Source organism: Empidonax traillii, unplaced genomic scaffold (genome assembly GCF_003031625.1).
Source record: "Empidonax traillii isolate 1590-97213 ecotype Southwest subspecies unplaced genomic scaffold, ASM303162v1 scaffold20:size5563877, whole genome shotgun sequence".
Lineage (NCBI taxonomy): Eukaryota > Metazoa > Chordata > Aves > Passeriformes > Tyrannidae > Empidonax > Empidonax traillii.
In genome coordinates, this window is record NW_020955213.1 from 3,550,016 (window position 1) to 3,693,396 (window position 143,381).

Below are 143,381 nucleotides of genomic sequence, written 5' to 3' on the forward strand. Positions count from 1 at the left end.
GTAGTCCTGTGTACAGCAAAAGGGGCTTCTTGCAGGGCAGTAGATGGCTGGTATTAGCTTTCAGCATCTCTTTTGCAAAAATTTTCCTGAAATCTTTCTCAGGATGGTCTGTTCAGTCTGTTTCCCCACCACCTCAGTGGACTCACTCATTTGACTAACTTCTTACTCGTCCCTGAGTCTGTCCCTTCCCAGGTATGAACTGTTGCTCAGTGCATTAGCACCAGTGGATAGTGCATTGGAGGATGAGCACTCCAGCTTCGCAGCCTCCCTCCTGCTCCCAGCCTCTCCAGCCTAGTGACAGCACCCTTTTCTGCTGGTTTGTGGCTAAACTGTGATCCTAGAGCAGTTGAAGTGCAGGAAAAGGGTCCTCTTCTCCAGCTTCTAATCCCACAACACTAATCCCACAGTTCTTTTTATAAATTCTCACTCAATTACTTTCTGTATTTTCTTAGCCCACCCTAAAACAAGACTACTGGACTTCTATAGGAAAAGACTTCCTGGAGATTGAATCCTTCCAGTTCAACCTCTCAAAGGCTTAGGATCATAGAAGCACTGGTGGCAGTTCCCTTCCTCCCAATGGCTCCCCACCAACTCCAGAAAAAAATGCTAAAAGTGTCCAGATCCAAACTCATTAAAAACAGAAAATCACATTTTATTTGCCAGCTCCAAAATGATTAAAAACAGGAAATCACATTTCATTTGCCATAAAGTGTTGATTTATCACAAAAAGTACCAGTATAAAACATACACCAAGGTACGCAGCTTGGGCAACAAGCCACTATGCACACTCCTTCATGTCCAGAAAAAGTGACAAAGCCCTGAGAGGAAGTGACAGCTACATACCCTGCTGCATTGTTCCCAAGGAACAATTATCACAGTAAGAGAGACATTCCTCAGCACACCAAATGTGTTTATTCTATTCAAAGGGGTTTTTTTCCCTCTTTATCAGGAATTCACTTGTATTACAAGTGAAGTTAGGTTCTCTTAACCTAACACCCTCCTGCCTAGGTAGATGCCCAAGTCTGTTTTCCTAACTGCATTACAAACTTCATAACTTTTTATTAATCTCATCATTTTAGCAAATTTTGGAGTAACCGCACTGCAATACAGTTAAAACTTCCACTTTAAGTGAAGTTCTGCTTCTTTTGTCCCTACCACAACACTGATAACACTGTTTGAATCTTTTAAAAAGCCCTTTGGGTCTCCTTTGAAAGGGAAACCCCAAATCTGAGTGAAAGATGCAGAAAAACTGATAGGTAAAGCTTTGGTGAGAGTAGGAGAGCAGACCCACCAGAACTCAGTGGTTACTCTTTCATTCTGCAGATCCCAATGACAGAATATGGAAGGACAACATTTTTGAATTACAGACAAATGAATGCTAAGCACAGGGTACGACAACAAAAGAGAGCTCTTTGGGGATCCCAAGAGAAATAACGACAGATAGAAAGCAGCCTGCTTTTCACCACGTTGAAGTCTTATTTCCCACGATGGAAATTTTTTACCACTCAATATTTATATTTCTTTAGACAATAAACACACACACACAAACACACGTAGTACTCAACATCAAATCCTGAGCAGCCTCACAGCACACTGAGCAAGGCTTAGAGAAAAGTTGTGTTCCCTGAGCTACAGTGCCAGGCAGCAGCGCAACAGTTCACCTCTGCTGACCACACACCACTGTGGATGGCAGAGCACAGCAGAAGGCAGTAATTGCACGTCAGGGCACACATGCACAGCACCTTTGGGCTCAAATTCCTGTAGCTGAGGAGTGCCTGAATGTGTCTTCACTCTCTTCCACACCTGTATCTGCAGTCCAGCTGGATACAAGTTGGGTGGGGTTAAGCCTGCCCAGTCCAGCAGCCTGGGGGGAGCCTGCAATGTATTATCCTGCCCTCTCAACCTAGGTATCTGGCGAGATTTCAGTGCCTAATTTACCTGTTCTTCCCCAAAGACTAAAGCCCTAAAAATAAATAATGTGGCTCGCTTTTATTTGGGGACTAGATTTTGAAGGGCAGGGGGTTGATTTGCTTTTTTTCTTTTTATTAATTTTTTTTTTTTCATTGTCCCTTTCTAATATTAAAAGAGAAAACCCATATAATACATTAAAAAACTGTCATCCAAACAGCTATCTCATTAGTGCGTGTATATTAAGCCAAACACAGTAGGAATCTCGTGTTCCTTTTCCTTTTTGGGATCTACCATATGGCTGTATCGTTCTCCTCGGTGACGTTCCAGGTAGGGCCCCCAGTTCGCTGCAGGCCGGCAGCAGTTTACAATGCGCTGGAAAGCAAAACCAAAGCACAGCTTTAGTCCAGGCTACTGTTAAAATTCAGTAAAGCTGTAACTCTAGGTGTGCACCGCAACTCAACAAATGGCAAATCAACAAAGGTGTTTAGAATCTTTCCAAACATCTTTGGGGCCAGTGGATTCTGGATACTGAAGTGAAAGAACAGAGAAAGCTGTGACCAACAGGACTGTTTGGCAAAGCTTGGCAAGTGCAACAAACCTCAGATCTGGCACTTGCTTGTTTCTGTGAGGAATGGGATGTAAAACTCACGAAAATTGTATAGGGATATAAAGCAATAAAAATTCTCCAGAGAATTTAAAACAGCTGAAATAACTCAGAACCCATGAAAATCACTCTTGAATGTGTGTCTGCCCTCCCAGAGAATCAGATTGTATCTTCTAATCAGAGCACAGTAAATTTGCCTCTGATGCAACTACCAGAGAAGAGTGTTGGTCTAAAAATCCAATTAACAGACACGTCAAAGTAGTAAATGTGTTGGAGGAAAAAAAAAAAGCACAGGTAGTCCTGATAATGCCAAAGAAATTAAGATTTGAGGTTATGACATGGTTTTTTGCCCCCTTACCTCATAAAGGGTTCCTTCAGCTTTAACTATTTTTACAATAGCAACAATGGGAATCCAGATGACGCAGAAGATGATCATGCACCAGCCAACAGCAGTTCCCCAGGTTGGATATGGCACTGACCCATAAAAAGGACGTGAAAACGTGGCCAAAGACCAGATCAAAATAGCCTACAAAAAGTGGTGAAAAGAATAAGAGATAAAAGCAGATTTCTAGCAACCTTGAACTTGCAATCTGTTTCCAAGTTGGTTCAAAAAAAGTGCTGTTTACAAGTTGTGCACAGTTCAATTTTGCTTTCTGAGCGCTAGAACGGTCGTGCAGGATTTGGTGTTCAGTTACAGCCAAACAGCAAGTACAAAGGGCAGGACTGAAAGACGACACTGATGCACACCCAAACACTAAGTACATCTATGTTTAAACACAACTTTATCTCTGGGTTCTCTTGAATTCTTATGTTGGATAATACATCTGCTGTTGGATGAGCCCAGTACCTTTCTCCATATGTTTTGTGTGTTCCCATGTTCAGTTATTTATGGGAATACAGGAAAGAATCCAAGATTAGAAGTTGGCAAATATTGCTGCAGAAATCAGATATTTTTAAGCAGCATTTTCTAAATTGTTGTCTGGATGTATTAAAGGTAATGTGCTGGCCAGAGTGATGTACCACTCTTCCTGGATTTGGGATATTAATAAATTCTCTCACACCAACATAATCCACTATCACATCACAATTAGGACTACAAGACTAATGAAAAACTGAGACATGTGACACGACGTAAATAGGTCTCAGTTAGACAGGAGAACAAATGGACATCCAAAGATCCAAGTCAGGAATCTGTTTCAAAAATGGGATTTCCCTCTAAGGGGAAAAATCCAAGTCTTCAAAACATTTTCTCAGTCTAAAATTAAGATAATCTATCTGGCAAGACAAATGATCTGGTTGCTTTCTTAGTTCTTGGGAGTGTAGACCCACCTCACTAGCAACTGATCTAAACCTCCAGCCTCTTCTAAGAGAGGATCCAAGGAGAGGGGGAATGTATCAGAAAGCAGAGACAGTATTTCCTTCACTGCCACAGCCCTACCCCGTCTTTATACACAGAGCCTGGGCATTCAGCCCTGAACCTTCACGTGGAAACCTCTTCAATATCAAATTACTAAGTTCTGTCACACTAACACAATCCAGTCATCTGCACTCACCCCTAACAGAACAGGAGTAACGAAAAACCAGCACATTCTCCACCACAGCCAGAACAAACGGCTCTTCTTTCCAATCATCATCTCAATGTCTTCAATGAACCTGTTTCCTCCTGTTGAAAGACAATCATGGGGCACATTGTAAAGCAAGTGCCACCCTTGCGGGTGTAGTTACTCAAAAGAGAAAAGACAATGATCAAGGACAGTTTCTCCAGCTCTTTGGTAATTGTTAAAGCTTTTCTGACAGTTAAGTTATAAATTATTTATTGCAGTAATCAGCAGTCAATATTCCTGGCAGTGTTCAAGGCCAGGTTGGATGAAGCTTTGAGCAAGCTGGTCTAGTTGAAGGTGTCCCTGCATGTGGCAGGGGGATTGGAACAAGATGATCTTTAAGGTCCCTTCCAACCCAAACCATGCTGTGGTTCTATGATATACACTGTGCCTGGAATTGCTTAGTCAAATTATGGATTTTCAGTGTAAATAATTTACCATAAATGTAGACAATGCCTACTATCTCCAGGACAGCCGAAAAAAGGATTCCCCATCCAGCACAAAAATGATCTATTAGGTTAACCCAGTAAATTCCTGCCTGTAAAACAAACATTAAAGATTAAAATTTGAGTAGTAACACATTTGTGCAAATGAAATAAATTGTATTTGTTCAAGGCAGTTTAAGTGATCACCACTCCTAATTTTTTAAATTCCTAGTACTTCAGGTTAAATACACATTTATGAATATTATTTTGTTTGAATACTTCTACATAAAGTGGAAATGTGCCAAAATATCTGACAAAATACCAAAACCAAGACAGATGTATATGCAGAGCTGAAAGCAAAATTTAAACTCGGAGCTTACAGTAATAAAGCTGGTGCTGAAGTTTTAATACTGAGCCACAGCAATAGCTATACCAGTTACAAGTTCTGGGGGGCTTCTGTACTCCCACACGCACAAGTTCTCCATGAGGGTTAAACACAGCTTTAAACACCAGCGTGCAATAACAGGATCACAGCAAAGGAAACAAGCTTTAAGTCATTTCACACTCTTGGGTACTAAGTCCCTTGCAAGCTTCCCTGCCACTGGATTTTATGACGAACATACTTTGCTTGACCATAAAAGTGACTATTTACCACAATTACCGTCTTTGTATTGTCAGTCTAATTACACACATAAAGATGGAATAATTACAGTGAACCCTTGTGGCCTTAAAAGCAATTGCCTCAAAAAATTTTACACACTATACTTAAAATTCCTTTTCTGTATGTGTATTTATATATATACACACACGCAGGAGAAGTAACCATACAATCAAAGATGCTTGTGAGCTAATGGGTTTTTATGACATGAATAGGCCATTTCTCAATTCCTGTCCTGTTTGGTAGTCAGTTCTGAACAAAAAGATCCCGTTGACATTTATCAGCAGTACCCACAGTGCTGTGGACACGCTGTGTGCATGTACTTGTGATTACACAAAGTCCTGAATTGATGAACGATAAATCAGGCTGATGGTTCACAGGCTCTGCACAGGCCTTGTATTTAAAAGCATGTCTCAGTTCAACAATCACAGGAAACCTTAGGTTCTCCAAGCTTCCCTCTGGAAATTTCTTATTTGTGTACCCAGGCACACTGGCAGAATTCAAGTCTCTAGGATTGATCCACGAAGGCAGGAACAATTGGAAAGGGTATTTTGATTTGAGTCCATCGCTTGCAGTATAACTAAAATCACTACCAAAAATAACTTCATGTCTTACCTGAGTAACACAAACAAGCCCAAGAAGAAAGAGTAGTAAGCACACCCCGATGGTTACAGGGATTCTTAATTTTTTCATCACTTTGGGATAAAAATCCTGAATGGTTGTTGTAAGTGTTTCTGCAAAGAAAGAATTGGGGAGTTTGAGCAGCATAATTAAAAAAGGCAATGGTTATTTGAAAAGCCATGAGTCACTTAAAACACCACTCACCTATGGTGGCAAACTGGGAGTCAAGGCCCAAGAGCAGAAGCATGAAGAAAAACAAAAAGGACCACAGAGGAGAAACTGGTAACTTGGAGAGAGCCTCTGGGTACGCTACAAATGCAAGATTAAATCCTGGAAAGTAGTAGAAAGAAGGATGTTATTGCCATGCCTCGGTCAATGTAAGCCCCAATATCACCAGTGTGACAGTCTGCCTACCTGAGTTCACGACCTCGGAGACGGGTCTCTCGGACACGAATGCCATGTGTCCCAAGATGGAGAACACTGCAAACCCAGCAAACACGCTGGTGACACAGTTGATTACACAAACTAAAATAGCATCCAAGTAGCAGTTGTTGTGGAACCTATTGTACGAAGACAATGCAACAAGCCCACCCCATGCCACAGACAGGGAGTAAAATATCTGGGTGGCTGCATCTTTCCAAACCTACCAAAAATAAGAACAGGAGAATTACTCTATAATGAAGAGTACATACAATAAATATTTAAGTCTGCCCTCTGTTGAAGCCCAAGGGTATTTTTTTTTCCACTTAGCCTAAATCTACTTCATATGAATTTTAGGGTAGATGGGATATAGCACACTGGTGACCTTGAAGTCTCAAACACAAACAGTATCTTGTCTCCAAAGGTCACATTCCAAGTATGTTGCCAAATACTTAAATATTACTGGACTGGCTAACCCTAAAGAAGAGATTCAATTTGTTCACATATGAGGGTTGTTGAGATATGAATCCTGTCACAGTGCCAACAAATAAAGAAAACCAGGACTGCTCTGCAGGAGTGAGAACTTCCATGTACTCTCCCACTCGTGTTCCTCACACCATGACCCAAACAAACCACTTCTGCCTCTGCTGCAGCCCCTTAGTTAGTGCCAAGACACAAATAAATACCACAAATAAACATCACACTTAATGCCTGCTTCTGATAAAACTGAAATAAACATTGGCATAAGCCAGAACAAAAGAAGCCCAGGCTTTCTTTGCACAAGGTGCCCTTCCTGGTGCACCTAATTACCCAAGCTAATTTCTTGGGCGAGGCACAGCCTGAATTTCAAACTCGGGGATCCCTTCAACCTTCTGATAAAGTCCCTTAAAATTATCAGCAAGGACTTTCTCAGAAGGCCTTGCTGAGATGAAACTCCAGCATGACCACCCAGAGCTGATCAGAGGCAATATCACAGTTGTTGTCACTGTCTGGTACAGCAGGAAAGGGGGAAGAGGGTGACTATTTTTTAAATTGAGAGTAGCTAGAATAGAGGAGCTAGGACTTCTTAGCCCATACAAAATACAGGGCAGGACATGAAGAAGCATCTGACTGGATAAAAAATAAGTTGCTCTGCAAGTAGCAAGCCCACAGAACCACGGAAGCGTGTCACACTTCTGAGGCTGACACTACCTCTCACCTCTGCCTCCATCAGCTTGGTGAAGTTGGACTGTCTCCCAATGTAGTATTGAATGCCATCCATAGAACCTTCCAGAGTGGCACCTCTCACCAGCAAGATGAGCAGGATGACATATGGGAAGAGTGCAGTAAAGTAGACAACCTGCAGAAAGACAGGCAGGGACAAACCTTAGGAATGAGGGGATGCATAGACCTCTGTGGAGGAGGAATGGACAGGCTTTAAGCTAAGGTCTGCTGGTACAAGAGAAAAAAACAGGCAACCACGGAAGTGAACACATGCCAACCACCAAACCATCTGGCTTAGCCGGTTCTTGAGCTGCATTCCAGCAGAAGCAGAAGGCCCAAGCCACATATCCACTTTTCAGATAGCACTTTACCAGTTTCAGAAATGTGTTTTTCTGACATTATTTACTGCTGTAGCAAGGTCTTGACTCAACTACCCCAGAGGCCTCTTGCTAAGTAATGCTTCTAGAAAGAGAAAACTGAAAGCTAGAGAAAATTAGGTGACTAGTGTGGAATTATCTCCTGATGAGACTGAAACCTACTTCCCTGTCTCCCTCACCCTCTCCTCCCCCCCCATCCCAAAAAAAACAACAAACAAACAAAAAAAAAACACAAAACAAAACAAACAAACAAACAAAAACATTCTGGATGCTTTCTTTACTGAGAACAAGTACTTTGTACTTTCCGGTTCTTTCAGACACGGATCTATTCTGTTGTTTGTCTAAAGTGATGGGACCCAGGCCAGCAGCAGGGCTATTGTCACACAGGCTACATGCAACAATACTCTTGTTTCTTGAGTCTTAGTTTCAGTGTTATGCAGACAGATAATTGACCCGGTACTGCTTGTTACACCAAGCTATAGCATTGCACCATCATGTGGTGAGTCTGCCATTTCTGAGGACTTCCTTCATGTTTTCCTGGAATAGACAATTCTTTCTGCTTTTCATCTTTGCCTTGTTCCTGCTCAGCTAGATTCTTCTGAGTATTACCTTACTCCCCAGAGAGACTTACTTTTGTGCCTAAAGAGAAGTGACAAGAAGAATAGCCAACTAGGCACCCAAAGAACGTGAGATTAAGAGGAGCCATGTGGCCAAACAACTGTGGCTGGTAAAGCACAGATACTCCACCCCAAAGTGCTGAGACAGAGGGCAGGAAGTTCCAAATATAAAGAAAAACAGGAGGAAACATCAGCCTGAGGAGAGAAGGGCAGGCAGCAAGGAACCATGGAAAGGCACAATGAGAGAAGGAAACAAAAAAAATCAGTGCAGAAAAGGTGAAAGAATGAAGGCAATTGAGAATGAAGAAGTAAAAGACGGAAATGCAATGTGGAGGTGAGAAAGGAGTATGGAAAGGAAGGAAGTAAACCAGGAAAAAGGCCTCAGGCAGGGAAGAATGAAATTCATCCTGCCCGAAGTCAACATAGCGCAAGGAAAAGCCCAGGCAGCTGTGCTCCAGCACGTGGGGATGGGAGCTCAGCAGAGCCAGAGTCTGAAAACAAATATCAATGAACCCAGTCCCTAAAAACAGCTTCAGTTCTTGAAAACAAGCAGCATTTCACAATCTGGCAGGAACCTGCACATGCACATCTGTTAGCAGGACCTGACCTGTATCGTCCAAACCTCTCAACTACACTGGACGTGCAAATAATCATCGGGTGTTCCCAGGGCGTGTGCCATCACATGCACACATCCATCACACAGCCCAGGTGACTGCCAAAACACAGCTGGAATCACTGGCATGACAGCAACATCCCTAAATACAGGGCAGCCCTGCTGGAGTTGAGGCCCACGTGTTAAGTAATGCCAGTGTAATCAGCACCTTACTCATATTTTATGGAGCAGGAGGAAAGCTAAGTCCAGCAGAGGGTGAGGGGTTAGGACTGCATCCTGCCTTGTGCTAACCTTCCCTGAGTCCGAAGGGACAAGATCAGGCAAAAAGTCTGCTCCTTCCTCTTCCAACATACCTTTCCAGAAGATTTTATTCCTTTGAACAATGCAGCTGCAACAATCATCCAGGACAGGAGGAGGCAGAGAGCCAGGTACCACACGATGTTGCCAGTCTCATCCAACCCACTCGAGCGCTGAAGAGCCACTTTACTGAAAGCACAGAGTGCTGCCATGAGAAGAGGGTGACAGCAGCACACACACCTCCTTTTCAGCTACTTCATGGAAGAAAGTGAGCTGGTGCTGGTGTCTGCTGGTGTTACTAGACGCTGCATCCTCTTTCAGGAGTGTGCAGGTAGAATTGCATGATTGGCATTGAAAAACTGACTATTTAACTGTGGTTTTCCCCCTTACCAGCTCTCAGCTCTCCATGCATCACCCACAAGACCCACCACAGCTCTTCTGTGCTAATTGTGTAATTCTGACAGCAAGAGAAGAGCCCATACGAATCCGCTTCCAGGAACCCAGGGAACAGGAGACAAATTGAAACCATGGGGCTAAAGAAATGGCAATTTCACAGCAGGCCCAGATTCAGAATAAGGTGAATATATTTTGCACAGTAACTCCTGGGAAAAAAAGTATACGCTATGTATAAAGAGGCTAAGTAGTCTCTACCAGGACTCCAGAGAATAATATTCTTTAAACTGCAATATTTTAAAGTTTGCTACAGGTTGACCAACTCACTTCTCTTTCCACATATTTTTTTTTTTTATAAGGGCCAGATTTATCAATTAAATTTAAAGTCTCCTCTCTACCGATTTACATGCCCCCAACCCTTGAGTAGATTTTTTTCTGGGCACCAAAATAAGACAAAAATAAAAGGTACATCCAAACCCACAATGCTTAATAAAGTTTTTTTAACAATTTCTTTAAAATATTTACTTACTTCCAGTATTGCTCACTAGGAAATTGCACTGGTTTGTAGTTTATGGTGCCATTTATACACGTGAGATTGTTGCTTGTGACAAACGTGTAGTTTGCATGAATGATTTCTCCATCTAAGGTTGTATTGCAGTCATTTACTGAAAGCAAGAAAAAGGAATCACTAACACTGTTATAACAAATTTTCTAAAGTTACAGCTTCAGTTTGCCTACTAACCACATTTAGAAACAAATCTGAACTATCACTTGCAGCTGTGACTTTGTTACTTGACTGTAAATCGAAACACCAATAATCTGGTGTGCTCACCACATTTCACTTATCCTCAAGAGTACTTGCAAAAATCAGAACTGAAGATAGTTAAGCTTGTAGCTTTGGTTACTCTATGAAAACCTTTGTCCCAAACCAAGATTGCATATAGGTCATCTTCTAGCAACTTCATTTTATTGACACAGAGGGCTTATTAGAGCTCTTTAAACATTTTCCTTGGACGAGTGTGGGAGGAATGGGCACTGTTTGGCTTTGGGAATTTTTTGCCAGCACATACACTAAAGAACATTTTATCAGCATTTGTATCAGCATTTACTGGAGAAGTCTCTTTGAAGTCTATTTCAGGACAGCTCCTTCAATTCAGTGTTATATTCCTCCAGCACTTACAAATTTTATACTGAAATATTTTTAGTTTTGTCCATAAGCAAGCGTCAACTTTTTGTTACATAAAGCATCTAAATTTCATTTTGTGAAACCTATGAATCTTAGAAGAGATTTTGAGATATATGTCTGGGTTATGTTTACATTAACATTGTAAACATTGTAATCCATCCAGATCCTTTCTTTGTTATTTTAATAATCTCAGAGGTTACCTGGCAAGACATTTCCAGCTGCTAACTATTAATCACCTCAATAATTTCACCTTTTGCCTTAAACTGGTCTGATATGGAAACTGATGAGATAACAAGTGTTTGGCCCTACATCTGTTGCCAAACATCAAGAACAATAGTGTGGAGATACTTTCTAAAGAGTTAATGAAGTGTGAAACCAGTGCCTCAGTGGTGCTCAGGATTACCATAGCCACAGGGGAGGCAAGGGGCAATGAAAAAAACAAAAAACCAACAACAAAAAAACCAATAGAAACTACAGCAGTAACACTTGTCTCATGGAAGGAAGGTATTTGTTTGCCATGAAGCCTGATGAAATGGAAATGCAGTATGTACTAGAAAAAAAACTGAGATTTTAGAGGAGAAAAAAGGATCCATCGAGATGGTTACAGCCCAGTTCTTTGTAGATTTCCCACGCACCCAGACCTGGTGGCAGGGAAGCAGGTAAGCATCACTGCTGTGTGTTCAGAGACAAAACTCCAGGAAGAACTTTTCAAGCCATGGGTAGCCGTCTTGCTCCTGTAATTTCTCCCAGAAAATTGTACCATTTCCCAAAACAGTAATATTAAATTTTATCTGTTGAGTACGGTACCTATTCGTGTCTTGCTGCAGAATTCATCCGCCCAGGAGAAGCATTCTGACCATGGTAACACTTTTTGAAATGAGGCAAATAAGTAGTAGAGTGCATAAGCAATGATAACGTTGTAATAGACTGTCACAAATGCTGAGATGACGACCATAGTGAAGCCCACTCCTAGGAACGAGAAAGACACAATGTCTTAACTAACCCAAACCCAGGTTAAAAAAAACCCACAAAAACAAACAAACCCAACCTATCAAACCCCAAACAAATGGCTTTTACTTGACTTTTAAAAGGCTAGCTGGGAAAAAGCTGAGGTTATTTTCTCTTTGGTTTTTAAAGTATTTTTAAGAGCAAACAGTAAAAGGGTAAAGCCCTGAAATGATGAATATGATCGAAACTGACCATTTCAAGGATGGATTTAATCAGGTCCATAAAAAGAAGTGGACTAGTTGTTAAGTCCAAGTCTAAAGGAGAAATTCAGTATTTTGTTCTCTCTCAGTTCAGAGAGAAGCTTAGTAAAATAAAAGAAACTGTACTGGGACTACCCAAGCCATTTTAAAGATTCCACTGTAATAAAGGCTTTTGACAATAAATGAGCAGCAACACAGAACAGTAAATCTGTGCTAATACTACTGTTCTCCCCCTTTGCTAAAATGAGTTTTGTTCTGCTAGTTTGGGAAAGCCTGACAAACTGTTCCAATCATCTTACACACTATATTTAAGTTTCTGTCTTCACAGACATATAAAAGACTTGCTTTAAAAACTTTTGCCTTTAAGTTTAACATACTGCTCTCCTGAAAGGTTGCTTGTGCTGCAGAACAGAGACTGACCAAAAGAATAAACGTTGTGGCAACCAGTTTCTATGGAAGGTAGCAAGCAAAATTCTTATTGCATCAGAAATAAACTTCCTTGTTCCTACACTAATTCCTCTGGTAGATAAAGAGAACAAACAAGACCAATTGCATAGTACTTTACACTCATGGTACAGGACTGGGATGGATAGGAGTGAGTAAAGCACATGGTTAGTTGTTTCCAAACAAATCTCCCTGTGAAATGCAAACCCTCTCAAAGGCGGGCAAACTACCACTACAGACTACAAGGATTTCCACTATCTCAAGAGGCACCTCACCTTACAAAGCCAGAGTCTAGGCTATTTAATCACACCAGCAGATGACTCCCAAGGCAGTTGCTGGATGACTATGAGCACAGCATTGCATACAGACCAAGCCCCTGCCCCTGTGCCAACACTGGCAGCCAAATACAGAATTAGTCTGTCCAACACAGAACTGCCTTGCAAGCTATGCTGGACATGAAGCATAAAGCAAGAGAACAAATTCAACTTCTAAAAGTTATTTCAGATCTCTTGCACAAAGTACCAGTTGTTTTACTGAGGTTTTCCCTCAGACGGCAAACAGGGTCATCTTCTTCTGGCTGCAGTGAGGGTGACATGCTGTTTAACACCAGGAGAATAACTGATAAAACCTCTCACAAATTACCTTCTCAGGGAAATCTTTAATCAGCATCTGGTTATTAACTGAATAATAAGGAAGTATGTACCTGGGAACATAACACTGACCTTGTAACTCTGGGAATAGTCACCACACAAAAGTCGGCATCTCAGTCTTTGTGAAGAAATCATTAATTCACATCAGTTCGTTACGAGAATAAAAATTATCTAAGGAAGCATAACAAAACCAACCTTGAAACAATGGTAGTACTCTCCAGATGGAAATGGGCCCTAGACTGGCAAACTGCCCAAGGGAACATTCCATGAAAAATAGGGGCAAGCCAGCTAATGCCAGCATCAGGCTGTAGGGGATCAGAAAAGCACCTGAGGGGAGAGAAAGGGGAAAAACCACAATCACACACACAAAGAAAATGATATTTTAGTATTCACCACCGTTTTATCACATTTTATACTCCCCCTTTTTCTCCTCCTCAAATATCCCACTATAGGGTTTTTTTAAGAATAGAAAGATTTGTTTCTAAATCCCATTTTCTATAAGACTAAGTAGTACCTGCAATGAAGAGACACAGTCAGGAGAACTGCTGATTTACAAAGGAAGGTTTCTCTTATAGAAATTAAAGAATTTTACAGAAACTACTGAAGATACAGCACTCTTATACAAACACAAACACTGTTCAGCTGAAGCCACCGTCAGCCTTGTCTATTTCTATTTAGTCTTCCAGCTTTTAAAAGGATCAGAACCATTCCTGTATGTACTTAGCTGTGGTTTGCAACTGCCCTGTTCGAGCAGCTACTGGACATCAAAGCATTAAAGTTATTTTCTATGGCTGGCTGAGTCCTGTGTCAAACAGCATCTCAGTGTAGCTCTTGTTCAAGTCCATTTTAAAGTGTAGGGTAACCCGATATCATTGAGCGTCCTGTTCTGTGAAAGGGACTGGTACTTTTTTGTGTGTCCACAGAAGATGGGAAAAGTGAGAGCACAAGTTTCATAAGCACCACCCGATATCCCTGCAGAAATCTGTCCTCCTCACTCTCAGAGAATTTAAAGCAGCCAAGGACCCAGTTCTGCAAGGAACTGCAAATACCTGATGTAATTTCGGGAAGTAAATTGGCCCTCAGAATTAACTGGATTACTCCTGTGTTTCAAAACAAGGATGTAACAGCTGTCATTATCAATCATGGGCAGGGAGCACAGAGAAGGATGCAAGCAGCAGCACAGATATGCTTTAAATGCAAAGTTTTCTGCTACAGCAGATAAGAAAAAGGTCTAGTACAAGGCTGGTGTCACAACTTATTTTGTTTTCACAATTTTCTTCAACAAAACACAACCTGGCCAAGCTCACTCTAATAAAACTTCTGTACTGAGACTGCTTCCTTATGTTCCACAAGGACAGCTCTGTGGGCTGTGCTGCATTTACAGTACAGAATTCGACTTCAACGACTGTTAGACAGAGTAAATAGGTACACTGAGGTAAGTTCTCTGCAGTTACTTGGCATTTATGCTCTCTTTAATTACCAGTGGCAGCCTGGCAAGTAGATAAAGCTCTGGAATATCAGTCAGGGATGCCAGTGCCTCCATTTGGCTTTGCCACTATTTCATTTTGTAAGTAGATAGAGGCTTTCTCTGCCTCACACATCCCAAGTATCTGATTGGGATAATTATTGAGCCTGGATAATTATTCCAGCTTAGCTTGTTTGCATGGCAAAACAAAGGTGCAGAAAGGATTCAACTGTTCTCTATAACATACCAGGGAGGTAAGCTCTGGGGAGGGACAATAGTTATTTAGGTAAGCAGAGGATATTGGCACATTGACAGATAGGTGCATGTTGGTTGTGAGCAAATCAGGAGAGTTCTGGAACCCTCAGGTGGAATCAAGCAGTTAAAACTAAATATTATTTCCCTCCTCAGCTGGTACTCAAAAAGCACATAGATGTCTCTTGCTCCTTTTCCCTTTCCCATGAGCAGGCACTACCCCAGTTCTCAGGGTGATTCTGACATCCAGCTTTGAGAAACTGTGCCCAGCCTCAGGGCTGACCCTTGGAGCTTGTCCTCCCCTCCCTTGGGGGACAGCAAGGCCTGCCCACCCGACATTGCCATCCAGCACAGGTACCTCCGCCATTCTGGTAGGTGAGGTAGGGAAAGCGCCAGACGTTGCCCAGGCCCACGGCGTAGCCCACCATGGAGAGCAGGTAGTCGGCTTTGCTTGACCAGTTGCCACGCTCCTTGTTCTCATCGCCATCACTGGAGTGGGAATCTTTGTCATGTGACAAACTGAAGTCCTTGGAAGAGAAGAGGGGAGGCTTGTGATCACCCCACGGGCAAGCAGGACAGTCATATCCACATTTCTCTGTCCAGGGCAGCACCCTGGCATCGTTGGGCAGGGCAGCTAGACAGGGTGGGCAGAGCCAGGTGGGCTGCTAGTCCAGCCAGTTCCTGGCAGGTCAGCACAGACCTGTGAGAGAGGGTCCCACCAGAGAACACAAACATGTTCATGGTCAGTTTTGCCCTACTTCTCCTACCTGAATCCTCTGTGCTGTCAGCTCGTGGGGGCAGCACCTCCAGGGAATTCCCGAACTCTGTTCCACCGGCACAAGGCCAGATGCCCACATACCTGTTCAGATGTTCACACCAGCACATACTTGTACATCTACTTAAAAAAACTCCTGTCCTAATGCATTTCACACATGCCCAGGTGCTCATCCTAGCTCATCTCACGTTACCTACCACCGTGCCCTTATATTCCCACATCTGTCTGGATCTCACCTACCCGGACAACTTCGTATCTGCCCAGCGCTCCCATAGCTGCCCACGTACCCGCACCCTGCTCAGGTGTGCCCCCACACCTGCCTGCATTCTCCCATGCCTGCCTGGGTGCCCCCGACCAGCCACCCCTCGCCGTCTCACCTTCTTCTTCCCGCAGGACAGAAAGCCGGGCAAGCTGAGCATCCCCATCTCTGCCGCCGCCGCTCCGCTCCACTCTGCCTGCGCCGGCCGCCGCCCGGCCCTTTATCGGGGCCGGCTCCCGCCCGCCCCTCGCCGCCCTACCGGGAACCGCGGCCCCTGGGCTGCCCCGGGGGCGGGAGGCGGCCCCGCCCGGACCGCGGGGCAGCCCCTCGGCTCCCGCCTCAAGCCCAGCCCCGTGCCCGCTTCCCCGCCGCACCCCGCCCGGTGACCCTCCTCCGGCCCCGCGCCCACTTCCTCGGAACACTCACCTGCCGAACCCTGCCCGGCCGCCTGCCCACTTCCCCTGCTAAACATCCCCTGCTCTCCACACACCCTCCGATCCTCGCCTTACCCACTTCCCCTGCCCAAGAACCCGTCTGGGCTCGCTCCCCCAGTCCGGGCTCTTGAGCCCTCTCCTTGCACTCCTTCCTGCTTGCCTGTCACTCACCTTCCCTTCTAACATGCCCCCACTCCTTGCCCTTCTCCCTCCTCTACTTGCACACCCACCCGCTTGTTTTCTACCTACAGGCAGCCAGCTCCCCCATCACACACTAACCCTCTCCTGAGGATCATGAGCCCACCATGCACCGCTACCTCCCTGCGCCTCCCCACAGAGCCACTGCCTGTCTGCCTCACCTGTGGTCACTCACCCAGAGACCCTGCTCCACCCCGCCTGCTTCTCTCTCATTCTTTCTTAACCTGCTCCATGCTGGAGTCCAGGCTCAGGAGATGCAGGGCACAGAAATTTCAGCCTCTGAACACACCTTTCAGGTACACATGACAGGCACAGAAAGGGCAGGCCATAAAAGCAAAGCCATCTCCAGAGAAAGAATTTGAGCAGAAAGTACTTTTAAGGACCTTTTCCAAACTCCCCTGCTTTACCCACCAAAATGACTGTGACATCTCAGCCTTAAGGGGAAGGGATGTCACAGTGACCCAGCCGTTCCATAAGGTCACACAGGAGGATACGGCTCAAGGCACACTCCATGTACAGGCACAAGAAGACGTGGATTGACTGGTCGCTTTAATTGCACTCCCCCATTTCTAAATGGTCTTTTCCGTGGCTCTTTCAGATCCACACCGTGAGAAACCCACTTTCTGTCCTCAATTATTTGGACTTTTGTTGAGCAAAGAGTTACCCAGCATCTCTCAATCTAGCCACAACTAAGAGGTGTATCAGGAGTGAGAAGTGCGTGGGACAGCATCTGAAGGTGGGATATTTTATTGCCCTGTGTAGCAGGTTCTCTAGAAGACTTCTATTTTAGAAGCTGGCAAGATGCCAGAATACTCTTGTCTTTGGAACAAAAAGCGAGTACAGGTGCAGTGTCCTAACAGGACAAAGGCTTTTTGAGAAAATGATACATAAAAATTAAACACTGCTTTACAGGCTGCCTGCAAATTCAGTATTCAAGTGACCAAGCCACGACACCAAACAGAGACAGTCAGGCTAGTTCTTCGTGGAACAATACAAAACCCACCCAGACCAAGGATACATTGAGAAATCAGTCCATATTCTTCCAAAGCCTGTCTGAAATGTACATAAACCAAAGGAACCTTTTTGACAGTCCTGATCAGAGTTAAGAATTCGAAATAAAATGAGGTAATGTGATTTTATTTTAAGTTCTGTGTAACTCCAGTATCTGTGGGTCACTATCTCCCCCGGGGGAAACAAAAACTTTCCTGTAAACAATACTGGGCCTAACAAGAGGTCCAGGTTCTCCTCTGAACTCATGATTCAGAACTGGTTATCATCTTGTTTAGAAATGAAATGACATTTAAAACAACCTGTTAGCCACAACCTCTCCTTCCATACTAGGATTAAGTGAATATGGTAATGCTGCAGAGTCATTGGCTTTGTCATTCTCTCTATGTAACTGAAAATGACTACAAGTAAAACTATACTAGAGGTACCACTTCTATGATATGTTCAGTTTCTGACCATGTCAAAATTTCATTTGTAATGCATTTTCTCTATTTAAAGGAGAAAAGTAAAAATCACAGCATGGTGATAATTCTGGGGTTGAACAGTGGAGAGATGAGTATCATGGCAGAGATGATTGTGCCTGAAGCAGGGCTGTATTTTGCCTGTGTTACCTATGCAGCTGAACAGTACAGCAGTTACTTTTGCATTCACTAGAGGCTGAGTTCGTCAGGTTGATCCCTGAAGGCTAGTTCCTCACAGCTGGCATAGCCACCCACTGACCAAGCAACCACCAGCCAGTTACACCTGGAATGTCTCAGAAATACAGAAACCTCAACCAGCAAAGCGGAGCCAGCTTAGCTCTGCTGTAGACGAGATATCCCATCTCCTGACCAGCAGCCCAACTGAGGTCATATTTTTTGTTTGGAAAGCAGTCCTGGATTAGTATCAATTCCACTTACTGAAAATACTGTTAATCTAATGTAAGGAAATTTAAAAAAAAAAAAAAAGGAGGAAAATTACCACTAATGATAATCTTAACATTCTGACAACACAGCAAACAATTCTGATATATTTCCTAGGAGCAGCGAGATACCTGTGTTTTCCATTTGGTTGCACTAGTGCTATTATCAGATGTTGGGTATTGCCCTTAGCTAACACAAACAGCTCTGGTGATGCAGTAGATGTGTTTGATGTGCTTATTTAAGAATACGATGAGTAAATTCTCTTCTTAACCTATACCTTCTGCGATAGCAGTGCTTACTAATTTTGGCACCTGGCCCACACATCCAAACCTGATTCAGCAGACAGAGCTGAGGCTCCTTTACCTCTCCCATTCCCAACTGACAGGAGCTAAAGACAAGAAAATGCACTTTGCAAATAGTAGCAATGGCTTTAGAATGCACTAATCCTGGCATCAAAGTGCTAAAACGAACTTGCTGGTGTGTCTGCAAGAGAGGCAGCTTTCTCTGGGATAAAGTGATCCAGAAGAGAAGAATGAATGCAAGAGATGCCTGCAGCCTTGTCATCTCTAATGTGCACAACTCCTGGAAAATAGCAATGAATATCCAAACAAATCAGGTTTTCTTTCAGAGAAGATCAAAGCACAGTGACAGCTGCATGTAGAAGCGTCCACCTACCAGATGAGAACCATATAGTTAAAAAAACACCTGTACTAGCTAAGATCCCAAACTGAGCAAGAGCCCAAGTGCAGGAATAATTATTGGTGTTCTGCAAGGCTAACAGTCAGACCCACCAGCCATACACGAGGATGCTACATGAAAAGCTGATGGAGCTGGGTCTGACTGCCTGCAGGTCACTACATTTAATCTGTGTAGGTCCCTGCCATGGGAATGAAACTGCCCACATCTGCCATTGTGGAAGACCCTGGAGGGCAGCTCCGTGGCACCTGCTCCATGGTACCCAGTGTGGTGTTACCTGCTCCACAGCTCGCAATAATAAGGCACGTGCCAGTGTGCATTAGATGGTCATGGCAAGGGTATTGGTACCTTCCCTCAAAGCCAAAGATGGCAGTGAGGGACTACACTGTATTTGCTGGCTGACAGAAACAACCTCCTCGTATCTTATTCCAGCATCAGCACAGCAGCTTCCCTACAGCTACAGGCAAACATCGGGTAACCAAATGGCAGTAAACACAGCAACTAAGACAAAATAAAACCCTCAAACCCACCAAGCAACAACAAACCAAATGGACCAAAAAAAAAAAAAAAAAAAGTAATCCCACCAAAAAAACAAACCAAAAAAGCCAAAATCACCATACCACGCTGGTCTTAAGGATCTTAGGAAGATGACTTAAACCATCTAACCATCTGTCAACAGCATATAATTGCTCTCATCCACAACTCCAAAGCTACATTGCACTCTTTAGAAGAGAGGTTCAGAAAGCCAGATAGGGCTGTTATAAACTGATAAATGAAGCAAGGTAGAAAAATTAAGCTGTTGGCTCTTTCAGCTGCAGGAATTATCCTCTCCTCTACAGGTGAACAGGATCAAACCCTACGGTTAACATTTAAATTAATACCTTATGCTTAAGAAAGCATCAACCTTGATTTAAAGGCAAAGTCATAGTGAATGAGACTATTTCTTTGGCGGTGAGCTGAACTACAGGCGATTTAGGCCACTTATGTAAAAAAAAAATCCAATAATTGGCCTAGTAAACCCTGAAAGCATCATTCTCCATCTGGTGAGAAATGTCTTATTTCACTGTGAGCCAGCTGTAAGCAAGGTGTAAGTGTACCTAGAAGGAAGTCATAGCAAGAAGTGGCCCTCCTGCTTAGAAGACAGGATAGAGAGGCAATGATGGTACTGCCAAGGACACAGACAAATTACAGAGACAAAGGCAATGGTTTCTGCAGTGGCCATCTGTGGCTTCAGAGAGGCACTTATGGAAGCAGACTGTCTTGGTTTACAGCAAAAGACAAAGAGTGTGGAAATTACTGATGAGGCCTCATGCCAGCACTGGTTTGCCTAGTTCCAATGGTCCCCATCCAACAGTTTGTGCAACTTGGACAACTGAGGTATGAAGCAGATTGTGCTTCCAACCCTCCAGAAGCCTTCAGGGTGAGGGGTGAAGTTTTCCTTAAGGAAAAAGGAGATGAGCTATTATATATCCTTCCTTGATCTGTTTTAGTTCTTTATCAGTTTTGTGCCTTTCTGCATAACCAGGATGTTCATTGTTGCTGTTCAACAGCAACATCAGGACTTTTGGATTCATCTCTGCAGCCATCTCAGAGGTGAGAAGTGCAGCAAAGTCAGTCCTACCTGCCTCTATGGACAGTCTGCTATCATAAGCCAAAAGAGGTAGCTGAAAGCTCTCTCACTCATTTATCTCCTCCAAACAGAGGTTACAAAAGTGCTATAAATGCAAAATGCTTAAGCCTTCAAAGTCATGCTTCTAGGATGGGTGGAGACTTGAAACTCCATGGAAAGCAAATTTGCCTTCAGGCATTTTTAGCAGGTTGCAACCTGAAAATTGTTTATATATTACAGGCTAATAAAGTTAGTGATGGGGAAGTTTTACATATACTTGTAGGAAAAAATTATTAGGCAGAAATAAACTCACTCAAATATACCAGTAAAACTGAAAGTTCTACAGCACTGCTTTTCTACTACACTGAACCTGAAAGAAGATTTTGCTGTCCCAGCCACTCAAGAGGAAGCCACAAGTCTCCATCCACTAAACTAATCAAGGTTTTTTCAAGAGTCTTGGCAAGATTGACAGTTTTCTATCTATGGTACATTGATCTTCACTTTAGTTGATTTTATTATTTTTAAGTTTTAATTAAAGAGAACATAAGAGGAGACTCAAGCCTCTTCAAAAGTTGTTGAATGGAATGTCCTTCTCAAACACTTCACTCTCTCAGACCAGAACTCTTCCCAGGACAACATGGCCTTTCTTGTAACACTGTCTCTCTCCAGTCCCTGAGACCTCATCAATCTGTCAGAGATTACTAAAGTTGCCATACAGGAATATATGATAGTTCTCAAACACGGAGCTCCCTCTAGAATAAGGAACAAAAGAATCAAAAAGGAACTAAGATGTTCAAAGTAGGACTTGATTTAGAGTTACCAAAGTGCAACGAACAACTGCATTTGTGGCCCAGGGTTCCCATTTCCCCCAGTTTTGCTTCTGCTTGTGGTACAGAGCATCTCAGTTTTCCCTGAATCATGTGGCCTTGTGCCAAACACACTTCCAAGTCTCACTCCACCTGTTGCTTCCCTGACTGTCCTAGAGGCATGCTCTAAACACGTTCAGCTTGTCTTTGAGCAACTGTAACACCGTGTAAAGGCAAAACCATCTTGTATTGTATCATGGAAGACGTAACAACAGATACAATAAATACAAGGGAAGAGATAAAGTAAGGGAAAACAAAAAACTGGGAGCATGCAATTATCGAAACTAAATGATCAAGGAGCGCACAGGTGTCAGAATATAATGACTTGCCTATTGGGAAATATTTCAGAGGTGGGGCCAGTAGAAACTAAGGAGTCATTTTTAATTGAGCAAAATAAAACCTAGGAGTGAGTACAGTACTAATTTTCAGATATGCTATACTGAGTTCATCAATCTCATCAACAGTTTAATTTTAAAATTCCTCCCCAGTATCAGATACAAATATTTCTGGAGTTCAGCAAAGCTAGGAGATGGTGGCAGGTGGTTTTGGTTTTCTTCCCCAGCCCCCCCAGTTCTATACCTTCTTGCTAGTTAAACAAAAAAACAGCTTTTCACAGAAGATAACATAAATGCATAGTCCTGAGAAACTTTTGACTAACAGTAAGTCTTTGAAATACAGACATTTACTACCACACAGCAAAAAGAAGACCTTTCAGCTCAGTCCATCTTTCCTTGAGGTAATTTTACATATTATCGTGCAGTTCTGATATGTGATCGTCAAGTGAATTATCTTTGTGATTGTCCTCCTTCACAAAAGGACAAAAGCCAGGTTGTTAGCTGTGCTTGATATCTTTGAAATGGAAATACCTCCATCAACACTTTTCTTTGTTCGATACCTGTTCCTGCAGGTTAGCAATTACTCTCAGAAATGGCTCATCCAAGTAAGTGGGGCTTCTCACGTAAGAAAAAACAACCTCATATCAAGTAGTAACATCATAAAATCATCTGTTTTAGTAACACAATTCTAAGTCTAAAACAAAAAAGCAGGATTTACAGGGACACTAGAACAATTACTTAGCTGAACATCTTCAAAATTTAAAAAAAAAAAAAAAGGCATTCAAAATAATTTTAATGCTAGAGGCATTAATATTATTCCTTCTACTATTTAGTTTTTCTACAATTCTTTCCATCACTAGACTTAGAAATCCTTCCAAGGAGAAATTGTTCTTTTTTACAAGAAGAATAGCAGACATGGGATTGCTCATGTATTTTATACAGCACCTGTTCAGTAGAAAACACATGAACTGCAGTGGACAAGCACATACATAATTTCCTCGCCGCAGGACCTCCTCCCCTCTAAGATCAGAGAATGCATTTGTATTCCCTTTCAACAGGGAAGAAAACTGACCACCACCAGATAATCCATGATTATAATTGACTGGAAAAGAGCTTTAACTAGAAACACCATGAGTTATTTTAATACCCACAGCACTCACCCTGCTTGCCACAAACCTGGTTGCTCCCTTGACATTCCTTTCCAGGCCCCCAGGCTCTCTCCCTCTAGCTCAGCTCTTCTGAGCAGCGCATCCTCACAACCCAGCCCTTCCTCTTCTACTGCAGTATCAGGAACAGCCATATCTGACCCCAAAAGCCCAGTGGAAGGGACAGAGCCTTGGCTGAGTGGAAGGGGTGTGAAGGCAACTCCCTGCTTCCCATGGCCCTGCCATTAGCAAAACAACAGTGACAACACCTGCTCGAAGGTGCATCCTCTTAGCAACCCCAGAGCACCTGGCCCAACAGCCAAAGAGATGCCTTTTTCTAATGAAACACTGATTTTAATTAAGTCATTTAGAATTGCCAATGGAATGGAACCCCAGGATCCTCCTGGTTGTTTGACTTCCTGTGCCTAAACTCAGGGTCCATAGTTTTTGAACATATTAGGGTTAGTCATCATCTTGGCACAAGGCTTCTAGGATTACAGTTTTGGATTGCCACTCTGCAGGGTAATTTTTTTGGGGGAAGGGCAAAAGTCTCTATCAGACTTCAAGGAATCTCAGTACAGAAAGCTAAGTACAGTCCTGATAGGATGTCTCCGTGCAGATGTACCTCTGCAAGGAATTTCTCACAGGCTACTTTGCTATTAGTTATGCAGAGTAAAAATTTTTCTTTCCTGGCAGCTCAACTAATTTACATCTCATTTCAGCATTTTAGTGTCCATGATTTATGTGGGATCGGGGCTCCAGATGGAACAGTTTTATCTCTTCTCCCTCCATGGCAACTGTCATACACAATGAACAGAGAAGGCTGGAGGTTTTTGTCTTTTTTAGTGCAGGTATAAGAAGAGATTGAAAGACAGTTCTGCCACGTTAACAGAAAAAATGTACATCTACTATTCCTAAATTTTAGGAAAAGTTTATAAGAATGCTTTCACTTTCTGCTATGCTTAATTCTTAAAAGTATTAGTGTGCCCAATGGAAACAACCTGCTTCCACCAGGTTGCAGCTGCTCAGCAGTGCAAGGAATGCCCACCTCCAAAAGTGTTTGACTCCATAGGATGACTCACTTTCCTCAAAGCTGAAGAATAACGTGTTGAGTTTTCCATTGTTGTTTTTTCATTCTCAAAGAACCTGCATTTTCTGTAGCTAGTTTTAATATTCAAGTGAAAAAAGTGATATGAAGATATGATTTTTTCCCTTCAGGCTGAGGCAATTACCAACATCACCTGATATACCAACCCCTGGCACTCATCCAGACACCTATGGATGGTAAAGCTTTGCAAACTTTTTTTCACTTAGGAGTTTCTTTGCATAATCTTGGTCTGGCAATCCCGTAATCTCCTGCACTCTTCATTACAAACTTCTTGACTGGCAAATGAGGGAGAAAAGTTTGAACAGGAAGGCAAAGTAAGGAACTGCACTGACGTCCTTTCTGAGAGATGAAGCAAGACACGAGAACCTGTGTTTATGTACCTGGCAGGGAACACCAGGACACGTCACAGCAGCAGTGACTACTAAAAAAACTGGAATGAGCAATCCTTGGAAAGTTACCATCTAAATTGTGATGGACAGTAAATACTGATCCATAGAGGACTAGTTGTGAGAGAAGCTCCAGTTTATAGTGACATTCTGGTTGTGATGTCTCTACAGTGTTCGCCTTCTTATACCCAAAGGCTCATCTTCTTTCTGGTTTTTTTTGTTTGTTTTGTTTGTTTGTTTGTTTTTACAAACAGTTGTAAAAGCTGAAGGAGAGAACCAGATTTTTTACCCAAGATGAGGAAGGCTCCAGGACTGTCCTATGCATCTATACTATGCTGAGTCATGGTGGCCACTAGGCCAGTAGGAAGTTAAAAATAGTAACAAGACCCAGAGTTTACATAGAATGGCTACTTCAAACCCAAGAAATGTGTTCAGAGATTGTTTGCCTATCTGGATACACACTTTGCAGTCATACCTCCCACGTCAGCATACGTAGGAATATTTGTCCTGTTATAGTAGCTTGAGGTATGTGGTTAAAACATGTTATATTTTCAGGCTATTGAATGGAAAGGACCCGCCTTGATTAGAGAATCTAATCAAGTAAAGTGATTAGATGATTTAGTCAGAGCCGATCCTGTCCTACTGACATCATGTAATATGAAAATTTTCCCAATCTCACCGTACCAGGAGATCTGGAAAAAGTCCCAGGAACCTCCCGTCCACCGTTCCATCCGATCCCAAGCATGTTCGAATTGATATCGTAAGACTTAGTGCAAACACTCCAGAGCTGCTGCAGCATAGAGAAATTAGATTCATCCAAAACAATAATTTTTGAGCGTTAATTTTCATTTAAAAATTGATGATTCATGTCCAAGCTGTAAGATTGTATTTTTATTGATTGTTGCTTAGCAGAATTTCATTAACTAAATGCATGTCACTTCCTTCCATAGGTGTTTCAAGGTAGAATTTCATTTAGGACATTCTCGTGGTAGATATTAACCAAAAGGTAATCCTACAGCATTGTTTCCAGTGGTGCTTGTGGTGCCAGCAAGTCCAGTTTTGGGAAGACATGCCAGTCTTGCTTATACAAGATTCTGTGGTTAGGAATCACCCCTATGAAGCAGAGCTTTGTTAGTTACATGAAAAACTGCTTTGGCATAAGGGGTCCTTTTGCTGTTATCTTTTTATTTGCTCCCTAGAAAATGAACTTTCATGTTGGAGTATACTTCCATTTTGAAGGAATTGTTCAGCATGTAATTTGGTCACCTCTATTCTGATACATGTTAATGGAAATTGAACAATATGTTACCTGAATCTTCCTGAGTGTAAGTGATGGTTGCCTTCTTTACTGGGACATTGAGGAAGGGCTCCAGGTTTGTCTGCAGCATTAAGATGACTGATACTAAATGAGGCACTGGCAGTAGAATGAACACATGGACCCCTTTCAGCAAGGGGTTGATACTGTCTGTCTTTCTCTTTCAGATGTTTCAGTGCTTCCCATTTCTTGACTTTTGCCCATTTATAGTATGGCTTTACAGGCTGAGTTACACAGTTTTGTGTCCAAACATCTTTAACTAGTGTCCTTCCTAGCTAAGTCAATGTTTAAGTGGGGGAGGAAACATCGTGGTAGAAAGTAAAGCCAAACAAAGAGGGCTGCGTTTATCCACCTGCTCAACTGGTGCAAAGTCAATCACGTTTTCTCCTTTGTATTCAAATGACATGCACTGGTGGCTTATTCTGGGTGTGTGTGAAGTAACTGGCTGAGACACTAGATAAATAAATGTTGTTAACCTCAACAAGATTACAAGGAGGTTGGTGATGCTATAAAAGAAACATTTTCCCATCAAAGACTAGAAGAGTACTGGTGATACCAATTCAATCAGAAATCCTGGTACGTTTATTTTGACTGTTTCCTAAGGCTTTTTGGGGTTCACTGGCTCACTTGAAATGAATATGCTTTCTCCATGAGCATGCACTGGCTGATGAAATGGGGGTGGATGGTGGAGAGGAAGCAGAACTCTAAAGAAGAGTTCCATTTGCCATGCTGGCAAACAGATTTACTGCTATGCTGCTGATTGTTTATATAAAGATTGAGGTCAGGTCCTTCCTTATTTGCCTAAATCAAGGCCAGATAATATCTCCACTAGTCTGAATATTTCAAACACAGTATTTAATGACATGGACACCTGTTTTAGGCCTTTCACTTAGAAAGATAAAGATTGCAAACACAAGAATACAATCACCACGTGGCACTCAAACAAGGTCAGGGGATTCACAGGCACACTAAGGTCAAAAATGATAAAACAGACTGCGAATAGGTAACTTGCTAGCTCTGCTCTAAAATAGTATGGATATTTGCTAACTTGGCACCTGGCTCTTCTTCTTTACTGAAAGAGGGTATCAAGCATTCCTATTACAGGGTCAGGGAAAAAAAAGTAAATATTTCTATAAATATTTGTTAGAATGGATGATCTACCAGGGTTTATCCCAGTTGGCTTCTTTAGTAGGAAGGGTCACTGTGGTGTCAGGAGGCACAAAGCAGGAGCTGCAGGAAGGGCAGAGCTAGGTTGTGCAATCCAGTGTGTTATGGACAGTAGTGTCATTCCATTCCCCTGTCAAAATGATCAATCCTCAATTTAATCAGTTAAGGTTTTCCATCTGCTACACCAGATAGAGCATTTCCGCAATCTGACACCTCTGAACATCAAATGTATCTTTTTTTTTTAACAACTGTATTTGTGCTTAATTAGCTTTCTTTTCCTCCTTTACAATCACACTCCCTTCCCCCCTTTCCCCCCATCTTTCCTTTTGCCCTTTTCTATTGAAATTTATCATATCTCCTCTCACTCTTTGATATTTCCAAGGTAAATAAACCAAATTCCTTCAGTCACATTTCAGTTCCTCTAGGCATTCTGACATCCCTTCTCTGCACCTCTTCCAGGATTAAGCTTTTTTGAACATGGGTAACCACAGGCAGAGACAAAGAGCGGGGAGGACAAGGATGCAACCTTTGAAGACAATCTGAGCATCATGTTTACATGTAAACCCAAACAGAAGAGGCACATTCTCTAGCCATTTGAAAAGCTGTTGATCCCAGCAGGGTGATAAAGTAGACCCAGTAATTCTAAAGTTTTTATCAGTTTAATACATTTATTTATTAAGGTGTTTCTTTGGGTAATGTTTGAAGGTAGTTTCCCACTGGAGACAAAACAAGCATAACTATATTTGCAGAAGATTAGATAATATTAGCCTGTTTTATAAAGAGAAAAGTATCTAGAAGGAAGTCACTAGAGGTGAGATATATGTCTTTGTTAAATAGCAAGTTGATTAGGACTGATTTCCAAAGGACTAATTCATCTCAAATTCAACAAAAAAGCTCAGACATTAAGGAAATATTAAAAGGGGGAAATACTGTAACATAATTTTTTAACTTCTCTTTTCAAAACATCTTTTTTTTTTTTTCTTTCAACTTAATTTGAGCATTTGTATGACAACAGGCTCAGTAATAGAACAACTCAGGCTGGGAAGTACCTCTAGTCCAGAATCCTGCCTATGAGGAGAACAGGTTTTTTGCTTTTTTCATGTGAAATGAAGAGGATGGAAATCTAGGCTGAAGCAAGGACTCAGACTTCACTCTACATGGCTCTTTTATCAAAGCAGTTTTTACCTTCAGAATACAGCCGAGAGAAACAGCTTATCTCCATCTCAGATAGAATCCCTGCAGTCAGAGGTGGCCTGCAATATTGGCATGACAAACATGTCTGCTGAGAGACCTGAATCTACTTTAATGAGCACCAGTAGAAATACAAATGAGATTCCTGAAAGAGAGAAATTCAGAAAAAAATTTCCATGCTTAGAAAATTAATACCAAAGCAAAAGCCTGCTGGAGATGAGGGAAAGAAACAATGGTGCACTAGAGCAACTCAAAATTTCTAACACCCTAAATAATTTAAAGTTATGTGAAAAAAATAAATAAGGTGTAGACAGCCATAGAGAAGAAATTCAACAGGAAAAGGCAGAAAAAAAAGACGCTGATCTTTCTGAAGCCCAGAGATGCAGTTTGAATATATTATGGCACTTCAGGCTCAGCAGGTAGAAAGCAGTACATAGGTCCACTCCTTATGCCCCATGAAACACAATTCTTGCCAGACTAATACCAGGAAAAGAAAAGAAACTTTTCTTCTGAGAAAAAAACAAAACAAAAACAAAAACAAAAAAAAAAAAACCAAACAAACAAACAAAAAAACCCCCCACCAAAACCAATAAAGCCCCATAAAGACCTGAAGCATTTTGTCTCCTTCATTCTTCTGCTGAGATGGCATTTGAGATGACAAGGGAAACTGAAGACTTGACAAGGGCCATCAAAACAAGTAATCACAGCTGCTATTAGCTCCAGAGTCACTGTTGTGTATCCCATACCTTAACAATATGGTGGATACGCAAATGTTATGATGACAGCATGAAACCTTACAATAATGAAATAATAACTCTGTGATGTCATCCAAACCCTTCAGTTGTATCTCTGCAACTCTCTCTCTCTCTGAGTCAGCTAGCTGTATCTATCCCCATTGGATTCAAATATATTTCAAAATCTTTTTTATGAGATCACAATATCTAATTTCTCACCATTATTGAAATCTGCTGGCCTCTAAGATTTTTTGGCCACACTTATTTTGTGTTGTGAATTAAGAAGAACTTGCAGATGAAGTAGATAAGGTATGCTCTGTGTGTCTGTTGGCTGTTTCATTTTCTCTTCAAGCAATTCCTTTGCATCTGCTCTTGTTTTTTCCAGTCTGGACCAACTGATTACAACCCAGACACACTTTAACCAACATACACAAAAACCTAAGCCACATGCAATCACAACAGAAATTCCAATTTCACAGCAGGATGGTGAGAAAGAGACAAAGTTCAAGCTGGATTGTGGAAGAAGGATAACAAGCACAACTTGTTTGTTTACTAACACTATCTGCATTCCCAACCCCTCTGATGAGATGCCAAGCTTAGCCTGTGTACATGCAAAGCTGAGATGAGCTTTGGAGCCTGTGTTGGTCACAATGGTCAAAGACACTCAGATGACCTCCAAGCTGTTTCTAAAAATACCTACTTCTTCCTCCTCTAGAAGCCCCATGACAACTATTTTCTGTGGAAGGCTCACTTGTGTTCACAGCTGCTGAAGAAACCAAGATGTGTTAAGAGGACTGAAACCCACAGGGCTGGTTTTCCTGATGACGGGACCAGTCTCCTCGGTCGAGTTTTCAAACCTCAGCAATGACCTAGGACCTTGTTGGACAGGCAACTTGAAACACCTTGAGATGGAGCTTGATGAGGTTGCCCTCTGCCAAGGAAGCACCTGCACAAGGGCAGCCTTCAGTGTTGTGAACGATGGCTCTTTGCTCCAGCAAGGGGCTTTTTCAGAGCTGGTTGAGAATAAAGCTCTTTGTTCAATACCAACATTCCCATATGGGAACAAAGTCCCGTGTACACCAGCCTGGTTGGATCTATGAACAAAGTCAGCATCTGGATAAAATGCCAATAGAGCCTGAAAATCATGTGGAGCAATGCACACCAAAACACCTTTTATAATGTATTTTCTTCTTCCTGTCCCCCTTCAGCTCTTTTTATGACAAAACATTTCAACACAATCAGAGGTAGAGTCTCACTCAATGAAGAAAACCTTCTTAAACTTTTCCCCCCTTTTTTTTTTCCCCTAAGCTAATAGACAAAGGGTGCATATAGCTTTTGTAAGAGAATGTAATGCTTTTATTCTTGTATGCATTTATTTAAAATGAGAAATTATAATCAATTTGCTTCTATTAGTGTTTTATTTTATCCTATTCTATTCTTTAGTTTCTGCTTTTAAAAAAACTCAAATAATTTACTATTTCTGTGCCTACTGTGCTTTCTATGGATTAGACTATTTAGACCAGGAAGGAGATATCAGGCTTATTTTAATTATTTGTTAAACTATACCATCATCTGCCAGCTGAATGGACTTGTCTGATGGACAGTTTACCCAGAAGGGTAACATGAATGTGATCCTCCAAAGCTGCAGCTTTTTGGGGGCACATCAGGCCTTAACACTGCTCACAGCTTCATGCTGTCAGCTGGGAGGAGATGGCAGGAGAATGTGGCATCCAGCATCCCAAATGCACTCCCTGCCTTCTCCAGCATTCCTCTCCTCTGAAACTCCACACAGCCTCCTGTGCTCCCGGCTGCCCTCCAGCTCCGGCCATGGCCTCGCACACACTGCGATTCTCACCAGCTACAGTACTTAGAAAATGAAAGGGCTGAGGAGCAGGGATGTCTGGTTAGAAATGTCCATTTCAAGATGCCGCAAGCTCTGTTTTTTCATGCTCACCGACCCGTGTAACAAGAGGGACCCCCCACAGGCAGGTGTTAAACGCAGCACACTGTCTGCTGGATCCCAGAAACGCACACCATGCTGTGAAGCCGTGGCAGGTGTAAATGTAGAAGGCTTTAATACCTGACATGGAACTGTGTAAAGAGGCAACTCCCAGATACTATCAATTGTTTGGCTCTGTTTCTGTTTTCTACCTGCTTTGTTTCAAAGGTGTGAGGTTTATTTTTTAAACTTTCCTTAAAGTTACTTGGTCTGGCATTGAGGAAGATAACTTATTTACATAGAAGGGGCTGGAGTTTAGATACATAGATGACCCAAGATAACCTTTCCTTCTCTGTTTTACCCAAGAGGAATTTACTGAAAGCCTTTATCAAACCCTCTCCTCCCACAGACTTGGGAGCAGGAAGACGCATAAATGGATTAGTGCATTTTCCACCTGCAGCAGTCACAGATTAAAGGCCAACCAGTGAAAAGTTCAAGAAAGTAGGTAACAATGTCACCTTGAAAAGGTCTGGGGGAGAGGTCAGTTGTGAAACACACAAGCACAGCATGGGGTTGGCCTAGCCTTTGAAGCAAAAATCTGAAACAAGATTGAGTCTGACACCCAAGGAGCAGAAGTGCTCAAACTCAGGAAGGAGGAATGTGCTGTGTTGCCAACTGCAGGAGTTTATTGTACATCTTGCTTCCAGTGAAATCACAAGTGGGGCTTTGGAGGGCTGGCTGTGTCCCCATCCCTGGCACAAGAGGCAGCCCTTGGCCCTTCAGTTTTGTCTGCTTAAGTCTTTTCCTGTAGCTCTGGGTGTGTCGTGGTTTAACCCCAGCCATCAGCCAAGCCCCACACAGCCACTCACTCACTCTCTCACCAGCAGGGTCAGGGAGAGAATCAGAAGGGTATAAAGTACAAAACTTCTGAGTTGAGATAAAGACAGGACAGTTTAATAGGGAAAGCAAAAGCTGTGCACGCCACCTCCTTCTTTTTGTGCCCTCATCATGACCTGATCTGTCCCTAGGATTTACCACAATTTAAATCTATTTCTTTTTGTAAGTAACTGGTCTACAATATTAACTACTGATGCTAGAGAAAGGCTGTGTATTGAGAAATAACATGCCTAAAATCATACTAAACACAAAAGAACTCGGAAGTCACAGGGTTTGGAGTGTATACACCACTGGAGCGACCAGTTCTCATTTACAGGTGCCTGGACTTGGACACCTTGGCAGCATGTGCACAGGAGCTGGACTGGACAGCAGGTGCTGCCTGAGAGTGCCGAGGAGTTGGCACCTGGTAGAGGAAATAATTTAATATTAAACACTCTGTTATCTTGCCCATGAAGCATTCATCCTTTTCCCCGTAGATCCCTTTATTTACATAGATAAAAACTTTCCATGAGTGTGTTTCTGCATTGTCCTAAACACTGACCTATAAACCTCAATCATATCATGGTGGTAAACAGAGTGTGAGAGTGTGTAGCAGAATGCTGCTCTCACCAGACAGAGCACAGGGCCATGGCAGGGATACCTGGAGGGAAAAGGGACCACAAGGTCATGACTAACAGAGAAGCAAAAACCTTTGAAGTGTGAATCATCATCTTCCACAGTATCCAAATCAGAACAATGTTAGGTAATAGATACATATACTAAGATGAGAGATCTAAGCCACATTTCCAATGCTTAGCAATGCAAGGTTTACTTATTACTCTTTTAGAAGCAGCAAATTCCTGCAGTTCCTGGGGAAAAGTACACACAGGACCCTTTCCTGCAGTAGCTCCCACCCTGTGACATCCCTCTCCATTCTGGTCTTCACTTACACTATTCCCTGCCCATCTATTTGCCATTAATTCATGCAGGTTATTAGAAGACTTATATTTATTTACCTTATATTTAGACTTATATTTAGATAACTCCAGCTCTTAAGAGGTATGCGTAGGATTTCACCATTTTATTTATTACTAGTTGATTAGAGTGATAATGGTGGTCACAAAGACTCAGCCCATGAACCTCAGTCCCTGAGAGCTTGCTGGGCACACTGATTAAAGACATGCTGAGAAGCAAACCCACACAGGAAAACTGATTTGAGGCAGGGCAGATACTGAGTCAGAGTGGTGTTTCAATTGGGAGAAGGGGAATAAAATATAAAGGGGATACTTAGTATTGTAAAACACTTTAAAAAGGAAGGTACTGTACAACTGCTAAAGCACCTTACTCTGAACTCCTGCTGGGTTCTTAAACCAGCCAATAGAAGATGCTTTGCACTCAAACAAACAAACAAGCAAACAAAAACCAAAAAAAAACCAAACCCTGAACTTGTGGAAAGTAAGCCTGGTCTCACAAGAACTGTAACCCAATTATCATCTAAAGATATTAGGACTTTGAAAGTACAGCAGTGTCTGAGGGGGCTTACTGAGTATTTTTTAGAAAATGCTGATGCCTGTATATTGCACATCAATTCCAGCATTCTCTGACAGCTCTGTGGTGACACTACAGTTAATGAAACAAAAGGCATTCTTGTAAGGAAGAAAAATATCTTTGTGTTTGGGCTTCTAAAGAAATATGGAGAGCAAGAGCAGATTCATGGCAGTAATATAGAGGCTGTAGGACCATCTGACAGTGTTCAGTCAGTTCACGTGGGAGTGGCACCCATTCTTGTACCTTCTTTCATCACCATCACCGTGGCATTCAGGTCAAGGTTGGCACGCACCTCAACCTTGTCTTCCTAAATGTAGCAACATCATTTACAGCGTTTGTTTGATCTTTAAGTTCCATTTCTGCTTCTGACATTGATTTGGCTGATATTGTATGTACACAGAGCAGGAATGGCGTTACATGAACTCCAATGGCAATGTCTATACAAAGGTAGTGTGTTGAAGTACCATGAAAACTCTATGACATCACGGACATGCACACACTGGTAAAAGTAGAATGTGTAAACAAAAAGAATTATGTTGTATAAGGTACAACAGCGTTCTTAATCAGAGTCTTCATTGCCATCAAGCTTAGTCATTAAGTTCATTGTTAATTATAACCCTCCCAAATATTATTCCATATGATTCTCAAGATCTAGGCTTTCTGACTGGGACAACCTTTGAGAGCAACACCATAAGACAGAAACCTCTGAGACAGAATTCCCTGACCATATCATGAGGTACATGGAGTTCAGCCAAATTAGCCGGGTAAAACTCACTGTGCAGCATGATCACCTCCACCTGGTCCTAGTAACTTCAATTTTAATATCTTGTTCTGATGCAAAGGCACTGCTTCATATTATTTGTAAAATTTGTTAAATCTAAGACAGATGACAATTCTTAAGATTTGGCAAAACATTTCAATGACGTTTTACTTTGCAGACACAGGAAGCTAAAGTAGGAAACAGGAGTGGACATTTGCATTACACAATGAAAAATTTGTTCAAGCAACAATTTACCATCTGTGAAAAATTTTATGTGTTGTGCAAAACACTAATGAAAAGCCTTTCATCCTGTGATGCAATGTCCACACTTCTGCCTAGGTCTTACATGCATATTGATCTTTTAGTTGCTCTTTACAGTGACCTCTGCCCAGTTCTCAGACTGAAGTGTACTGTGCTGCTGAGTACTGGCTCTTCACATGAAGACGGTGTGAAGATTTTTATGCTGTGAGGACATTTTGTACTCAAAAAAAAAAATTTATCAGTGTTCCAAGGTTTCTTGTGTACAGAATTTAGGATTGCTTATGTTCAGCGCTCTCTTTCCAACTTGAGAGCCCTCCAACAAATGTCCAGATTCATTAGGATGGCTGTCAGGGCTCCAAAAACTGTTCTCAGGACTGCACACAGAGGAAACATTATAAGTTCCTTTATAATGAGCTGAAATGTCACAAAAGGCCAGTTTATCTGAACAACAGCTAGGAAACAAGGTCAAGTTCAAAACTGGAGCCACTAGACAAATTCAGAGCTCTTGTAAAACTGCAACCCAAAGCTTAGGACTGTGTTTCAATCTGTCTTAGGTAAAATGCCACATGCTTCCATAGAATAGGTCCATTAGATTTGAAATCTGGTAGAGAATCAAATTTGATGAAGGACTTAGTATGAAGCCATGTATGCAGTCAAATGCAGAAAGCAGCTTAAACAAAACTGATAATCACTACTCAGCTATCTGATAATCACTAGTCAGCTATTTACAGTGCTGCATTACTGAAAAAAATTGATACTGGACTGGTGGGGAGAATTTGATTTGACTTTTGGCAAGGAAATACTTCTAAAGGTTATCACTGATTATCACATTATCTGAATGTAAGGTTGGAGAATGATGAAAGTGAGGGATTCTAGGAAAGAAACAAGTAAAATACTAGAAATAACTGTCAGGTCAGAACCATTTATTCTCCTGAGAACTGGAATTCCCCAGTGCAGTAACAACCTATTCTGATTCAGCAGAAATTATTTAAAGGCCAGGGAAAGGCAAACAAAAGCACACATCAGAAAGCTGCAAACAGAACTGGCACTGCAGGATCAGGATTTCATCACCTCCAGGAAAAGACAGTCTGAGCATTCCCACGGGGAATACCAAAACAGTCCCTCTTGCCCTACAGGCACATGACTGGATCCAAGGAAATTGCAGAGCACAGTGTTGTATAGAAACCAATCATCTGCCCTTCCAGTAAGGGGCACAGATAGTTCTCAGTAATGCCATGCCCAGGTGGTTTCAAGGATGAACTCAGAAACTACTCTGAAAATAATTGGCAGTTGTCAAACTAGATCCTCCGAACTGAATGTTCTACTTGTTTCACAATTTTTTGTTTGTTTCTATCACATTGCTATGAAAAGCTGAGGCACTTCTCCTTAACAGAAGACCCTAGTTCTAAGTTCCTATAAAAATATTTGCCATAGAGTCTTAGGAATGATGGGAAAAGCCCACCAGTCTCATTCTTTCAATTGCTGTTAGATCTCGCTGGAAATGCACCCAGAGAAGAATTCTCTATAAGAGCAGTATCTTGGTAGAATTGTGTAATGGGTTTTTGGCAGCACTAGTTTTGTATTTGTTATGTATAGAAATATTTTGTTTTGAATTAAAAGAATTCAATTTTAATGTTTCTTTCACTCCAACAGAATAAAAAATCTTGGTTTTAACACCTGCTGCAGTGATAAAGTCATGAAACGCCTTGATCTAGAAAAAGAATAATTTTAATCAGGTTTCTTTGATCTTTTAGAAGTAAAATCTATCAGAAAAAATTAATTATAGTAAACTAAAAAAGTCAGCTTTTCTTAATAATTCCAAAGAAAAAAATTATCAGAACTTCTAGGCAGGCAAATTTTCCTTTTTATATTACATTGTAAAAGCAAGTGAGATCAATGGAATTACTGGCATCATTTCACTTTCCCATGGCTCATAGTACATTCTTACAAATTTTAAATCAGACATCATGTTGCTTGCCTGACAGAACAGGGAACTGGAAACTACAAACATCCATCCTGAGTCTGACACAGACTCACTGCTGACCAACTTCTATCTTCTTTCTCACCCACAGCTGTCAGGGAGCCTGTGGGAGGCTGGGATATGCCTGGAATGCAGACACATGGCTTAAGAGGGCAATTTCATCTTTCTGTTTCCTCCTATATGGAACTGGGAGAACTACTAATCTACATATCTAACCTAAGATTATCCTTGTGTGGCATTTTGTAGTGCAGAGCAACTCAAGACCTTGCACCTGTTTGATTTATCAATAGGACTGGTGCAGGATTAGAGATTGTGTGTGATTATTCCAAAAAGCTGCGTGTGCAGATGTGTGTGTTCCTCAGTCCTGATGTGCCTCAACACAGGCAGAGCCCAGAGCCCTCGCTACATCCCTTCTAGAAGATGAGTGTCGTGAGAAAAGAGGCAGAGGTTCACCTTCATCTCCTTAACCCCTCCTTGCCTCACCAACTAGCCAATCTGTCCTGGAATTTGGGAGCAGATACCTGATCAGCTGTGGGACACTGCGACATGTTTGCAGAACACTGTCTGAAAGCCATTTTTCCCACACCGGTGGGAAAAATATCAAGGGGAATGACAATGGACTCTAAAGCCCTTGAAGCCAGCTAAGCTGAACTTCTGGCAGCCTCTCAGAAGGTGACAGCAGAGTCAGACAGGCTGGGGAAGAGTACCAGCAAGAGAAGATACTGTTTTATCTTTCATCAAATTATCACGATACCAGCAGGTGCAATTAAGTCTTAGGGCAGTGTAGGCTCTAAGGACTATATTTGGGTGTGGGAGAAGAGTGTTTTTCTCCCTCCCAAAACTCATGTACACACATTCCTCAGCTGCACTGACCTCACTGAGAGGGTGGAGGGAGGTGAGGAGGACTTCAACCAAAAGACAGAGGTGTTTCTGCAGTAGCAGAAAGTAAGGGCAAGACTGAAACTTCCTCCTCCTTCCCAGTCCCCTATCCCAACATATTCACCCCTTCTCAGGATTCCCCTATTGCCCTGCATGTCAGGAAAGTTAAAACCCCACAACCTGCCTTCACTAGACTGGAGCCCACCCACATGGGCTGCATCCGATGTTATGTCTTATGACACTGGTACAGTTTGGCACAGAGTGTTCCGAGAGTGCCAAGGCATAGTCACCCCCCCACTGTAATGTCACAGTGAGAAGAACACAGACAACTTCATTCCTGTGTAGGCAAGTCCTTCCCTTAAAGGCTTCTCAGACTGATCAACTGATAAGCACCCCTAAGAGCTGCTTTGATTTGCACATAGTTATAGCTGGGAAGATGTGTTCCCACTCACCTGGGACTAGTCTAGGAATCACACTCAATCTGACCACAGTGGGCCCTGATTTCCCTGCACCAGGGCTGGTGAACACAGTTCTCAGCTGGTGCTGGAGACCTGCCAGCTGAGCACGATGCAGCAGCAAGGCATGGACTGCAGAGGGTCATCCCCTCCAAACGCTCCAGGCAGATCTCAGCGCTGAACAGCGCGAGGCACATGTTGGATTTGCAGTCTTGTGGTTACTCTGTGCTCCAGTTGGACATTCCCAAGGTAGTCATGCTTCAGAGAAGGAACAAAACTGTTGCTCAATAGGGGAGAGTTTTATGATTGTATGAGACCAGGCTTCCAAGAAATTGGAAGGAAACCAGAAATGTGAGAGCTGCCAGATTAAAAACAAACACTGAGCAGTCCCTCTCCCTCTTGCCATTCAAAGGTAAATACAAAAGCAGCCCTTTTTTTTTCCCACAGGTGCTACCTGCAAGTTTCTGTCCCATTGGAAAAACAAGTAACAGCAAAACCTCTGACCTGCTACATGGTGGGAGAAGGAAGAGGAAGCACTGTCACTGCCTGTATTGGATGGAGTCCCAAGACACATTACTGAGAATTACCCTAACCTGTTTGGAGGATTAAACCCCGCAGCAAAAAGGTTAGGGGATTACACTGACATAATACTTGACCAGTTCTTCAGGAAGTACTTCACAGATTTTTTATGGCATAATTTTTGATGGTAGTTTTTCTGTGGAAAGACCCAGAGGGACGTTCACAGAGTTACACCTGCACAAATAATTGTTTTTTATGACTCACAGAAGAAGTTTAGGAGCCTACGAAAAAAAAAAAAGCTGACCCTTAGAAAGCTATTAGATCAAAAATCTTGGACAAACACAACTAGGTTTCCTACGTAAGGCAATAATTTAAAAAAAAATAACACAGAAAGACAATTAGGAGTAACTCAAGAAAGATATCTGGGGAGATGTCTTCTCCAGTACAGAGCCTGGGACAAATTTAGGATCAGAAATTACTGGATGATTGATTTAGCATTTTCCTTGGATTTTTCTCAGTGCAGCAAAAAAAAATGTATTTGTTAAAAAGTAAGAAAATTCCAATTGCCAATATTTTGGAGTAGATCCTCCTCCTGGAGCAAGCTTTCTTATAAGCCCTTTCTCTATAGGCTGGAAGATGAAGAAGTAGGGTTTGATGCTGGAGGTCAGAGGTGCCTTGACAGCCCACCACACCCTTTCTTCTCAAAGAAGACTGACGGGCTTTACTGGTATTACCAAGCATTCCAACTGCAAGAAACTTCAGTTTCTGGAGCTGAAATGGAGGAAGAGGCTGAAGCAAAGAAAGAAGCCATAGCTTCCCACTCTGTAAATCAAGCAGCAAACTCCAGCAGCTGAAGGAAGCAATGTGCTTGTTTATTTAATGGGGTACAGGCAGGACTCCTGTAGTAACTTATGTAACAATTACATTTACCAGGACCATCTCAGCACTACTCTGATCATTTGTTTGGTGTGGTTTGAGGGAAGGAAGAAAACAAAATTAACAAATTTGGAAGAAATTCAACCAACTCTTGGGTCTGACCATATGCAACTTGCTGCATTAAGAATTAAAATCACTCAGCAAAACATGTTTTCTATCAGAAGGAAAACAAAAATAAAGCTTAACTGGTTTTAATGAAACCAAGGAAGGTCAGGACAAGGAAAGTACAGATGGCACAGGAGACAAAAGACAAGTAAAATCAGACACAAAATCTAACAACAGCTCTGAGGAATGCAATACTAAAGTTCTGTAATTGCTGTGAACCAAATAGGAAGATGCATGAGTAAAGGTGGCCAGAGATTTGCAAAACAGAACAGGTAAGCTTAAAAAAAGATAAGTAGAACCACTTAGATTGTTAATAACAAAGATGATTGACTCCAACCCTACTCAAGGCAAGGACAGTCAGGTTTGGATCTGAAATGCTGACCTGGCAGCTTTTAAAAGAGCTTTGGTAGGCTGCACAAAAACAAAGGAGAGAAAAGGGAATGCAGAGAAGCTTTGGATGCTTCTCTCTTTCCTCAGGAGTTATTGCAGTGCATGAGACTAATGGGCAGCATCAGATTTCTCAATACTAGCTTTACTTTTTGTTGGAAATGGCAAAAAATCTGACAGGATGGTGTTAAACATAATCTTACAGAAGAATGTTCTCTCTTGGCTGAAACATGCCGGTTTTGTCTGTGTGTGTTCCTTCTGTGTGCAATTTTTATCTGTATTCTTTCTTCAGGTTTGGAAAGTTAAAAGACATTAGTACTACCAGGAAATTTTGAGGCTTATCAGAAAAGCTCTAGAGCATTCCTTCAGTTCTTGTATCTTAAGGGTTTATGAATATTTCCTCAATTGCACAAGACAGAAAACACTGGAGGATTCTGCAGGCAGAAGTTAGAGCTGCTGATAAATCTCCCAGGTGGTATTTATTTACTCAAGTAATCACTTTGTTTCAGATAGGAGAGGGAACAGCTTTTGTAAAGGTACCACAGAAAGACATCGCAAATCTGCTGCTTGTGACAGTATGGATGGAAAAGAGGACTCTACTGCTTAGCTGCAGCCCAGAAGGCCCCCAGAGGAGGGACTGCTCATTGCAGCGAACACACTGTCAAATACACCATTTGTAGGCTTTAATTCTAGTGCACTATTCTGGGATTGTGTTTCAGAAGGGGACATGAAGATATGGTTTGCTGCTGCTGCCTCCAAAGCTGTCGAACCACCAAGATTTCCTACCAGCTAAAGATCATCATCAGCAAATAATGGTGTATTTACCTGAAATATTTTCTGAGACATTTTGATGACCTCCATGCATGTTTTTCTTCTCTGTAGTCAACCCAACTCGTTTGTAACACTGATATCAGCGGCTCATGGGTGGAGGTGCTGCTCTGTAGACGTAAGAGGATCAGCGTTAGTGCCTGTGACACCTTTTGACTTAAGAGCATGTGAGTTTGCCTGTGTACACTTTGTCACATGCACATTTGTTTTCAGCATGTTCAAATCATGCTCCACCACATACGTCCTGGTTTTCCACTCTGTTGGAAAACACAGCTCTGTGGTTTGCAGTCTCTTGTCCATGATCCCTGCAGACCAATGGACTACTCTGAATGGTCTACAAAGAACAATTATAAAAAAACCAGCCTGGTAGCACTTCCTTGGACTTGCACTTTCATAAGATTTTTTTAGGATTTGTATATCCAAATAGTTAGAAAAACACAACCTGACTGAAGTAGGGCTGTGCAGGAGATAAGAGCAGGCAATTCTAAACATTATAAATATCCCTCTTGTCTTAAAATCTTGGAATTTCAAATATTAGGCACACACTGTGAAAAACATAAGCTCCCACTAGGCTATGTGAACTATCCTCCTCATGAGCAGAGCACGTATCCAAGAACACATCTGGGATAGACTTGATATAGGACAAATAACTGGGAGGCATTAAAAACAAGCTCTGAGGACTTCTGTTCCTACTAAGTTTTGACTAACTTTGTTTTTTATTTGCTGTGACCTAACTGTTTTGATCTGAAATTTATTTATTACCCGCATAGATGCCAGACTGATTTAGAGCTTCTACTGAAATATGTAAAAGGGCTGGAATTGCCACATGAAACTGCCACAAACATTCTCTAAACATAATAAATAATTCATGTAGGTATAAAGTAATATTCATATCTGTGGAGTTTGTCACATTGAGTCGTCTAAATATAGTTTTTTCTCGGAAGTTATGCAACTTGAAAGAATTATTACTATTTTTTGGTATTATTTTGCTATTTCCATCTAATCTGGTAAACAATAATTTATGCCCTCAGCAAAATGCCTCAAACACAGAACAAAGTTGATCTCATCAATATGTAATCTTACATGGAATCTTACCTTATCTTTGGTTTTACCCTTTACTTCTATGTAGATTGTTTTTAGAAGTCTTGTGCACCAGAGCTTCGTTCTTATTATAGCTACACAACAAATTAAACGGACCTTACTAGAATTCCATGCCACCAGGGCATGCATTAACAGTCCCATGTTAGCACACCCTATGCTTGCAGAAATTACTAAAGCACTGATCTGCATAGTGAATATTTGAAAAAGGACTTTCATGATACTGCTTGAATAAAATGAAATGGGTACAAGTTCACAGAGACATTGATTTTGGGTACCCCCATTTCAGGATGTTGCAAAGAAGATACTTAAGGTCTAATCTGGAAAGTTCTAAACTTTGAGAAGGTTCCAGCTGTCAGTGACTAACAAGAGAAACTAAGCACCAAAATATGAAAAATCCAAAATTTAAGAACTTTGTTTCAGCCATCTTTTTGGACAACACCATGGCTCAGAAGGGGACATGGGAAAGTGCTTTTTCTTCTCCCAAGGAAATTGTTTCATGTTATGTAGACAGACTCCTTCTAGATGAATACAGGCATTTCCCTACAGTTGTATGTATTCAAATTAACCTGCACTCTATAGGGTAGATTCCGTTTGAAAGCAAGGCTGTCACTGGAAGCCTGATTGAATGCTAGAGCATGCAAGACCAGTATTTAACAGAGATGCTTGATACATGCCTTGGGGGATTATTCATGCCATCTACCTTAGTCATCCAAGTGAGATTAAGCACCCAGGAGACCCATTTCCTTCTGCAGAGAATGCATGAAAAGCCAAGTGTCTCCAGAAGACAACGAAGAGACCTTAGGTGAAAAAAACATCAGTTTAGACCCTCCTCTGAACATACCAGTGGCTCCATGATCTCTTAAAAGTCAATGAAGAAGAAGGAGCAATACCAGCAGGCAATTCAGACTTATAAGACATGAAACAACCTGCTGGGGCAACTTTTTCACCACTGAACATAAAGAAAATCAGGCATCCTGAGATGCCAGTGGTATCTCTGCAGCCCACAGGGATTTTCTGAAGTGCCCTGGCAGCTGGTCTGGCACCATGAACATCTGTTCCATTACTCTTCACCCTCACTCAACTGTCCCTTCTGTGGGGCAGTGGGGTTTTCACAAATATGTCAGTATAGTTACCAGAGTGGAACTGTCTTCTGAGTGCTGCACTGAACTTCCAGTAACTTAACAGCTGCCAAATCTCACTCATTTTTTTTATAACAAGCAGTAGATACACCTGTAAAATAGACATGCTGAAGTTTTTAAAGTATGGAGAATTCAGATCTGATTTTCAATGTCTAACTCTCTTTTTTTGTGTATGGTTTCTTTGTGGGGTTTTTTATTATTTTTTTTGTTTCATTTTGGTTTTTGTTTGTTTTGTTTTGTCTGGCTTTTTTTATTATTTTCGGTCTTTGTTTGGTTTTGATGTGGGTTTTTTTTTTTTAATTTAAACTCCCACAAATGCTATTATTATTGCACCGAAGTTTTGTTTTCATAATTTCCAAGCAGTTTTCTACAGCAGCCTGTAATTCGACACTAGGTGGCCTCTTTCTTCTTTCAGAGAAGGTCTGACATGTCATTATATCCCCTAAGGACTTAAGGAAACAAAAAACCAATCGGTAAGCAAATCTACAGAACTTCGTTCAGTACGGTTTTAAGATGAATATTGCAAAACTCCCAGCTCGCTGTTTCCCAGCTGGAATGCATTCAGTGTAGCTCAGAATATAGAACTGAGTTTCTGTAACTTTGCTTGCAGCCTGAGCCTTGAGAATGTTTTGTCCACACAACAACCAATAGAGGAGGTACCCATAATATTTTACTCCTGAAAAAAACCCCAAACCCACAATATCCTGTCATCTTACTCAAAGCTGCAAGAGCAAACAGAAAAGAAGAGGATATGAAGATGGAAGTTACTCCTCTCTACTCGGCTTAGGTTTTCCCAGGTGAAATCTGAAATAGCAATCAGAGCTTCACATCCCCCACTTCGAATGAAGTTCACGCACCCCAGTAGTGTGTCCTCTTTCTGTCAAGTGGCCTGCAAATGCAGAAAACTCTGCTTAATCATGGATGAGGGACTTTCATGGATGGTAAAAAAACTAATGGGATTGAGGTTTCTAATGCAGAGACCAGCACATAATAGTTTAATTGGAACATTTAGGTTCCCAGAAGAGGCTAACAAGGAAATGAGCATTGCCTTCAGCAAGAGAGCACTCTGGCAAAATGGCCTCAGGAAAGGAGTTCTAAATTTGCCTTTCAGAATTTCCCAACAACCCAAAGCACAATTGCTTTATTGCAAAATCACTGGACTTCTGCAGGATAAGCTTTGTGCTAAACAAATGCCTGAGAGCATGTTCAGCCCTTAGAGCAATATGTGTGATTAGGTGAGATCATATGAGGAAATAAGGCATGTTTTGCCATGGTGTGGCTGAACAGCAACTTCCTCCATCAGTAGAAATGGGATGAATTTGTTTACAGAGCAGGTAAATGCTTCATGCCAAGTAGAGAATGAAGGCTGGAGCCAGTAGAGACAGTAAATTAAGAACTAGCACAAGAATGATCTACAAAAAGCTACTTCTTTGGCAAGTTCTATGGAAAAGGAAAGATGTCAGTGACTTGTTTTGGTCACCTTATGAAGGAAAACCCGTGACTGTCTGTCCCTTAGCCCTGTTGTATTGCTGCAACTCTGAGTTAGCTCCAATGCTCCTTTGGATTATTTTTCTTTTGAACCAGTGACAGGGAGGGTTTAAGACCCCAATAAAGCTGAAGACAGACTTCCTTCATTTAGTCTTATTAATTATTGGGTCTATAAGAGCTTGAAGACAGAAAGGGAGCAGGCCAAAGGAAATGCTCTGTAAAACAGCTTTAGGTGTCAACTGCCAGCATTGCTCTACTTTATTATGAGTTCAGCTGGTCTGAACATTACTGCGTACCTGTGGTAATGGTATGACAGAGATTATGGGACAGGCACAGGTGGTATCATGAACACAACAAAGATTTATGACAGGAACCACAGCAGGAGAGAGATCTGGGATCAGCCTCTCCATTCTTTAAGTGTCTCCAACTGCATCCAGCTCGGGTCACTGGGCCTCCTGTTACCAGTGTCGCAACGCAGCAGAACAAGTCCTCGGCACTGTCACCTGCCCAAGGAAAACCTATGAACATTCCTCAGTAATTATTCAGAGGCTTTCAACAGACCCTTATACTGAATCCACCCTGTTTGTTCCACATGAAGCTCTGACCTTTTTTAAATGGTGGATTGTTTTTTTGATGGTATGTCTTGCTTAACTCAAGTGCTGTCCTAGAAGTCAGCAAGTACATAATTTCCCATCCAGCTTGTGTATGGTATGGATAAAATCTGCTCCTACCTTCAGCGTGAAGACTGCTCTGGGTACTCTTGCAGCCCAGTTATCTACAGAGTAGCCCAACATTAACAACTTTCTGTTTTCATTACCTGTTTGTGTTTTCCTTAATCCTAGGGAGACTTACCTGCAAAGTATCAAATCTCATCATAAAAGTAGCTAGCAAAGTGGCTAGTTGTGTCATAGTTTGATTCATGTTGGACTCAGAGCTGAAGGAATAAACATTCCTGACTGATGGGTAATTTCTTTTCCGGGTGTTCTAGTGGATGAAAGAAAAATCCCTTTGCATTCCTGCAGGAAATGAAGGTCAAAATTAAATCAGATGAAAGACTGCCAGATCCCAGGCCGAGAGCCAGTGAAGTCCACAGGGCTCTCCCCAGTTAATACAGCATATTTGGTGTCATACCATGAAGTCTTTTTTTCTTAGACTTGTCCTTGAAAACAACTCCCTTGGGTTGTGTTATTTCCCCAACAAAAGCCCAAATATACTGAACTGCAGCAGTCTGTTAGCACAGATTTGAAAAAAAAAAAAAATCTTTTCACTATTAAACATGTTCATTACATCACAAAGTCTATCTGGGTATAAAAGTACATTCTTGAGTAGACCTTTGTCAAACATTTTTACTGCATATTGAGTTGCACATGAAGGAATCTTCTTGCAAAGAAGCACAGGCACTTTGAAGAACAAATTCTGCACACTGTACTTACCTGAAAGGAGACAATTAACACAGAAAAACAAGGACATTCAGCACTTTATGATAAAAAGGGATTCACAGTGTTCTATAGCTCTGGAGCTCACAACAGCAGAGATCTGTATAGAGAGACTGCACTGTCCTTCCCTTGGAATAAACCTCACTGTGATCAGTGAAAGTGTTGGCAGGGTAAGATGGTAGCACTAGAGTGTCATGAGGATCTATTTCATTACTCGTAAAACTCCTTAAAGGACTCACCAAAGCAAGCCAAAAATCACAAAGTAATGCCACTCAGCATCTATTGAGAAAACTTACCGTGCTCCCCTGCAAGTGAAGGCCTTAAAGAGTTGTATGTCACATAAACATCACCTCTTGGAGTGCTTCATTTTCTCCTGAGGCAGGGGTAGTTGCTACACATTTTCTATCCTGTCATGACACAGCTGCGTGCCTAGCACACGCTGTATTCATAATTTTCACTTTCCTGTCATTGCGAAAGAGGTCATGTTTGGATGCTGTCCTAACTGTTAGTGCAGATGTTTTGCTGTGCTTTTGAGGGAGGCTGTGGGCTGCATGGCACTGCACCCTGGCTGCCAGGGCATTCCAGGGTGCCTGGGGCTGGGATGGTTGTGGCTGACAGCTCCCCACTGCCCAGCCTGGGGGCTCACACACCAGCTGCCCACAGTGCCAGCTGGCAGCAAAGCACAAAGGGGCAGGTTTAGGGCACAGACAAGTTGTTTCAGAGTTCAGCCCCATGCTTCCAGCACAGCCAACACCTCTTTGTGCATGTGCTTCCTCCGTGATGAATGAACTGCAATATGTGTGGGCAGGTAACTTCAGAGCACAATCTCTGAGGCATCCCTAGTGAAACCAGAAGACACAGCTAAACCCAAGTTTAGACAGTAATAACAATATGCTGCTTCTACTTCCTTGTGGATATATCATATGAATGTGACATATTTCCATTTCATTGCATTAAGCTCTCCCACACATTGTTCAAGAGTAACTATATCTTATATATCCAATACATCTCTGTCTAAATGCATTTAATGATTATACCATTTCCCTTCCTGCTAAAAATGCTTATTACATTTGTTACAAGGTGAGTGTGATTTCTAAAGACAGTCTCATTCTGTGTTCCATTTCAGCTGTCTGTTGTGTAGACTTGGAAGCTGTGTTAGATAAGTCATATTTGCACTGTTGTTGATTTTCTTATTTGTTGTAAAAACAATGAAATGTTTAAATTTATAGTTCTAAAAGACAAACATTACACTGGATCCTGGCTTCCCATAACTGCATGTGTTACAGGAATGGAGTGGAGCTTTATGATTTTATATTTGTTTAGATTGAAGAGCTACTGGGTGTCATCAGGGGAGGGAGGTAAGTTCAGATGTACCTCATGGCAAGGATATTAATGTCATGACCCTCATCCACTTACATTTCACTCTGCTCTGTCCCCGTAAAGTGCTTTGGGGATTAACAGAGTTTTATCCGGAGCTTACAGTGTCAAATCCAGGCTCTGTCCCAGCTGAAGAGGAAGTGGAAAGTAAACATTTGAAAGAGGTAATGAAAGAGGCTGGCTTGCTCCCTGTACCCAGACTCTTCAATTCTAAAATCAAGGTCCAGACACATTTTAGCCAGGCCTGTGCAAAGCAGCTGGGTATCCCACAGGGTTAGGCATTACTCCACTTTAGACACAAACTCACACTGTTTTCAATTAAAAAATCTCAAATTTTACCAGTTTGTTTTTTTCTTTTTTTTCTTTCCCATTTTGATTCTGTTGAAACCTGGCAAACAGGATGGAGCACTGCCTCTCAGCCAGGTACCTCCCTGGATGCTCTGCTACAATCATAGTGATGGGCTGACCACTGTACCAAAACCAGAGGATATCTGAGGTTGGAGACAGCAGCCCCGGGCTCCTTCTGAAGACAGGTAGCTGGTAAGACAAAGACATAGGACACTCACCAGCCCTTCGTGGCAGAGCCCATGGGCCAGAGGGACAAGTTGCACACAGCTGGATCCAGCAGCAGGCAGACTTGAAGAAGGCACATCCCAGGACCTTGCTGAACAGAGCAGCCCTTCCCAACACCAACATTTTTCCTCCACGGGAAGGAGATTTGAGACGGGAGCAGCAAGTCTGCCAGCATGGAGGAAAAGCTGCCAGACCTCCTCAACCCCCACACTTCAGGTTTCCTGCATTCCTGCCAGGACCACTCAGTGTATCCAAAAGACTTAATTTTCATAGGGAAACATGAGCAGTTCACTTGTTCCATGGCACCTTCTTGCCCCTCAGCCAGGACAAGGGGACGTGTTGTGAAGGGAAGCCAAGTTGTGGCAGTCAGCTGCAAAGTGGCAAGATGATATTGCTGCTCAGAATCTGGCAGGAGGAGGGACAAGAGTGCTGAGTGGATGCCAACACAAGATTCAGGCTGTGTTGAATTCTCAGGGAGAACATGCTGTACCAAACATTTCTTATTGTATATCTTACATAAACAAAGCATTTAGCTCACCACTCAGCACTAGCTCATGATAATAAATGCCTTTCTCTGCTGCATATATTGAAGTTGTGTAGTCAAGCCGGCTCAGGGACACACACAGGATGCTCGGTTTGGACTGAGATGCTGCTTTCTGCAATCATTTAAGCTGAGATTAATCAACTAGAGCTAAAAAAGGAAGGCACAAACAGGTTTTGCTGTGCAAATACATCAGACACAGAGTGACCCCTGTAGAAAATCATCCCTTCTATCCCTCTTTGGGGAAAGATCACCTGACAGGCAAAGAAGTGCTCCAGGACATTCCCATCTCCAAAGGGGAATTTCCCTCTTAGCCTCAACTCCAAACCCATCAGCATTTCCACGTGGTAGATCAAAACAAACCCCTTCCACAGGGGGATTTCCACTCTGCTGGACCATGGCAGAACAGCCAAAACCCAGTTGTTGCTCATAAATTCATCTCTCTGTACTGCAGAGTGAGCAACACTAAGCAACCACACACACTTGCAAAATCCCTGCCAAAACTGTGTGAATTGGTCTGTGTCCCAAAGTCAGGGTGGGTGCTGGGGGATGGCCAGGCTGGCCTGAGCAGGACTCCCAGGTTTGCTCACCCCACGAGAGGGCTGAAGGGCTCCTGCACTGGACAGGGGGCTACATTTTCTAGAGCTCCCTCAGGGGATAAAAGGCTTGCAAAGGACCAGGGCAGGGCGGGAGGTGGAATTGGGATCTGACAGAGAGAGGCTGCAGCACTGCACAACAACTAGAATCATTTGCAAATACCAGCAAAATATTCTCCTGAAAGGAAATAAAGTAGCTTCTAAATTTACAAGGAAAAGAAATCTACTTAAATTTTTAGTTCACATTCTTTTGCTGAAAATCTTGAAAAGATAAACACACGTGGAAACTGTGAAACCCCTCCCACACATACATTTTCTGTTAAAAGTCCTGAAAAATCTCATGAGAAACTTGAGCATGATAGAAGAAATTCTTAGAGCTTGACATTAATCAGTTTGCTCTAAAAATAAAGCAAAACCCTTGATACAGCACTTCCTCTGCTTCCATATCAGGTTCCTCTCGAGACAGAGTTTTTGGGATGTTTGTTTAACCTCACTACTCAAATTCATGACCTATTGGAGGTACAAGGCAGCTCTGGTAAACAAAAGTGTCACACTGGGGTCACTCGGTTTGTCGCTCTTGCAGAATATGACCTTCAGGGTAGACTTCTTTTGAAACTGCATTTTGAAAGAAGGAATTTTCCTCCCCTTTCAGTTTTGCCACACACTCAATACTGGTTTTTTGTTCCTCTGTTTCTCGGAAGGTAACATTGTGTGCAGCTGCCTCAGCCTCTGCAAGTGGTTATCAATCCCTGCCCTCCAGCACACAAACAGGAGTTCGTCCCACAACAGAGGGAGGTGCTGCATCACTGCTCGCTCCTTGGGAAAGTTTTGTCATTGTTTTCTCTAGCCTCTCACAGGTGTAAATGCAGCTGGATTTCAGACCACTGTAGTATTTCCCTATCAGCATAAGTCTGCACACCAGGCACAATCCCTGTTAAACACTGTTCTTTTTCAGCAGGTCCAACCTGGCCTGTAGAGAACATGTAGTCTGTGCTTACTCTCAGGACAGGTACAGCTGAAGCACGGGTACCAGTGGGCTCAGATGGTGCAGATTAGCTTTTGTTTTGAGACTCCAGAGATGTCAATTAACATCCCACTTATGTTTGTTGCTGACCTGTATTGCAGCAAAGGCAAAAAGTCTCTCCCCAACCTCTTATTACCCCTCTGAGCCTGAGCTTTGAGCACCTGGTAATTTTCTTAGTGCCCTGGTTTGTTTTGCTGTAGCACCACTGCCTTGCTGTCCTTATTGCTAAGCAATTAACAGATTGTCCTTCCAGAAATACCCAACACCCCAGACGCCATTAGCTCCTCGGAACATTTTCAACAAAAACATTCCAGGGGAGCTGCATTAGTAGTTCTTCCACTTTCAGGGACAAGCATCTCTCCAACCGTCACAGAACACCAGACCAGGACAGGGGGAAGGGCTTATTTGTGGTCAGGCCCTGTTTTGCCAAATTCCGCACAAAATTTCCATCTCTCACCACTCTGGGACTGGCACATTTCTTGTATAATCCAGTGAAGAAACTTACCCCCATCCAGCTCCTGCACCAGGTTTCTATGGCTTCCAGGCAGCAGTCAGTGCTGAGACTTCCAGGGAGGCCAGACTCCTGGTTGCCCCAAGCACCAGGCGTAATTTCTGACCTATGGACCCAAAACTGTTAATGGAAGCCTCAAGAGTAAGTCTCAAAAACATTTCCCTCAAGTTAACAATCTTTTGATCACCCAGCCTGGGAACAACCTTCAGGCAATAGAGCAATGTGCTAACAGTTCACTCTTTCAGATTGAGCTCATCAAAGCTGATCCTTTCTGAAGGGTCCAAGAGGACCAGTATCTCTCCAGCAAAACAAAACTTCAAAGAAACATCAAAAGCAACCTCAAAATAGTATCAGTGTTTGCCAAATACCTTTTTTTTGCCTCCCACTCCTTCTTTTGGTTAGAAATTAGTAGATTCCCATATTGAGATGTGGGTAAGGCTTAGGAGTCACACCATGGTTTTACTTCTAGGTGTCAAGGAGGAGTCACTCAGCCAGAGTCATGCAGCACCCCAAAATTACAGTAGTAATTGACAGTTTAAATTCAAAACATCCAGACAATCAGCAAATCCTTTCCCTACAGGCTGTTGGACATTGCCTGGGGCTTGGCATTCCCACATAGCAGTGGGACATTGCATGTTCAGTTCCTGCAGCTTTACTGTCAATATGACCACACTGGACCAAAGCAAAAGACCATCTGGGCTACAGACATGTTACCTGATACGAGAAAGATGTAGAAACATGCATGTGGCTTTATTTTCTTTAAGGAATACTCTCCTCTCTCCAGAAGTTGGCAGAGCCATGTCTCCACATTTCTCAGTATGCCAGGCCGAAGCAAACAGGAGGTATATTTGATGCATTTTACATACGACATCTCTTGCCATATATTTTTAAAAAATTAAAATATACAAAATATGTCAAAATATTTTCTTACTGATAGATACAGAAATATCTGCACTTCTTTATTTACACATTCTCGAGTGAGAATCTCTTTTAGAAAATCAGCTTAGGGTATAATACTCAGCAACTATGCAGTTGTAGCTGTCGTGCAATGGTCCTTTGGTATATTTAGTGTCCTTTAGTGTCCCACTTAACACTTGCCTGTTCCCAGCCATGCAAAAAGCTGATATTTAAAACGCCATCAATATATTTATTTGTCTGAACTTTTCCCCTGTAAAAGTTGACTGCTCGCTGCAGAAGGAGGAATAAATCCTCATGTATGATATAAACAGATTCTCCTTCAAGCAGCTGGTAAGTGATAGGTACGAAACAAAGGGAAGAGGAGAGAGGAATGTGATCACTGCAGGGACAGCCAGCTGCACTGACATAGTCCCACATCGTGCCCCAGTGCCTACAGGAAGGACTCAGGTTCCTTTTCCCTGCCTGTGGGGGTCTCAGCTTCTTTGAAGCAGCTGCCCTTCCTCAAAGAGGAGCTTTCTCGTTGGCTGTTGAACTGATAAACTCGTCTCTTAAACAAGTGATGGATCTTCTGCTGGAACTGGTTCCCAATGAAGCAGTACAGCAAAGGGTTGATGCAGCTGTTGGCAAATGCCATGCAGATGCCAAATGGCAGAGCCGTGTCAATAATCCTTATCACATCACAGCTGTTAATGATGTTCATATGAGCCAACGCATTCAAAAAGGTCAAAATGTGGAACGGGAGCCAGGAAATCAAGAAGGCCACAACAACAGCAGCCACCAGCTTTAGTACTTTGTCCCTCTTCTGCTTGCTTTTCCCAATCTCCTGTGCTTTAAGCAAGTGCCTCCTGATCCAGATGTAGCAGGTGGTGATCACTGTCAAGGGGATGAAGAAGCCAAGGGCATTTTTCAGGAAGGCTGTTGCCACAGACCATTTTGCATAATTCTCATAAGGAAAGGCCATAACGCAAGCCTTGACCCCCAAGCTTTCGATGTAGTAAGTGTCTCGGAAATAAAAGGTTGGGAGGGAGGACAAACAGGCAAGGCCCCACACAACCGATGCTACAAAATAAGCTTGTTGTAGAGTCCTTCTCTGGGAGTGGATAGGATGGACAATGGCATGGTACCGATCCACACTCATGCACGTGATGAAAAAAATACTTGCAAACATGTTCAAGCACAGGACAGAACTGGAGATCTTGCACATGAGAGACCCGAAGAGCCAGTTGTACCCCTGGGCATAGTAGGTGGCCCAGAAGGGAAGGGTGGCAAGGCACAGCAGATCCGCCACAGCCAGGTTGAAAATGTAAATATTAGCAACTGTTCTGGTGCCAGTGGGGCGACAAAGCACCCCAACCACCACACTGTTGCCAACCAATCCCAGAATAAAAACCACAGAGAAGAGTGCTGGAATTAGTGAAAACTGATAATCCGAAGAGGTAAGGGGGCAGGGAGGGGGCAAGAGTAACACAGCCGACGAGTTTGTCAGTGCTGTAGGGACGACTTGAAGAGCTTCTCTGGTAGTGATGGCCAGGGAGTAGTTGCTCTGCATGCTGGTGCTGGTGGAAAGGGAAGTTCTGCAGGAAATTCATGCGCTAGCAGGACTTTTCTATCACATCTCTCACCTGTGGATCAGAAACCATGTGTTAGACATGCACTCTGCAGCTGTCTTAGCTCTGAAATCACACAGTCACAATAAAATAAAAACCATTTCAAGTTATGTCAGGAAGCTGAGCGCTGAAATAGCAAGCAGCCCTGCTGAACTCCTTACCTCCATCCCACTGACAGGACACAATTAGCCCTAGGGAGGTCACAGCAATTCTTAATTAGCCTGGCAGAGAAGCAAGCAGCTGGGTTTTATCTGTGATTACAGATGGTGCTTTCTGGGGCCAGCAGAGCAGAAAGATTATGGACTCAGGAGCTGGAGACACTTTGGGAGCTTCTGTGACCCAAAGGGCTCACTGAAGCTCCTGGTGATTCTTTTCTCAGCTTTCTCATGCTATTTCCAGCACTCTGAGCAGTTAAAATAATGTAGAAAGGCAGCAGTCACCAGTGGAGATCAGGCAGTTCACACCTGAGGGTCTCCTGGGACTTCACAGGCATGAAAGCAGCCTTTTAAGAAGGCTATTAGGAGAGCAAGCTATGACTTTTTTTTTTTTTTAGTTCACAGGGCTGGATACAAAGACACTGAAAAGTCTTTGCAAAATACCATTCACTGTCAAAGTCTTCTCACAGCAAATCTGCATCTCCTGCCCTCATGACAGCTTTAATCAGAACAGTAAAAAAAAATATAGACACAAGCAATAAACTCAGTTCTTGCAGGCATTGGATTTAACAGTAGTATGTGCCATTCACTTAGAAAGATCAGGACTGGGTTTCAGTAGGGAAAAATAACTACAAAACAGCTAAAATAGGAGAGTTAATTGACAAGTCTGCCTTTGTTCCAGTTCAACAGCTTGTGTCTGCATCCTGGGCAGAGCACTTCTCAAAGTTCAAGACTTTATAAGCAAATAACTTCATATGCAAATAAAGAAGGTATCATACCCAAATATTTTATTTTGCATAATAGGGACGATTCATTTTTAATTAAGTCCTTGTGAAATCAGTTAGGTGTTTAATAATTTGCAAGGAGCCCTAAAAACAACAGAAATTTTGATCAAGACAACAGAATTGGGTAATGATCTCTCATTTAACAGAAGGCAGATCAGTTGAAACATATTTTTCTGTATTAACAGTTTAGTGTACAGTAGCTTATCATTCGCACAATGCAAGACATGCAATATGCTACTTTGGATATACCGACAAAAATTTATTTTTCAATATATTGTCTCAACAATGAAAATTCAGTAGGGGAATTTCTGCAGAGTGCCAGTATTAAAAGTCACAAACAGTGATTCACAAGTCCATGTTCTGTAATCAAACAGATCTTAAACCCGATGAAAGCTTTTTTTTGGGAACACAAATATTCAGGGGAGGGTCTGGAGTCCCATTTCACCCTTTTGCCCTGAGCCCCTCACTTTAACCTACAGAAGCTGAAATCTCAGAACTCATCACAGAGCATTACATATCTCACTTACTCCTAGCAGAGGGACCACACCATAATCAGTAGCAGCTACATTACTGAGAACAAGGTTTCATTGACAAACACGCTCCCCCCTCTGCACATGAACAACTGGTGCCTTAGAATTTGCTCCTAAGCTGTGCCTTCTTACTATTACTTCACCCACAATGAGACATTCTATCACAAACTGAATCAAATCAATAGAAATTACGTTCTAACAGCAGACAGAACACATACCTCTCAGACCTCACACTCGTCCGGACGTGGCTCTAGAATTCTGTGCTCCTTTTTTCCGCTTTCCTCCCAGCAAGTATCGCCACCAGCAATCTGCTCTCTCATATCTTCCGTTTCCCCACTGGGAGACTTTAACCTACATAACTCAAGAAGTGAAATATGAATGCCTGCCAGCTTCTTTTCCTTTTGGAAGCAAAACGGTTTGAGAACCCCCCTCTCCAAGGCCACGTGAGCGCTTGCAGTAAATCAGGAGAGAGGAAAAACACAGCCAAAAAAAAAAAAAAAGAAAGAAAGAAATCAAACAAGAAAAAAAAAGGAAATTAGGAAATTCATGTAAATATCGCTGAGGTTTTCTACTGCAGTTCTTGGGCCAGGGGATACACCCACAAGCAACCCCTTTCTGCCCTCCATGTACACATGCAACACATGGGAGCCTCCATGCAAGGATCCACGCATCTCTGAGGGCAGGGGGATTCCCGTGCAGTCCATGGACTCCCAGCACTTGCTAACACATTTGAGAGTGAAACAGGCTGTTAGTCCTGGCAGAGCTGACCATAATATGAACACACAGAGACAGAAAGTGGACACCCTCCGCCAGGAATCCTTGCTGTTAGCTGCTTTGCACACAAACAACTGCTGAAAGATCTTGCGCTGGCCCTCACCAAGCACCCAGCGTGCTTTGCAAGTGGGGGGGGAGAATGTCAAATGCACTAAAATGTTTATTTTGCAAAAATAACAAACACAAATTGTTTAGATTTAAATATAAAGTTTTCCTTTCCAGATGCACTTTTGATCCTCACAGATACTTTCTGTGTCTACCCTATTCTACCTACAAAACTGCTTGAGATTTTTTGTTGGGTTCATTCCTTTTAATACACAAGAAATGGCCCTGAGGCACGCTATGCAATGGGGGCCATACCTCGGGCTGCCCTTTAACAAATCCTGCTCCCAAATAAATAAATCCCTTGCCAGTGCATCTAACTCCTTATCTGTTCCCAAGTTCTCACTCCAAAGCTCCATTTCACCAGTGTACAAATCCCTCTCTTTTCTATTTCCCCCATCGTTTCTTTCTCCCTCTCACTATTTCTGAGCATCACCAGAACACAAATGGTTGTGGAACAGATGGGACACCTGATATGGATGCCCAAGCTGTTCATGCACAAGCCAACCTCGTGCCAAGGAGTGCTGCAGCTGAGCTAACATCCCCTGAGCTTGTGGGATATGTTTGTCCATACACTTGTTTCCACAGCCAGGCTGGTAAATCTAGCACATGGATCTGCTGCAGCAGAGCCCAGGACACAGCTCATGACAGGCCAGAGCCTGTTTACTGCTCATCTGGCTGCAAAGTTAAAATAGCTGGGATTTCCCCCCCAAGACCTGTTTAAATGGGGAGAAGGTGGGTCTTTCTGGGGAGTGGATTTGGGGAAAGATTTTAAGATCTTTCACCAAGAAAAAAAAAATCATAGTTCAAGAGGAACAAGAAACTTGCTGCATATTCACATGCAGCACTCAGGTTTGTCTTTGTATCCTCAAGTCTGTGCAGCTAAAGAGGTCAAGAAGTGTTTAAAAAACCCCAAACCATACCAAAAAAACCCAAACTAAAACCACCATCTTCACAAGCTACTGCCACACAAAAAGTAACTTCTGAACAACTGTGCAAATAAATAAATAAAAAAATAAAAAATCCATGCACTCCAAGTCCTAGGTCTTGGATTTTGCAGGGAAGTGCTGCTGACAGGGATGGAATATTCTGAACAGGCAGCATATCTGACTGTGCCAGCAGTCTGTCAGAGCCACCTCTTAAGGTTAAACCTTGCCAGCCTGCCAACACAATGTCTCCAACACAATGTGGTGTCCAGATGCATACCTGGCATCCTGCTGCCCAGGATGCATAACCCAACGTAGGTCACTGTGGCTCTGTCCCCTTCAGTGCTAATTTACAGCAGGATGTTCTGATTCCCTGGTCCCAGGGCTGATGGCAGAAGCCAGGGATCCAGCACCCACACACTGCTGGGGCAGAGATGATTTCCATCCCTCCAGATGGTGTGTTTGCATCATGTTGAATGACAGGCCTCTTGGACACACTCACCAAAACCATCCCAGCTGGGTTTCCCCAGCACCCCATAAACTTTTTATGTGCATTCTTCCTTCCCACATTTGTTTGTTTAAGGGTTTCCTTAGAGATTAATTGCTCCATCCTGCAAGTAAGATCGGAATATCTACCTGGTCCTTCCTTAGCCCCTGAGCACTCCTGCAGAGAAGGCTCCTGTCTCGCATCCTATTTGGGGACACAGGGAAAAGAGAAGTTATGAGCAGCAACCAGCTGAAGATTGAAGGCCGAGGCAGTGAGTCCTGTTCCCATCCAGCACCCATGGTTCTTGCCTTGGTATGCTGGGTCTTAACACTGTCTCATGTACCTCTGAAGCATAATCAGTTCTGGCAGTGGGTGTCTGCAAACCCAGTGCTTTGACCAAGAGGGAGAACTACAAGCATTTTCAAAGGGAAAACCTTGATCAGTGTTCCATTTTCCCTCCATGATTTCATGTGGAATCACTGATCAGGCCTGGGGAAAGTCTTGCTTTTTCACTTCACAGCACCACAGCAGTAAAGACAAGGGTCACCCTGACAGGACCCATCAGAGTACAGGGTCAGAGAGCTCTGGTCCCATAGAATGAACCTTCTATGCTGGAAGAAGCCAGTTTTGAAGCAGTTAAACATCTGTAGTGTGACAGAGGCAGTTTGGAGGAAAGAGGGATACCCTTTCTACCTCCAGCATGCAGAAAACTTTTCCAAAGTATTTATTTTATGGGATGTTTGTGTCCAGCCAATAGCCCTGCCAAGACTGAGATTATCCTCCATGACATTGTTTGTTCAAATAATTGGCCGTAAGTATTTTACAAGTTACTAAAAGTAGTAAAGAAAACAAGCACATAAGTGATTTTGAAAACAAGCTGCACCCGTTGCTATTAAAGGCAGCGAGTGCACATGTACCCTGGCACCACTGCCCACTCTCAGGGGAGCACTGCAGCATGCCTGGATCTGCTGAAGGCAGCAGGACTGGGTCAAAACTCTATTCCTAAGTGCTGCACAGCTCCCAGTCATGGGCCCAGACACAGGTAAATCACCAGACACCAGCACTCGTCCACAACAGGCACAGAGCCAAAATGCCACTGATGCTGCTATGTCCCAAACACTGCATTCTAGCAACTGAGATCTGCTCAACTAGATTGCAACAGGAACCCCCAGTCAGCTTTCATAAAGAACAATTTTTCATCACAAGTCACTTTTCCCTGCTCACTTCTCCCAGACCAGCTTCTCTGATGAGCAGCAGAAGTCAAGACACTGATGCCCACAGCTTGTGGGAACGAGCTCCATCCTGTCTGACTTCTGCTTTATTAATATATCTGTATATAGCCTGGCATTTAAAGGATGTGGGAGCCTGCTCCACATTCCTTTTTAGTGTCTCAAAGTGATATTTAAGAAGAGTTAAGACTCCATGGCCAGTTTTATAGAGCTACAGAGTACCCAGGGGTCTCTTTCCAGAGACATTTTACAAATAAAAATCTTCCTTCCTTTGCTATTTTGAACTATACACACTGCAAACAGCTTTCCCACTTTTTAAGTGTTTTTATTGGAAATTTCTCCTATGTTCCAAGAATGGTGAGGTACGTGTGAGAGTTCACCAGATAGATAAAGCTTCGGCAGAGTCAGAATATTCCTGACACTTGGGTATTCCATCTTTTTTAATCCATCTTTTAACCAGAAAAGCTGTTAAGTGATTCTGCTCACTCAGTCTTTGCCCAACAGAAAGTTTAAAGAAAGCAAACCTTGCTCCTTTATCTCATTAGATTAGCAAGACCATCCCAAAGTAGATGTTTTGAACACTTGTATCAAACCTCGGTCTTCTAAGGAGAATACAGCTCCTAAAAGCTACAGTATTAGGCAAGGCTCTTGACATCAGCTATAAACAATTTCTGAAGTGGGTGTGCTGGGCTATAAATCCCAGATGTCAGATAAATCAGTAACTGAAAGAAAGACAAAAACACAACTGTGGTCATGCAGTGGGTGGAATACATTTTAAACAGAAACCTGCAGTGGTTCAGCTTTTCTGTTAGAGCCAGAATAATGAGCCACCTCAGCCAAAACACATGATGTACTCCAGAAAACCCTCCAAGCAGATGGATTGAGACAACCAAAATCCCTGCACGTGGAGCACAGAGAGCTGAGCCTGGACAAGATAACCCAAAAGCAGGATGCTCATAACTGAATGGACCATAGTGGAAAGTGTTTGTTAAAAAGGCAGCTAGAGAAAAAAAATCACATGCCTGTTCTTCTCAAGGACCACGTCCTTACCTCGTCTCTGCAGCAACTCGTGGCAATGACTGCAGTGGAGATGCTCAGGAGCTGCAGCTGGACAGGCAATGCCGAGGCTTTTGCAGAAGAGCACTGGGCACTACAGCACCCACAGGACATTCCTGTGGCCACTATCTTGGATCAGCTCAGCCCCCAGCAAAGGTTTAGGTCTCCACAGTGTTGAGCGATGGCACACCACTGCCTGACTTCCACCTCGAGGGCAGCTGCAACCAGAGCTGCCATCAGTAAATGTGGCCCAGATGGCAGCCACAGCCAAAACCCTGGCAAGGCAGCTGCCACCATCCTGTGCACTGTAGAATCTTTATAGGGAGCAACTGGAAGTGCCAAACCTGTGACAAGCTGTAAAAATCTGGTCACTGTAATACTTAGGGGCTTCCTTGGCCTACAGGCTCCGAAGCAAGGAAACACTCTGGAGCTGTGTGGTCCTGTTCCACCACATTGTTTTAGTCCAGTTAAGCAACATCTGGCAACAATGAGCTCCAAGAGCTGCATGCTTTTAGTCTCTGAAAATTTCCATTATGAAATCAAAGAGAGAGAGCTCTAGGCTTAAAAAAGGGCTAGAACACGGCAACACTGCTGGAATTACAACCAAAAATAAAGTCTTTGTAGAATAAAAAGGACACAAGAGCAAGAGATCCATCTTCTTCAGCCTGAGCTACCAAACTTCAGCTAGCCTAGTACACAGACAGCAGCTCACTTGTCCTGCACAGAGACCAGCAGAAACCTGTCTCCTTCACAGGGCTGCACTGGCAAAGTCATGGAGCAATGGATATTCACAGCTGTGCTGCAGCAGGAGGTAAGAGAAGCCGTGGAGATCCCAGCAGTGGGACACCCCTCCAAAGTGATGTTCACGAAGGAGCAGTCCCAGCTGAGCCAGGAACACAGAAAACAAAGATTCACCCACCAAAACCTTTGGGATGTCCCCAGATGTGAGCAGCTGGATGGGGTGAACAGCACATGTGAGCCCCACCTTCCTCTGGGGCTCCCAGGACAAGCCCCTTGGCATGGTGCCATCACTGCTGCTCTCAGTGAAAACCAGCTTTTGGCCCCCACTAACACTGCATCAAAGCCTGTGTAACTAAATAAATGATGTTGTTTACAGCTGGAAGATGATCTCCATTACACAACATGACCATCCTAGCCAACCTTCCAGGGAGAAGATGATCTTCAGGGGACTGTTGCTTGAAAAAAATGAAGAAAACAGAACTAGCTGAAGCCAACACTGATTTAACAGCACAGGAAACCTAATCTTCTTCTGCTGAGAAAACAACAGAGCTGCAAATTTGTCAAGTTCACACTTACTGTCGGGCATACAATATATTTGGGTTTCTAGCCACTGTCTGGACAGAGCTGGCAGAGCAGGATAGTGAAAAGAAACTCAAGTTTATAAAACATGAAAAAATAAAAGAGACAGGCCAAGATATTAGGAGCAGGGAAATGGACTAGAAGGCAGGGGGCTGACAGAAGGTGCTTGAAACACATCAAAAACAAGAGAACTCTAGCAGAGGGAAGTGAGGTGGAAAACAAAAATTAAAAGAGTGACAAAAAACATGAGCAGCAACTGCCTGCCCTGCTGACACATCAGCTGCAAGCCCTGGGTCTAGTCCTCTTGGCATGGTAAGCAAAATGATCAGCCTGCAGATTGCTGATTCCTGGCTTCTGGGTGCATCAATCAGCCCCTTGACTATACTTTTCCTTTGCACTGTAGATATTGGATAAAAAATATCCAATAAAAATATCTTTGACCCAGCGGGGTCAAGGACACAGGTTTTAAGGGATTTAAGCCCAGCTCCAGCTGCTCAGTGGCATCTTCAGACCTGCTGGAGACAGGGAAGGTCAGGGAAGGTCAGAGTGCCCTTGGGGTGCTCTGTGTTTAGATCACAGGCATCATTTTTTACCACTTGTAGAGGGCTCAGGGCTTATCTCAAGAAAAGGCTCTGCCAGGGCACAGCACTCCCCTGCACAATCCCAGCTGGCAGGGAGGCTTGCACAGCTCCTGACAGTCTCCCATTTTACTGCAGAGGAATCATAGCCATCACCAGGACTGTGCTCAGGGCTCAGTGACAACTCCACTTCCCTAGGTCTGAGCCCAAGGCATCTGCCAGTGAGTGCAGCCACACTAGCACAGAGTTTTTTTGCACAAACTGCCAAGAACAGTGATAACCCATGAGCAGGAGCCTCTCCCAGAGAGATCCCAAGGGAAGTCTGCTACCTGAAGCTGTTTGCAAGAGGTGGGGAAAAACCACTGTCAGAGCATGATGGTGGCCTGAAAAATCTTCCTGCTTCTCAGAAATGCTCCTCACAGCAGGGCGGTACTTAATCGGCTTTTATGTGCCTAAACACTTAATCCACTTCCCACACACACCACTTCCCCCCCACACACACACACTTGCCACCCCCAGTCTGCAGCAGGAAGAACCAGCTAATTGATTTTCACTGTGCACAACCGACCCTGCAATGCCCGCGGTTCACCTGCCCAAAAGGTACACGCTCTTTTTCTTGCCTCCTTCTCTGTTATCCATCAGGTACTAGATGCAGTGGCTGGTGTGTGGCTGGTCATGTCCTTTCTTGTTATATTTGTATTTACCTGTGCAGCAAAGGCTGGTCTGAGTCAGAATATCTCCGATTCGTGCCCAAGCATGTGCAAGTGTACAACTGAAGACGCTGTCCTCTGTAACAGAACCGGACTGAAAGCCCTCCCTGGAGAAATAGCAACATCCACCACCTCTCTAAACCTCTCTGATAATTATTTACGGACTCTCACCACCAACACCTTCAGAAACCTGACTTTCCTTCACAGCCTCTGGCTAGATGGGAACAATCTGACTTTCCTGACGCCAGGAACCTTCCACGCTCTCAACAAGCTGCAGGAGCTGCACCTCAGCAGGAACTCACGCCTCACCAACCTGCACGCAAACACTTTCAGAGGACTATTAAACCTCATCAGCCTGGATTTGTCCCACTGCAATATCTTCGAAATCCACCCGCTTCTATTTTCACACTTGCCTTTTTTGGAGAGCCTCGATTTAGCCTCCAATAACATGCGGTATGTCCCACAAGCCTTTAGCAACCTCTCCAGCCTCACGAGGCTGTCCCTGGAGGGCAATCACATAGAAGCCATCGGCAGAGATTCCCTGAAGGACCTGGAAATGCTGTATGATCTGAATCTCAGGAAGAACCGGATATGGATAATTCAAAATGGCGCTTTCACAAAGCTCCTCAGATTGGGCATGTTAAATTTAGGACACAACTTCATCACTGATTTGCCTAATCAGCTTTTTGAAGGGTTGATCCAGCTCAAGACCCTGCACCTTGAAGCCAACAAAATCACTGCTGTTGACTGCACCTTCAGACATCTGCTCAACTTGAGAAACTTGTACCTGAACAACAACCAGGTCTCCTTGATCTCAGACTCTGCTTTTTCATACTTACACAAGCTGCACTTCGTTCACCTAAGCAAAAACAACCTCAGTTCCCTCCCCATCCGCTTGTTCGCTGGACTGACAAAGCTGAAGTACGTATTTTTATCCCAGAACCCCTGGAACTGCGACTGCAGGATGCTCTGGTTCTGGCAGTGGATGGTGACGCGCAGGGCCGTGATCGAAGGGCTGGACTGTGCCTTCCTGGGCCCTCACGGCACAACAGGACTCGATGACCCCCGCCCAGGGGACCTGATGGGCTGCACCATGCCCCTTGAGCTGGCAAGTGAAGACAAGTGCAGGGAGGCTGGTACCAGTGTGGCTCCAAGGCCCCCCGCTCTCCCCAGCAAGGTCATCCTGCTGGCACTTGCCTGGCACATGTGGTACAGTGCAAGGGGATAGGACACCTTGGTAGCCACATTTTAATGATGTTTAAGTTATAAGGTGGAGGCTACTTATTTATTTTCTTGCTATTTGCTTGTGAAGAATGGTTTTCATTACAGGTGGATTTTATATGGAAATAAAGGGATTTTATTATATGGGAGTAAATGCTTTCACTCATGGGCAATGCTCAAATCTGAAATACTAGCATCAAAATTCAAGGTAAATGCTCACATTGGCAAGTTCAGGGCAGGGGCTTGTGCTGGTGACATGGGACACTTGTCTACTGATGCAGTCGCATCCAGAAATATGAAGTATTTTTTGATGCTTTTTCCTTTGCAAGATTGTGACTTGCAGTGTGTTCCTGGCCAGATAGAACATCTCGTTGGGCTAAACCCCTGACTGGGAAACCCCTCCACCCTGCAGGAAGCACTTCCCATTGCGAGGTCACAGAAGAAGCCCCATAAGCCTGGTGCTCATAATAATAGTGATGGCAAATCCCATCCTTCAGGCACCAGGCACAGCCAAAAGCAGACCTGGATTTCCTGAAGAGATTAAATTACATCACAGGTAGAGTAAGTCTGCCCATGAAGACCTGCCCTGCAGAACTAGCATGGTCCTCCCTAGGCTTTGGCTGCCAGTACACAGAAGACCAGCACAGACAGTATTTGTGCCTCACAGGGTCTCTTTGTTTTCCACCACTGGGAGACTTCAGGAACTGAGTAATTCCTAAAGCTGCAGTGAGCAGAGCCCCCACCACCCACAGCTGCGTCCCTGGCTCTGATCTTGCCATCAGCCATGAGGGCTGGTGGCAGCACAGCCAGGTCTGAGGAACTTTGCTCTTTGCAGCTCTTTGCCTTTTTCTCTGAGATGCTTTCTCAGAGAAGTTTCTTGCCTATGATTACTTCTCACCCAACTTTTAAAAACATTAACACCTAGATAATACTTTCAAGCAACTATCACGGTATAAGCACTTGCCATAAAGCATGTTTCCTGAGTGCTCACAGAAGGAAGCAACAGAACATGTGGCAGACTCACCATATTTGTCCTTGTCCTTAGAGGAATTATTCCAAGGTAATAAGAGGTAAGAAAAATAAACCTTTGTTTAGGGCTGAAAACACAAACCCCAGCACACTGTGACATGGGAAACCTGCCATGGAGTGTAGACTAAAGCCAATCTTTGCTGCTGCTCTCGTGAAGGGACAAATGGGCTGTACAACAAAACCACACGTGCTGCACCCTCCTCGTTATCAGATTTGTGATTAGGTTTGTGCAAAGTATTCAATGGTCAATAAAATTTTGCTTACTTTTTTTTGGTGCTGTTTCACCATCCTCACTTTCCTCAGCTTCACATACTTCAAAAAGCAGCAGAGAAAAACTTCAGTTTGTTTCTTGCTCTGGCATTCCTCTCTGCCATCAAGCTGCAACAGAAAAAGGCAGAAGCAAAAAAACAAGCAAGCACAGTCCACTTCAGCAATTTTATAAGTCCCTAGAAGATTAGATTTTTTTCCATTGAATAACATAAGTTGGTGAAAAATCTGTAAGGAGGAGAGCCTTGTCTCCTCTGAATGCTTACCAAAAACATTCCTTATACTATAACACCACCACTTCATTAAACACTGAACAGAAGCACAACTAAACTCCTTCTTCTGTGCTATAATGAAACAGCAATAAAAATATTTAACAAGTTGTACACAGTTTGGGAAGAACACACAGCTATACTTTTAATCCACAAAAAACGGAACTTGAAAGGAATAGAAGCAAAACTTCCACCAAAAAACACAGGCCCTGATAATGCAGTTTTGGCTTGGAAAGACATTTGAAGGAGAACCTTGAGATTAAGGACAACATGTATCCACAAAGGCAGTAGCAAGCTTGACTGCTTAAAAAATATAATTTTATGAACAAAGCTGACACTGTTAAAAAAACCTTGGACACAAAAGCAGACTTGAATAAACAAAAACAAGTAATTCAATAAACAAATAATTTAATATGAAAAAGCAAAAAAAATACTTTCAGAAAGAAAAAACTTGTATCTCTCATTCTGGAAACTTTTAAGTGTGATTGACAAAGCAAACTATTTGAAAGCTTGTTTGTCAGAGGCTTTACTGGTTCAAAAGCACAGAGGTTTGTCCTGCCTGCTCTGAAGTAGACCTTCACTCTGACCCAATACTTCTCTTTGAATGAGCCCATTTCTTAAATACATCCACAGCACAAGTAAGAGATGCTTTCCTGTTCTCTGTCAGAGTATCCATTTCTCCCCCTGTAACCTGGTACCAGGAGCCAAAGAGGTGAGACAGGACAGATGACCGTGGCCACTTCTAAAGTCCAAGAATTTTGCCCTTGATTATACCATACCCCCACACAGTGTTATAAATCACCCACTATTTTAGCAGGAGGGATGATATACTTACGGTATATCACTTCATCTTCAATGAAAAAATGCAATTTCCTGTGGAAGTTTTCTTAACATATTTTCTTGTGAAAAAATTGTACCAGTGGAAAGTTCCCAAATGGCTGTGCATGAGGCTTCATGCTATAAATCACCGTGGCAGTTTGCTGACATTCCCAGCTCCCTGCCAAATTCTTCCCTCTCACCTGCCCTTTTTTCATCTCCTACACACAGAAAAGTTAAAGCTCTTTCACTCAATTAGCCTTCATATAAACTTCAATCTCTGGAGCCCACAAACCATCACAATACAGAAGAACAAACATGTTCTTCCTTTGTTCTTTAATGGCAGCACCAACCTCTCAACATGCTTTGAAGAACCAGCACTAATAGCAGATTTGCATCTGGCCATTAAAGTGGGGAAAGTTGGTGTGTGACACAGCAGCCCAGAAGCACCAGCTGCGAGTGAAGACAGGCTGCCACGCTGGGTCAGTGTAAATAAGGAGAGAAGCATGTATTTAAATGTTTTTATTTCATCTAATGGTTTGCCACCATATTACATCACTTTGAATAGCTTGGAATAGCAATATGATCTCAAAATATAGCAAACAGCTTGCCAAAGCAAGATAATATTAGATCCTATGGATACAGCATCTTCCTTCTTTGGCGAAAACGCTTCCATTTATCTGTAAAAATAGTTTTATGTTCCAGCACATTTGCTGTTCACTTTATTGAACCCTGCTGTTTATACCATTTGCCTCTTCCCTGCACAAAACCTCCCCACAATGTAGTATGGTTTTATATCCAACAGCATTTTAAATAAAAAAGTTATAGATTTTCATGCAGATTTTTGTAAAAATTATTTTCTAGGTGCACAGAACTGAACCAAGATGCATACAAAAATGCATTCACTTCCATTCTTAGGTGTAACCGTGCCATCAGCAACATGATACCATATGTTACTGCAAGAGGTCCAAGGATGGTGGTATTATCATATATAGTATAACCTTAAACAAAAGAAAAAAACAAATCAAAACCAAAAAAATCTTAATTTTTTATATGCAGCAAGAGAAAAAACTGCCATGCTTTATTTGTAAAGTAATCAAAATAGTTAGATGTACAAAAAAGCACCATGTACAAAGAATACCAGAGGAAGAACATCTTCCTAATTACACATTTCTCATTTAGCATTGTGAGCTGACCTGCAGGTCCCAAATTGTACTGTAGTTTTATTTGCAAAGTTAAGGATGTGGTCAAACTTAGAATATGCTTGGCCTGTATGACAGAAATTAAAGTGGACTGCAGATAGAAATTAGATTTGTTTCCATTAGAACTCATACCAACCACCTTATAGCCCTCAGGGGTAAAAAAACCATGCATCAAGTAGCTGAGAAATAATGGAGTGAAAGCAGCTCCAGAGCAGTATTGCAAAATGCAGGTCTGCTATGAATGCATTTCTGTGAGCTCTTGATAAGTTAAACTTTCCTTTGGGAAAAGAGCATGTCTGTTGGTTAAAACTCCTCTCCCTGAGAATTTTGATAAAGAGTTTGTCTTGCAAAGCAAAACAAAGTCCTTTGAACCTCAACAGTTCCAGGCCAACAGCATTTCAACGTGGTCACAGCCGATCTGCTACTCATGCACCCAGGGTGGCAGGTTGGGTTGTTGTTGCATTTTGGTTTTTTTTCATGGATCAACTCTTTTATACTCGCTTCATTCCTCTGCCCATCAAGCAGGCAAACACGGTCATGACCATCTTCGGTTTCACCTCCACAAGATCTTCTGGAAGAGCATAAACTCTGGCACCAATTCTTCTTGCCATGGACACAGCATACCTATTCACCATGGAAAGATGAGTGGGTCAGCACCAAGACTACTAGCAATAAATTACAAGTCAGCTCTTGCCCTATCCAACACAATTTCACCTATTATTTATAGAGAATCAAGATGTGGAACAGTTCAAGCACACCACATCCTTTGTTTTACAATTTTTCCGATCTTTTGCTGTTTTTCTTTTCCACAGTAAAGTGTTTTTAATGTGCAAATTGACCTTTGAATGTCAAGTCCACTTTACCAACAGTTAAAAAATTAATCTTAATTAATATTTATTAGAAATAATAGCATACACAACGAAGGATTAATCACGTAACATTTACATTTCCCCTTCTGTTTGCTCCTTATGAATAACCAAGCGAGACTATTATCTGCCAGAAACTTTACTGTCGTTCTGCCACTGCAGAACAGTCACAGAACACACATTTCAAAGGCATGTTTTAATAGGCATACTTTAAACTTGACAACCTACAATGATTCAACAAGACATGAGGCATGTAAGGGTTCAATGTCAAAACAATGAGCCACCAGCTCTTCATATGCCTGAACAAGCAGGTGAGAAACAGAGTATCATTGCTAAGAACTGCCTGAGCAGTTCTGCCTTTCTCCCAACAAGCCAGAGTTCAGCCAACTGCTCCCTCCAGCGTCACAGGCAAGGACAGCAAGTGGATTTCAGTAAGTGCTGCCTGTCTAAATGGTACAGTGTTAAAAGAGACTGAAAACCGCAGCAATAAACTGTAGTAAGAACACCTGCAGCTTGAGGCCAGCACATAGAAGGGGCACTCCTTCAATGAAAAACAGCTTTTGAGGTATCAGACTTACTTAGCGTTATTTTGTTTGTCATCTTCCGATAGATGACCAGTCTTTACAAGGTCATAGTTGATACAACCAGGCTGAATAGCATCAATTAAATCCACAACAGCCAAGCTTGTGCTGATAGTCTTGTCCTAGAGAACACAGGGACACAGAAGTAAAGATGAATGTCGAACCCTTCAAGCATACTTCTCACCTCAATTCAGCTGCTCTGCCATGTGTAACAAAACTGGCTTTAAACAAGCCTTTTCAAAGCAGCAGTGTTAGTGATCATTCCCATCTGAATCACAGGGAAAACCAAACTGCTGCTTCTCCTTTGGCAATAATATAATATTATTACCCTAATTTACTGCAAATACTCTGAAAATACAAAGTAGTAACTGATGTGGAGGCAGCAGGTCTGCCCTGCTGACCACAGCCCAAGGCACAGTGCTCATCTTCGAGCACTCACCAGCTCCAACCCGTTTGTCAGCATCACAGCCCCAGACCCCAACCACGCTCCCCTCCTCTGCCATCCCCCACTGTTCCCCACTGTGGGGAATAGTCTCCTATCAGGTAGCTTGAAGCCACTCTATTCCCAGTACAGACTGAATCCTATCCTGTTTAAACTCCTATCTAGGATGTCCCTGCTGCTCCTTCCAGAGGAGGAAATGCTTTTTGGGCACTTCTCTCCTTTTGGATGCAAGAGGGGAACCTGCACCTTGAAGTTCTGGATGGAGGTGGACTTGCCAGCTTCTTTCAGTGTCTGGTTTACCCAGCTGACTATAATGTCATCATTGGCTTTCTGGCCATCACCCAGGTCCTCGAGGACATTCAGCGTGTACCTGAAAACCAGCAGAGAGAACAAGATTAGGTACAATTGTTCTGGGTGACCTGTTTCAGTGCTGCAGTGCTCACACAGCAAAAGGACTTCCCAAATTCTGTACTCCATTCACAAGTTTTACATGTTTGAAAGGGGTCCTACCTTCTCATCAACTGCCAGACCAAGGCAAGTGTCAGTGTCGGGTTTCCATCGTTCAGATCCTGTCCTCCAATGCCAACCAGGGAGAATTTAGCTGGATGTTTTCCCAAGTCTACAGCATAGTTGCAGTTTTCTAGCTACACAGGACAAGAATTTAAACAGGAAATCACTCACAAACACGCTCACTTGAACGGAAATCTCAAACAGGAATTTTTAGTGTCTGTGGCTTCTTTTGAAGTCTTTCGACATGCTTACCTTTTTCATATTTGCTCCAAGTTTAGGGTATGGAGGCTTGTTAACCTTATTCCAGTCAACAGGAACTTTGATTTTTTCATATAATTGTAGTATTACCAGTGCATCTTGGAGATCACTGAAGTGGAAAACACTGATTAAGTCTAATATTTCTAGATTTAAGTGTACTCTGACTTTGTCACATCATGAATAACTATCATTCTTTACAGGTTTGTTGCAATTTCAAAAAACATAAAAGGGAAAAAAAACAATCAAAACATTTTGCACTTTTCAGGGCAGAAGAAATGCTCCATGCTTAATATCAGCCAGTTGCTGAGCTAAAGCAGATTTTAGCATGGTAATCAGCAACACATCCAGGGAAGAATTTTGTTACATAAAATCCAAAAGTAGTCACCTCTCTCAACTGACTACAGGGACCCAGAATATCTTGCCTCCTAACTATGATGTCTTGGTTATGACCTAAAATTAGGGGATGGGGCATCAAGCTTCAGTTGCTCTAGTGCAGTTGCTTAAGCAGATCCAAATGTATTGGGATCTCAGGGTAACAATTTTACAAGGTAAGGGAAAATAAACACAGTGTCTTCAACCCTTAAAGCCAAGTGCCAGCTAAGAAATCCCTCAGCTGTACATTGCAGGGACAGTGCAGTGAGCATCTCCCATTCCCTTCCTTCTTAAGGTCTTTGCTCAGCACTGTGGCAACAGGACAATGGTGTGGGCACATTTTTTAGTCTGACCTACTTGGGCCTCTCACAAGCCTAATGCTTACCCATAGAGGTGATTTACATGGGGGTTCACACCAAGGGAGTTCATCCAGTTACGGAAGGTCCGTTCCTCACGAGTCTCTCCTAGAAGAGAGAAAACAGATTCATGCAAATTCTGTGAGCTCAGCATTGTGCAAGGGATTTACACCTTGCAAGGCAGGGAGCTTTGAGCAGCATAGCTCATCACTAGGCTTTTAAGAAGAGAAAGTAATTTTTTCTGCTATAATTTTTTTTCAAAGGAAGAGGGTGGCCCTGATATCTAGTCTTCGACAGCAGTTTGATTTCTCCAGGCCTCAGAAGAGGATGCCTTTTGCACTTTCTCCAAGAAAAAGTATGAGGAAGGTCTTTCACATGGGTGTTAGTTAACTGCTGTCCCTGAGCCAAGCTGTCAAAGCCCTAATCCCAGCTGTGCCAACAAACAGTGCTCCCATGAACACCTTACTGCATTACTGAGGTGCTCTTGCCCATCACAGGAAATGCCAAAACTGACTTCCCTGGCACGTGGGGTGACAGGCTGCTGGCAGTGTGCCAACTGGTTCAGGCTTCACCAACAGGGTCAGAGTAGCTGAACAGGCTGTCAAGTACCCTTTCTCATCTGCCCCAAATGAGCGAACAACCGCTGCAGCACCAAAAACCTCAAATCATAGGTGTTACTTCAATGGAGATACCTCTGCAGGGCACAGCCTCCTGTGACACAACTGTTTACTTTAGACATTTCCCTCCTGCTAATTTTGTGACTGATATGGCCATCACCTTCCAGTAGGGTCCAGTCGATGTCCTGGTTTTCAGGCTTGGTAAGTGCTGGGTACTTGTTGAACAGGTTGGCAACAAAGGCCAGGTTCAGTTTGGGGTTGCCACTGACCACATCAGCCGGTGTGACGAACTGCCGGCAGCCAAGCCGATCCGCCTGCTGAAGCATGTACTCTGCTCTCCGCAAGTCATCCTTTTCCTGCCAGGGATGCAGTGGACAAGAGTTATCATGGGAAAGATCAGGCTACAAAGCAGATGGGAAGCTCCTGACCAGTACCCGGATCAATGTCACAACTCCACACGCCTTCGTTAGGCATCAGTCACTAATCGAATGAAGGGATGAAGCACACATGGTGACCCCTGCTGCTCTGCATGTAATCATCCTGGTTTGCCTTGGGTTTTTTCCTAGCATGGTGCTTTCTAAGATTATATGCTTTTCAATTTTTATGCTTTTGGAACTTGGTGGTTCAAAAGCAGAAGTCAGCCCACTTTCAAATGAACCAAAGTCACAAATGATCTCTCAGTCATCTCTGTTGATTGGCAGGTAGTGATCAGGCCAGCAACAACCATTCAATGAAAACACACCCAAGGCGTGCACATGGCCATTGACACTGTACACGCTCTAGAAATTAAGATACCAGGTTACCCAGATGTCATGGGGCAATGATAGGGTACAGGGAGTTCACGATTCCACAGCATGAGGCCAGGACAGCCTGAACACTTACATTGAAACCTGACATGTTAATATCAATCTGAGGCTCTCCCTCTTTCTGCCCTTTAGGTGCAATTTGATTGAGGAGGTGGAAATAAGCTCTGGAATCCTGAAATGGACGAAAAAGAAAATTCAGGTCTCCTGCACAGCAGTGAATACACCGTAACAATTCATTTCAGGCTCATCTTTAACAAGTCACTGTGCATAATTGGCTTATATACCTTTACTGAATTGCCAAAATCTGTAAGCTTAAAAGAGCACAATGGTAGAAATCCAGGCAGCAGAAAAGGAAACAGAAAGAGAAAAAGTTAGAAATATTTAAGATGAAAATTATGGGTTCTGACTGTTTGAAAACTGCTTTTGTGCAAACTCTGGTGCCACAGTCACCTCTCCAACAGCTGGAGGAGGCAATGACCCCATCCTGCTCCCAGTCATGGCCCCCAGATGCCCCAAGGCAGCCCTTGCCCCTAAACAAGGCACCCATTCCTACTACTACAGCAACAATGAAAATAGCTCAGTGAAAACAAATTCCAGGCAAAAAGCTGATTATGAAAAATGTCTGAATGTTTTTCTCCTGCCCATTAGCTATGATAGGTTAAGGGAGAGAGGGCAGGGATGGTCACAAATCAGGAGGAGCAAATAGCTACAGTAATTAATTATCAACTACATCTCCTTTTAGTCCTCAGCAATAAGAAGGACCTCAGCATATCCTGGCAGGCAGAGACGCCAACAGCTACCAGCAAAACTCAAGCAACTTTGAAGTTGGAAATAAGAGTGACCATATGTGTGCACATGCTCCCCATGCACATCAATTATCTTTTTTTCCCACCAATCCCTTTTCTCCTCCTCAAAACTGCTAGCCACATGAAGTAGTACTCGAAGCCTGCTGAAACCAGTGTCCAAAAACCCCACACTGACCAGGAGTCACCACCCTCCCTTTCTCACTAGTGCTTAGAGTCACCCTTCACATCTGAAAAATAACTGTAAGAAAACATATGAACAGTACCAGTTTTGTATTTGATTAAAAAATGCAAGAGCTTTATAGCAGAACTCCCCCAGCACTGGAGGAAACAGACAGTTCAACACTGGGCTCATCCTCATGGCAAGAGAGAACAGCACTGCGGTACCTCAAATATACCATCCCTAACCCCTCTGTTAAGACCACCCAGAGTACAAGGATTAAGAAAGGTCCTGTATGAGGATGAAAGGCCTCATTTACACATGCAAAACCAGCTCTGGCTGGCTCTCAGTCTTTTCCCAGGTATGTGCAGGTCAGGAGAGCTCTTAGTACCTTGATGTCTGAGCTGAAGTTATTGATTTTGTGCCAGCCTGCGTTTTCCAGGTGGTAGTTGGCCCATCTTAAGAGCAGCTCTTCTGGGGATAGTTTCATAAGATCCTCCAGATTTTCACCATCACGAAGTAAGGCAGCCAGTGCTAGAAGAAAAATGCTTGTGATGTCAAGAGTCAAACCTGCATGCCAGAATTAGAGCTGCAGCAGTACTTCAGAGGGATACAACACCAACTACTGATTATGTCAAAATGTTCTGGGTATTAGTGGAGTTTTCCTGAGCTGGTTGTTACACAGAGAGAAGCACGAATGATCTAGAAAACTGTGTGTATTTTCCATTTGCTTGTATAACAAAATTCCCTGGATTTTATATGCAGTCTTTTAAGCTGATGGCAGTAAGCTAAATGTAAATGTACTTCTATCTCAACAAAAAATGTTTTCAAGTAGTTTCATAAGTACTGTTTAAAAAAGCCAGAGAAGCCAAGATAAGCACCTGGAGCTTCCCTTGTCATGAATTTTCAATCTAAGCCAAACAATGGCACCAGTTCACAATGGGGAAGTTTAAACAAAAGACACTGAAGCCCCTCCATCCACCTGGGTGCACTGATAACACATGCCATCAGCACAAGCTCTTTGAATGATTTGAAAACTTTAAATTGTGAGGTCTGTCATGCAGGACCAAGTGAGCACAGGGAGAGAGCTGCAGCACCACTTTCCCACCGACAAGAACGAAGTGAGACCTCAGCTACACCACTGACAGTAGCAAGGAGGATTTTAGGAAAAACTGAATCATTACTTAAAGAGCTGGTGCGTTCTTTCCTTTTTTTTAAGAGGAAGATGAGCAGTTGTCTACAATCCTAAAAGGATGCTTCAGCTTTTGCCACCTCCCAGCTCCATTAGGTACCTCTGGCTGAAGCAGCCTGGGGCATCACCAAGCAAATGTGCTCATTCCCCACAAGGTTCAAGCCAAGCCGCGTCTTGACTTACAGACTGGTGTTCAGACAGTTCTCCAAGGCTGACACACATTACCAGGGTGGCACAACCCACTTGCATGAACCTGCTCTCCTGCCACAAACAGGCTGGAGAGCAGTGAGCTTGGTGCATGCCCTGATGAACCCCCTTCCAGCAGAGAACAGGGAGGGAAGAGGCAGCCACAGGGCTGGAGCTGACAGCCCTAGCAACGTGGTGTTCATGCTTTGGAAGAAACCACTTAAAAGTTTAATTTACCTTCATTTCTGCTGAGCTCGATGTCAGCGAACAAGCCAATCTTAATGATCTGCCAGAGAAGCCCAAGAACCAGGTGGGGTTTGCCTTCCCTCAAGTCCTCTGCACCAATATTGACAACATGACAGCCGATGGCAGATGCAGAATTCAAGGCCAAGTTCAGGTTCTCCTGCAAACAGTACAGCCCAGTGAGACACAGTCCAAGGAGATGCTGCTTTCCCTTTCTTCCAGCACCAGCAGAGTGGAGATTTTCCCCCGTGTTCTTGCTCCAAAATCAGCAGCTCAGAGGAAACTCCCCCAGCCACTCTCTGGCTGAAGTTTTAACGGAGCTGTGGTGGCAGCAGGCTGAATCAATAAGAACTGAACTAGGCACCAGGGTTTAATTTCAGCCTCTGGTATCTAGTTTCAGCATCTAAGTTAGCTGCATCTAGTGGCATCAACAAGAATAAGACTAGAAAAGTGCTAATTTATACACACACACTGGCATCTTCACAAAAACAACCTGTTCTACTATGAAATGATTCACAGACACCCAACACCAATAACCATATAGTTTCAAAAAGATAGTGCTGTACATAATCAACAAAGCAATATCAGGTGTACACAGCATTTCAGCCACATTACTCATTTTGTCACTAAGCATTTTGTTTTTTGAACTGTGCCCACACAACTGTTGATTATGCACAGTACAAAACTGCATTTAATAATTAAACATAAGCTATAAAACTAGCTCCCTTCCAGAGTTCAACAGTAATGCCTTGAGTCACTATGCTGCATTCATTAAGTCTATCTGCATATGAATTTCAGTAAAAAAATACAGAAATGCACCATACCTGAATTATGAATGGTGTGAGTTTCTTCTTGTTAATTGCTCTTTCATCAATCGTGTCCGGAACAGAAAGATTGATCATTTTGCTGTTAGGAGGAAGAACGATTATACTTGAAAAACTTTTAGTATTTAACCTGAACAAAATTCACTGTGACAATACTCACAACAGTACATTTCCTTTTACCTGTTTGTTTTTGTGTTTTGTTTGTTTTGTTTTGTTTTGTTTTTTTAATAAAATCAAGGTTGTATAAATCAGAAGTTAATATTGACATTATCAAGAATGTATTGGTAACTAATAGCTAAGCCTGAAACCTTAAACATGTTCCTGGCCACTCAGCTGCTGGAGCAAAAAGAGCCCCTGAATTATTTACAGTGCAGTCACTGAACTAGTGAAGACTCATTGCTCTGCTGACATCCACTGCACATTCTAGTAAGACAACATGCCTCCTCCTATTTTAAAGGTGTACTACTGCTGGCAGGAAAACCTGTCCCAGAAAACCACAAACACTTGGGAAGCTCAGTGTGGAGCATGCGAGCACAATGAATTTTTAATCAACAGAAAATTTGGTAAGGTTTTACTTTATATTACAAACTATTTCCTACTCAGCTCAGTCTTTGCCTGAAGACTTGAACTACCTACTTGAAACTTGGGAAATAAATAAAATAAAAATACATATCACAAGTTAAAAGGAAAAAAGAAATGAAAGGCAATGAGTATCTCACTTAAACTTATTTTGTGTATTGATACAGAGTTACTGAAATTCCAGGCTGATCCACCTCTCCACTATATTAATTCACTTACAATTAAAAAAAATTAACCTGGATGCTTTCTGTTTTCAGCATGCAACAAAATAAGTCACCTTAAAAGCAACACAAGGATTCCCAGAAAATCCATTTTTGGGTTAATTCATAAGGTCACTAACATTCTCACAGAGGATACTGCCTGTCTAAACATCCAAGGGCATGGGCTTTTTACCATATATGTCCTCCCCCGAGCTACACAGCACCAAGCTAAGTTTGCAACAGGACAACTTCTGCTCCCACAAAGCCCCTTCTTCCCCTTCAGCAAACTCAGACTCAAGCCCAAACAAAAACACTAGAGGAAAATACCAGCTTGTGAAGCTGGCACCAAAGTTGGAGCATCACACAATAGCAATGAAAGAGACTGAGCCTCTCTCTATATGTGCAAAGTGTTATGCACACACACTACTCGCAAAATCAGCCTAGAATAGAATGAAAATTCCCCTAACTACAGTTCTGGGAAGTTATTATGGTGATATTCAATTTTTTTTTTTTTTTTTTTTTTTAATTTTTGATTCAAGAGCCATCATGACTTACCATAGCACAATCCCATCTCCAACAGCTTTGAACAGGTCATCTGTATTTGGGTTCATTGGAATAACGTGCCTACAGTCAGGATCACTTTCCAAGGCTTTATTTATCCAGTTCACAAAGGCATATTTCTCTTCCTCTAAGATAACCAATTGTAAATTTAATGCAATTTTTTTCATAACATAGCAAAGATTTTCCAAAAAGATTCAGCATACAATAGCCCAGGGAAATAACAGCCCCACTATTATTACCACACTATTTTATTAGTCACACAAAAAGTTTAAAGAAAGATGACTCTCGCTTCCAATTACCAGAACATTACTGTTACTTACATGTTACTCAACTTTATTTTACTCAAGCATGACACAATGACTTCATCAGCCAGCACAGTTAACAAAACAAATAAGCACACATTTAATTTATATACTGCTAAATTTGCAGTACATAAATTCTGTGCTGCTCTCACCTTGACACGAGATCATTCAACTCTCAGAGAACAGGGCACAGCGGTAGAAATGGACTGGTTTTGGCACAAGGCTTCCACTTACCCAAGAGAAGAGAGGGAAGGCAGAGCAGTACCTGAGTAGGAGTGTTGCGTCCCCTCGCTGGAGAGCTCCGAGGTGCCCCCGATGGCACAGATTCCTTCCTTCCTGTTAATTGCTTTTCTGAATGTTTTAGCGATATCGCTGCTTTTCACCTCTTGGAAAATCTACAATTTAAAGCACTCTGTTAGACGAGGAAAGCTCCTCCTCATAAAAGAAAAGGACCACAGAAGAAGCTATTTTGCCTCATCTTTAAAACAAACTTCATAGTAAAATCAGCAAATGTGAAGAGCCCAGCAAGGGTGTAGTGGTATTAAGTTAACATGGATAGTGGGCAGAAAGTCATCCCACTCTCTCAAACACATATTGCAAGTGCCTATTGAAACAGAAGCATTAGGCATGAAGTATTTTGCATATATTTACCTTTACAAGTAGATTTCAAGGGACCACAAAAAGAACATAAAACCTTTGCAGACTGACAGAAGGTACACATGCAGCAGTTCCCGCAGGACCAAACTTGAGAAAGCTGTGGTGCAATTTTAACCTTTCTGCATAAGCCAGATGCCCGTGGGACTGTGACTTTAGTTCACACAAAATACTTTCTCCACAACCCAAGAAACAATTCTCTTTAAGCAAGTAATAGTCAACTGCAAATGATGTGTAACAAGGAGTGCCCCAAGTAAGGATTCCCCCTTCCTCAACGACAGGCTTGGGCTAACTGATAAAACACCCTCACATTTGAGGGCAGAAGAGACGCTTCTAGCGCAGATGCTTTTACACATGCCATTTGTGCAGGTTGTATGTTACTATTAGAAGCCCCAAGGTCCTAGAGAACTGAGCAATTATTAGTAAAAAACACATTCATTGGCTGGACAGCTTAATGTAACTCTCTCGAAATCGAATGAAACAGGACTGTAAAGCAGAACAACAAAGTGCTCCTATTAAAAAGAGAGGAGGGGACACCAGTCTGTAGGCATCACCACAGGGTCAGCCTGGTGGCTGTCATGCCTTACCTTCCCTGACCTTTAAACATAGGGAAGGTGGCAAGTCAAGATGATGATACAGTGCAGTTAAACCATCTCCTGATGGCACACAGAAGTTGATCAGGTAAAGCTGATCAAAGATTCAAGAGCCCAAAATCTGGGGGATTATTGTTTGTTGGCTTTAACCACAAAGATTTTTATTTATTTAAAATAGATTTATTTATTTTAAAATTTCCTGGGTTAATTGCTGGCATTTTATATCTTCTTGAAAACATGTGCTTTAATGCTGAGGTACCACTAAGTCACTTGGCCCCAACCTCAAGTCAGTTCACGTCATCCTTTGAAACATAAACCCCAGAAAAAAGGCTCAGAGTTAGAAAACAGCAACAGTTCATTTTGTAAAAATCCTACAACTAACATTGCTGCCAGTGTACACCTTAAGTTGCCTGTAAGACATTTTGTGTTTACTTGATCGTTGGTACCATTCTAATGTGACAGAAGAGATTTATTTCTTTCTTCCTAGTGCAAAGTTAGAGTTATGGACCAGCTCAAACCAACAGCTGAAACATGCACCCAGCATGCAAGTGTTCACAAACTGCAAACAAACTCCAACTTACTAGTTGACTCCGAACTCAAAAGTTCAGAGGGTCTGAAAACAATTAAGGAACAGAAGATGAATTAAAAAATATCAAGAAAACTAATTGACATGAAAACAGCTCCCTCAATGTACTGCACATACTTTTATTCTTTTTCAGCTTTCAGCCATCAGAGTATAAAAGTTGAAAGATGCACCCGTATCTCAGAAGTGCTGTGCTTTTTTAAAAATAAACTAAAAAATTCTGATCTATTTCTACCAAAAAAGACTTAAGGATATGCCCATCCTCCAGCTTTTTCTGTCTCCTTACTCCTGTTCTTCTCTTTTGAATCAACAGATTTGATTTCTCCTAGATCAGCATCTAGGACTAATCTCCAAAAGTGTCTTGAAATGCCCTCTCAAGTCTTTAGCAAATACTTGCAGTTCCATTAAATAAAGAAAATTATACTGATACACTGGGAAAAACAGCATTCATCTGTGTGCCTGGAAAAACTGAATAGCTTCCAGTCAATACTATAGTCCTGGAGAATTGGAAGTCTTTTTCCCAGTTGTCACCTCATGTGGAAAGTCTTTTAGCCTCCAATGAAGCTCCCATATAGGAAACCTTGGATTCTTTTAGTTTGTTTGGTTTTGTTTAAACGACAACATATTTTCCCTCTGTCCACGTCTGAAGGCTGGAAGCCACAGTACAAAAAACTGGTCACGTTCAGAGATCTGCATAAAGAACTGATTTTAACATGGATAACCCTCAAAAGTGATCAGTTTGTCAAAAGAAAACTAGGATTAGGGTGTCTGAGAAGTTCAGGTGCAGCCTCTTCTATTGTCTTCTTTGGCTTTGTTAAAACAGGTCCCCCCAGCTACTGGAAATTCAAGAATACCACTTACATAGACAAATTCTTCAAAACTAATCTTCCCGTCTTTGTTCTTGTCTCCATCGATCATGAGCTTCTGGATGATCTCTCTCACTTTGTATCCAGGCAGAGGCAGGTTGGCCTCCTTGAAGAGTTCATGCAACTCATAGTCACAGATGAACCCGTTGCTGTTGAGGTCTGAGGAAGAGAAGAGACAGAAGAAGGTTTCAGAAATGTGTCAGTGACCCGACAGGACCAACCCCAGACAGTGGGGCAGAAACACAACCCCCACACCCAAGGGCTTAATGGAGAGCAATCTGTGCACTGGGAAAGCAAGATCCACGCAGGACATAGACACAGCAAAATACCAAGGAGTACACTGTTCAGTGGACACCACCACAAATACACCAGGAACCAAAGGCACACAGCAAATCCACACGGCACAGCCTCAGAGGGTCCCAAGCTCAAGCCATGAGGTCTCTCTGGCTCTGGGGAACAGCAGCTTCAAAGCAGGGCTGATCAGGATGACTCTTGGCACACGTGACCAAGTCTGGTGTAAAAGTTTCACAACAGAGCATCTGCATTTTCATAAACAATATCCAGATTGACTCTTTCTGCATCTAACTGTCCCTGCCTTTGTGTGTTAAAAATAGATGGGAATGAAACACAGCACTTATTTTCTGAACTGAAAACACTAAGTCAGCTCTACATTTGCGTTTTTATCATGTTGATAATAATGTTCTCCATTTAAACACTGACAGCAAATTGCAACAAGATACTTTATTGCTGCCCAAGTAAGGTCTGCAAGAACATCTGCTTTGACAGTCAGTCTCCAAGCCACAGCACTGCCTGTTTAGTGAAACATTGTCACCTACTAGGTTGAGGAAGAAAACAAGAATCTATTGTGAAATTGAAGCTTTTCGCATTAACAGATCCCAACCCCTTCGGGGACATCATCACATCTGCCAACAACACACGTCAAATCCAGCAGCCCCAACCTTCCTTCAGGCAAGTGAGATTTTCCTTCCACTATGGACAGACAGGCAGTGGTTGTGTGCCTCCTTCCTCACACTCAACAGGATGAGCAGTTTGCCTCCCAGCACAGCTGGTTCCAAGGTTTCAGGAGTCGTGTCCACAGTCAGATACAGCATTTGCAGCTTTTGGACAGCCCAGATTCATATCTCAAGACATAAGCACAACCCTCCGGCCCCATCTTTGGAGAGACAGGAATTCAGGGCAAGGTGAGTTCTTACTGGCTGACCAGCAATGTTAAAAACCTTCTCCTGTAGGCAAGTGCTACAGATAGCCCAGGGAAGCTGATCTAGTGCCTGAGCTGCTATCTCCTCCCCAGGCCTGGGGCTGTGGGGAGATGCTAACCCCGGATTACTGCTGCTGCTGGGGAATACCTGGATGGGCTGAGGAGGTGAAGACTGTCAGTCTCCTACAACCATCACCGAACCACAAGCTCTGCAAAGTCAACACAATGCCTGTACTGAAGACACCAGCCCAGCCCTTAAAGGCTAAATGAGAGCTTTTTCTCCATTTAAGTAGCTGTGTTAGCTTCTCCCCCACCACTTCCAGAGCTCCTGGGGCTGTGATGGTGCACTGCTGAGTGCAGCTCACCACCACCAACTACCACTGAAAAACCACTGAGAGAGGTGTCATGATTACATCAGACAGCCCTTTGAGCACCATGGGATGAATCCCATCAGCCCACAGATCCAGAGGGATCCATCACCAGGCTCTCCTTAAAGCCACAGAGTTAAATTCCATTCAAGCAATTGCTTCTGCTACCCAAACATCCTCCCATCCTGCAGGCTGCAGGATGAAAGAGCTGCACCAGCCTCAGCATTTGGCTTTGTTCAAGAGGGAATCTCACACCACAGCCACTAGGGTCAGTATTTATGCTTAAAGGGAGATACTTTCAAGGGTAAAAGAAAACAATCAGGATAGCTCTAAAGTCCTGTTTTGAGGTTTGGGGTTTTTTTTACCAAATTGTAAAGGTCAATTTACTTCTAGTGAGGTGTCAGTATAATTTTTAGGTTTTGTTTCACAGCAATGTTCCAGCAAGCAGCATGTCTACACCAGCACTCCAACCTTCCTCAGTTTCCAGATCCATAGGAGAATATGGGATTTTAAAATTGTTTTTATCAGTTATCAAGGAAGTGAAACTCAAATGCTTAGTGGCAAACATCCAAAGCAACCAGAGCAAACCTGTGCTCTTCTCCTATACCTCAAACAAAAGAAGAGCATCAATCTCAGTAGATTAACAAATACATTAAATTACTTTATGAAATGTCAGTGTTTACAATAATGCTGGTGAAATAAAGTCGTTTGGGGCAATGATTAATGATACCAACAGGTTGCTGTCTGGCCCTCAATTTCAGAATTTTATTCCAAAATAATATAAGCTTACAAAGGCAAGCTTTATTAACAGTCCAGCCTCTGATGTCATGAGCAAACTATTTCCCCTCTAGATAAATCACAGCTTCTATTACAATACTTTTATTACTGAATCTAACTCCACAATATGCATCTTTTCCCTACCTCACAGCTAGTGAGGAAAAATCAGTCAAGAAGGGATTTCCTAATTTCTATTTAAGGGTACAATCTAGTTATAGGAGTTAATCCCCAGCCTCGATTTTGTATTGGTTTGCTTGAAGAAAGGAAATCATAACTTTAAAACACCAATTGAAATGCCACTGAGGAGTTAGCCCAGGCTGTCTGGTCCATCCACACTTGCTCCAGGAATTCACTCCAGTCTGAGTCAACATCTGCTCATTTTGAGGGTTTCATTCACCCCCACAATCAGCATCTTCCCAGTCCTCTAGGTGTGCCTAGTTCAAAGAAGATTTGCCTCTGCTCACTGAAAAAAAAAAAAAAATAGCAGCTCTGCCACACGAAGAGCCATCTGAAATGCACACTCACATATGAACTCCCACAAGCCAGGAGCATGGCACCAGGAAAGATGGTGCCCATCAGGAGGAGCTGCACAGCAGTGGCTCTCAACACCTACATTGGGCTCAGACAAACTACACATAAATGTGAAGGCTGCTTAAGTTACTCAAAACCTTTCATTCTCAGGACTTAAGTTCTTCCATCTTAATATCCAAAACACCCATAGTATCCTTAAAAAAAAATTAATCACTGATTTACTTTATGGATTAAAAGAGCACCTATGTCCTGGACACTTGGGAGTGGGATTTACAAGAAAGTCAGGTCTGTTGGTTGAACTGCAAGATCCCATGCCAAGGTACTGGTTTTGTAGTAAAGATGCTCTCATTTCAAGCTTTAGCTTCTTGGCCACAGAAGGGCAGATTTAAGAGTTAAAGCCTAGTGGATGTGCAAGCCTGTGGTTTTGGCTTGGTAGCAGAGTCAAGTAATCTTAACTAGTTGTGACGGTTTGGACCATCACACTAGTCATTAATTACATGGTGGAAAATGAATCCATTCTTAACATGTCAAAAAGCCTGATGTGACAAATAGGCCTAAACCCCCTATCCCACAGGACAGATGCTTCCTTTCCTGCTGCCTCTGCTCCCCTTCTGGCATCACAATCAAATGCACAAAGAAGCAGAATTTTAAAAAATTAAAAAAAAAAATTAAAAAAAATCCACCTTGGCAATACCAGCAAGTTCCAAAATTATTTCCAGCATCACTGCAGGTCCACCATATGGTGCCTTGCTGGATGTCCTGCAACAGGCCCAGCCTTCAGACAGAAGGTGGTCTAAAATGCCTCTCTAACAAAATCCAAGGTGTTATTCAACAGCTGAAGAGGCTGTCAAAATAGAAGCTATCCCAAATTAAATCCTCCGGCGGCCGGCCCAGAATTACTAATGGAAGAAAGCGAAATTGTTTTAACAGACAAGCTACAGCCTGGATTCATTATAGTCTGCCCGATGGAAAGGAAACTACAGCACATCTGAAGTTTCCTATTTCTACTGAAAGATGCATGCACGGCCAGGGTGCTAAACCTGGGAAAGGTCACGGCAGCGGCGCACGGTCCCAGCCTCTGCCCAGACACAGGTGGCGCAGCAAAGCCGCAACGAATCCCAAAAGCTGCTTCAAGCTCTGGCTCAGCTTCCTCCCGAGGACAAGTACTTAAAATAGCTTAAATAACAGGATGCAAGAGGGGAAAGTAACCCACACAGTTTCCTTTTAAGGATAAATGCTCAGCAGGACACACTAGCAGGATCACAGATCCCTATTTGCCTCGAGCAAACATTTCGGGGCATTGTTTTACCACCTTGCAGCACTGAACAAAGTGTTCAGCCGGGTTATGATTTTTGAGTACTTCGTGTTTCCAGAAAAGATGCTTATCTCTGCTTATCTTAGAAGCAGGGAGAAGGAAGACAAATAAACAGAACAAGTTTGCAGATTTTGTTCTGCCCTGCCTCCCCTCTGAAATGCCACTGTTTGGCCAAGTACACACACACACAGACACACACCTGTTCTGCAGAACAAATTCAGAGCTGCACTGAGATCTGGAGCAACCTGCTCTTCTCCCACTAACCTGTGGGTCACTCAAAGCCTAGACAGTTCCAATGACCCACTTAATTACTGTTCTCAGACATTACAATGCTTTTTTTCCTCCACTGCTGTTTACCCCTTGGATCACTTCCAATACAAATCCCAGGCTGTAGGATGCTGGAAGCTGCTTGTCTGCGCCTTAGTTGACTTTAGTGATAACCTTGAACAGTGGTTTCTCACCTGTGGACTGTTCTAGTATCCACTAGGTGTCTATGGGACTCATACCTGTTGCTGGTTGTCAGAGAACAGCACACCACACGCATGGAGAGAGCGAATACCTACAATGGCATGGAAGGCAAGCTGTGACACAGCACATAGTAACACACCTCACTGCCTTCAGCACTACCAGATGCCCCAGTCCAGTCCAGCTGCATATAGAAAAGCTGGTCAAACACACACCTTTCATGTCCCATCAACCTACACATCCAGAGCAGCAATTTGCCCCATGCTCGAGTTAAAGCAGGTCTCCAGGAAGCCCTGCATCAGAGCAGGGCACATCTTGGTGAGGAGAAATCGCCCTGTGAAACATTCCCTCCTCCCCATATCTCCCTTTCGACATCCTAGAAGCCAACCAGCTGAGTTTTGTTATAACCATGCTTCTCAGTTGCATTTCAAGTCTTCCAGGTAGCCGGGAGATGAAAAACAGACTTTTTTTACATAGTAGTCTTAATCCAACTTTTGTTCACATTCACTAAAGATGGCATTAGAAGTTCACAGCGAAAGTCATAGCAACCAGTTCTATAGTCCAGGGCAAATATGGCTCCTTTAGGCAAGAATAAAGGCAATGAGAGCATTAAAGACACTCCTGACAGGTATGTCCCACATGTTTGTGGACTGTACTATGCCTAAAGCACACAAAACAGAAGGCAGATGAAAAGAACTAGTAGATACCATCTCACTTGTGGGTATGCCCAGGTTAATTATCACATTTCTCATTAATATCTAAACTTTGACACTGCCTTCATAATTTAAAACTAAACGGGGATGCAACTCCTGAACAGGGTGAGCTGGTTTTCTAAAACAACCCAGCATTTGAATTGGGTTTCTTCATGTTTCCAATGCAAAGGCAGCCAGCCAACGTAATCTCAATAATTTCCCCCACACTAATGACAAAAAGCCACCACATTCCAGAGAGGTTATTAATTTTAAATGTATCCAACAACAGAACAGGCTGCCTACATCCCAGCCCTATTGAGGTCTGCACTCAGAGACACATTAGGCAGAGAGAAACACTATGGTCACTTGTTTTGCTCTGTGGCAGTTGAATTCCACCTGCTGGGAAAAATCTCAGGAGGAGCAAAACAGAGAGAGAACTCCCTAAAATGCAACTTGTTTCCACATCCAACAGGGAATACTGTTCCATGACAATCAGTTGCCTTTGAAATTCACATTTCTCTCTGCAGATCAAAAATTTTGAGCAAGTGAGTTTTCACAGCCACCCTGCTCTAGAGCAACACCTGATACACGTAAGAGGCAACTATGATTTTGCATTTATAACCAGTGCTCAAGCGATGCCCATGTCCAGTCAGGAAAACAACACGCTGGCTCTGACCACTTGATCAACTCGCTCCCGGCCAGTGCCAGTCCCGGGTGTGGTTCCCCAGCTGCACACACTGACCTCAGTCCCCATGGCTGTGCTCCAGCTCCCATCCCACCCCTCCCTGCCATCTCTCTGATACTCCAGTAAGCCATATCAGGAAAATAAACCAACAGAAAACGATTTTTTTCCATGATGTCAGTTTTTTTGCCCGTGTCAGCTTCCTGAAGCAGCCTGTCAGAGGTTTCTGCGATGCCAGTGCAGGGGGAAAGCTCTGAGGCAGATGGAGCAGCTGGGGCTGTGCAGCCCCTGGAGCACAGAGGGGTGAGGGAGGTGAGCACCAGAGCAGAGATGGAGCCACCAGAGGGCAATGCAAGTGTGCTCAGCCACAAAGCATTTATGATCACCACAATTTGCTCCATGCTGGCCAGGTAAACAGACACGAACTGGGTTTTGCCTACAAATGCCTCAAATGCACCTGCACAAACCTGAAACGCAGCACCTACATTTACCATCTGCAAGGCTCAGCCAACCTGCCAAAAGCAGCATCACCAGAACCAAGCACCGTGCAAGCACTGAAATGCTGTCCAGGCCAAAGCAACACAATGCCTGTTTGGATATTTTTTCTGAAATAAAACACAGAGCAACAACACAAGGCTGTCTGCCAATGCTAACTGACAGTCAGACTGCCCGTGCCCCAGCTTTTCTGCTCCTTGGCTAGAAGTGACAAGTCAGAAGCAACAAGGTTGCCAAGGGACTCCTTGGCACTGAGACGATCACGAGAGCAGCAGAATGCCCACATCCTGCTGCCACTGCTGCTCGCAGAGGTGGGGAAAATCCACTTCAAATGTACAGCTGTCAGGAGCAAGGTGCCCTCCTCACTGTGACTTACCAACTTTGGCAAAAGCTTCCTTGAGTTCCTCCAGCTCATCTTTGGAGATTTGCATGGTGTTGGCCATCTCATTAACTTAGGGAGTACCTAAAGAGAAAAAGAACAGCGTGTGAAACCAGCCTGCATTCAGTAACATACAGTTTCAAACAGCAGCATAGCAACAATCTGTCACTACAGTTCTCGGAACCACATTTATCTTTCCACTAAGAAAACAGATGTGTGAAACTCAGAGGTGGGAAATACACTCCTTAACAAGTCAAAAATCCCATTAGCCTTGTTAATATTTAGCTCTGTGTATTATTTTACAGCTATGCTGTTCTGCACACATTAAGATACCCGCTTGCCAGTGTATTCTGTAGGTCAGAAAAGCTCACATCTCCAGGGATTTTCCACAACTTTGAACAAAACCAGAATCCAGACTTATAATATTAATGCAAGAGATAGTCAATGCTCTGCTTGCCTGTCTGTTCCCCTGAGAGCACACAGCTACCAAACCCAAATAAAAAAGATTCTGAGCAGTACCTGCAAAGGGTCTTTTGGCACAAAGTAGTATACCTGATACTGTTTGCAAAACTGAAAGAGTTTGCTTTTCTGCAAGAAAGCTGTTTGAATAAACACCTGCCTCTTTCCCCAGAGCCAGTCTCAAAAAAAAACATGTAAAGAACAAGCTGTTTTGCACAGCCACTGAACCCCTCAACCTCCTGAGCAAGGAGCACTGTGAGCAAGCACAGAACAGCAGGCACCAGTCACGCTGAAACCCCGAGTACGCAGAAACTCTGCTTTGATCAGATCTGCATGGTGTTTAAGAAACAGAGAGGATGAAGCATAGAGTTCCTCCACCCATCTGCTATCATCCTTCTTTCCAAGCACTGATTAGGTGCCACCCAGCCAGCCTGGACAGGAGGCATCACCATAGGGATGGGAGAAAACCAGTCACCTGCCTGTGTCCCCTTCCCACGACATTCGTGACAGAACATAAGATGGCCTGTTGGTGCTCTGGCTGATATGACCATGAGAGAGCACAGATAGACGCATCAATGCACACAGGGGCAATCCCTGTGTGTGAACAAAAAGGCACTGATAAGCACTTTCTAGCACCTCTGCTAGCTCTAGCTCATGGTCTGTATAAAAGGGGGTTTTGGCAAGCTCAGGTGAAACTTCAAATGAGATTTGCATCCCAAGATTTCCAACTCCCACTTTGTTAGCTACAAACCCTGAAGTTGAGAAATAAAAGGTTCCTCCTCTGCCTATGGGAACAGACACAGGTGCCTCCTCCTTTGTAAGCAAAAGGATGAGGGGTGGATTGAGTTTTACAGACTGTCAGAAGGCAAGATGCTGAACAGGCTGGCTCTGACTCGAGGCTCAAGCAACAGGAGGCTCAGTTTCACAAATGCCTGTACTCTGATTAGCAACCCTCTTTTGTTTGAGGCTCCCAGCTGCCTTAACAAGCACTGGTTAGCTTAAGAACACAAGTTTGCCTGTAGCTGTAAATATTCATTTTCTGTAACACTTCACTCAGTCTGGAAAGAATGAAGTTGTTAGAGATGAGAGTGACGGGCAGGTGTGGCAGCCTGGGAAAGCAGCTCCAACAGGTGCTAGCAGAAGAGAAAGTCAACAAGAAATTGCATCACTGGGCAGAGACATGAAGGAAAGCACAGCAGACCCCACCTCCTAGCATCTGCAGAGCTGCCAGCAGACACAACAAGATGAACAGTAAAAGGCACCAACAACAAGACAACCAACTTCATTGCTGGGCTCAAGATGAAAGAATAGGGCAGGGGAGGAACCACAGCAAAGCTGCATCAGACTGACAGAGTTAAGAAAAAGAGCACAGAAAGTTTTTTATACTGTCTCACAGAGTACAAGTTAGGCTACTTGACCAAGGCAAAACTACCATGAAGGTCCTTGCCAGATGCAGGAATGCTTTGTGCAGCAATGCTTGTCTTGTTTAATGTCCAGTCTGGGATCTATTCCCATTCCTGGAGCAGCCCCTTCCCAGCAGCACTCCCACGAGTGCCCCAGCAGCCTGAGCCATAGTGGCACTAGAACCTGGCTGCTATTTCCAGGGGATAAAGGAGTTGCTCAGCAAGAAAATCAGCTCTGAGCAGGCTTGTTGCACGTTACAGAGGGTGGATTTCACAACTGGCAGAAACACTTGGGGAACACTACCAAGAACAGAGCCAGTTTTGGCTCCACAGGCATGAGCTGCCAGGCAGGTGAGGCTGAGCTACAGACTGAAAATTCAGCCAACTCTCCTCCACAAATTCTGCCTTCTTCCTAATCCTAATATGCACTAATTAATTTTCAAACCATGAGGATTTCACTAAAAAAGGGATTTCCCGAAGCATCATTATCTAGCCACTTAATTGGAATTTAATTTGCTGCTGACTATCTCTAAAATCTTTAACACCAAAAGAAGCAGCAAACACCACTATAAGCTGAGAGCTTTTAAAAAAACTGATCTGTTTGACTTTATCAGGGAAACATCACACTCTGGATATGCCCTGCAGTTGTTTGTGTGTTTCTTAAATTGTTTTTCCCTTCCTAGGTTGTTGAGCTCAGTCAGTACATAAAAGAAGTCCTCTCCGTTTTCATATTCCTCTTCCTTCCATTTTTTTGCTTGAGAAGATGGAGGGAGAATTTGAACCAACAGAGAAAAAGCAGATACCTGACCTTGATCGGGCTGTCTGGAAAGGGGAAAGGATGTTATGATTTAACAAAACAGTCTATGAAAAGGTTAGTGGGCCACAAAGTTACAAGCTCCCAAAGCAATTGTACAGAGCTTTTCTGCAATGGAGCCATTACACCATCATTGGCACACTGGACTGGGGGTCAGGGGACCTTTTCTTTTTTTTCTTTTTTTTCTTTTTTTTTTGGTTGGGGGGGTTATGTTTGTTTGTTTTTAATAGCTGAGTCTAGGGCATTCAGAATCGTGTTTTTCATTCAGTTGCATTTTTAAACAAGAGGCTTTGTCCTCTGGAACATAAAAAGCCCTTTTATCTCGGTGGCATAGGGATCACACATCAGCTGCCTCACTCGAAGCCCTGTGGGACACACCACACTGCTCACGCCTCACCACGTCACACTCCTGCTGTGAGCAAAACCTCTGCCAGGGCTTGCATTGACAACCAGAGACTTTTAGAGGGAGGAAGAGAGAATAAGGGGGAAAGAGGAGACACAAGTGAGCTAGTGATTTCACACTCGTTTTAGTGCAGTGGCTGATGGTCCATGGGTCAATACACACAGAGTCTTGCTCCAGATCCCTTTTGTTTCTGCCTTCATCCCTCACCACACAGAAGAAAAGCAAGGGCAGCTCTGTAATACACAGATGCACCAAAAGCACCTATCCAAAGGAGCGTGGCTGGCAGACAGTGCAGACTTAACTTGTGATACAGATCAGAGCTGTTTAAAGTGTGTCTCAGGTTTTGGAATATCAACTCCCTTCCCCGAGAGGGGCTGTATAAAGTTTCTGTGCAAACAAATTTTACAGCTCCTAAACACACTGCAGTCACTGAATTGGGGTTAGTTTATTTGCTCTCCAGACAGAACTGCAACACGGGCAGGTCAAGGAAAGCTGTCCCAGCCCATGTTTTGACAGCTGTAAACCACCTGGGGACATGCCATCGCAGGGGCTGTCACTGGAGGGATGCCTCCACTGCGGCCTCAGCACTTCCAGCACGAGTGCCAGAAGCTAACCAGGACATTTGAGTGGATTAACTGCTCAGACAGCAACTTAAAAACACTCAAACACAGTAAAAAAAAAAATTTCCCAAGACTTTTCCCTGGGAGCTGCATCCTATATAGAGCATCAGTGATACTTGATGGAAGGGGGGCATTCAGATATTTGCACATTTTGAAAGTTGGAGGATTAATTCAAATTTGAGAGCACATGACAACCAAATATTTCCTGACAGGCGCTTGAACACTTCCAACAGAAACAGAGCTGGAATTTGCTGCTGATCCAAATGGAAGAATTTGCTCTCTTAGCAGCTCTGCACTAGTTTGAAAACTGAGTGCTCCATCCCTCCCAGGCCTGCCCTGCATTAACATTTCTACAAATGACTGATTACCAACATCAACTTGTTTACTCAAACAGGCAAATGCAGAGACACATTAAAGTGTCAACAAAAAGGTATTAATATGTCCTTTTTCCATCTGATTAAAAAAAAAAATCCTGAGTGAGCTAGACCAAGTCTGGGGCAGTGACTCACCCCGCATGTATTCCCCGTTTCAGGAACCTGTGGTTTTGTTGCCTTTTCATGACAAAGGCTCCAACGTCAGAAGGCAAGTCAGTCAGCATTAGCTAATTAAAAATACCCAAACCCCACATATCTGTGACCACTAACCCAGCACACATCAGTCCTGCTTTAGGAATAATGAATAGGACAGCCGGGCACTCAGGTTCTCCCCTGCAACCCACAGAGCCCCTGGGCTTGGGCACTGACACAGCTGCCCAGCCAATTTGGAGGGAATCCTGGTGATTTAGCTGATACAAGATCCAGCCCCCAGGCTTCCTGTGGCTCACCCCATCCTTCTTTTCCTCCCTGTTTTGCAGGTAGGGCTGGTCCCTGCCAAGGGCCACATCAGAGAATGGGGTGGCCATCTGCACTCCCCTCTTTACCCTCCCCAGCCTGTTTTGAAAGATGTGTGTGAATCACCACAAAGTCCTTCCTAACCCTCTCTGCAGCAAGGGCCTCTCCCCCAGAGCCACAAAGGCCCCCTCCACAAGGTATAGCATTGGGACCATCCCAGCACAGCTGTGTAAGCTCTGGAGCTGCTGGGCCAGTCCAGAGCAGCCACCCTCAGGGCAAACAGTGAGGGCAGCGAGTCACTGGCAAAGGCTCCAAGCCTAAATTTTCTTTGCATCCCTTGCCAGGTGACTGGGAAACTGCAGAGGATGCTGCGGTGATCTCGTGATGCTGCAGGAACCCTCTTCCATGGGCACAGGCAAATGCTCGTGCTGCCTTTGGAAATGTTTAGAGGCAGGAGAGGGCACAGACACACCCCCCCTGCCCCATCAGCTCTGCCACCTTCTTTTTCTGGTCCAGTCCAAGCAAAGCCTTTGGGGTTTTATAGACAATATCTCCATACCTGACAGCAACAGGACATGAAAGCTTGTGGTGCACAGACTTGGTCTGATGAATCCTCTGAGATAAACAGTTTCCAGTGCTTTGGGAGGAGACAGGGAAGTTTAGGGATTGATGGCCTGTGAATGAAAACCTATCATGCAATCCATCCTCTCCTGCTCATAACCAGTTTGTGTGCTCATCAAATGTCCATCACAATGTTTGGCTCATCAAATTCCTACGTGACAGTACCCACACCTTATGTGTGGTTATTAGAAAACACCAGGCTGCTGGAAGCACATAAACTTCTAATTGGCAATTACGTTTCAGAGAACCACTGGTCAGAGGCAATAACTAAAACCAGACCTTCACCACACTTCATGTTTCCACACGGTGATAGGTGTCATCTTGGTAAGAGCACTGATTAGAAGATGCTACCCCATCCAGAGAGGCTGCACCACACTGCCCCCCAGAAATCATTTTGATGTCGCTCTTGGCACAAACGTGGTACTCTGCACACAAACAGTGCGGTGTTCCTATGGACTCAGCTGTTTCCCCTGTCTCGGGAGGAAAGGAGCACATAAAGCTTTGAGCAAGTATTTCTTTGTGGTGCCAGATTTGGCTGAGCTGCTGCATCTCCTGTTGTTTTTCCCTTCAGTGAAGTTTTCCCAGCCTCGTGCACATCAGGCTCAACAGCTCTGCTCTCAAGGTCTGCAACGCTTTAACTATCGAACAGCACTGCACTCTAACACTTGCAAAGCCATCACCCAAATCCAGCTATATTTAATTCTTAACCCAGCTTTCCTCAGCCATGAAAACCACCAAAAAGCTCACCTCAACAGGCCAAGACTGACTACCCACAAATTCTATTCTAATCCTGAATTTCTTTAACCTCTCCCGGTTATTTGAATTTACTACCTCGCACCTCCCTGTTCTCCAGCTCCCTCAAACTTCTGCCTTTACACACAATACACCCCTTGACTGATCAATGCTGGCTGTGTAGCCCACCAGCTGCATCACAGGGAAAGGACACATGACTGCAGATAGGGATTCCCACTGCACAGGCATCTTACAGCTCACTTCATCCCAATCCTATATAGAGATTACCTCCAGCTGCTGTTCTTGAAGCATCTGTAAATCAACAAAAGTCCCATTAAGTGGGGTTTTGCTCTATATTCTTTCAAACTCCTGAACAGTCATCCTGGGAGAGGCAGGCTCCCTGATAGGTTTACATTCACCTGGGAGTTGATTGTAAGACTTTGCTCCAGTTGTTGCACAGCTCACTGCTGCTGCAGGGGACAAATCTGCCAAATCCATCAGGAGCAGAGACACATGCACTTAGCTCGACAGAGGCTCTCTCAGGATTTGGAGGCGTCTCCATTGTAGCCACCTCTGGACAAGTACCTTCCTTCAAAGGTCCAAGTTAGAAAGTCAGTTTCTCCTCACTAGATCTGTGTAGAACTATGTCAGATATTTTTCTAAGCAGCACTTAGGTAGATGCCCAGCAGGGATCTGGGCTGTACGTAGGCAGGGCTACTCCAAGAGTATGGCAACAACTGCAGCCAACCAGTATTCCTATGGTTTCTCCTTAGATTTTAACTGCTGCCCCAACATCCACTGACAGCCTGGACAACCTGATCCTTCCCCTTTTGCATGCTGGTCAAAGTGTTTTCTCTTCCTTCATGACAGTACCAGATTCTCCAGCTTCAATCATCTTAAATCCTTAGTAAACACAACTGCTGACCCATCAGCCAATTTACATGCCTTTGACTTCCCAGTCAAAGAAGTTTTTTGGGGTGCAACCAGGCCTGTTCAGCACCCTGACCCAGAACCAAGCTGTAGCCAGTACCCAGAGAAAACCCAAAATCAGCATCAAATCCACTCACAGCATCAAATAGGAATCAGCCTCTTGATAAAAGACCAGGACGGCATCCAGAATATTGAAAGCTAGGGATATGACACAGAAATTTGTAGGGATTCAAGTACACAAATCCCTCTGTCTCACAGACAGAGGAAACAGAGAGCAAGCAGCTGAGGATGCTTGGCCACATGACACCAGATCGCCCAAAGGCTAGAAGGGAAGCACAAGTCAGAGGAACACAAATGCTTGTGCTCCAGACGTCCATGGAAGGGAAGATAAAGCTTCCCCAGTCCTCCCTGAAATCTCCTCCAACACATCCCCATCCTATGAGCCAGATGTACACCAAAGAGTGAGATGCTATCCCAGGGTAGACTAGATGGATGCTTGGTCACTCTCAGTCCTAGCATCTACTAGAAGGAGGCTGAACCAACAGAAACATAAAACTGGTTTGGGACTCAAATGTAAGGGAGAAGCACTGAAAGATTTCTGAATACCTTACACTCTTTGAAGGCTTTTGACACGGAAGCCCAGGGCCAAGTGGACTGGATGTAGGGCCAAAGCAGGGGCAGAGCTGACTTTCACAGAGGAGACCAACTACACTCACGCACACCCATCATGCTGCAGACTTGCAGCTACAGCACACAGACTGCCTTGCTGCTCCAAATCTATTATATATATCTAGAGAGTACTTTTAATCTGCAAGGCACAGTGGAAACACAGATAAAATACCACTCAAGGCACAAATGAATCAGTCCTTAAAAGCCTCATTGACAAATACTCCTCTTAAATGTTACATTTTGGCACACTTCTGGTTTTAGCAAAGCAACGACTCCAGAATTAGAGAATATTTGAGATCATAGCCCACCAGATCGGTTTAACTAACTTTTGAATTTCAATAGTTTGTTCATATCAGTGGAAACAGAATAGCAATATTCTCATTACCTAGCTAGTACAATGTGGAACAGGTGATCCTTTCAGGACTTCTCAGGAAAGGAAGCGTTGTACGCTCCTATGCCTGGAACTTGCAAAAGCATGTAACAAACAGAGATAATTTAAACTTAAGTGCAAAAAGGTAAAAGAGAGGGGGGTCAGTGTCCGGTGTCAGCTAATGGACTGCAACTCAGAAGGCTTCATTTAAATTCCTGGCTCAGACACAGAAAAGTCATGCTAGCACCCCAGGAAAGTCTTATGCTGATAGCAATTCTTATTCTTGCATAGTTCCCTAAATAATGAACAGCACTAACCACTTCTTCTGTGTATCTCATCCAAACACATCTTCACGAAAGGATCCATCTCTTACCACCCGTTGCAAAACTCAGCACCCCTCGTTTTATGAGGGGACTCTCAGAGCAATGGGGGGAAAGACAGTGGGTTCTCTGCCAGCGTAAGCGAGGAGGGATAAGGATCACAAGGCTGAATCAGTGCAAATTTTCTTCCCCAGAAGTGACTGGGACCTGCTTGCTGAGACCTGCAGGTTACCCTAAACGTGCACGTATCTCCTGATTTCCCAACACTGAGCCTCAAAGGAGCCCAGTTCCTTACAAGGCTGAGCTGCAGATCCCAGCCTGTGCCCTGGTGTGCAGCAGGTGGACAAAGCCCCTCAAAGCCCACACAGCCCAGACCCATCTCCATCCCCCCAGTACCTCCAGGCTCTGCTCTCAGGTAGCACCTTTGCTTGGCAGGTAAAGCAACTGATATTCAGTGTGCCATGATAAAGCAAGAAGCATTACTCAGTCTGTTAAACTTCCCTCCCGCCCAGGTGGGGGAATCAACCAGATCCCTAAATTAAATCACAGTACAGTCACTGCTTATTCAACACCAGCAAACAAGCTCCTGCAAGCCAAACACCCGGCATGATGGTGCTGATCCCTGGCAAGAAGGACAAGAGGGAGTTTCAGCAATTAATATTTGGAGGGTGGGTTTCATGCAACCTTTTAGAAGGTACGGCTGTGGTAAAGCAATTTTGCAGACTGTTTTATCAGTTTGAAGGTAAACAGAGCTGCCAGTGGCACAGTCAGGGCTGAAATCCCAGCAGCAACTACAGCCCAGATGATAAACATTCAGAAATGTGTCAATGAATGTTTTCTTAAAAAGAAACAAAACATTAGAAACTACAAACCGTACCCTAGGCATTGTAATTATGTTTTAAAAGTGTCTTAAACCCCAGGAATTTCAGTAACTTATCTCTTACTAGAAAGAGCTACTGATAAAAAAAATAAACCACCTTTTCCATCCTTCCCCCCCTGTCTGTGATCTTGTTTAGAAAGCACTAGGGAAAAAGGAAAAAAGTCAAAATAACTTGTTTCAGAAGAAGAAAGCAACACTAAATTGCAATAAATTAGTGTCACTGCATAACTCTCCTAGTGGTTTTAAGAAGTAAGAAAAAACCCTATAAATTCACCACTTATTTACTCCAGAGAAGATGGTACAGATCCTATCTACTCTTAGCAAAAGCAGAAACAATAACCTCAAAAATTAATGTGAAATGGCTAGAAGAGAAGGAAAACTGCTGTCCTTGCCTCCCAGGAAGCTGCCATGACAGGGAAATCACATTTACTCTTACTGCAGGGTGTTCCCCACACTTCACTATAATTTAACTTAATATGGGGAGGAGCAATAGGGAGCAGTCACTAGTCCAGGATCAGGCAAGCTCTACTTTGTGACTCTTGGATTTTGGACAAGCATTAATAACCTCCACACTCTAATCAGCAGATTTCAAGGTTATGCAGGATCGCCAAGATGCATCCAGCACTCCTGGAGCCGAGCACTAACTTCTCTTCAGGACCCTTCAAGCTGCTTTGCCTCCTCCTCCCTCAGTTTCACAGCTCAGCCAGTGCCCCATACCCCTAGGACAGATGTTGTGGTTAAAGAGACTATGCACTGTAAACACCATGCAACCTCATCACTACTTTGAATTTCAGGAGAGTGTGAGAGTCCTCCAGCTGTGGAAATCATTCTTTAGAGACAGATGCATTGCAGAATAAAGGAGGGTAAGAGTGCAATATCACTTCTCAGCTTTTTGGTTAAGATCAAGTGTAGTATCAGTTTAATAAAACATAACTAAGCAAAAGCTCAGAGCAACACATTCAGGATAAACAAAATCAGGACACAAAGAAGGTTTACTAGATGTGTTTTACAGGCTTGCAGACATGTTAAGCTTAAGTTTTTCAGCACAAAAATTTCAGCATTTCAGTTCAGTACTGGTATAAGTGTTTTAAGCCAGTAGCAACTGCTATAAAGTATTTGGAGAGAGTCTACATGGGCTTCCAGCAACAAGTATAGACAGCCATGACCAGAAAACACAGCAAGCAAGGTAAACTCCTCAGTTTGGAAACTAAATCCTGCCAGACTATAATGCTTCTTGCCATTCCAACTGCAATAGCAAAGCCCAGCCTTTCCAGATGAGAGACCTCCAAAAAGTTCAGTACCTGTCACAGCCAGCAGCCTACAGCCATTTCCCAAAAGTACCCAAAGCTCCTCACACTTTCTGCAAAGCAGACGTTTAAATATTTAACACTTTTAACATGCAAGTTTAAGCAGCTCTGCTTTGTAAAAGCCTGCTACAGACTGAGAGGGAGTAGGACTGTGTCCCAGACAGATTTCTGGGAAGGCACACCCTCTGCCCTCATTGGAACATTAAACCCTCAGTGATGCACAGTCGGTGCAGCCCTCACTGCTGCAGTTTGCACACACTGCTCAGTCAGGTGCACAGATAAATTCCAGATTTAAGCATATTAAAACATGAAATTCGTTCTGCCCACAGCTATTTTCCTCTACCTGTTACAGCAGCAGGAATCACTAGACGTTTTGCTGAGAAAAGAAAAGCAAAACAAGTCGTTGCAGGACAGTCTTTGGCTTGTGCCTGCAGCCAGGCACAGCCAGGCAGCACCTGAACGCCAGCCCGCCCCGGGACACCCATCCCTTCCTTACCTCTCCTCCTCTATCAGGGAAGGCGAATCGCTCCTTCGCCCGGCCCGAGCGCTGAAGCGTCTCCCACGCCCCCAGCCCGGAGCTGGGCAGCCAACATTCCTCCCACCATCCCCGCCCAGCGATGGGAGGTCGCTTCCCGAGAGCCGCGGAGGGATGCGGTCATGTCACGCAGAGATGCGCTAGAACGGCCCGAGCATCCCATGAGCACGGGGCACCGAGCGGGGATTCTCCCCCAACAACCAGTTCCTGTTCTTTTATTGCTCGGCACTTGGAAAAGAAGGCAGTTAGAGACAAAGCTTTTAGGTAAGCAAACTTTTTTTTTTTTTAATTAAAATGAAAAAAACCCTCTCTTTTACTCTTAAAATAAATGCATTTTGCTTTGCTGTTTCTCAGCATGTCCAGCCCAAGAGCAATGCAGAACTTGTATTTTGCTTTATGTACTTATTTTATGGATGTCTTTGAAAAAACCAGAAGCTCACAGAACACTGAGAGGATCCAGACCTATTTGGCCTCAGTCCACACTAAAGGAGGATGCTGCCTGCTATTGCACTCCACAGTTCCTTAAAAAAAACAAACCAAAACAAAAACAAACCAACAAAGCAACAAGCAAACCCAAGGCTGGTTTGAATAAGTGGTTAAATACAGAGTTTGGAGCTGGCCCATACTACAGTATATTGCATTACCTCAGCAATAAATCCCTGTCTGCTCTAGATGAAACACGGACAGACATCTGCTGCCAACCAGGAAGACACAAGCAACAGAAACATCGTGTACTGTGTCATTGCTAATGCATTGCACAGGAGCAGAATCAATCATCAAAAAGGTTAAGTGAGTTTTCCGAACTATAATCACATATTTCAGAAATTTCTGATCCTGTTAAGTCCATAACATTTCAGCCTTCCCACAGCTAAAAGGAAAGGATGTCATTTACTAATAAACAAAATATTTGAATTAGTGAAGAATTTGAAGAACTCGTGACTGTTCTAAAAGGTAAGAATACTTGACCAATAGCGTCACTGGGGTTTTTTTGCTGTTTCTTTTTAAAAATTACATCAGCCAGGAAAGTGAGTCACTGCCCAGTCCCACTTCTTGGGTATCACCTGAAAATTTAGCTTCCAGCTGTAAAGTTTCAAAAGAGGTATAAAACACACCCCAAAATAACTTAACAGAAAACCTAACCCCAAACCCACAGCCTGACAGCTTCCTCAGGACAGCAAACATCATGGAAACCAAAATAGAAGTTTTTATGCCCAGAACTGCAGCTGCAAGTTAAAAGGAAAGAAGTTGGCTTGAAAAACACTTCTGCAATCCACCAAGACCAGGCTGACTGCACATCAGATAGGGTTTAGGGAAGAATGACTTTGATTTTGCTCTGATTTACATCAGCAACCAGCTTCAGCATCACATCAGCTCCTGGATGCAAGGAGCCCAACTGGCTGCTCCGATCCAAACCAGTGGCTGAATCCAGCCTGTGAAGTCTCAGGGCAAACAAGCAACAAGAACTTATTTCATGAAGTTTAGTGCCTCCACTTTGCACTCCACGTGGGAGCATATTGCACAGCATATCGCACATCCTGTAAGGGTTAGAAGGCGCTGAGGCTTTGGGGCTTGACAGGTCCCGGGGAGAGCACGCCAAAGCCCAGCTCCCAAACTAGGTTGTGACTTTTAGTCAGTGGCAGAGCCATTGCACAAGCAATGTCTGCTTTGGGGAGGAAAAAGAAAAGCCTCCTCTCCTTGTTTCTGGCATCTGTGTTGCTGGAACAGAAAAGCAGCACCTGCAGATGTGCAGGTGACAGATTCACACTGCAGAGGTAGACACCTAAAAGCCACCAACCCATGGGTCTTCAGACCTCCACTTACTTTTTTTCAGATAAGTGTAAAGAGCAGCCTACAGGGCTAACAGGTATCACTGTTCCCTCTCAAAAAGGAAAGGACATCCCTAGTCACTGTCATCAGGCAGCACAAGTCCTCAGTGGCTCCACCACCAGGAGAAGTTCGATGCACACACACAGTGCTCGTGAAATACCCATCTTCCACATTTGCAAAGGATCAGCGATAGCCAGTTTTTCCAGAGCTTTAAGAGCTCTCTGAATACTCCAAATCCAGTCCTGTCGGTCCAACCTGCAATTACACTCAAACCCAAAATAGCACCTCGGCAGTGCCAGCACCACTCATCTGTGCGTCATGCCCCGAGACTCACCACGCCGGGGTGTGGCGATGGCAGGCAGCGAACGCACAGTTCCCCGGGCACTCCCAGCCCACTTCCTCCAACACGCCTGGTCACACACACCACTCCCCACAGTCTTCCAAAATAGGAATTCTTTTGGTAGAGACAGTATGCCAGTGTATTTTCCTCTTCCTTCCTCTTTAAGAAAGCCTTTTAGGGAAGAAGAAGGTGCCTGAGGTCCTCAGGTGACATGTCTGTTCCCCTGCACAGAAGGAATATTGCCATGTAGGTTTATGCACAGGGAGAACTTCCAGCACTGACAGGATTCCTTCAGCACACCATTGCGCAAGGGGACACATCTCCTCCCCAGCTCCAGCTGCCAAGTTTCACTGGGAGGCCACTAATACATATTTGCCCTCCAGAAGTTACTCAGCAATGGCTGTGGGAGTGGCAGCTGCTGCCTCCCAGGTGACGAGAGAGGAGAGAGGGTAAATCCAGGAGTCACCTTGTCCCTCTCCTTTTACCACTAGCCCTCAAGAACTGACCCTCTGGCAAAGTTCTGGGGGAGGAAGGGAGCTCATCCAACACGCTAGCCTCTGGTTACAATACACTGTGCAGCCCCACTGCTCCCCACAGTGAGTCCCACTGCCCATGTGAGGACAACCACCTGTTTCTGGACACCAGGTTTTCCTGTCCACTCCAGAAGTAGTAGTTTCTGCACCTACTTAGCAATGCCAAGAGATGTCACACTAATATCAGAAGCTGTTCAAGGCAACCAATGAAACCCATGGTGATGGGCATGCTACATCACTCCTAGTGGTTTTTTGGATGGGTTTTATCCATGGGCACTTCTAGCTTCTGTTTAAAACAGCTTTTTGCTGGGATACAGCCAGCTCTACTGTTAATCAGCCAAGGGGGTAAAAGATGTGTTGGGCCCCTCCAGCATCTCCATAGTAGATCAACTTCCATGGCCAGGGAACTGGGCCACAGCAGCCTCAGGAGAACCCAGAGCCAACAGAGTATCAGTAGACCTCAGTGGGCCTCCAACAGCAGCAAAGGTGGCTCAGCCTCCTGCCTGCCTCTGCCTGCTCTGGTGATGCACATGGAACATTCCCTCTCTGTAAAAAAAAAAAAAAAAAAAAAAAAAAAAAAAAAAAAAAAAAAAAAAAAAAAAAAAAAAAAAAAAAAAAAAGAAAAAAGCAGAGAGTGGGGAGAGGCACAAAAGAATAAATAAGTGAAATAGAAGCCAGCTAACCTAAATAGTCTACTTCACTAGAAAAAACAACGCCATGCTTTATGAGCCAGGGCTTTAGAGAGCAAAGCTGAGTGGCCAGCCACTATCCCATTTTGGACTGGGATCAATGACATTTGCTGTGCACCAGATGCTCCCCTCCTCCAGTTCTCTCTACATTCTCTTTTAAAGATAAGGATTTTAATGAAATTATGCACAGACAGATAGAAGCACTCTCCTCTCTGCTTTTTGATACAAATTGAGGGTTTGGGCACTTCTTGCTTTCACCCTCAATTTCAACCAATGGCAGCACACATTCCATCAATGTAAACAGCTATGGAAAGATGTGACAACTGAGAAGCAAGCATTTGACCTTAACTCCTCGGTTTATCAGGCTTTTTAAAGAAAAAACAGATCCATCTTTGCTAGATTTCCCCACTAAAAGCTTCCTGAGCTGCTCTGTCAGCGAGCCTGTCATCTGGAAGAAAGCAAGACATTAGTCAGGCTCATGCTTATTTAATAAAAACCTTGCATATGCAGGAGGGACTGAAAGTTAGTCTTTATTTAAAAAACGCCTGCAAACTACAGTATGATCTTGCGGTGCAAAACAGATCTGAGGGCTCGCCTGATTTATACCCTACGCTCCACCAGTGTTCAGCTTAGCAATTAACCAGCTAGTTATTCACAGCTTAGATCAGGGAGCCATGCAGTCACCAGAGAAGTCCACAAGTATGCCCAGAACACTGTGCGAAGAATATTTCATGTCTTGCTATTTCATAAGGAAATCGGAGGCTTCAACTGATGTCAGCTCCAGGAAATGAGCCACAGGCAGATGATGCCGGAAGCAGGCTTTATATTTAGTACTGAGTCACCCACTTTATTAAATTCAAAAGACAAAAAAGGTGGGTGTGGAGAAGGAATATGTGGAAAAAAAAATGAACAAGTTATTCCCTCAAGACCATGGGCCCTGGAGAGTCTAGTGTTGGGTGGGGTTTTTTAGTAAAGGGAGAGAGAAACTAAAGATGGTGTGGGAACCCTTTCTGCTCTTTGACTGGAAAAGCAGTTGCCAGATGTGCTACACTTCCCAGGGCAGAAGCCAGCACATTGCAGGGGTGTGCAGTGCCTTTGGGATTTGCTCTGGTCAGGCAGGCAAGGTCTGCAGGCAGGTCTCAGGCTTGAGCAGGCCACTACCAGTTCTGAGGCACTTCCCCATCCTTTCTCCTCTGAGCCAAAGGAGAAGACACTGGAGGAGCTTGGAATAGAGAAGAGGTCTTTGGTTTTTGATGTTTCTTAAAACTTTTTTTTTTTTTGCATGTCAAAAGACCTTAGTACAATCTTAACTGCAAATTGTAGCACAATGCAAATGACAGAGCACAGATTTGTTCAGAAGAGGTTTGTATTTTCATACAAGTCTGTCATAAACTTTTTAATTTTCTGCCAGTGATAAGTCCTCTGCAGCCTGAGCAGCAGCACCAGCTTTGCAAAGTTTTCAGCTGCTTGAGCCAGACTTTTTCCCTGAGAAGACTCACTTTCTAAATACTAAAACATAAGTACTGTTGCCAAAGTCAAGCAATGCACCTCATATTGACTCAAAAACTCAACTTCAAACAAGAGCCCTCTCTAATGCCAAACATCACCAATGACTTGCCTACAGGAGTACCCTATTAAATTACTAATAAAATTGCTGTAATCTTCAAAATAAGATTACAACAGTAAAAAGGATGTGGCTTGAAAAATAAATTTGTGGGCTGTAGCAAGACTGGCAATTATGCAGAACCAGAGGTCAGGAACCACTTAATATCCTCCACCTATACACAAGAAGAGATTATACCACTGCAGTCACAGCCTGCTCTGACCACCCAATGGACATTTGGCCAAATGCTGGCCACTCTCCAGACCAGTCCTCTGCACCCACTCCTGGTTAGTGGGAGGCTGTGGGACACTGCCACTGGGTGGCTCCTCAGTCCCACACAATCCATCTGCAGGTGACCTCCCACCATCAGAAAGGTTTCATTGCTGGTGCAGTCACTGACCAGCCTGGGCATCAGCCCAGCCCAGCCCGGGAGCATCTCCAAGGAGGGACTGGTATCTCATCTGGACATCCTGCCAGAGGCATGTGGCCCTTCGTGTTATGCAAGGGGACCTACAAGTTCAGCTATGTTGAGTTAGTCCAGAATCTCATCTCAAGGGACCTTGAAGCTTTCTCTGGTATTTAGCTCATGCATTTGTTGGCTTCCCTCCAACTGCTCCTTTTGTCTCAGACCCCAACAGAAAATTTCCTTTAGGATGGACCTGTTGGACAGGACAACTTCAGGGGCTCCCACAACTACTGCACTCTTTTCAAACTTGTAGAAAGGTGAGGTAGAGACACTCACATATACACTGTAAGTTGTCGTCACCCATAGCCTTCAGGTACCTAGAGTGCAATCTTCACCACACAGCTCATTACACTGTTAATTAGTGAGCTGTCTCACATTTTCCATACCATAAAAAACTGCTACTAGTAGCAGACTGATCTCTATGCTGTGAAGCCAGTCTTTGCTTTGATGGCAGATTTCTTGTATTCTCTAGTCTGTTGTTGCTGTTTAGTTTAATGCCTTATGAATTAGTATTAAGAAAAACCCTCATCCTAACAATTTAAAAAAGCAAGCAAACAAACAAACAATCAACAAATCCTACATAAAGCCAAGACTAAGCAGGGCTGTGTTATTCAACAGAAGGCATGAAGCAACTTTGCAGCTCAGGCAGGAGAGGTAAATCTATAGCTTGGGAACAATGACACCACAAGGTACAACGTGGAGTACACCAAAGAGGTCCAAATGCTGAGCAAGAATATCAGCTGAGAGAGTTACACGTGAAAGGGCAGTGCACTAAAAGCAAGTGCAATGCCTTGCTATGTGCCAAGTTGATATCAACCCAATGCACAAAGCCTTAATTGCTAAAGTGAATCATTGACTGGTACTGGTTGTAAAGGCTCTTGCATAACAGGGGGTTCCAAGGCCATTGGTACAGGGCAGAATCTTACTCCATTTCATGGCTTCCCAAATCTTTTTTATATAAGGCCTTCAGCACACAGGGGAGCAACAAAAATAACCCTATGTAACACAGGAAAAGGGTATATACTACTTAAAGAAGGGGGAGGAAGCAGGGGAGACACAAAGGTTGTTGTCATTAGTGATGGATATAACTAAGTAGGATGGGCACTGCCACAACCTCCCATCCAGCATAGCTACAGTAACTTCCAGCAGCTTCTCATCTGGGCAGAAGCAATTCAAGGTTTTCAAGTTTTCAGCAAGAAGTCTGACTATGCTGCTTTTGCTTGAGCATTTGGTTTATATAAAACAGTGGCAAGAGCCCAGCTGGAAATTAGATCAACGAGAACATTACAGAGGGGTGGGCAACAGAAGGGCAGGAGCAGGATTGCACTGGAACCTCCCATCCATATCCCCAAGGAAAGCTTAGTCCCAGCCGTGGCCAAACAGTGCAGAAAGGAACAGGCTAAAGTTTAGGTCAGACATTAAGGTTGTTTATTCAAAATATAAGGCCCAGTTTCCCCTCTCTCCTTGTAGAAAGGTGAATTCTACCTAAGTGAGGATTCAGAAACTTGCTTATTACTTCCAGAAGCACTGAGAAAAATGAATGTTTTTGTAAATGTATTTCCGTTTGTTCTCTACTGACCTTCAGAATGTTGCTATCATCTCAGAAACAGTTCTTAAAAGCAGGGGCCAACCTTCTCCCTGAATGCCTGCACAATAGCAATCATAAAGGGTAACTTTATATACACCTACAACACCCTATGTATTCCCTAAAATAAAGTCCTCACAATGCATTCTCAGAGGCAAAACATTTTGTGCGAAATTCAGGAAGAAACAATTTAATTGCAATATTGTTTTGGAACTCACTTCCTTTATTTCTGTGACCAGCTGGAGACAAGCACCTTATTCTATGCTGGGTCAAGGAAATGTTTAACTACAGGATTTATAGGAGAATATATATGTGTATATACACCACCACAGCACTGCAGCTGCTCGACAGTTATAGCAGAAGGTAAACATTGTTTTAACCCAAGGAAAACAGGGATGGGCTAGAGTATCATTAATGTCCTGCTGCACAGGCTCCAAGGCAGGAGAACATCCAAGCCTGTCCCTGGGACAAGACTCAGCATCCTGGAATCTCAAAACCACAGCCCTGCTCCAAACCCAAACAACGCTCCACAGACCCTTTCTGGCTGATTAGCAGGAAGAAGCACAAGACTGCGATGGCAGCATGAACAAGGACCCACAATTTATGATCTTTCAGGCACTGTTTAGTAAGTGACCCAGCTAAAGCACTGCCTCACAAAATATGAATGCCAATTATAGGGATGGGTAGCTTGAATTCAAGTTTCCACTTGGTTAAAGCTGTTCTGGGCACTCTGAAAACTTCGGTGCTTGCCCAGCAGTTCATCTGCTGAGAGGGGCTGTGCTGAGCCCTGCCATGAAAACGGAGACAGAGACTGTGAAAACACATGGGACCTCATTCACCATTCCCATCCTTCCCAGCAGGGCAGAGTCAAAGGCAGCAAGTTCAGTCCTACTGTTTGTGAAAGTAGAACAAGACACTCTTCTACCTTGTAGCACTGGAGAGACAGCAGAAGAGGCAGATCAACAATCCCCTGTGATTTTGGGCATAGTCCATGGAGCAGAAGTCCTGGTAGGTGGGCTTCTGCCACCAGGGACCACATGCACTGGAAAATCACTGAGGCAAAGTCCAACACAAACATTAAAAAAACCTCAAATCTGATCAAATTTAGGAAGAGACACATGCATTGCTATGAACATGGTAACCCAAAGGGCTCCAATATCCAGTTTCTGTTGCAAGCTTATGGGTCCATCATAGGTGGGATGTTCCCATAGAACAAAACTACTTATCTCTCCACTCCATCTTGACATGAACTGCATCACTCACAGCCACTATTTCTGGCACTGACAATGCAGAGTGTTATGTGGTACTCTCAGAACGCAGAACAGGTCCCATCTCACTCACCCAGTCAGCTCCTGGGATGCCAAGCTGCAAAGATACTTTGAGGGAAGGAGCATATAGAAAAGAGGGACTTCAGCTATAGTTTTCAGATAACACAGCAGACAGGGAAGAGCGTGGAAATGGCACACAGGTGACTGTGCAAACTTTTTTCAGTAACAATCCACTGCACATCACCTTCCATCCAATCCAGACAGGTTATGAGTGTCTATTATCCAAGGTCTTCAACTTGCATTTCAAATTTCTTGCGCATTCAGCTCTCAAGAGCATTAATTTAATCCCTAATATATTAGCAAAAAATAAACCACATAGATATAAATTTAGTACAGAATCACATGCACTCTATGTGCAAGTATGTTCTTCTAGTATCAAAATACTTTTCATATGTTGACCTTCAGGAAAGAAAAAAAAAAGCATAGAACAAAGATGATTCTTCTTAAGCTTTCTTTTCCTCCACCACAAGAGACACAACAATTTCAGTACCAATCCAAGAGGATGTCCCCAGAACCCTGCACTCAATTCTTTTTTTTTTTTTTTCCCCTAACAAGAAGTCTCCCCATCATCTGGAACCGAGGCAGTAGAAGCAGTTTTAGCACACAAAACTCTGGCAGAAGCTGCACTAACAGGACACAGGTCAGGATTACTTATTGCCAGAGGTGAGGCCACTCCACGGTCACTGACACCCCCAAAACACACAGCATCTCCCCAAACCACAGCCACACTCAGCAGTTGACATAGGAAACACCGATACAAGCCAGCAGCATTTCTGATGTTACTCAGCCTGTCTCATCTACCAGATTATGAGATTTTCTTCTTTCTGTTTTTTTCCCAGGTTGGTGTTTTTCCTTGTCTTGACCTGACCTTGCAGTGGGCAGCAGCTCACTTTGCTTTGTGTAAGTTTCTGTACTGATACAATTTTTAAAAACATCCTAGCCAGCATTTTTTTTCCAAACAAAATTCAGTTTCCTATGGAAAAAAAAAGCCTGTAGTTAAGACATAACTGCAGGAGTCAGTTTTTCCACTTTAAGAAACTGAGATATGAACAAATAGCCCCTTGACTCTCAATTACAGTAAAAACATGCAACTGAGTTAGACAAAGGTTGAAAGCTCATCCCTAGGTTTTGGGAGAAATAAAATCCTTCTAATGTCCTTCTACGGACAGTTTCTTGACTGTTTACAAAGGTTTTATGAGACACAATATTTCACATTTTCAAGTTTTTTTTACAATCTATCTAGTCTAGAATAAAAGAACAAGAAACAGAACAGGCCAAGGCAGAGTCTACAAAAACTGAAAAGAAAAAGGCATTTTCTTTCGTTACAGAGAGACCTTTGATCGACAAGGTCACGTAAACGAGGCCCACAGAGCACACTAGTCATAAACGGCCGTGAACAGGCAATGGGCAGAGTCTCCCTGCCCTCCTCCCATCACACTCCCCTGCTCATTTACTCCCACCCCTGCCCTAAACAACCATAAAGGCTTATGGTTAAGCTGGAGGAATTGCTAGGCAGCACTGCCTGCTTCCACATCCCGGATCAGCCGCATCCTGCCTTCCCCCACGGAGCGGGCAGGGGCCTGCAAGAGGCTGGCGTTGGTTACCATCCTATAAAACAACACACTGCCTCACCAAGCGTGGCCAAGGACAGTGGAAAACAAACCACACAAGAAGTCAACAGTTGAGATTCATGAGGTAGAGAACAAATGCCCAGGGCAAGGAGACACTTGGATCTTCCCTCTTCTATCCCAAGGCCAACCACTCAGACGTGCCTGAGAAGCTTGGGTTTGAGGCTTAACTTTTCCAATAGGCAGTGTGGGAGTGAGTTCACCACACCAGATACTGGCCAACCTCTTGCCCTTGATGTTTTTTTCTGTTTTATAAGAGAAGGAAGGAGTGTGCAGCTCAGGGCTGGACAGACAGGATTGAGCTGGAGATTGTGGGGCAGGAGCAGTGTCCTAGCCATTGGACTTCCCTCCACCACTTAGGATAAGACATTATTAAAGTGGCAGCCTAATGTATAGGCTGTGGTCTACAGTTTCCCACTCTTTCAGGTCCTTCAAGAAGCATGGCTAAAACTTTACTCAACATCTACAATAACAACGTGGCTGGCAGTCAGACACCTGACTCTACACCTTCCCGACACCAGTCGCCTTTGCACTTTTGGATGAATTAGCAGCAAACAGATTTTCTGAGGTATTTTATAGCTGAAGGGCTTCCCATGGCTGCCAATACCCCAGAAACCAAGACATAGATTGTGTTGTGCACAGTTTTCAGTCTGATGAAAAGGAAGACTATTTTTAATCCAAGCCTACGTAGGGTGGGGCTCAGTATCCAACCAGGCCAAAAAGCCACTATAATCCACAAGACCAATGCCTGGCAATCTTTGCTTGCAGGCTGATGTCTGTTCTATTTTGGGGACGGGAGGAATTTAGAATAAAAAGATATATAAATTAAAAACAAAGGAGGCTATGAAAAGTGAATAGAGGGAAGGGCCAGACTTATCCTGTGTATTTTGGTCTAAAGAACAGGGCTCTAAAAGAACACAAATCAGAATTACTTTCTTTTCCATTTCCTACAGCAGATTATAAAGTATAATTTACAACATAGGCTGAGGAGAGTACAGCCCCAGCATACTTTGTGCAGAAGGAAAAGCCAATCCACAGCTCCTTGCACAGCAATGAGAGCCTTGGGAGGATGAGGCAAGAAAACCGTCACCAGCCATGGACACAATATAGGGATCTTATACAAGGTTTCCTATCTCAGATACCAATAAAACAACTGTTGGGACACCTTGTTGTTTTGCACAGTTGGGGACTGCAAAAACATCATATCAGAGGATTGGAAAATAAGTTTTGTTTATTTAGGTTTATGGTCAACAGGAAACCGACCCATTAAAAGCAGAGATTTTTTGTACTCTCAGCACCTAAACGAACCCAAGATCACATAGACTTCAGACATAAACACACAACTAGGTTTTATTTGTTACAGGCACTGTCCTAACTTGGCATTCAAGCCAACTCAACACAGCCATTTACTTTGCCACATTAAGCCCACCTTCCTTGCAGTACACAGGTCATTTGCCTAAAAGTGAGTAGTACAGAGAGCTTCTCTCACAGTCTTCAGACAGCCCTTTCCCATCCATCCATAAACTGTGAAACACTTGCATAGGCATCAGCATCCCTAAAGCTCCTTCACCTGACCAGGGCTGGATCATTAACCCAACTACAGAGGTCTGCAATTACTTCTCCGGGCAGAACACAAGAGATGGTACATTGGCATAACTGGAGGACCAGCAGTGATGAACCTCAAGCACTGCTAATATCTCAGTCACAGACTTCTTCAGAGAAAAAGCCAACATCTAAGCAACACTGAAGTTTAACCCAGGTTTCATATGCACAGCAATAAGACTGAATGTCGAGCAGCTCAACACATATGATCACTGCCAATATCACTTTGTCCTTCCTCTTTCTACCTATAGGTGACCTCATCAACTACCTGCTCTCTCACTTCCACCACTAAGGGCAGTATGTGATGAGGAAACAGTGAATGAGACAGTGAAATCTATTTTCAGTTTTAAAAAGAAAAAAAAAAAAAAACCAAAAAAGCTTACTTCAAAACAGCAGTAATCAGGCCTCCTGCAGAGACACTACACTTTATCTTCCCTTGAAGATCACAGTAGTAGTCTCTCTTCCCAGCTATGCAGTGGGGACTTCCAGCAGCATCTGTGAGCCGTCACTCTTTTTACAGGAACAAAAAACCTACTGAAGAGGCAGGAAAAACAGCTGTAAGCATTTCAGAGAAGGAAATGAGACAAGGAGACTGGTTAGAAGCATATGGTCCATATGGATTGACATGAGCAACAGTCCTAACCAGAGCTTCCCATTTCAGACAGTTGTCCAGCTCCCCACATCCTCAGATGCATGTCAAATCAACAATTATTTTATTTCTTCCATACTGACTCCCAAATGTTAGTAGTACACAGGCCACCACAGCCCTTGGGGACAGTCTGGATGTTGCAGGAAGAGCCAATTCACCCCCAAGAACGTGCACATTGCCCCACAGCACAGGGTGTCAGCATGGACCAGCCAGCACAGGGGGACACAAGGAAGGGGACCTAAGGGAAGCCCACTTGCCAAGGATGCTGCATTTCTATGGGCAGTGGTCAGCCTCATGGCTCACAGATGCTGAAAGTTGGAGATAAACTAACAGGAATCAACTAGCAAAACAAACCAAAGGGAAAGAATAACTGTCAATAGCTCCATCTCTGCTGATAGCAACTCTCCTGTGGACTGGGAAGCTCCCTCTTCATCATCATGCCATTCACAACTCAGTGACAAAACCAGCTTTGAGTAGCCCAGGCGTTAACCCACAAAACCCAGATGTGAAACGCTAGCTGTTAGAGGAGCACATGTGATATAATTCTTCCAAGCAGGCCAGACAGGACTTGCTTATCATTCTTAGCATTTGTAATCTATTACCAAAAAAAGCCAACAGATCATAGATTCCCGGGAGACCAGCAGATGCCACAGTGACTGAGTGGTCTGGCCTGGCTGGCCACCGCAGCTCAGCACCCTGTCCAGGGAGGTCCACACCCCTGATGGGAACAGAGCTGCTGGGAGAGGGTGGACCAGGCCAAACAGGAGTCCTGCTGTCAGGGCAGCTGTTGGTCAGCAGCACTGACATAAGACATAGCCACAATGGGGAAGAGTTCTATTACCTCCAACACCTACACCTCCAGATCAGTGTGGGAATAGAGTGCAGATGGGCATGTCCTCTCCTCCCACCCCACTCTCCAGCCCTATTAAGTGGAGACTTCCGTCTTCCAGCTCCATTGATTAACCCCATTTTCTTGCTCAGCTTGTACGAGGAGACCAGTTGCTCTTTACATGGCTGGCAAATCACACAGGTACCAAATACCCAAAACCTCAAACACAGCACCTGCTGCCCATGTTGGGCTCTGCAGCCACCAACACACAAGTCCCATTTTCCAGCTGTAACCAAATCATCTCCTTGATCATCAGTGAAAAGGGTGGGCCTCCATCACCCTCCCCGTGCAGCACACCCCCAAGTGCTGCAGCACACCCACCCCAGGTTACTGGTGCCATGTGCCGAAGGAGATGGGGTGGGCTGGGGTCTGCAGCACAGCAACACAAGGCAGGAGGACTTCTGACAGCTGGAATTCCCTGTATTCATGCTGATGGCACAGTGTGAGGAAAACCACCCAGGTAAAACCGAGGAAATCTACATCTAATCCAGCCCTTCACCTGAGAAATGTGCACAAACCAGAGACTTCTCACAGACTGTGCTGCAGTGCTCCAATTGAATCTCACAGCACGTGATGGAGAGGTGTTATCCAAGTCTCCACTTCAGAGAAACCTGACCTAGAGGCAGGAAGAGCATCCAGGGCAGGAAACACTAGCAAGGATGGACAGACAAGACCAACCCAGCAGCTACAACTTCAGCACTGAAGAGCACAAAGCAGGCAGCTGCTAAGACTGAAGCTGTACTAAATGTTTCTGTGTCTAAGCACCACTCACCCCATACCCACTCTCAGCACAGACCATGCAGAGATACCTATTTTTAGTTCCCTGCCATTCAGTAAATCCAAGAGAGACAGTACACCCAAACCCCTGTGTATGGAGCAGGGTACACAACAGTAGTTCATTCATGACCAGCAGTCACATGGCTGAAAGTGATTACAGTCGTCCAGTCACTGTCAACTGCTGCAGCTCACAGGACCTCCAGGATGGACAATTAGCATCACTTCTCCCAGCCACAGCACCCAGAGACCAGATGTTGGACCATCACCCAACAGCCTTCACCTCTCACATTTCCAACCTACTCATCAATCAGCAACAAGAGTAGCAGGTACCTCCGAGCTGGAAAGGGCTTTAACGGTGCAAGCAGGAATAGATGATTCTGCATCAGAGCCTGAGCAAGTCCCTGGGATGATCAGAGGGGAAACAGTCCTTTTTATGCCCTCCCCTACCAGCAGTGCTCAGGCAGACCTCTGCCACAAACACAACAACTGCTGCTTGTGCAATAAGCCAATTCCCAAATATGCCAACAGGAATGTAGGTGCAAAGATGTCAACAGGTGCCTATCAAGGGGTCTGGGGACCAGGGATAGGTATCTCGTGACATTCATTGTAGTAACCCAACAAATACTGATTTAATTCAGCCTTGCATCACCCTCATTAAAAGAGTTGGTCTCAGTTTTGCAACATCTTCGAAAAGATATTCAGAAATGTTTTGCTCTGCATATGCATTAAGGTTGTTTGGTAAACTTTTTTAATTCAGTATTAAATTCTACTTTTCACACATCTGGTGATAGGAGTTTCTGGATTCATGTTTGGCTTTTTTGATGTAATTAACAATTTTAATTACTCCACAAGCTCAATGTCCAAAATGATACACAGATTAATTATGCACACTGGTACTTACTTCAGAAAGTGCTGAATATGCAAAGGTCAGCAATTAGTTAATAAATATCAACACATAATATTGTGGCTATTGCCAATGAACTTCTCAGTAGTAACTAATAAGTTAAAAATTAATATCTGTTATTGCACCATGCAGCTTGATAGCTTGTCAGTCATGTTTAAACAGCTGGCCCCATGAGATGAGAATTTGCTTTTTTATGCTGAATTACTGCCTTAATATACACGGAGCAAAGGTAATAGTCAAAGCCTGAACAAAACCACAATTTATACCATGTTTCTATTGCTGTAAATTGCTACTCCGTAGCACAGATAAAAACCAAGTTGTAGCCGCACAAAATTTCACCTGTCCAACCCTCAGCAAAATGCAAAGCAACACTGTAGCAGTGGCGTCTCCCTCCTTCCATCCTCACATTTCTGTTCCACTCTCTTCGCAATCAGAAGCACCCCCACGTCCCTGCACAGGGTTAACCTGCCTCTCAGCGTGACAGGTCAAGAGCTGCCCTTGTGAACACCATTAGAGAGCTGGGGCTGTGCTTTGTAGGACACCGATGGATCTGTACAAAACCTGTGCTGGAATAACGCAGGCAGGGTTGATGCTGCTTTTCCATCATCTCCTCTGCCACAGGCAGTTCTCGCGCAAGACAAATAAAGCTAACAGGCCTGTATCTAAAGAGGGACAAATGTCCCCAGAGAATTCTGGTCCACACCTCTCGGCACTTAATGAAGTGAAAAGATGCAAAACATTTCAACTTAAAAACAAACTAACAAACAAACCCCACCCACAAAGAAGAAAAATACCACACTGAAAATTCTGACATAAAGCAGAACTTACTTGGCCTTTGGCTCTGCTGAAAACACAGCCCCTTTGTGTTTCACCACCTATTATTTAATACTATGTAAAATAGATTACCAAGAACACTATCTGTGTGTTGAGACACGTCACCAAACAAATTAACACCACCTTAAATATCACCACCAAAAAAACCTCAGGTGCTAAATGAGCCACTGATCACACCATCTACTTGGATAAGGAAATCGATTACATTATCTGTGATGGACACACCCTCCCTAAACTCACTGTCAATCACTTAAAAGAGAAGCATTTCACGCTCCTGATGCATTACATTATAGACACTGAAAAAATGCAACTCCTCTACTGATGCTCCAAGTGGAGCACTTGCAGTTTTACTACACAAAAGACATGCAGTTTACCTATAAAGCTATTCACAAGGCACATAGATCACTTAAATCACCAGCAGCTGCTTCAGCACAACTACTGAATTAAGGCCCCTAACATCCTTCTCAACCAATCACTCAGCAGCATTTTCCCTTGCTTCCTTCAAGTCAAAACTGTGGTCTTTCTGCTTCTCCAAAGCTGCACTAGAAAGCCAAGTAAACACAGGAAAGAGTTACTAGAAGATCCCGCATGAGTGGATTCAGCAGCAAACCCATTTAACAAGGCTGCAACTCCTTCACTCACCACCTTAATCTCACAACAATTGAAACCCGGAACAGAGAAGTCAGTAAGGGAGCCCCAGGGGAAGGGGTTCCTCTGCATTTATCGCAATTCCAAGCATCCATCAGCCAAATACCTAATGAAGTCATCAGTCCCCAGAGCCCTGTCCACTGGGAAGCTAATCTACCAAAAACTAGTAAAAAGGTTTCTGGAGTTTTGGGCATTCTTTAATCTAGGGAGATGTTTGCCTATTTTATAGGAGGGGAAACTTAATCAGATTAACTTTGATAAGAGAACAAAGACCCCAGTTAAACATAATTCTTTATATCTAGCATTGAATAACTGAGTTTAATAATCACATTACAATCTCTTAACTCAGACAACGAATGAGTAATTCATCTTTCACAAGCAGAAAATTCCTTCAAAGGAGCTTGGTTACAACCAAGTTACATCCTCAAATTGTTAAACCTTTGGCAAGATTAACAGGCTGTGATAACAGTAGTGGTTCAAAAATATTTCTCTTAGTAAATTATTTTATAACTTTTTCTTTTAATTATTCAGATGCAGAACAGCAGATTTGGAATGTGCACACACCCCACACATAAGACCATCAAACACCCCCAGGGCAAAAATCAGCTTCAGAATATTCCACCCAGGGGACTTGCCTTGTGTCCACTAATCCCCCTGAATCACTGTTCTCCACTTACAAGCTACCAGCAGCTCCTCAGCACAAGATTTCTTTTCAAAACAGATTGAATTTCTATACATCATTATGCACAGCACTAACACATGTTGATCTTGGTAACTATTCCTTCTTTATATCCAGGTTCCAGCTGTTGTCTTTAAAGTTACTCTGAGCAAGTCTCCCAGCATTAAGGAGTTTCTCAGATTACCAGGCCCACTGGAGAAGTCACAAGTGTTACTGGTGGAACAATGGCTCCAAGTTTTCATGCAAAAGCAATTTATCTGAGATATCTATTATCTTTTATAGTTTCTTCTACAGATTGACCAAAAACAGGAAGCTCAGCTCTCACATTCCACTGGAATTGTGTAACAGCAATAACAACCTCGGAGGCTGATTTGATGGCATTTGCTTGGAGCTATACCGGCAGCTCTCCTGAAAAGACATCTATGAGTGCAAGGGATGCCCTGCTTGAAGGTACAGAAGCTCTTACAGACACATGCAAGCTGTCCCAAGGAGGTCGGTTCCCACGCACATATCTCAGAGCCACTTAGATAAAAACTTAAAACTGTGGCATAGTCATGACTGCAGAGTTTGTTGCCTCTGTGATCACTGGGATTTGATACTATCCGTTAGAATACTTACAGCCAGCGTCAGGGTGCCCCAGCCTTTCCTAAGCAAACGAAAGTCTGAAGTTTTACCTCCTGAAAAATTCCATGCTCTTCCCTTCCTCTTCCCCTCCTCAGGCTCCCAACAAGAAGCCATTGTTAGGGGGAGCAGGGTGACACTTCCTCTCCCAGTCCAAATTAGAGATGCATAAAAATAAACTCATACAGCTGTCCCATGAGGTCAATTTATTTCACCCCGCTTCTATTAGAGGAGAAGTCGCCCCCATTTCCTCACTTTTTCTGCTTTGGGAATACTATCCTGAACAAAAGATAAAAGTTAAACGCAAACCGAACCCCTTTTCAGCACAGCCCTGCGGGAACCCGCAGCGGGAAGCGGCACCTCCCCGCCCCTCGGCCGGGCTCTGCTTCCCCCCAGCCCTCACAAAGCCCCAAGTTTGCGGGAGCCAGGGCTCCATCCCAGCGCGGAGCCGCGGCTCGGCCGCGGGCAGAGCATCCCCCGCCCTGGGCCCGCCCCAGGGTGAACTTTTCCAGGGGGATGAATCAGACAAGTGCCTTTTCATCGCCGCGGGGAGGCTGGAAGCGGCGGCAGGAGCGCGCCCGGCGGACACGTCCTCCGCCTCCCGGCGGGCACCGACACTCCCGGGCTCCGCGCCCGCCCCGCTGTCCCGGGACCCCGCCGGGGACACGCCTGGTCGGGAGCGGAGCCGGGCAGCAGCGAGGGCCGGGCCGGGCCCCGCGGAGCCCCAGGGCTGGTGGGCACCTCCTCCGCTCCCGCCGCCGCCGTGGCCGGGATGCTCCGCGCGGGCGGGCGGCACGTCCAGGCGGCGGGGCGAGCGCCGGCAAACTTTCCCCAAGTTGTGGCCGCGCTGGAAGAGCCCCGAGAGCACTCACCGCTCGCTCCGTGCCGTTCCGAGCCGTCCCGCCGTGCCAGTCCAGCCCTGCTGCCCGCGCTCGCCGCGCCCCAGCCCCACCGCCCCGGCCGGATTGGGCCGCCCGCCTGCACATCATAATGTCCCCGCGCTGCGAGTGGGCGAGCGCGGAGTCACTCAGGGCGAGGGAGGAGCTGCGGACCCAGCCAGGGCGTGCCCCCGTCCCCGCCGCCGCCGGGCTGCTCTGCCCTGCCTTCCCCTGCTTACCCTGCCTGCATCCCTCGTGTCCTGCGTGCATCCCACCTCCCGTGCATGCGTCCCTCCTGCCCCACAACCATCCCTTATTCTTCCCGTGTACAACTCTCCTCCAAGCAAACATCCCTTCTCTCTACAAGCTTCCCTTCCTCCTCCTGTGCTTGCATCCCTTCTACATAAGACTGTCCTATCTCCTATGCACAGGCAACTCTGGCTCCCCCAGCTCTGCTACACAGACAGAGGAGCTCTGGGTTCCGCTTGCAAACTCTCCTCTTCTCCCCACAGGGTGGGGTTGAGGATGCCCAGGAGAAGCTGATGCTGGTGGGCACCGGGCAAGGAGCCCCTCACACAGCAGAGCCAGGGGCTGGCTCGGGGCCTGGCTCCCACAAGGAGCATGTAGGAGTCCAGGTGACTGGCCCTTGCATCCTGTACTCTGTGCTCCTGGGCAGGGAGCATTGCAGTGGCCTTTCCCCATCCAGCCTCTAGCTGTCCGATTTGGGATACGTGGCCTCATAACTGTCCTAATTTCTACATTTGCACACAGACATTCACACTGAAAATCGCTAGAAGGGTTCAGAAAATCAAGGGCCTTAGGGACGCTTTTGCGTAAAAAAGGTGGAGAACAGAAGTTAATTCAAAAGAGGCCTTGAACTGAGAAAGAAAAAGCAAACACCTGCTGTGGGAAGAAGGAGGTGAACGAGGAGAAGGAGACGGGGGCCAGAGTTGCACTGCAAACCTGGGCCAGAAAAGGGGGAAGCCGTTTCCCCAAATGAGAAACCTCTCACTCTTGGCCCAACACTAGCACCTCCACCAGGACAAGGTATTAATATCTTCTGGTTTTGGGAGAAAAGCATTCAGGCACACAAGACCCTTTTCAGGTCAGAATGATCAGACATTCCCATGCCTGGAGGTGAGAATAGCACAAAGTAATACATTCAGAGAAAAAACAGGAACACTAATGTAAGGTGCTAGCTCTTGTATAACGTAATAGCACATGTCCCATTTTTTGATGTTTAACTATTTTTCACCACTGTCAGAAAAATTAAACTTGCCAAAAGGCAACAGTTACCTAACAGACTATTAATAGATAGGGTGCACACCAACATGAGATCATTCTTTCTCTTCTTTAAAAATTAAGTAAATATAAGGCATATTTAACTAGAACTGCCCAGTGAAATCCACTGCAATGAGTACTTAGTCTTCCATGTTGTCACTGTTACAGGTGCACATTTCTGGACCTGAATTGCATAGTCATATGTTATGAGGTTTTGTATGAATTATTTACAGAAAGACTGTCAGTCCGATCATTATAACATAAAGTAAAACATATTTGGTTGTCAAAACTGCCAGGAAAATTCATTATTCAGTTATTTTCCAAAGCTACAAAATGACAAGGTCACACAAAGTGGTCCCACATGATGGAAGTGACACAGTTCACAGCAGGAGTTTCCTCATCACATTAGCAAGAGCAGCTTCCTGAGAAGAATTAGACTCTCTTCCCTTGATCCTTTCATTCTTTTTATACTGTTGGATTTCTCATTGGGTGTCAGAAACTCTTACATATTCATTAGTTTATTAGACTAGCTCTCAGAGATAGGAGTAGTAATTTTAGACTTATTTAAAAGATTAGTTCAATTTTACACTCTAGGGTGGTAGCCCTGTGTCTAGATTCGACCAATCCTTCACATCACATTAGAAACACAACAGAACTGTGAATATTTCTGATTCTGGATTTTAGGGGGGGGAAAAAAAAACAAAACACACCATCAAAACTTTAGATTACTTTTTTCCCATTTTACTAGGATGCCAGCATAAAAGAGTTAGAGACATGAAATCATCTTTGTGCATCTTGACTATTCAGAAAATGCAGATTACACGTTTCCATGCCCTGCCTTTGTCCAAACCAGTAGTATGAAACAGGCAACTCTTTGTTCTCCAAATGAGGCAGCAAAGTATTAAACATATTGAACATTTACCAGTTGCCTCTTTATTAGGATTTCCCCACATCTTCACGCACAAAGAAAGTTGAACTATAGTAGACTCATCCCTTTATCCAACCACAACCACCACTTAGCACCCTGATGTAACCATCAAGCTCAGTTTAAGATTTTTATTATGTGCTCAATGTAATTACTGTATTCTGAGTGAGATGTCAAAATGTGGACATTTATTTACACACAAGTAGCAAACACTTTCTTTGAGAAAACACACAACTGCACCTTCTTAGGTGATTATGTTTAAAAACACTAACACAAACACTGGTTTTCTTTTTTCAACAATAATCAACACAAGGCTCAGATATTACGGCTTTGGGAAGGAGTGGACAGAGTTTTTCAGGACAGGAGGCAGCTGGGTTCTTATTACTGCATCCACAGGTGATGTAATAGGAAAGAAAAGGTGAAATTTTGGCAAAGGTTGCAGGGGAAGACCAGTGCCTTTATGGAAAGTCCCATGGAGATTCTAAACAGAGACTGAAGCACAGGGTGGATCTGGAATATCAGTATTGGCCAATGCCTGAAATTACATTTGGGAAATTTTTAAAACTCTTTCAAAAAGAGTCATATTTAGAAAACGGTAAAGAGCACTGTTTGCACAGAGGGACTTTCCACATAGTGCCATGCTTGAACAGAGAGGTTAGCGCCAGACAGGCAAGAGATATTTCCAACCTGACTTATGACATGACTGGTTTAATTTAATATGGCTTTTAAATGAAGTTATAGTGAAATATTATTGTAGAAAATATGCAAATAGAAGATGCCGACTTCACAAACTACTGGGACATAGGAACTTAGTAGGAAAGTAATAGGCCATACTTTTTCAAGATTAGTTTAAACAATGCTTCCTTAATTCTCTTCTTCAGCAGAATATGATGAATTTAGCAGGTGTTAGAAAATGCCCTGGCTATAGATCCGCAGTGGAAGGACTGCCTGCTGGATTCTTGTGTTGAATATTTTTAACTTTAAGGAAATGGATTCCCATAAATGCAGTTTATTGCAATAGATATCACCAGGCAGAGTAAGAGCTGGCCCTGCATCCAGCATGACTTTGCCACTGACTCCAGTGGAATCTGGACAGGCCCTTAATAGACTTTGCCACTGCCAGGTTAATGTTAGTGTGACTCCGTGCCTAGAGAAGTAAAATGAACTTTTATTGTCTGTTTAAATATAAGCTTCTTATCTGGCAGCTTAGCAATACATCTGTACTGCTCTTCCATGGTATAAAAGTTCCATAATTGCTTCTGCCTGAGTTACTGAACAATATATGCTGCTATCCTGTGGATAAGATAGCTGCTCTAAGATCAAGATCATCATAGACCGTAAGTGAGGAGTGGTGACAACCAGGAAGAAGGAGAGAAAGCCTGACAGGGCAATTAAAAACTTGTGTCTCTAATGTACAGTATGCCAAGGAGAAAGGAAACTGCAAAACATACTAGAAGAGTTCGTATGGGTTCAGATGAGGGCTTTAAGGAGTTGGTGTGAAATTCTTCCATTAGAATTAGGGCATCTGTTCTCAACTAGAGTTTTGTTTTGTTTTCTGCAAATACTTACCCACAACATTAACAGAATCTAAGAACCAGGATATTAATGTCAAAAACACTTGTCATCAATCAAAAAGAACAACTGAGTGGCACTGTGAATAGATTAATAATCTGGAACTATTTTTTTTTTCCATTGCACAAAAGCAGATGGGAATCTGCATAATATTTTGAACTGCAGCAAATTGAATTTACCTCCTGCTAGAAACATTTACTCATTTAATTCTGGGCACTTCTTTACTTAAAAAAAATTTTTGGGAAATAAATATCAGTAAATTTATTCAGCAAGTTTGTCCAGTGCAAGGAATCTGTATTCAAAGTCTGAAGAGGTCTGTGAGACTCCCCATGTGAATGCAGATTACCCACCGAAGCTATCAGCCTGTCAGGCTGTGGGCAGGTTGCCTGCCAGCTGCCTTCCCTCTCACTGTCCCAGCTGCCAGGTAACAGATCAGCCTATGAGGCTCTGGACCATGTTGTGAAACCACCAGTGCCTCCTGTTTAATCTCCTCATGCTTTGTTGAAGGGGTTGCCCAGGGTTTCATGCTGTCTCTATCCTGCAGTATAGATTTTATTTTAAAATTGTGTTCTTTCCTGCCAAGGGGAGGTTTTCAGGGATCACCCATGCAGCATAAGGAGAGCTCTTCAGTTCCAACCCTGGACTGGCAAGTCAGAGATACTCATGTAATGTCTTTGTACAACCCTTAATATGGGGGGGGGGGTTATGGGTGGAGCTTACAGAGAACTCATTGACCTTTGAAGCACAAAAGAGAGTGTGTGACTTTATTTGCAGTTCATATCAAAAGGGTGAACTTCTGTCCTTCATCACTGGACCAAAGGAAAAAAACGCTGCAATGGGAAGGTGCTTTTGTGTCTTCTCTTAATTTATCAACTCATCAAGGCCAGGCCCTGAGAAGCTACTGAATCCACATTACCTCTCTCCTAGATACGGTAGAAACAACTGTTTACAAAGAAAATAATATTTCCAGAGAGCAGGAAGTCAGACATAGGTAGTTTTGGGCAGAAAAACCAAGCAGAGTTAGCTGCAAACTGTGGAAAATACAGTCACTGGCCATGTAGCTGACAGTGAGTCATTTTGGTCATTTATCTGGGCTGACACTTTGGCGTGCAGTAACCTGGTTATTGCCACAGCCTGATGTTCTGCATGCAGCTCCTTATTACTGAATCCTGGCAACCTGCTCAGAGCTGGACAAAGTTACCCTGGAAGGGTTTGAAGTGGGAAAAGCCTGGTGGTTTGGCAAGATAGGGCTGGGTCAATACTTTACGCAGTTGGTTTGTCATTGGGAAAAGACTGGAGGCAGGAAGCAGAATAGCTGCTGACACAGGCAACTCTTCACGGTATAGAAAGCTTGGCATGGGATAAACTGGGAAGTGTACAGGACCTCCAAGGGGGAGCCTTGTATGCACAGTGCTGACCTTCGTGCCAGTCAGGCTCACCAGCGATGACCTTGCTTTCATTTTCCTCTCCATTTGCCTTCCTTTGGCTCAGCTCAAGTTAAAATGAGGCACACAGAGACTGCATGGCTGCTAATGAGTTATATTCATCTGCTACAGGCTGAGAGCCAGAGGCTGTGCCTGGTAACTGAGGAAGTGTTCTTGCTGCTCAAGGACACTGTTTCTAATGTTCCTAATATTTCCCCATTTGCTGGTATCTTCACCAAAAGGGTTCTCAAGCACTGGAACAGGCTACCCAGGGAAGTGGTAAAGAATGGAGGAAGTGGGAAAGAGACACATTTTATAACACATATTTGCCTTTGCTCCAAATATGTCACAAAACTCATGAGAAAATACCTGTGTTTCTATAGACCATCCCTGGAGAGATTTTACAGACTTGTAGATGTGGCACTGAGGGACACAGTTTAGTGGTGGGCTTGAAAGTGCTGGGTTAAAGGTTGGACTTGATTATCTTAAAGGTCTTTACCAACCTAAATTATTCTATGATTCTAACTAATTTGAAATTTTTAGTCCCTCTAGTCTGTAATATATTTGTGAATATTTTGTTCTCATTTTCTCTGAACTTTGTTTTTGTTATTTTTTTGCCCCTCTACCTTTTGCCTCCTCCTCTCTTTTACTCATGCTGGCACAAAGTTCCTCCAGCTCCTACAAAACTCAGTCATCCCAGAGGCTCCAAAATCCATGGTGAGCAGAAGCCAAGCAGGGCTGTCTACATTCCTGCAAGCCCAGGGCTTGGGAGATGACGTGGATGTGTGGAGTGCTAATAAATAGGGAACTATTAGTGACTGTGTAAAGCAGGAAAATTGCAGAACAAGATAAGACTCACAGAATTCCCTTAAAACTGATTTTGGATAAGGATATTTACCAAGAGGGAAATAAAGGTTATCCTTAGAAGCAGTGCTCTCTCTCCAACCGTGTGTGTGTTTGCCCAGGCATTGCAGGGTGTGGGAAAGGCAGCAGGACCATGTGTGGAGGTGTCTGTGTGACACACACTTGCTCCCCTGCACCCTGCCTGGCACAGAAGTCACTTTCCAGTCTCCCAGCCCAGGCTGTGGCTGGGGGTGGCTGCTCCCAGCTCTGAGGCCAGGCCACACCACGCCTGCCAAACCAAACACCCCGTGTAGCCCCAGTTGGGCCCAGGAGATGTGAAATCCAGTGCAGTGGCTGGGAGAAACTCAGTGGAGCAGTTTCTCTAACACGTCTAGCAACTGCAAGGCTTTATTACCTCCTCCTGTCCTCTGCAGACCAGTGATCAGGTCAGGTTCCTTGATCTTAGCAGATCCAAGGAATCTGCTTTGCCCTGAATTGCATGTCCAGGTAGCTGAGCACTGCTGGGGCAGGGCTGATCCTGCTGATCAAAACCAGGAGGCTCTGGTGTGTGCCAGCCTCCCCAGGACATGTGAGTGCATGGACTGGTGCTGGTGCATCAGCCCATATTTACCTATCAGTGCTTCACATTCCCTAAGCTTTATTGCTGCAGACACAGCAGGAAAGACAGAACTGCCTGAAAATAATGTGGCTTTTGTAGTAATGGTGTGTGGGACAGGGCAGAGATCAGAGGAACTCCTTGTAATGGACAAGAAGAACATGAGGAACCGCAGAGACAGGGCAAACAAAAATCAGTCTAGGGTGGTTCAGGTTCCTGCCATCCTGCTGTGGGACATGAGACAAACTAGTAACCCTCTCCAAAGCGCTTTCAGCCTTATCTGCTACTATTACTGTTCCTCTGTTTGTAGCAGGAAAGCACCTCTTAGTGCTGGTCATGCTGGGATTCCTCTTCTTTCCCATCTGTGCAGAAGCCCAAACAGCACGCAGAGTGCAGCTACAGTGCAGGGAGCAGCTGCAGGATGTGGGTACAATGAGGTTAACCTCATTTCCAGCCCCATAAGTGGTGCTTAGCTCCATCCCCCTGGCACAGGAGCATGGATTAGTCCTCCAGGCAGCAGCATGCAGAGTGTTGGATCCAGCTGGCAGAAATGTTTTCTCCTTCCTGACCCCACTACTGTACTCCCTGTGCTTAGCTCTTGCTGTTCTAGTTTTTGCTGATCTAGACGTGTTAAAATTAATTTTTCTCTTGGTGCCTGACTCTAGGCAAGGTTATTAGGTAGCTGGGTCGCTGCAGTATGTGGTTGGAAGCTTTTGCATTGGGCTGAAGGTTGGTAACTCACTAAATACCCAGTAGCATTTTGATGAGTAATCAGCACCAAAACTCCTGCAAGCTTCATTTTAAAAACAAGGAATATTTTATTCAAAGAGAACAAGAAAATGGATTTCCATGTTGTAAAATGATTGGCTGTCATGTGGCAAGAGTTCAGCTCATTCTCCCTCTGGTCTGCATTCTGGAATCATCACCACACTTTTTTCCAGTAGTGCAGAAAAGTATTTTCCATATGCCTTCTCTTCAGCCAGTAGTTTGTAGCTCATGTTTAATGTCTCCTAGGCAGGAGGAGAAGAGGACAAACCAACAGCTCTACTATGATGACAAGGACTGTAGGAAATGTAAAACCTTTCTCTAGAAGCAGCCATCAGCTCTGAAAGCAAGTCCAGCCCTGCAGACAGTGCTTCAATGCCTCCAAGGAGCGTTCAGCCTTGGGACAGTCTGTGAAAGGAATTCACAGAAAGCTTCTGTGTCCCAGAAAAACCTCTTTGGCTGGAGCAGGATTGTACCTCATCCTGGCTGAGGGAAGAGGGCTCAGCAATGAAGAAGTTGCATAATGTTAAAAATTCATTTGGATATTCACAACAAAATGTGTTTGACATGGATATTCCCCTTCACGACACTGAAGAGCATTTGTGCCAGTTGAGATGGGTGAGCAGAATCCTCATCTTCTGCACTCGTCTTCATCACAGGACTTTTAACTGGACACTGTCCAGTTAAAATTTCACATTCCAGCCTCACAACAGTCTGAAGGTTTTGACCAACATTCTCTCCATAAAAAAAAAAAAAAGTCACTTACTGGAAAAGGACAGTAAACAGCTCATAAAAAGTGTTTTTCAGCATCAGCTTCAGATAGGAATTCCTCCCGGAAGCCTATCTCATTCTCTTTTTTTGAGCTGATAGGGACGTGCAGGATAGAAGGGAATTCATAGTTGCAACGTGGCTTAAATACAGAAGAAAATAATACTTTTGTGGAAAAAAAAATATTCTCTAGTGGGCTGGGCACAGGCAGAATTAGAATACAGGCTGTGTTGTCCTCCAGCAAGGGCACTCCACGTCCTCCTGCTTCTGTAGCAGGCACTGAAGATCTTTTAAGGGTGGCAGATGAGAGCAAGGAGAGACCCTCAGCTCCCAAGCGTGGAGGATACCTGAGATAACCAGGCCTTGGCCGCACTGATCTGTACAGAAAGAGCAAATTTGTTCTCAGAAGAGTGCTGTGGGCCCCTGCTCGCAGCCATGCTAAGCCAAGGACATTCCCCAGACCATCTGCCCCAGGTATTTTATCACATGAGGTTTAAGGACTGTACCTCTCTTGGGTCCCTGCCCCAGCAACCACTCCAGCAGAAGAGCCCAGATCTGCATTTCTTTAGCGATCCAGCTTTTTGACAAGGGCTGGATGGTCCAAGACATTTCCAAGGGCCCCACTCACAGGAGAGATGGCCATGTGGTCCCCAGCGTGCAGCCCAGCTCCTTGTCCCCAGGCACCGGAGCTGCCTCACAGGGCGGTGTCTGCAGTTACAGCCCTGCCAACCTCAGCATCGTCTGGGCTCCAGATGGAGGCAAAACAGCGTTAAGAGCTATCAGCACCAAGTGCCCCAGATGGAGTAGGGAGTTCCTCTGATGGACAAAGTAACACATGGAGATCTCATCTCATTTTAGTCTTGGCAGTGTCGAGAGTTTCGTTCCCTTCTTACGTTTTGTTGTTGTTGTTGTTTTAGCATTATCTGTACTCACTTTTCCCATTTTTTATGTTCCATCCAGACCAACTTCAACTGTTGTGACAGCCATGAATAAAAGCACTTCTAGAAGTAGGGCAAGCAACATTTGGTTTTAGTTTTGATTTTGTCCCAAATATTTTTACAATTGACTTAGTTTTTGTGTTCACACATGTATCTCATAAGAAATCTGAGAATGAAGCACTGCCAAAGGCATTAACACATAAAAACATTTTTCAGCCACTAAATATTCCCTCCTGATCTGTGAAAAGAGTTTTTTTTCCAATCATTATATGATTATGGTCCATCATATTGGTACTGGAAGAAAATCTGAGGTAGCTTTCTCTGTCACATAGCTGCTAATATACTTGCTTTATCTTTTGAAAAATCCCTTTTGTAGTGGTGATGACTTCAGTACTGTCTGATGCATCTCAGGCTGGCTAGCCATGAAGACAGCTTGGAAAACCTGACCTTGCTTACAGATGATTGTTAAGACCTGTGTTTAGCACAGATTTAATTTCTTTATTAATGCAATTACTTAAAAGGTTTTATTAGAAGAGATGCCTTAAAAAGAGTAGGAAATCACACACTGTGAGAGGTCCTGATGAGCTCCCTAGTGAGGCTGGCTTCCCACTGTTCCGCTGATCTGGACTTGCTCTGCCAACTGGGACACCTTCCTGATTTCTTTTTTTACTGCAGAGCCCCCATACTGAGGGTGCTGCTGTGAGCACACAGATCCTGCTCACATTCACTGACTTGCTCTAAAAAGCGATGCTGGCTCATCTGAGCTGGGATGTTGTGGTGGGTTGACCCTGTCTGGATGCCAACACATGCCAGGTGCCCACTAAAGCTGTTCTGTCACTCCCCTCCTCAACTGGACAGGGGAGAGAAAATATAAAGAAAGGCTCACGGGTTGAGATAAGGACAGGGAGAGATCACTCAGCAATTACTGTCAAGGGCAAAACAGACTCAGCTTGGGAAATTAGTTTAGTGTGGGATCCCTTCTGCAGGAAACAGTTCTCCATGAACTGGTCCAATGTGAGTCCGGCCCATGGGCTGCAGTTCTTCACAAACTGCTCAGGCTAAGTCCCTCCCACAGAGTGCAGTTTTTCAGGAACAGGTTGCTCCAGTGTGAGTACCCTGTGGGGTCACAAGTCCTGCCAGCAAACCTGTTCCACAGGGCCACAGGTTCTGCCAGGAGCCTGCTTCAGCAGGGGGCTCCTGTGGGGTCACAGCCTCCTTCAGACATTCATCTGCTCCAGCATGGGGTCCTCCATGGCCTGCAAGTGGATCTCTGCTCCACTGTGGACCTCCATGAGCTGCAGGGGCTCTGTCACCATGGACTTCACCACAGGCTGCAGGAGTGTCTCTGCTCTGGCACCTGGAGCACCTCCTGCCCCTCCTTATGAGCTGACCTTGGTGTCTATGGAGTTGTTTGTCTCACATATTCTCATTCCTCCCTCTTCACTGCTATTGTTCCACTGTAGGTTTTTTTTTACTCCTTCTTAAATATGTTACTCCAGAGGTGCTACCACTGTCACTGTTGGGCTTGGCTTTGGCCAGCAGTGAGTCCACCTTGGAGCCAGGTGGCATTGGCCCTCTTGGGCATGACGGAAGCTTCCAGCAGCTTCTTGCAGGAGCCAGCAGTGTAGTCCTCCTGCCACTAAAACCTTGTCATGTAAACCCAATATAGCTGTAGAATTGTGTTTCTGTTTCACTGAATCATGGGTCCTGGCTCACCTTTTTGCACTGCTCTGCTATTACCTCTGGACTCTAAACAGCAACAAATATCAGCAGACCAGCCCTTCTCATAAAAGCTGGGTGTAAGCTGTATGATGAATAGTAAACTTCTCCCAAAAGGTCAGCTCTGCTGAATGACAAAGTGTGGAGTCAGGTCAAACTCTGCAAATCACCCCAGATCCTGAGGAATACAAATTCTAACCACAGATTCAAATGTAATATTTTAAAACATGATTGCTTGACACTTCTTTTTGAATGTGAAGTTAAACACTTAAAGGAGGCTGCAAGTATTGAAAATCTTCAACTCAATGCAAAATGATTTATTCGTTTTTCCTCCAGCTATAATTTATCCTTTTCCTGTTCTGTTTTCCCAGCCAAAACCTTATTTTCCCACCCTGTTAACTGGGAAAAAGAATCTAAATTCCCCACTGGAGACCGGCCTCACAGATCTGGGAGCTGGAAGATGTGCCGTGTGTAACATAGTAAATAAGCTCTTTGCCCTGCAATTCAAATAAGCCTGTAACAGTTTTACATCTCCAGCTGGGAGGAAGGTTTTTTTTGCACACATCCAGATTTCTGGTGCATACACAGCTCCTCAGGTTTAAATCTCAGCTTGAGATTGTGGCATTGTCTTCTTGTCATGATAATAATAATCTCTAAGTGAGCAAAACAGAATTCTTAATGCTTCCTCTATCAAGTCCCACCCTTACTAATGCCATGCAGCTGCAGGATATTCCTCTCAGCACAGCACAACTTTTTTTGTTAAGGCTTGCAACATTTTGCATGATTTTTTAAATTTTGAACCCTCCTTGAACAGTGTCACCTCCTTGAATCCACTGCTGTGTCTATCTGCCACCTTTCCCTCATTATTTAGAGTATTTAGATGCTTTGGGATAATGATGACCATGTCCAGTGCCCACGTGCCATCTAGCATGGTGGGTGCTGGTCCACACATGGGATTTCTCAGAAGCAGCAGTGACATCACCAAGGGATACAGGAGGGTGATGGGCTGTGAAAGGCCATGGCAATGAAAACCCACGTTTCCTGAAGACAAGCCCCTGGGTGACAAATATGCTGTGATCCAGATGACCTTCAGTGACAGCTTTTCTTTCTGGGCACAGATGCACCAGGGGCTCAGTCCCTCTGTCCCAAAATGCCCTTTGTGATTTGCCCTTAGTGCCACGTGCAGCTCTGCCTTATCAGTGTGCCTCACCCTGGGATAGATAACTCAGCTCCCAAGGAGACGTCCTCCCGGGTGGGAACTGCCATGAAACTCTGGAGGGAAAAACTTTGATCTTTATTAGCATGAAAATAAAGACTTCTTGGAGGCCACCATTCCCCACACTCCCAGCTGCTCTGGCCAAGCAGAGCTGCAGCCATTGCCAGCAGTGCTGGGCGTGCCAAGGGAGCACTAACATGTGGTTGGGGGGATTAGGAAGACACAACTGTTGAGACAACAGCCTGGGTTGGTTGAATCCTGGATACAGCAGCTGCCTGTGATGTGGGCAGTCAGGGTGGCTTATGTCACCTGTTGCATGGGGGGGCCCTTTCTCTCAGCACTCTTGCACACCCACTTGTGTGCAAAACTGATTTTCACCCTCATTATTATTATTATAAGCATAATTTATTCACACTAGAGTGTAGTATTTCCTCACTTGCTGTATGAAAATCATTATTTAGCTGGAGGCAGTTCATATTCCTGCTTGCATCTGCATCTGCTTTCTCCTTCCTTTTCCTCATAAAGTGCTCAGTGTGGAAGAAAACAGACAGTGGGAGAAGTCACACGTGGTTGGTATATGGCCTATTTTAGAAGGATGGTTGAGACCAAAGGCTGCAGTTGTGTCTAAGGGACCACAAATGCAGATCTACCCAACAGGATCCCAACTGTCAGCAGATCCTCCCCAGGTTCTCCCTTAATGCTTCTCTGGCCTTGACCATGAAGTAGTTGATCCGAGCTGCTCCCTGCTTGCTCCAGCAGCCCTCTGTAAGCCCACAAGCTGCCAGACAAACACCCATTGTTTAAATTTTATTGCCTGTGCTATCGCTCTCCTGGCAGGGCAGTTATCTGGTGTACATATAATACACCAGCTTTCCTGTAAAGCTGCCCGTGTTTGTGGTTTTGTCAATGAGGACTCTCTTCTGTGACATTTCTGTACCCTAAACAGGCATTGGCAGAAGGATCAGGGATGGCAAAATTCTATGCTGAGGGATCAGGAAGGAGAATTAGACAAGCCATCAATGCAGACATTGAAGCTTCCACACATCAGCCTACTGGTCTGTATCTTTATACTGCCACTTTTGGCTGTCCCTAATGAGATGGAGACAGGCTTAAAGTGTGTGATAAAAATCCATCCTAAACTGAGCAGTGTCAGGAATCCACCAAAGTGCAGAAAGCAAAGGAACTACAAAGCAAGGAATCTTACTGTGCCACTATACATCTCCAAAATGCTTTGTCAAGCTCAAAATCTTCTGAATCCTCAGAATTTCTCTTGCAAAGTAAGGATGCTTTCAGAAGTGACAGTTGATCTGCAGTGGCAAAGGACAGTCACCCACTCAGCTGGGGGTGAGAGCTGGAGCTGCTCTCATGCTGCCCCCCCATGTGGGAGGTTGTGGATGAGGGCCAGGCTGATTGCAGATGTTCTCTGACCGAGAAGATATAAAGTGATATAGTGATATAAAGATACATAGGTGATATAAAATTCATGATTTAAGAGAACTGTGACCCCATATGCCACTGGAGTACTTCCAAGAAAGGTATGAAGGGTGTCGCAGGTCCGAGGCCTTGGCTCTGCCCAAGGTGAGATGTGCAAGAGGACCTGATAAGGTCAGATTGGTTCTTTCACAAACAAAAAAAAATCCATGAAGGGGAGGTGTAAGCATCCTTCCTTTTTAGTAAGTGAAACCTCGATACTGGCACTCAGGGGCTCCTCAGGTTCCTGCAACTCCATGAGCCTGCTCTGCCACAGCCCTTGCCCTCAGGGCTCAGTGTGGCTGCCTCCACGGTCACAGTGCTGAACATGCTTTTTCTCAGCTGGCAGGGGAGAAAATGTGCTGGAAAGCAGAGATAAAGGTTTCAAATTCAAAGAGCTCAAGGTAAATGAGAACAGTGGGGGGGAAAACACAAAATGTACAAAAGGTGCACCTACTGTACCCTCGAGCAGGCACGGAGGCAGGAGTGTTTATCAGCGCAGGAGTCAGAGTCAAAACAAACCAAAAAGAGAACAGGTCTGGGTTAGCAAGACAGGGAGGAGAAAAATATTTGATCTTGAGCAATCAGAAGCATTTTGTTAACCTGAACATTGCAGTGTTTCCTAACCCTGTATTTAACTCCCCTTATACTTACATTTACTTGTAATGGAAAAAATGCATTTAAAAATCTTCCATTAGACATTCAAAGAGTTACAAAGGCCCTCAGGTGGAATGAAGGGAAAAAAGAAGATGTTGAAACAAACATGTTTTTCAGTTGTACTTGTTGTCAAAATCTTGAGTAACTTCAGCTCTCCCCAGATGCCTTTGTGCACTCATTTTGTGAAGGGGAGATGTGAGGACTACTCATGGGCAGCAGCTCAGGGTCTGTCCAACAGAAGAGAATATCATTAAAGAGCTTAAGAAGAATGAGACAGCTCAAGCCTGTACCTGTGCCCTGGTGTGCACGTGATGAAACAAGTTCCTGACCACACTGAACTGATTGCATATTTGTTATGAACGTATAACCAACCAACTGCAAATAGCAGTGGGTGCCAGAGTTCATTAACCTCTGCATCTGGCAAGGGCTCATAATTGATAAGTCCCCTCTGTCTTGGTTTTTGGACTATCCAGCACTGGATGCAGTGGTGAGAAAAGAGAGCCCCCTTGCCGTGGAGCAAGAGGGGCTCAGGGCCTCAGAGGCTGTTGGTGCCAGGGGGACTCAAGGCTGTGCCGAGCAGGGGAGCCTGAGGGTTTTGACCTCTATGTTTTTTAGAGCAGGATGGTGCAAGACAAACCTTTTGAGGCCAAATCACCATTTGAGTTTTTAACTGGGACTTGCCGCTCAGCACTTGCAAAGTCAGGGACACCTCAGCCCAGGGCAGTGCTGAAACGAGGGGCAAAGGAAGTGACATATTGACATCCATGACCTTTCCTTCCCTCCTCCCTGCCAGGGCACCTCCCAGCCTGTGGACTTTGCAGTGTGTTTTTGCATGTTCCCTATATTTGGACCTCAGTGTACAGTACTTTGCCCCCCGACTTGAAAAAAACTTTTCCAACAGCTAAGGCATGAAGCAAACAACCATTTAAGGGGGATCTTCTGTTCCTAAGAGTTTTGAAGAGCAGTTTTAGATTCATGAGTTGACTATCCAGAGTATGAATGAGAAGAACAAGCATGACCCTGTACAGAGCCCCAGCACAGCAGATCCTGGTACAACAGGCTTTTTCTGTGTCCCTTCCCAGAGGCATTGCCCCTGTCAGCCATGTATCCCCAGGACCCTGGTGCCTGGTGGGGAGTGCTCTGCGAAGATGGCCCACCCTCCAGCAACAGCAGTGACAGTGGCTCATTTTTTGGAGTTAGCATCTACCCCAGCAGCAAAGCTTCAGATGCATTAGAAAAGCAGTGTCAGCCTTAGAAAAAGAGTGTCCCTCAGCTAGTGTGACAGTCTCAATTTGGACTTAGCCTTGGACTGTGTCCACTGCAGGGCAAAGAAAGTCAAGCCTTAAAAAACCTTTGTAATGGCTTTTTATATCAGACACCCTTCGATCTTGATAAGATTTTAAGTTATTGTATGCTAAGTGCCAGAAGTTCTTTGAACCATTATCTTTCTGTTTCAACAGCATTCAGCAGGAGGGCAAACTTCTGCAGGTTGTACTGAGGTGGCAGAGAGGAGAAATCACCTGCAGCAGTGCCTGTCTCTTCCTCCCATCTGACACAGTGGTCCTGGGAGTACAACCCATGGGCTGGCACTCAAGTAGTGGGGAGCTCCCACACTCCTGTACTGCTGCTGGACAACTGCACGCACAATAAAATACATGCATAATATCACCAGCAGCCATTATAATTCCTGCAGCTCAACAGGAGCCACTCTGAGCTGAGGGTGAGAGCTGGTGAGTGCTGCCTTCTCCTCTCTAACCCTGCAAAGGTCGCCCACAGCTCAACAGAGAAAGCTGGAGGTCCAGAAGCACTGCTTGACCTGATGCTGTGCAGAAAGACCACATGACTTTCAAGCTGCTGATGCTGAAGGTCTCACAGCAGTTATGATGCTTTCTCCCTTCATCTTTCTCTTGTAACTATACTTATTGTTTCCATTCAAATAAGAATCTCCCTGTTACTCAGCATAGCCAGAAAAATCAAACACGTGTATCTGAGAAGCAAAGGCCTGATTCCTCTGTAGGATTTTGGATGTCAATGGTAGCAAATCAGTGGCATTTCCCCAAAATGAGCTGTCAGAACGAGGACCGAGCAAGCAGCCTGTTTCAGCTGCGCCTGTGATTCCTTTGTTATGATTCACCTTCCACAAATATCCAAATAAACAAGTTTGCTGCCAGGAATATTCTGGTGAGAGGCAAAAAGCTGCAAATAAAAGTCACTGAACTCTCACTCTGAATGAAGAAATCTCCTCCTGACAACGTAATCACAGAAGGTGCCCTGGCTTGTGCCTCACGACTCCCTGTTCTGGAGGCAGGTACCTGTACCACGTGCTTGGCACAGTGCACAGTCACACCAGGAATATTCACAGCTCTTTTTTGGCACATCTCAAGGAAATGCATGTTTTTCCTCTGAGCTGTCTTTTTGAATCCTTACACAGAAAAGTATCATTAAATGCTGTTTCAATTTTCTCCTTGTTTTTGCTGGTCCTGGTATCTCGAAGCAGAGTATTTTCTTGCCAGGACTTTACCTCCACAGCAAGGATTTCTGCCTTATCAGACACTTCCACAGCCTCTTTTATTTCCTTATAGATTCTGTGCTCCTAAAGAAGATAGCTAATTTCAGAGCTATAGAGTCCAATGTATCAGTACATCTGGTGATTTCAGTAGGTCCATGAATATTTAGTGTTGCTCTTACTTACGTGAACAAAATCCTTAGAATTTTTGTGCATTTTATATAAGCCAAGATAATTATTTTTATTCATACTGAATAGAGTTTTTGACTTAGGTGCCAACAGTATCATCAAGACAAAGTACAGAGTCCCTCCCCAGGATTTCAGCATGTGCAGCAGTGCCAGGCTTACAGTGTGACAGCAAAATGTGGCCTCTTTACCCTGAGGGAAGCCACCACAGTAGTGTCTGCAAAAATTCAGTACAGCTGCATGATACAACAGCTTGCAAAATATTTGAGATGCTGAAATATATCCAGAAGACAACTGCTTTGGACAGGCTGACAAATGAGCGTGTTACCCTCTGTCCTTTAGCAGATCTTGTGACATACATTAACTCCTGTCAGAAATGGCTCAGGGCCCATCCCCTGGGCATAATGCTATAATTTCTTGGGGTTATGCATGCAGAAGTCCAAGGCCTGGAGCATACATAGCCTGAGGCACACGGTGGTCTGCTGGCTCTATAACCAGCTACAGCCATTGCACAGGAAAGGGATTCCATGGAGAGTGAAAAGAGACCAGAGAGAGAACCCTCCCCGAAATTCAGAGCAATAGATTGTGTCTTTTTTCTCCCTCTTAAAAAAGAATTCTCTGAGTATTTCTGGGCTTGGGCTGTCTGTATGCTTTCATTAACACATGGTTAAGTTACTACTTAACAGGTATTCTAGAAAAAGAAAAGAAAATACAGCTGCCAAGGTATTTTTAAGTGGACTTTACTGTCTAAATCTTTTTGCTAAAGCTAAGCTCAAAACTAAAACTATTCCTTCCCATTCTCTCCAGACAGTGCACACTTTCAGGATACAGAAATAGCTCAGCATCCCTTTTCAATAGTTTATGAGTTGTCAATTGATGCTCACTGTGTTCTGTGTTTAGAAATCATCCAGAGCAGCAGGATGTATGTACCAGGCCCAAGGAGCCTGTTTTATTTCCTACTCGTTGCTATTTAGACCAGCTGTGCTTGTGAGATTTCCTCACATTACTGCTATTGTGCAAATAGCAAAAGACACTGAAATGCTGTATTTCAGAAGGCTGCTAAATGACAATGTTTGAAGTCTTGACTGCAGAGAGAATCCTCTCTTATTCCAAATTCTGGAGCACTTCCTGGAGCTGTGTGGATGTTTCGGGAAATCATTAAAAGGAGCAGTTTTTGGGAAGGGAGGTGGCTCACAGGAGAATCTTTTTCTACCAAACTAGTCCAGGTCTTGAGTACTTCTGAAGAAAGTGCAGTGTGTTGTTTGAGTTGTGTGTTGACTGGTTTTGTACTATTTTGTAAGAATCGTGCCCCAAGGACTGCTGTGAGAAGCCGATGCACTCAGGGAAGGGGTTTGCAGGAGCACCCACATGGACCCACCCTGCAGGGGAACCGGAGTCCTTCCCTGCTGACAAATGGCAGGAGGAGATAACGTGCAGAAATAACGACCACAAAAGAAGCTGGGGAAGGGGCAGGAGCAGATAAACATGTAGAGACACTGGACACCACCATCTTTCTACAAGAAGTTTGCATTTATATGTCGGCGTTGCTGGCTGTAAAAGGGTGGAAATGTATGAGTAAAACATCATAATAACCATCATAGACTAATGCAGAAATAATTATTAGCCGGATGTGGATCTGCTCTCAAGCCGTGCAGCTCCTTGCAGACCAGGCTATGTTGTTCAGCTGTGCTACTGGCTGCCCTGAGGGACAAATCCTGCTCTGGCTGCAGCTCCCCAGCCATCAGTCACACCTGCTGCTGTGAAGAGTAAAGGAAATTGTCTATTCCAAAGCTCTTGAAACTAAAAGCTTATCTTCCACTGTGATTTGAAATATTCCAGGAAACTAATTTTTCCATACATAATTATTATTTGCCTTTATTTTAAATTTGATTAGAATGGTCAGTGTTTTCCAAAAATCAGAAATGTAATTGCAAAGGATGTTAAAAAATATGAGTCTGTTTTCTCTAGATCTTCAGATTTGCTCCAAGATAACCATGGTCACTTGGCCAGACATCAAAATATTTTGATAAAAATCCAGAATTTCCCTTATCCTGCCTTTCTAGTGAATTTTGACTGTTTAAATAGCAAAACTTCTATTTTTCTAGTTCTTTATTGCACAAGTGAGGGATGAGCTGAGAGGGTGATTGTGCCCCTATATCCTGCCTGCTGCAGGCAGCATGGTGCAGATGAGCTGTTAAAGTGGAAGCAGAGATGCAAGCATACATGTGGAGGAGTCAGAACTGCCCCATGGATACTGTCACTATATGAGCATTGTGAGCCCAAAAGCAGCTCTGCCTGCTGGAGATTCCTAAGACACATAAATGCAGGAGGAACAGGGCATTTCCATGCATGTATGGTCAGGGATCTTGTAGGTTGTTCCCTCAGTGGGTAGAAGATGTGGCAATATCTGGGTGTAGACCAGAGCAGAAAGCAGCTGTCTGGACCAGTGGAAAGATGCTCCCTGGGGCATTGCCTTTCACATCCAGTGCTCTGCAGCAGCCAGCACTGTTGCAAGTAATAACCTCCACACAGGCAGGAACCTTCCAAGTCAGGCAGAGTTTGCCTGGAAATGCCCATTGGGTGTGATAGGAAGCACGTGGGGAGAATGTCTGGCCCAAGGATTCAGGCTCAGGGTCCAGTTGTGGAACCTCACTTAGGGATGGAGTCATCACAGCCCTCCTGGGACTCACTCTGAAAACCTTTTATACCTTATAAGTAAATCACCATTTTCCGGCATCTGTGAAAGGATGGCAAGAGTTGAGCTTTCCTTTCTTGCCAAATATGTATATTTTGGAGACCAAACCCTGTCCAGTCTGGGGTGGGAGCACAAGCCAAGCTGTTTATGAGGCACTGCCCTGTGTCATTCATGGCGTGTTATGATTACAAGTTACTAAACTAAGCTCAACTGAGTAGCTAAACTAGGCTCGACTGAGTAACAGTTCTCCACGTGCCTTTCCCCCATTCCCTGAGCATCCATTTCCCTTCATGTTTCCAGAGTTGTTCAAGGTGAGGGAGAGGAGGCAGGCAGACCCAGCAGTGCAGGCAGCACAGGCAGCACAAGCTGCTGGGGACATGCCACCAGCACAGCTCTGCTGCTGCTCCTCAGCTGCCTTTGCAGGCTGACCCATCCCTGCTGTGTGCCATCTCATGGCTTTTCCTCTTCTTTCTCTTCTTGTATTTACAGAGAAACTTGCAAATCAATGTTTGCCCAGCAGAGCTGGTTTCCTTTCAAAACACTTTTCAGGCAGGAGGAGATGGGTGCGTGTCAGAGGCAGCAATACAGGCTGAAGTTATGGAAAGGCAAAGCTCTAACGCAGGAGGGGCAAAGGAAAACTTCTTTTGTTGTTTTTGGATTAGCTCAACCGGAGTTTCTCTTTGTTTTCCTGCCAGGGCTGTTCTTAAATGTCTGACTATACACTTTACTGTGCTTACTGAAAGATCACTGCTTCCCACAGCTCAACATTTTTTCCACCCTCGTAAGCCCTGCAGTGCCATGCAGCTCCCCCCAGACTGCTCTGCTTCTCTGCAGCCCGGGGGCAGACCCCTGGGGCAGCTCCTGGGGATGTGGGGAGAAGGAGAGCATCTCTGCAAACTGCACCCTTTTCAGATTTGGTCAGCTACAAAGCTATAACAGTTCGGAGAAAAAAATCAGGTGCTAATGGTCCTGAACTCAGTGCTAACCTTGTCAGGACTGGGTGTGAGGGAGCTGCTTCCAGCTGGAAAATTGCCTTGGGGTCAATTGAAGGAAATAGCAGAGCAGAGGGTGTCGGGAGCAGAGGAACATCGTGTACTTGTCTTGCAGGCAGTGCTGGCACGTGGCTGTGCCAGGCTCACCCGTGGGACAGCAACTCCTCAGCCCACACCAGAGTGAGCTGGTGTCATCCTGCTCCCCCACGGACACGCAGCTGGGGGGAAGTGCTGCATGTTAGAATCCTGCACTGTGTCTGCTGGTTCCTGCTGCCAACCAGCCTCTTCACAGCAGCCTCGTCCACAGGCTGAGGTTAGGCAAGTGGCTGAGGCCAGCAGCTTCTCCTGAAATGTGAGTTTGGGGCAACAATTTTCATGCTCTCGGAAGAGCCTCCTTCCTTGGGCTGTCTCAAAGGCAAATGGGGACACAATATTTTGCAGGACTGGTTGTCCTGCCATAGCTTTCTTCCTTAGCCTTAGACGCTGAATGGTCTCTTCTTTGCCTTCCCCCTTGCAGTTCCTTAATTTTAATGGTTCCAGAGAAAGCAGAGGCCAAGCAAGGAACACGCCAGGTACATAAATCCTGGCTGAGAACAAGTGCACCATAACAAGGTTTGAAATCTTACTCTGGCAGATCACCTTGACCCCCCATCTGTCTGCAAGGACCACCAGCAGAGCGAAAAGGCAGCTGGGGAAATGGGATGCCACGGGTGGAGGGAGATGAGCAACCCAGTGCTCTGGGCTGGATACCATGCCCTGTGTGGCAAGGTCAGGGATAGCCCCAAATAGGGCTGGTGAGACATTGGTTGCCCATCTTCTGGAGGCAGTTAAATTAACAGCCTCATGTAGCACACAGAGTTGATGTCCCTTTCCTTGCCTCTGACTGAGATTGTGTTTCAAAAGCGGTTTTTTATTTCTGACTCTCAAAGCTGCAACCTCTGTTCAGCCACCAAGTGAATTGGCCTCCTTTTTTTTGCTCTTAAGTGCTTTCAGTCTCTGTGCCCTGCTAGGAAAAGTACTGTCTCCCGTAAGAAAAAAACACATACGGTAAATTCAAAAGCATTTAGGACATCCCAGCAGTGCACTAAGATGTTTAAGATGTATTTGAGGAAAGCTGCCCTTTGTTGAACTGCTTCACCACGCACTGTTTAATGCAATTGCTGTCTCCTTCTCTTGAATAATGTATGTAATAGTCAGAGTTCATTTTGGTCTCTGGTGTGTGAATAACAAACAGCAGTGGTGGTCAAAGGCTGGCTCTGGTCAAGAGACACAGCGCTTCCACTCTCATCTCCGCAGAAGAGGAAGTCAGCAAACACTGCCAGCTCTCATAAAATAAAGAATTAATGCACCCTGTTGTGCACACTCAATATTGGACATATATGCATCCTATGTCTGAATCAGTCAGCAGTCAATATTACCACCCAGATGAGATGCACCATCAGCTGCAAGAGGGGCCACAGCATTTGGGAGTGGGACAGCAAGAACACTGCAAAGGAGTTCCTGCCCTGGGGAGGGTGAACAGAATTGTCCCAACCATCGCCAGGTATCAGGATGAGAACTGCAGGAAAAGAACTCTTTTCCCAAGCAATATTTTGTTCTACCGGCCCCAGGAGCAAGGATCATCTAGGAAAAAAATAAGATGTCCAAGTGATTAGATGACCCATGGAGTATACAGGCAGCAGTGAACTGTGGTGGTAGGCTACAGAAGAACACTGGAGTCTGAGGGAGAGAGTATTACAGCAAGGACACAGGGATGCCGCAGAGCAACCAAGAGAAGAAAAAGGTATTAATAAACATTTTTTTTCTCACTATGTTGCAAAGCAGGCACTGAAAGCAGTCATGGAGGAATTTAAAACGTTTTAATAACAACCTCTCATCTTATCAAGGGGATTTCCCCATTGGGTCTCAAACACTTTACCAATGAAGTTACTACCCTTTGTGCCCAAAGAACAGATAAGAATACTGGGGCTCAGTTAGGGAAAAACATCCAGCCATCAGCTACAGTGCTCCTGTCCCACACCAAACTCTGCCCCCCTTGCAGAGGTGTGGGTAGCAAAATCCTCCTCAATGCATATGGTCCAAAGTGTGATGAAAATGGCAGTGTTCCTCAGTTACATATTCCTAAGACTCCCCACTGCCCGGCTGCCACCACCCTCAGCACCGCGAGCCATGTCAGAGGAAGCTCGCTGTCATGAGGAGGTGACAGTGTAGCACACTGAAAACTCAAAGGTTATTCTTCGCAACTTTTGGGACTGAGATGTACCACACATGCGGAAATGTCTCTTCTGACTTATCCAAAATGCTCCCGGAATTATCCGATTATCCTAAATATTACAGCTCAAGGGAAAGTTGAAAAGAAGGAAAAGAAATGCCTGGAAGCTTTTCTGTAAAACTGTCAGCTCTCTACACTGCTTTCTTCACAGGCCAGGCATGCTGTCCTGCAGATGGTCAGCCAGTTTTGTTAATATTTCATTTCCAAATGGAAGTAACACCTTGACCAGCACTGGGTCAAAAACGTGCAGCATCCCTGATGCTAATGGCAGCCTTGGCCAGTTCAGCTGGTGGGCAGCATGCTGCATCCAGCTGATAATGTCACACAGAGCAGTAAGAAACCTGTTGTGATAATTCCATCCTCTTTAATCACCAGCTGCTCCAAAATTTCTCCGCAGCATGTTTGAAATCAGCTAGTGTTTGCACAGTCCTGCTGCTTGACAGCTGCAGAGAGGACAGGTCTCACCAGTTGCTGGTGCAGGCAGCTGTCATGTTCACTGGTCACCTTTCGCCTCCCTGGCTTTGGGGTGAGATGCTGTTCAGCCCCTCACGTGGCATGAGCCAGCCCCGTGGAGCCTTTGGGCACCATCTCAATGGAAATGTGCAATAACAGAAATGATGTGTTTGTGCACACTCCAGAATCCAAAGGAAGGAACGGGATGACACAGTGCCCTCGCTTTTATTTCTGGAGTTTCCTGCCAGAGTGCAAAGCTCTTAGGCTTTCAAAGGGTCTGAACTTCCTTGGGTATTAATGCAGGGGAGAGAGGGAAGGCAGCAAAGTGCCCTACTTCTTGCTTTCATTTTCATCTTGGCTTGACAACACATTGCTGCCTCTAGCACATCTCCTTTCCCGTTCTCTTTTACTAGCAAATGCACTTCGACTGGTTGAATGATTCATTGCAAACAATATACCAGGCCATGTAAGTCCAGCTTTTCTCTGCCTGTGAGTTATCCCCAAACGAACAGGTACTTTTTTACAGTATTTGCTGTAGGGTAACTTTTCAGGACAAAGCCTGTGCATACTTTAGATGGTGAGTTGTTTTTGAGTTGCCTTTTGACTGACCTGTCTCTGGGTAAGAAGAAAAGAGAGCAGCCAGGCATGGAGCAGTCTGACCCCATTTAGACTGGAAGACATTTAGTAACCATCATCCCTTCTGTCTCACAAGTGCCCTGATTCGTCACAGCAGCAGCCACTGTGAACATGAATGCTGGCAAAGCCCTGCATGCACGAATGTTTGCACAAGTGGGACAAGAGAAGGTGACACATAGTCGAACATATCATCTCAAGTGAACATTTTGCATCACTAGGTCAGGCCAATTGCTCATCCGCCATCACTCTGTGCTGTAGGAGAGGTTTGTGCTGAATGAAAATCCCAGATTCACTGTGCAATATTCATAGCTGTTCTCTGGAGGCAGAAATAAGACCTTCCACAAGTTTAGACAGTCCTTATCTGTTACCAAATCAACTGGATTTTTTCCAAGTGTCACATTTTTCTAGCAGCTCACCCATCTACTATGGTATTTTTTATTTATAAGATGAGTTTCAGTGCTAGTTGTGCAAAATACAACCATGTCAAGAGGTCTGGCAGCTCTTTGTATTATAGAAGTACAAGTGGTTCAGTATTCATCTATTGTAAAAGATAAAACCTTTCTGTGAAGCAGTGAAGCAGCAACAGTTTACACCAGGGAAACTTTTCCAGTATATATCACAACACCATCCAGCTATTTCTTTTACAGACACATCTTAAGTCTTGGTTGCTGGAACACAGTCCACTGTAAAGAGCATTTCCCACTAATGAGGTTGCTGTGCTTCAGGAGATAAAAACAATACAGCCTGCAGTGGCTTCTAGATCCACCTGTATCACTGGAAACAAGTAGAAACCATTCTATGACTGATAGTATGAGAACAAACTGTATCAAGCTGTTGGAAAGGAAAAAAATATGCATTATAAGAAGTGCTCTTTGCAATTCAAACTTTCTGTCTTGGTTTAGCTTAATGTAATGAAAGTGTCCCAGTCTTTTCCTATTTTTACCAGTTTTTTGTAATCACTCTCTTTTTTACCTTGAAGTCTTTGCACATTTTTCTCCTTACACAGAAAAAAAGGTTAGGCAGAGAAAGAAGGAGCTACAAGGGATTGTTCATCGTTGCCTGCACTCCAGACTTTCCTACCTTCCTAATTCTGCTCTGCTGATGCAAATTCAGCCAGACATTAAGTTTTATTCACAAATTCAGGTTTTATTCACAAATTCACTCAACTCACAACTGATTTCTGCCAGTGGGGAAAAAAAATTCATTTTTGTACAACTCTGTTCTGCAGCAAGATAAATGTGAGCTTTGAGTTTACAGTCACTCACAGATCTGCCCATCAATGCACAGTCACAGTTTTCCTTCAAAATCACAAAGATTTTGAAGAAAAATCTCCTCATTCACTCCATGAAGTCTGGCAAAGGTTGAAATTGGACCGTTGAAATTCCTGAATTTTCATCTCCGTAACCTCTAGAGTGCAAAGGAAGAAATGTACTGGAATTTATCCTAAAACCAAAATAGAATATCCTCAAAAATGGAGATTACTGTGAGAAGACTATGGGGAAGATACCATACTATCTCTGTAAGTAATTTCCATGGATTTTTGCTAAAATGTAAAATTAAATGAAATTTAAAAGTAATGAAAGATCAGTATTAACTAATCCTGTAGCTGCCATTGAAGTAATCTTCTCTCTAATGAGATGAAAAGCTTTAAAATATGCTGGCAAGTAGCTAAGTTCTATTTTTTTATTGTCTCAGTGGAGCCCTTTCCCTGAAAACCTATCAAACTCTTGACTAGCTTCGCTTTCCCTCAAAAACATGGGCTATTGGAAACAACCAGAATTGTCTCCAGTTTACCCTCTCCATCTGCCTGTCCTAGGCAGCAATGCAAAAAAGCAATACAAGGAGACTAACAAACTACTCGATCAGTATTTCTGATTCCTGAAATTCAGGAATGAAATAACAGAGGACATTGAGTCATCAGCCCCATTCAGCTCCCTGCCCTTGGCCATCAGGTGGGCTGAGGCTGGAGCAGCTGACCTCACCCCATCTCTGATGGTTTGTGGCTGCCTGACCAGCTCCATCACAGGCATAATTGAGAATAGGTTATTAGTAAAGCAGGAAAATGACAGAGGAGCTGACAAATGGTGCTCAAGGCAGGTGATTTGTTAGACCTGGCTAAATGTCATTGTTCCAAAATATTTCCTTGGGTAATGGGAAAAAAAAAAAAACAACACAAATGAAACAGTCAACTTGTTGACTGTGGTGAGTTGTTCTGGTTTGAGGGCACTGATACTTCCCAGCCACCCTCACAAGATGTGGTGGCCACTGTCTAGACTGCTGCAAACCCAGACTTTGTGCTGACGCAGCTTGAAACCTCACTGTCAGCCTCAGGTCCTGCTTTAAAATGCCTTTCCCCCTTTTTCAGTGGAAACTCCTTATAAAACAAAATGGTTCCCTGAAAGGCATACAACTGCCAGGCAGCTTTTCTCACAGAAATAATTCATGGTAACTTGAACCTGAGATCCACACAGGGCTGGTACCTGTGCATATGAAGCAGAAGTTGGCTCTACAAGCTGAGGGAGTGGAAGGGGGAGAAACAGGCAAACAGAATTCAGCACCTCCCATTCTGCTGTCAGTATACTCCAGGATGCTCAATGCTTGGAAGAGATTCAAAGGAGAGCCACAAAAATTACTTGCAATCTAGAAACATACCTTCAGCATGAGAGCATGGAGCTGAGCAGTCTATTTATCCAGGAGGAGGAAGGAGGGTAACTCCATCAGTCTGACTACTTGAGGATGCATTTTCAAGAACAAGAAGTTTTAAAATTGACCTAAAATGGCAAAATTGAAATTAACGAAGCTAGGTAATCATTAAGACAATCCAGGAAGAGGGTAATTTTTTTTTTCATCACATTAATAGCAGCAGAAAGAGTGGCTGTTGGCCTTTTACAAAATATTCTGCAGTAGAATCAGCTGTGACAGGCTGTATGTGGGAGCTACGCAATGAGGGTACACAGACCATGTCTGTCTTCCAGGGGATATTATCCTGTACCCTTTCCTTTTGCTTGTGATATATCCATGTGTAGTATTCCCAGATGTGAGTGATGCCATCTATTTGGCTTTAAATAGCAGTAAGACTTGCATAATTTATTACTACTAACATTAACGAGACTTTTCTTCACATGCCTCAAAGAGCAAGGGAGGACTCCTGTGCTGATCTGAATTCCACAGCAGAGATGACAGATTTTTCTCTAAATGCTGTGAACAAGGACTTCTTAGGAGCCGGGTCATCACACTGGTAGTGTGTCTGTGCAGGTAGTAACTGTACCTAGGTAAAATGTGCCAAGTTTGAAAGTAGGAAAAACTTATTGTGCTTATCAGAATATCCCAGAACTTTTGGAGTGATTCTAGACCCAAGCTGGGGTTGGAACAAGACATACAAAACTAGAGAGTGTTTATTCCAGCAACATTTCCAAGATGGTTTTCAGCTGAATTTTTCTTCGTAATCACAGTTCCTAGGACATGGAGACCAAAACCTGTGTGACAGTGACACAGCAATTCTGGGATGAAATTATGTAAGCGGGAGAAAAAATGTTCAGTTCCCTTTGCAAAATGATGTAGCATCTCTAGCAATGTTGCACGGTGCTTTTGTTATGCAGCTCTGAGGTGCTTTTCCAATACACATTCTCTGAAAAATATCTCTGCTAAAACATACTAGTTTGTGGTGACATTCTTTGCTGGATCTGCTCTGTCTTGACAAAGACAGAGCGCAGGCCAGGAACTAATTGGCTGAGATGGACAATTGGTGACTATCTTAGAGTTTGCTAATATGATTTCCATCATCCTGAGCCTCAGGCTCAGCAAGACCCTCCTGTCACTGCTCTTCCTCTACAGCCTCAGCCTTTCCTCTAGGACTTGCCATTGCAGGTGATGCTGACGTGGCAGTTGAGGCTCCAAGCTCCAAGCACCAGTCCAATGGCACTGACCTCTCTGCAAGCCAGTTTGTTTCCACTGCTGGGATTGATCCCTGAGATACCTTTCCAGAGCACTGAGAGACTATTCCTGAAAAAATGAGAAGTATTTTAACACTTACGGTCTTGGTATGTGTAAAGGCAAAGGCATAAACAGGGTATTACTGTTATGCATTACACAGACTTAAACTAACCCAATTATAACAGTTAACACAGAACTGGCTGGGCTATGGACACAGTGTCTCCACTGTGAAAAAGATATAATAATTTATATTTTGGTTTTAAAATATGAAATAAAGTTCTTCGCTTGCAGTTTATTGCCACATGGAAACACTCTTTTTTGCTCTTTTTAAAAAGTGAAAAAGGAGTCTA

At 43.9% G+C, this 143,381-nt stretch overlaps 4 protein-coding genes, 1 long non-coding RNA gene and 1 other non-coding gene across 17 annotated transcripts; 3 read left to right on the forward strand and 3 right to left on the reverse strand.

Annotated features, from left to right (window-relative positions):
- Window positions 1-2,105: 2,105 nt before the first annotated feature.
- Window positions 2,106-32,201, reverse strand: SLC6A14 (solute carrier family 6 member 14). 5 transcript variants are annotated; one of them, XM_027899153.1, is made up of 15 exons: window positions 32,196-32,201; window positions 19,566-19,570; window positions 15,304-15,434; window positions 13,424-13,555; window positions 11,734-11,895; window positions 10,270-10,405; window positions 9,404-9,536; window positions 7,439-7,579; window positions 6,235-6,463; window positions 6,025-6,150; window positions 5,815-5,933; window positions 4,555-4,654; window positions 4,069-4,178; window positions 2,874-3,041; window positions 2,106-2,283 (listed from the first exon to the last, which is right to left on the reverse strand). In XM_027899153.1, exons 3-15 carry the CDS (start codon window positions 15,371-15,373, stop codon window positions 2,137-2,139), a joined length of 1,773 nt encoding a protein of 590 aa, XP_027754954.1. In that variant the 5' UTR covers window positions 15,374-15,434; window positions 19,566-19,570; window positions 32,196-32,201; the 3' UTR covers window positions 2,106-2,136. The 5 variants fall into 5 exon arrangements, with proteins under 5 accessions (XP_027754954.1, XP_027754923.1, XP_027754930.1 ...); XM_027899122.1 differs by lacking the exons at window positions 19,566-19,570; window positions 32,196-32,201 and adding exons at window positions 15,713-15,804; window positions 16,901-17,051 and having other exon boundaries at window positions 15,304-15,472; XM_027899129.1 differs by lacking the exons at window positions 19,566-19,570; window positions 32,196-32,201 and adding exons at window positions 15,713-15,804; window positions 16,787-17,042 and having other exon boundaries at window positions 15,304-15,472.
- Window positions 17,068-17,750, forward strand: LOC114065337. Its single transcript, XR_003572934.1, has 2 exons — window positions 17,068-17,347; window positions 17,524-17,750. It is a non-coding gene; the product is annotated as an uncharacterized LOC114065337 (long non-coding RNA).
- Window positions 32,202-51,271: 19,070 nt separating the features above from the next.
- AGTR2 (angiotensin II receptor type 2) lies at window positions 51,272-55,129 on the reverse strand. Of its 4 annotated transcripts, XM_027899182.1 has the most exons (3): window positions 55,113-55,129; window positions 54,547-54,679; window positions 51,272-52,873 (listed from the first exon to the last, which is right to left on the reverse strand). In XM_027899182.1, the coding sequence occupies exon 3, from the start codon at window positions 52,798-52,800 to the stop codon at window positions 51,682-51,684; it is 1,119 nt and encodes a 372-aa protein (XP_027754983.1). In that variant the 5' UTR covers window positions 52,801-52,873; window positions 54,547-54,679; window positions 55,113-55,129; the 3' UTR covers window positions 51,272-51,681. The 4 variants fall into 4 exon arrangements, with proteins under 4 accessions (XP_027754983.1, XP_027754972.1, XP_027755000.1 ...); XM_027899171.1 differs by lacking the exon at window positions 55,113-55,129 and having other exon boundaries at window positions 54,547-54,819; XM_027899199.1 differs by lacking the exons at window positions 54,547-54,679; window positions 55,113-55,129 and adding an exon at window positions 54,326-54,369.
- Window positions 55,130-61,475: 6,346 nt separating this feature from the next.
- LOC114065784 (nyctalopin-like) lies at window positions 61,476-62,738 on the forward strand. Its single transcript, XM_027899939.1, has one exon. The coding sequence runs from the start codon at window positions 61,476-61,478 to the stop codon at window positions 62,736-62,738; it is 1,263 nt and encodes a 420-aa protein (XP_027755740.1).
- Window positions 62,739-66,796: 4,058 nt separating this feature from the next.
- PLS3 (plastin 3) lies at window positions 66,797-115,237 on the reverse strand. Of its 5 annotated transcripts, none has more exons than XM_027899212.1 (18): window positions 115,159-115,237; window positions 108,669-108,819; window positions 85,789-85,875; window positions 78,864-79,027; window positions 76,438-76,567; window positions 75,865-75,997; window positions 74,531-74,612; window positions 73,701-73,866; window positions 72,477-72,619; window positions 71,407-71,433; window positions 71,199-71,294; window positions 70,477-70,672; window positions 69,729-69,807; window positions 68,966-69,080; window positions 68,714-68,847; window positions 68,450-68,573; window positions 67,759-67,883; window positions 66,797-66,938 (listed from the first exon to the last, which is right to left on the reverse strand). In XM_027899212.1, the coding sequence occupies exons 3-18, from the start codon at window positions 85,853-85,855 to the stop codon at window positions 66,806-66,808; spliced, it is 1,914 nt and encodes a 637-aa protein (XP_027755013.1). In that variant the 5' UTR covers window positions 85,856-85,875; window positions 108,669-108,819; window positions 115,159-115,237; the 3' UTR covers window positions 66,797-66,805. The 5 variants fall into 5 exon arrangements, with proteins under 5 accessions (XP_027755013.1, XP_027755021.1, XP_027755048.1 ...); XM_027899220.1 differs by having other exon boundaries at window positions 108,669-108,816; window positions 115,159-115,209; XM_027899247.1 differs by lacking the exon at window positions 71,407-71,433.
- Window positions 95,719-95,882, forward strand: LOC114065841. The gene has a single exon (XR_003573058.1). It is a non-coding gene; the product is annotated as a U2 spliceosomal RNA (small nuclear RNA).
- Window positions 115,238-143,381: the final 28,144 nt, after the last annotated feature.

What these genes read in the sequence shown, in the direction of transcription:
- AGTR2 (XM_027899182.1), bottom strand. Translation starts at nt 52,800, where the DNA reads ATGCAGAGCAACTACTCCCTGGCCATCACTACCAGAGAAGCTCTTCAA.
- SLC6A14 (XM_027899122.1), bottom strand. Translation starts at nt 17,039, where the DNA reads ATGTCACAGTCATTTTGGTGGGTAAAGCAGGGGAGTTTGGAAAAGGTC. An exon ending in CCAAGCTGATGGAGGCAGAG is followed by an intron (nt 6,464 to 7,438) that starts GTGAGAGGTAGT and finishes TATTTTTGGTAG; the next exon opens with GTTTGGAAAGATGCAGCCAC. An exon ending in CTGAAGGAACCCTTTATGAG is followed by an intron (nt 2,284 to 2,873) that starts GTAAGGGGGCAA and finishes TTTGCTTTCCAG; the next exon opens with CGCATTGTAAACTGCTGCCG.
- LOC114065784 (XM_027899939.1), top strand. Translation starts at nt 61,476, where the DNA reads ATGTCCTTTCTTGTTATATTTGTATTTACCTGTGCAGCAAAGGCTGGT.
- PLS3 (XM_027899212.1), bottom strand. Translation starts at nt 85,855, where the DNA reads ATGGCCAACACCATGCAAATCTCCAAAGATGAGCTGGAGGAACTCAAG. An exon ending in TCACACCATTCATAATTCAG is followed by an intron (nt 73,867 to 74,530) that starts GTATGGTGCATT and finishes TACTGTTTGCAG; the next exon opens with GAGAACCTGAACTTGGCCTT. An exon ending in CCTCCATCCAGAACTTCAAG is followed by an intron (nt 67,884 to 68,449) that starts GTGCAGGTTCCC and finishes TGTGTTCTCTAG; the next exon opens with GACAAGACTATCAGCACAAG.